The following is a 144,179-nucleotide window of genomic DNA, read 5'->3' as shown; positions in this document are numbered from 1 at the left end:
ATCATGTGGCGGAGATGCCCAACAGGTCATACCTTCAGGCTTGATTACCTTCAGATTCCAAGGGACAAGGCCCCTCATAGGACAGCTGCTATCTCTTAAGAGGATGATAAAGCATGAACACCTAATCCGAGACACTGAGTAGGAGTTCGGCAGGGGCAGGAGTCCTGATCAGGTGTCAGCGGCTAACCAAGGGAGTGAAACGGAAATGGAGTCAAACCGGAGACCACAAAGGTCCTGATTTTTTGGTCCCTGAAACCCTGTCTACATGGCTTCCCTCAACCAGTTCGGAGTGGTGGAGGAACACAGAGGCCACGGATCTTAGTGGTGGAGTTGACAGAAGAAAGAACCTTGTTCGAATCCCAGCTCTGTCCCTTGCCATCTACATGACTCTGGGAAACTGCTTAAAATTTTTGGCCTTAATTTCCTTCTCTGTAAAATAAGAACAACAGTACCTACCTTGTTTGAATTTATCCATACAGAGCTTTTAGTGCAGTGCTTGATACACAGTAAGTGCTCAATAAATGTTAGCGGTTAGGATCAGTCAACAGTTACCAGAATTTGTTTTCCTGTTTCTCTTTTATTGTTTAAGTAGGTGCCACATCGGGTGTGGAGCCCAACGTGGAGCTTGAACTCGTGACCCTGAGATCAAGACCTGAATGCTTAACTGACTGAGCCACCCCGGTGCCACCCTCCATTATCCTGTTTCTTGAATGTTTGGTAGAACTGGCTTGTAAACCACTTATGCCGGGTGTGTATCTGTATGTGTACGTATCAGCTACTGATTCAGTCTCCCCAACAGTGTCAGGTCTATTTAGGTCTTTATATCTTGGCTCAGTTTTGTTAAGTGACGTTTCCCTAAGAAGCTGTTAATATCGCCCAGTGTTCATCCTTTTTATCATATACCTTTCCTGCTTAATTTTTAATAGCGATTTTCTTCCCTATCTGTAGTTAAGCTCTCTTTTTATGCCTAATATTATTTATATTTTTATTTGTTTTGATCAGTTTAGTGAGATATTTTCCTTAGATTATTAGTCTTTTCAGAGAACCAACTTAGTTCTTTCTCTCAAAATCTTTTGTTTTCTATAGAATTACCCTTATTGATGCCTTGATAGTTGGTTAAGCATCCACCTTTGGCCCAGGTCATGATCCCAGGGTCCTGGAATCGAGTCCCACATCGGGTTCTTTGCTTAGCAGGGAGCCTCCTTCAGCCTCTGCCTGCCGCTCCCCCTGCTTGTGCGTGTATGTGCTCTCTCTCTCCTTGACAAATAAAATCTTTTTTTAAAAATTACCTTTATTATTATCTTCCTTCCGTTTTCTTTGGATTATTCTATTTTTTTTCATACTATTTTAATAGCTTGCATTTGTAAGGATTAGCATGTGGTGGAAACATTAATTCTTACCTCACAAGCTTTTCTGAAAAGTAAAGGAGATTCTGCATGAGAAGGGCTTGTAAAGATGCTTGGTAAGTGCTTGATAGGTGCAACTATCAGTAGTATCCGTAAGCCTCAGTTTTATCATCTCTAAAATGGGTCCTTGGGAGGATTAAATGAAATACTTTGTGTAGAATCCTTGGTTCATGTATGTTGCTTGTGATCAGTGTTATTGTATTATTCCCTGGGTCTACACTGTATTTGTCACCAATTATAACGGTCACAGTTGTGCCTGGGGTAAGCAAGAGCTTTGGCTTCCTCTTCCAGGACAAGCTACCTAATTGGCAAGGCCCAGTGCAAAATCAAAGTGTGGGGCCTCTTGGTACAGTCTTATTAAGAATTCCAACATGGTGACAACAGAGCATTAAACCAAGAATGGGGCCCTTCTGAGCACAGGGACAAGTTGCATACCCCTGAAGTTGGCCCTGTCCTCTCCCAAGGTCACCTGGCCAACTAGTGTTTGAGTCTTGGAGGATCATTGTTACAAAGGCCTCTTCCCCTGTCCCTCCACACATGTGCATTCTCCATTCTTCTAACTGGTTCCAGGACCTTGGAATTCTGTCTGACCCCTAAGGCCGCCCCTAATGCAATCAGAAGGACACTAGATCCAGAGTCAGCTCCAAATCAAAGGCCAGGACAAAACCTTGGATAAATTACAGCCGTTGTAGAGAAGCCACCTTCCACCTTGTTCTCATATTCCGTATGTTTATAGTCATAACTCGATGAAGCCGGCAACATTTGTCGTTGATAAACCTGGTTGGGTAAGCAAGGCCGATAGGGTAACAATAATAACTAGAGCAATTGAAGAAGGCGACAGGCTTTGGTTTGGAGACCAGATCATACTTTTAAATAGGCAAAGGTGTTTTCAAAAAGAATGTGTGATGATTTATATTGAAGCAACTCAGAATGGCATTTTTCTACAAGCAATTGTTTTCTTGACTTTGCAAGGATAAGTCATCTTGGGAGCCATATACAGGAACACACGAGCCTCCCCGAAATGCTAGTGCTTCTCTACTGCCAACAGTGTTTCTGTCCAGTATGAATGAGAACCAGAGCCTCCCAGCACGGAATGGTGCCCCAGCGGCCAGCATCCCTCAAGCACGAACCACGTCCAGGACCCCTGCTAGGCCCTTTCCAAGGGCTGTCTTACTTAGCTTTTTGAACCTCTCTGTGGCTAGTTAGTTGTCCAAGTTCACTCAGGAAGTGGGTGAGCCAGGTCTCCAACCCACCTATTTGCCCACAAAACCTGTGTTCCCAGCCACCCTCAGGCGTCGCATAAATGTAAATGCAAAAAAGATAAAGAGATGGGAATGATCACTGATAGGTCTGTCTGTACTTAATGCAAATTTACTCAGGCCTTCACACATATTGTCCCCTTTGTACCTCACCCTGGTTTTGTGAGGAAGACGGGATTATTATGGTGCCCATTAGACAGATCGGAATCTAAAGCCTGGGACGGACGTTGCTACAGTCCATGCAGCTAGTGACGGAGTTACAGAAAGGCTCTCTATGCAGTTGTGGTGGTCAGCTTGGGCTGCTGTATAACAAGGTATAAGGTATCATATGCTGGGTGGCTTAAACAACAAACATTGATTTCTCCCATTTTTGAAGGCTGGGATGTCCAAAATCCAGGCACCACAAATCTGGTGTCTGGTGAGGGCCTCCTGTCTGGTTTGCAGACGGCCACCTTCTCATTCAGATGGCAGAGAGCTGAGACAGACAGAAGACAAGCTCTCTCGTGTCTCTTTATAATGGCACTATTTGCACCATGGGGCCTCTGTTCTCATGATCTAATTACCTCCCAAAGGCCCCATCTCCCAAGCCATCCCACTGGGGATTAGAGATTCAACACATAAATTTGGGGGGGGGGCACAAATATGTAATTCATAGCAGCTGTTATAGCTTCTGAAATCAGAGAAAGGGAATTTCTTTTTCTTTAAAAAAAATTTTTTTTTAAAGATTTACTTGTCAGGGAGAGAGAGCTAACAAGGAGGGGGAGTAGCAGGCAGAGGGAGAAGCAGACTCCCCACTGAGCAAGGAGCCCGATGTGGGACTCGAACCCAGGACCCTGAGATCACAATCTGAGCTGAAGGCTGACGCTCAACAGATTGAGCCCCCTGGGCATCCCAAGAGGAATTTCTTTATTTTCTTTGTCGCCATGGAGAACAAGACTGTCAACTTTTAAATTTTTACTACTTATTTTTTGCTCAACATGGAACATGTTTGGCCTTCACTGTTCCAAACAGAGAGAGGCATAGGGGCGTATGAGCCCTCAAAATCTTGAAGTTACACACACACACACACACACACACACACACACTAGATGGCTTGACGCCAGTGATGAAGGAGTTAAAAATCCTTTCAATGGTCAGCCTCAGACATTTGCTGAACCAGGCCAGCAACTTTTTCTCCCCCCCCCCGCCCCGAAAAGGTTATAAGTAAACACAGTATGTAATAGATCTGTACTCTCTCATTCCAAGCCACGGTCAGCACTGCAAGGTTACAGGAAACCCAGGGACAGACTATATGTGAGGACTGGGGGTGACAGAGGTTTCCTTTCTCTTACGATAGGCTTTTGCTTTTAATTTGGAGAACATTCAGATCAACTCAAAAGTACAGAATAGAGGCTAATAAACACCTATACTCTCACTGCCCCAAATCACCGAATATAATCTGTGTTCAACCTCTGAGATATTTTTTGAATAAAAAAATAAGACACACCGATAAAGTTCTACCCACTATACCCATCCTCAAGCCCTCCTCCCCGTCAAAACCTACAGTATCATGAAATTTGTGTTTCCTCCCAGCCCTGCTACAGTAATTTTAATATTCTATATGTATGTATACATCTGTCTATATCCATCCCTATCCCTAAGTGTCACATTAATTTATGGAAGTACTTTCTTGTTCCACTTCTCTTGTTTTCCAATGTAGCATATGTTGATACATATGATTCCCTTCAACCCCAGGCTCAGATTCCCTCTCAGGAACATATCACGTTCTATTTACCCTTTCTCTGACTGGTAATATTGTGGCTGTTTGCAGCATTTTGCTATTCCAGGGGGCTGGGAACCTCCTTTCGACCTTGAGGCATTTGCTAGCCTGGGGTTGTATGTTCCCGCTATGTACAGTCTTCCCAGCAGTTGATACACGACTTTCCCAAGTGTCACAGGGAAATGTACTCCTGCTCTGCACCCTTGCCTTCCACCTGGGGCACAATTCATACTTGTAACACATCTGAGCTCTTCACCCAGCTTAGGAGACCCATGGGAGCTGCCCGGTGCCCACACCCCCGCTTCTGCTTCCTGCCTTGGCCACGCTCTTCCTGGCATGGCCAACTCCTTTCCAGCCCCTGGACCTTGTGCTGACTGCCCCTCTCCCGTGCTGCCCTTCTGGGGTCTCCGCTGTTCTTCTCCAGACCTGAGCTGGCCCCAATACTATTGCCACGTGCCCCCATGGCCACCCCCCACCTGAAGTATGGCTGTTGCATCTGACTGGATTCCTAACTTTAACTTCAAAACTGACCCTTCACTCAGTTACTACAACACTCTTTTTTTTTTTTTTTAAAGATTTTATTTATTTATTTGAAAGAGAGACCATGAAAGAGAGCATGAGAGGGGAGAAGGTCAGAGGGAGAAGCAGACTCCCCATGGAGCAGGGAGCCCGGTGCGGGACTCGATCCCAGGACTCTGGGATCATGACCCGAGCTGAAGGCGTATGCTTAACCAACTGAGACACCCAGGCGCCCTACTACAACACTCTTATGGGGTAAGTATACCACTGAGTAACTTTTCCGTTTTATGAAACAAAATTCATGAAATCTAAATTCAGATCAAATCTTTTCCATGAAAATATCGTGTCCACATTGAGACGGGCTGTTGGCGCAAATCACATCCTAGGTTGCAAAGACTTGGTATGAAAAAAAAAAAAAAAGGTACAAAAATCTCATTCGTTACTTTTTGGAAATCATCTCTCCCACTACTAGAAAATTTAACATTCCGAGAGGTTAACTGTAACAGAACAGATTATTAAATAAAGCAAAATTCAAGAAAATAAGTAATAAATTGAAATAAACTTAAAAGTTTGCAAAACTGGAATCAAGAGAAACACTAGAACACGAATAAAAGAAAACACATCATTACCATAAAATAAGAAATAGCTTGAAACGGATTCCACCCATTTCTTGTCTCCTTCTTAAATCTGGCTACGAGAACGTGGAGCTCCACAGGCGTGTGTGGGCTTGGGGCGGACTGTACCGGCCAGAGCATCCCCGAGCCGCCTCCTTTGGCTCCTAATGAACTTTGCTGTAACGTCCCCTTCTCCATGGGACTTTTCCTAACCGGACCCACTTGAACATCACCCCCTCACTGCACGGCCCCCATCACGTTGCCGGGCTTTGTTCTCATCACGATGCCCATCACGACTGACATGGGGGGGGCGCGTTTATTTCTTTGCCGTCTGGCGGGCGCTGGGGTATCAACACGCACCTTCTCGACAGCCTGGGCGCCCCCGTCCAGCAGTGGACGCGGCGCCAGAAGCGCGTCCGCCTCCTGCCCTACGCCCGCACGTTTTAGTGGAGCGGACTCGCCCTCATCGTTCCAACAGTTCCCAGAATTGACGAAACCAACGGCAGATCGCCACGCACACCCCCGACCCACCCTCCTCGGGACGATGGGGCCTGAAATCGAACACCGAAAGCCGACATTTGCTATTTTGCGTTCCAGGCGCAATTTGATCTAATTATTTTTAATTTGTCACCCAGCCTGCCCGGAAGGTAGAAACAACGGGATGGGATAGAGGGAGAGAAAAGATAGAGTTTGGATTGAACGCAGGAAGCACGTTTGCCTGCAGCTTGATAAAAGATCATGGCCGGGACCAAAAAAAAAAAAAAAAGAAAAAAAGAAAAAAAAAACCCCAATCAATCATTCCTTTCTTGATGGCTATTTTAAATATTTAGCTGAAATTGTCCTCATCTGGGTGTCAGCTGTTTTCTCTGCAAACACCCGTAGCTCTTGTGCTCACACACAATGCCGGGAGTGCGCAGGGCCCCCCCAGCTGCAGGGGGACCTTTTGTGTTTTCAATTTAAAGCCTCTGGGTTGATAGTTCACATTAACATGGGAAGAAATATACAACTTGCAAGTTGAGAAAGCAGTTTTTACTCATAAAATCCTTTGATAGTTTCGCCATCTGGTCAGAGTGAAGCCCGCATAAAAGAGGCCCAAATAAGGTCAAAGGGCACACTCTCTCAGGGTCAAGGGGGCCTGCCAGAGTTTGCTCTAGTGGACGCCACTAAAAGGACGCCTGACAAATTATTGCGCATTCCATAGCCTTTTGCGCAAGTATTTGATTACAGTGGACAGGAATGTTGTTGATATTTTCAAACCTGAGTCCGGGAGGAGGGGAGGACGCCGGCCGGCTCCCGAATGTTCTCTGGACCGCACTGTCCCCGGCCTGCGCGGGCGGACGTGCGCCCGGTCTCCAAACGAATGGCCTCCGCGGGCCCTGGGCAGCGGTGGCTCGTTCAGAAACCTTTTGGCTTTGGCAATGGTGTGAAGAGATCTCTTCCTCCCCCGTGGGGAGATAAAAGAAACACACTGCGGTGCCCCGAACGGCCAGGAAAGCCCCACTGCTCTGTTTTTTTGCTGTTTAGTAATAAAATAGGAAAGGAAACTGTGATACTTGGAACTCTGCTCTCTTTCCAGTGTGAATGTCAACAGACAGAAACATATTTATGGCTTTATTTCTCAGGCCAGGGCTGGTGGTGGTGGGGGGGTGTCAGAGACAGAAAGGAATTTGAGGTGATTAAGTGTCGCTTTCTCTAGAGGCCTGGACAAAGGCAGAGGAAATCACTTGCGTTTTATGGGGTCTTGGACAACACGAGTACAGTAAGGACCGGGCGGGCCTGTATACACATTGGATTTCCAAAAAGTGCCAAGGAGGCTTCTCCTCATTTGGAATGAGGAAGGATGAAGAGAGCATCTGTGAACACATTTCTTGCTGCAGCTTCAGAAGGTGATGGTCACGACGCCGGGGAAGGATGGTTCCATTCCTGTGAAGGACACCAACACCTGTGACAGCTTGGCCGCTCTTTTTGCGGAAGACATTGTGTTTCTGGTGCATTTGTCATTTTCCCAGCTTCCAGGCCAGGAGGAAAGGAGGCGGAGCCTCCAGACAGACAGCTCAGTGGTCAGTCCTAGAGGAGGCAAGGCCTGGGTCCCTGGGAGACGGACGACTGGCTGTGGAGGGGGGATCTGAGTGTTGGACAACCCCCACCCCCAAGTGTCCCAGGGAGGGACCCGGAAGTCCCGTGGGCCCTGTTTTATTTTTTATTGTGTTATAATACATGTAAAGTTGACTGTTTCCTAAAGTGTAAAACTCGGTGGCATTTAGTACATTCACAATGTTGTGCAACCTGCGAACCATTCCAGAACATTTCTGTTAAGCGAAAAGGAGCCCTCCCCCCACCCATGTTCATTAATCAGCCCCTTGGGCCTTTTTTTAAAATAACAATTTCTATCCCGCTGGGGACAGTGCAACACGCCCGTAAACAATGGTGAGAAGCGGCTTCCTGGATCATTTATTGACTGGATTTGTTTCCTTCACGGTTGCCAAGTCAGAAGTGAAAGAAATAAATAGACACATACACGCGCATATGTTCAGCTATAATTGTGTGTGGATGAGAGGGTTGGGGGGAAAACAGATCAGGGACTGGAGAAGGGAAAAAGCATCTCACCATTGCCAATCATGTGCAATTTTTTTTTTTTTTTAGGTTTCTTCCTCACCATCACCCCTCCCCCTGTTTTTTTTTTTTTTTTTAAGTAGGCTCTACACCCAGCGTGGGGCTTGAACTCACAGCCCCAAGAGTCACATGCTCCACCAACTGGGCCAGCCAGGCACCCCTGGTCCTGTGTAATTTTAAGTTCTGCTGACGGTGAGGGCCCCACGTGTCATCCAGCCCTGTGTTTCCAGATGTCATATTAAAACATCACAGTGGTAGGCCTTGGATTTTCAAGGTAGTAAATGTTTATGAGGATGACGGTGACTCAGAACATGAATAAAAGTAAAAAAGAGAGAAAAAGTTAAAAAACAGAAAAAAAGTAAAAAAGAGAGAATTAACCACAACTGCTCTTGACAGAATTAAGAGCAGTGCTAACTCTGGGTCAGGCCTGGTACTCTGTGTTCACAGGCTTCATCTCTTTAACCCACTGGAAGACTCAATCTGCAAAATAGGAAGAGTGGTCCATTATCCCATTTTACAGATGGGACACTGTGGTCCATTATCCCATTTTACAGGCTCCTATAGAGGAACTAAGACACTGCTGAAGGTTATAAATTACTTAGTACCAGAACCACTGGGTCTAAACTCTTATACATGAAGCTCGATGCCATGAAGAAAGTACAAGTTTAATACAAATCATGTGAAAGAAAAGAAAAAACAAATACAGGTACTTAACTACACACACAGGCTGTGTATAGGCTATACAGATTGAGAACTCCTGGGAAGCGTGGCGGACATTCTTGCTCGCTACTGGACAGCCACTTCCTCTCAATCCTTGCACCAAGACCCTGATTTGGTAGGCCGAATGGCACCTACCTCCTAGATTCATCTAAACTAGCAGTTTTCCATTTTTTAAGCTCAAGACACCAACTTAGAAATGAAAACTGTGGAAAATGTAGGCAGTACTTTCTTTGATGTTAGCTATAGAAACATTTTTTTTCCAGATTTGTCTTGTCAGGCAAGGGAAACAAAAGCAAATTAAACTATTGGAACCCCACCAAAATAAGCTTTTGTACAACAAAGAAAACCGTTAACAAAGCAACAAGGCAACCTACAGAATGGGAGAAGATATTTGCAAATGACATATTTGATAAGGGGTTATTATCCAAAATACATAAAGAACTTACACAACTGAACCACCCAAAACCCAGTAATCTGATTAAAAACGGGCAGAGGAACTAAACAGACATTTTGCCAACTCCACGAATCATAGGGAAATGCAAATCAAAGTCACATGTGTCAGAATGGCTAAAATCAGCAACACAAGAAACAAGTGTTGGTGAGGATGTGGAGAAGAAGGAACCCTGTGTACTCTGGGTGGGAATTCAAATTGATTCGGCCACTGTGTAAAACAGTACGGAGGTTCCACAAAAAGTTAAAAATAGAAATACCACAGCGGCGCCTGGGTGGCTCAGTCAGTTGAGCATCTGATACTTGGCTTAGGCTCAGGTCACGATCTCAGGGTTTTGAGACTGAACCCTACATTTGGCTCTGCGCTCAATGGGTATCTGGCTTGAGATTCTCTCCCTCTGCCCTCTCCCTCTCCCTCTGCCCTCCCCCTGCTCACTCTCTCATTCAAAATAAATAAATAAAATAAAATCTTTACAAAATAACAAAATTTTAAAAAGAAAAGAAAAGAAATACCATGTGATCCAGTAATTCCACTACTGGGTATTTACCCAAAGAAAATGAAAACACTAGTTCCAAAAGATACACACACCCCTATGTTTATTGTAGAGTTATTTACAACAGCAAAGATAGCAACCAAAGTGTTCATCTATAGATGAATGGATAAAGAAGATGTATCATAGATATCTTATCTCTATCTCTATCTGTATAGAGATAAAGATACCTAATGGAATATTACTCAGCCATGAAAAAGAATGACCTCTTGCCATTTGCAACAACATGGATAGACCTAGAGTGTATAATCCTAAGTGAAAAATCAGAGAAAAATCAATACCACATGATTTCATTCATATGTGGAATTTTTTTTTTTTAAGTAATTTTAAAGTACACTCAACATGGGGCTCAAACTCAACACTCTGAGATCAAGAGTGGCAGGCTCTACTGACTAAGCCAGCCAGGCTCCTCTCACTCACATGTAGAATTTAAGAAACAAACAAAAAAAGAGACAAAAAACCCGAACTCTTAAATACAGAGAACAAGCTCGTGGTTCCCAGAGGGGAGGTTGGTGGGGGGATGGGTAAAAAGAGTACACTTACCACGATAAGAAAAACAAAAAAAAGGGGATGAAACTGAAAAAAATTAAAATGTTTATTAATCCATTTAAAAACAATAACAATCCCATTGCATATTAATAAACAAGTAATTTGTATGAAATATGTTATGAACAACAATATTTTCCCAAAAAATCCATTTAGTGAGAGGAGCGGCACTATCTTTTACATTTTTGCAAATCTCTTCAATGCTTGGCTTTACCAGGTAACAGCAGGTTTCTTGTTCCTGCTTTTATACTAATAGTGCAAATGTCCACACAATGAAAGTAGGTAAATAACTTTTTAGTATTATTATGCAAATTGTTTGGACCTGACAGCTCCCCCCCCTCCACTGCCTGCCCCACAGCCCCTCCCCCCCAACCCGGAATCAGAGGGACTCAGACACTGCAGAAGTCCCTGGGCTACACTGAGGACCAGCTCGTCCACTTCAGTACGGGCAATGCTGTTGCTTTTTGCCCGTGATTCCTATAGGAACTCATGTGACCCAGTTTTGGCCAATGAGATGGAGATCAGCCATGGGCCTTGACAAAAGATTTTACTTCCAACAAAAAGAGGAAGCCCCAGGAGAATAAAAGCTACCCCCTCCTCCACCTCCAGCTCCCGGTCTCTCTTTGCTGTGTGAGAAAACTATTTTGGTTGCGGTGGCAGCCATTTTGGAACCATGAGGTGAGGTATCGGTCACTAAAATGATGAGAAAGGGGAAGCTGAGGATGGGAAGAGCCTGTGTCCTGGAAGACATCACTGAATTATTATGCCAAATAGGAGAAGCAAGATTTTTTTCCGAGATAATTAAGTACCTTTGTCTAAAGCATATGGAGTGACCTTTATAAACAAATGCATCCTACCTGATACATCATATTACAGAAATACCAGAGACGAGCAGTAGATTTTGGGAGGTACAGTGTTAGAAATTTAGTTTATGACTTTTACAAAATTAAAACAAGTTACCGCTTGAGAAAATGTTTTGCCAAGTGCAAACCTAGAAATGTATGTACAAGTTGTTCATTTATTCAGTCAAGAAATATTTCCTGAGTCCCGAATGAGTTAGGATTTCGTCTGGCTGTGCAGGATAGTAAAACCAAAAGTAACAGAGGTTTAAACCATGAGACTCATGGTAGTATTTCTCTGAAGTACACACAGTGGAATGACAATATGGTGGTTCCAAGACTACCAGGAACTAAGGCTCATTCTATGTAGCATTTCTATTATTCTCAAATGGGTTCCTGCTGCGATCCAATATGGAAGCATGAGCCCCAGATATCATATCAACATTCACCTAAAAGCAAAAAGGAAGAAGAGAGACCACATAGCTTCCCTGAGGCCATTACTGGGAAGTTGCAAGTAACATTTTCACTTATATCTCATGGTCACATGACCATATTTGGCTACAAGGGAGGCTGGGAAATGTGGCCTTTATTCTGGACAGCAGTGTGTCTTGCCATCAATCAAGGTCTTTTTTTTTTTTAAGGTATTTTAAATTAAATAAATTAAAAAAAAATTTTTTTTAAATGTAGGCTCCACACTAATGTGGGGCCTGAACTCAAGACTCTGAGATCAAGACCTGAGCTGAGATCAAGAGTCTGATGCTGAACTGACTGTGCCCCCCAGGCAACCCCTGCACTTTTTTTTAAGGACAAGAAACAAAAAGTATTGGTGAAAATGGGAGAAAAAGGAGCCCTTGTGCCATGTTGGTGGGAATGCAAACTGGTGCAACCAGTGAGGAAGAAAGTATGGGGCTTCCTCGAAGACTGGATTAAAAATCCAGTCCAGTAATTGCACTACAGGGTTATTTACCCTAAGAATATGAAAACGCTAATTCAAAAGGAAACGGGCACTTTTATTTGTATTGCAGCACGAGTTACAATAGCCGAATCTGAAGCAGCCCAAATGTCCCCCGAGAGATGAGTGGATAAGGGAGAGGTGGTGTACATACACAATGGGATATTGTTCCGCCATAAAAATGAATGCAACCTCGGGGCGCCTGGGTGGCTCAGTGGGTTAAAGCCTCTGCCTTTGGCTCAGGTCGTGACCTCTGGGTCCTGGGATTGAGCCCCACATCAGGCTCTCTGCTCAGCGGGGAGCCTGCTTCCCCCTTTCTCTCTCTGCCTGCCCCTCTGCCTGCTTGTGATCTCTGTCTGTCAAATAAATAAATAAAATCTTAAAAAAAAAGAATGCAATCTTGCCACTTGCAACAACATGGCTAGATCTAGAAGGTATGATGCTAAGTGACATAAATCAGAGGAAGACAAACACCATATCATTTCAGTCACATGTAGAGTTTAAGAAACGAAACAAATGGGCAAAGAAAAAATAAAGAGAAAAACCAACAGACAGACTCTTAACTATTGAGAACACACTGATGGTCACTGGAGGGGAGGTGAGGGTGGGGGATAAGTGATGGGGATGGAGAGGACACTTATCTTGATGAGCACTGAGTCATGTATAGAATTGTTGAATCATTATATGGCACATCTGAGACAAATATGACACCGTATGTTAACCACACCGGAATTCAAATTTTAAAAAAGGTATTCGGTTTTGCAGAAGGACAGGAGAATGGCTACACTTGGACACAAGAGAAGTCTCCGCCATGGGTTCTGCACTTGCTACTTACGAAACACTCATGGCCCAGTTTACTGGTGCATCAGCTTACACCAGGAAAACGTACTTTCATTCCTATATATTCATTTATTCAACAACTATTATCTGTACAACCTATGAGATATGAGGCACTCTGGTGATAGAAAACAAAGCAGAAGAAATTGTTATCCAGGGAGAAGACTATCCTGGCTTGGGAGAGCACTTTATGCTCAAGAAGTAAATAAAAAGTCATCGCAAACATTTTTTTTTCCTTAAAAGAATAATGAAGGGTATGCACCTAGTTCAAGCCATAAGGAAGCTCACTGTACTTTCCTATAATCTCATGAAAGATGTAAAGCAGCTAAATATCCAGGCATGGTTAGAATGAGTTGTGGTGCACCGTTAACAACAATGATATGAAACAGTGATTGAAGTCAGCATTTGGTTATCATTTACATCAGACCCCGTACAGCCCTTTACATGGGTTAACGAAGGTGAACCTCACAACGGTCCTAGGAGGTAAGCATCATGCCCCCATTTTACAGATGAGGAAATAGGCACAGGAAAGCAACTTGCTCCAGGTCGCATGGCTGATTAGGGGCGGAGCTGGGATTCAAACACAGAATCCGGGCTCTTAATCACTACTCATTTAATCATTGATAAACATATTATTGAGCACCTATTATGTGCCAGTGTGTTCTAGGTGCTTGAGATACCTCCTTATGAACCTTACGTCATAACTGAGGGGCAACTGTTCAGACACTGAATAACAGATGTAACAATGGAGTGTATCGTAGAATATCAGAAGATTCTGTATGCTGTGGATAACAGAGAGAGCCATGTAAGGGGATCCAGGGTCTAGGGTGGTAGAAGGTATTATTTACAATAGAGGGGTGGGGGCACCTGGGTGGCTCGGTCCGTTGAGAGTCTGACTCTTGATTTCAGATCAGATCATGATCTCATGGGTTGTGAGATCGAGTCCCATGTCCAGCTCTGCACTCAGTGGGAAGTCTGCTGGAGACTCTCTCCTTCTTTCTCAAATAAATAAATCAATCATTAAAAAAATAAAATAGAGGGGTCAAACAAATAATAAAATAGAAGGGTCAGAGCTGTCATCGAGAAAGTGACATCTGAGCAAAGATGTGAAGGTGAGGCCGTACAGATGATGCCTGTAGAACAGGCAGAGGGAACAGCCAGGAAGACGTCCCTGAGGCAAAGAGCTCGAAGATGCTGGAAGAGTAGCAAGGATTATAGTGTGGCTGGCGCAGAGGGAGCTGGGGGTAGTGGTGGTAAAGTGACCGGAGCATTAAGGAGGGACAGAGGTGGGGGGTTGGACCCATTCCTGGGGCTCCCAGTTGGCTTTGACTTTGAGCAGGTCAAAGGCAGCCCCTTAGGGAGTTTCAATGAAGGAAGGCTCTGAGCTGCCTTAAGTTTTAACCAAATCTTTCTGGTTTCTCTGTGAAATCTAGATGGCAGGGGGCAGGTGTGGCAGCCTGGCCACCGGAAGCATACACGGAAAGATGTTCGCATTAGAGTAAGAATTTTTTCCGAAGTTATGCAACAGTATATACAGATACTGTACCACAGTCATGGGGCTGTGACCACTGGGGGAGGGGACATCTGTGCTCTTTGCAATGTCCTGTAGTCTGTAATTATTTCCAAATAAAAAACTTTAAAAAAGTTTAGGATGACCCCCTTTATTTTTAAAAATGTCTATGCAGGGGCGCCTGGGCAGCTCAGTCAGTTAAGCAACTCAGGTCATGATCCCAGAATCCCAGGATCCAACCCTCACCGGGCTCCCTGCTCAGCAGGGAGTCTGCTTCTCCCTCTGACCCTCCTCTCTCTTGTTTTCTCTCACTCTCACTCTCAAATAAATAAAATCTTAAGAAAATGTCTATGCAAAAATGACATGAAATCTTAGTGAGACTATAGGTCCTTTTTTTTTTTTACATGTTTTTTGCAAGTTTTTACACACTTTTAACATATTTTAGAAGTTGTCTGCAATGCTCGCTTACTACTTTAAGTTTTAAAGAAGCCTCCATAAAACCATTTGGACTAATCCAAACCTGAGGGATCACATACAAGACAGTAAGGAGATGAAGTATGAGGGGAGCGGAGAAAAACAACTCTCTCTACAAAGGTTGACCCGGGGCCAAGAGTAAGTGGTTTGACAGATCTGGGAGATGGCCTGACTTAGGGATGGCACATCTGAACATCATCCGATTTATGGCTGAAGCTTTAACACGCTGCGTCCAGCCCCCAGTCATCACATGTCATGCTTGCTTTGGAGGAGGCCATCGCCCCCCTGGTGGTTCCATTTGTCACCAGAAACTGACATGTTTGGATAACACGCTAGCCCTCACCATGTCGTCCAGCGCTCCTGGGCTCTCGGCCCAGTCCCTCCCTGACATCTAACAGGAAGCTCGGTAATTACCTGTCTCTGAGTGTGATTGGCCCTCCGGCAGGTGAGCCCCTTGAGGGCAGGGATGGGGTCTCGCTGGGCTTAGAGGTGGAGCTGTCATGTAATCTATCAAAAGAATGACTTGAACCTTTGCTTGTAACAGAAAGGGACAGCTCACTCTTGTTGATTCTGCTTGTTAAAGAAGGCACCAATTTTCAAAACTTCCCCTCAAGGTGATAAATAATAAACATACAAACCAGCAAAACATGAAAACGCTTTACAATGAACCTGAAAGGTGTCCCTCCAAATGGCAGATGAAGACTCAATGTATTACTTCATATTAAAAAAACAACAACAACAAGAAAACTACACTCTGGACACGATCTCTTTCCTTTCTCCCTCCCTCTCCTTTCTTCTTCACTAGCACATATACATGGATCAGCTCCAGTGTTCTAGAACACATGCCAAGCAGTGTGGTACCAGGAGAAATAAGAACAGGGAGCTTGCAGGGGCAGTCAGATGGGAAACAAATGTGCAGATGAAACAACATAACTGCTTTAACTGGAACCGAGGAGTATGGGGTGGGCACTGAGGGCTTCCCGGAAGAAGTGACTTTTTGTTTTCTAGATGAAAATATTCCATATGCAAAAGCCTGGGGCTACGATGGTAGAGGATATTGGAAAGAAGTTTTACGATAACTCCAATCAATGAATGATGGCCAAGTTTGGATTTAGGAAACAGGAAAAAGAAAAAGCAAGGGCATGCCTGGATGTAATTAATGAGAATGAACAGTCTGGACAGACTGGTATCAGATATGATACAAATTGACCTTAATTAGCACTGGGGTAGCAGGCCAAGGCAAATGACAGAGTAGAGCAGAGGACAAACGAGCCTCGAGAGGTAGGCAGTCTTACCGATGAGCTACACGTCCTACATTAACACTCCCAAGGCATCAGAAAGTTGTTCAGGGCACGGATATCTCTTTGGTGGTGTGCTAGTGTCCCATGTACCAAGGTCATCCCGGGCTCAGCCCACTAAATGCCAGGGACAATTCCTACTAAGTGTGACAGCCGCAACACCTCACAACATTTAAAACGCCCCTGCTTTCTACCTAAAGTCCTGGGATTAGCTTAACTGTCACCTTGTGACTCCTTCAGGAGACCAGGGCCAGGCAGTGGCCCAAGGGTGGGATAGAGAGCAGAAGGGCTTAGGGAGAGGGAAGTGGCTGCGAGGGGGTATAAGGTCTTGCAAAGTAAGGTCTGGTGCATTCTGAGTGGGTGATGGCAAGCATATCACACAGTGGGGATCCCGAGGGACAGGCTCCTCCTGTCAATGCACGCCACACCCTCCCTCCCTGGGACACTGAGTCTGCAGAGGGAAGGCCTAGAGGCAGCAGTCCATGAAGGGGGAAGGGTGCATGGTCTGAAAGACTAGTCGGGAAGTCAACACAAAAAGGAAGAAGGTCCCCTTTCTAAAAGGGCCTCCATTGCCTTGGGTGGGATCTCTCAATCTTGGCATTATGGATGTTTGGGGTTGGATCATGCTCTCTGGTGGGGGCTCTCCTGGGCTCTCTTATGGGATGTTCAGCAGCATCCCGACCTCTACCCATTAGATGCCAGAACACCACCCCAGCGTGATAATCCAGAATATCTCCAGACATTGCCGAATGTCCCCTGGGGGGCACAAGTGCCCCAGGTTGAGAACCACTGTCCTAGAGCAAGTGGCTGTAAGCTCAACGATGAGTAGGAGTCTGCCTTCCCGAGTGTGGCAGAGTAGCTTACAGGCAGGGGCCCCAAAAGTGATGCCATTCTGCCCTTGTCCTTCAGCTGGCAGATGGCCCTTCAGAACCCCAGCCATTCTGACCCCCATTTCACCCATCTGCGGGGTTCAGAGGCCCCTGGTCCACCAGGTGAGGGGTGGCCTGGGGGAAGGTGTCAGGAAATGGATTTGGAACAGCTGGACCCAGCTCACTTACTCAAGGGGAGGGGGTGGAGGTTTTAGTCTGTTTTATCAAGGAGCCTCCTTAGAGGCTTACAGGCAGTGGAGGAGCACGTTTCCACGTTTGGTGGAGAGCAGAGTGTGGGAATCCGCAGCAGAGCGGAGGGGCTAGTGATGGGGCCAGGGAGAAGACTGTGACCGGGGTGTGGGTTTAGCCCTGGTGGCAGCCATGGAGAGAGGCAGATGGTTCAGGCCCAGGATGACAGCTGTGAGGCTGGGTTGGTTCGGGGGCAGAGGGATGGGAGGGCACAAGGAAAAGGGAAGAAGAACCATCGGTGGCAGCTTGGTTTGGGCCCAGATTGGAGATGTCCCTATGTGGGATCGGGAGCTCTGAGAGGAACAGGCAAGGCTGGGGTAGGGGAGGCAACGTGGACGCCAACAGTTAGGACCATTTTCTGTCATTTATTCCTTTACACTTTTTTGTTCTCAGCCAGAACCCTAATCTCTCTGAGCCTCAGTCTCCTCATCTGCGAAATGGAAAGAAGAAAGCCCATCTCAGACGGACGCTTTGACCGTGAGGCTCTCTTCAGTGGCACGTAACCATGGCTTAAATGCTAAGGATATTTCACGATCTCACGTGACAAGAGATCTTGGAGGTAGGTGGCCTCAGGTGCATTTGGTAGCTCGGTAAAGCCACCAGGGTTCAGGTGCCTCCATTTTGTTGCTCTTTTTCTTGCTCTAGCTTTCCATCCGTACACTTGTCACCACACGGTGGCAAGGAGTGGCCATGGGTATCACATCCCCACCCCATCAAAGCCAGGAACAAAGGGAGTGGATGAGAAGCTCATTTCCAGTATTGAAACTCCCTGGCTGCAGAGAGATTGGATCAAAGGTGGCCTCAGGACCCATAACAGGCCAATCAGAAAAAAACACAATGGAACTCCTGTTCAGAACCTCTGATGCAGTCCTTAGAAAAGATACACCATCTTAGAGTTGGATCGGAAGCTGGGAGGACATAAGCCTGGTGCTCCTAAGGATCCTGAACAAAGGGGCCGCCTAAGAGAAAACCAGGGCCCGTGGGACAGTATCTGAGTACCTGGATATAGCCATGCCTGAAGTCAGACCAGATACCAGTTGCCTTCTTGGTTATGTAATCTGATATATTTCCTGTTTTAAGTGTACATGGGCTGGGCTTCTTTCATAGCTGAAGAAGCGCTGATGGATGTAGCTGGCAATGAAAGTGTTTCCTCCAATTCCATGATTTCTAGAGATAAATCTATGACTGTCTTAGTCAACTCAGGCTGCTACAACAAAAATGCTATATAGTCTGGGTGGCTTACACAACAAACATGTATTGCTCACAGTTCTAGAGGCTGGAAGTCCAAGACCTGGGAGCCAGCAGATGTGATGAGGTGCTCTCCCTGCTTGCACAACTGACTGTCTTCTCTGTATCCTCACATTCTCTCTGGAGCAGCGGAAGAGGAAGCAAGCTCTCTCCAGTTCCTGCTAATCCCATCCTGTGTGACCATAATCACCTCCCCCAAAGCGCTCTCTCCTAACGCCATCACACTGGGAGTAGGGGTGGGGGTAGGATTTCAACATACAAATTTTAGAAAGACATAAACATTCAGTATGTCACAATGACTTATCTTAGTAAATCCCAAGCCTTCTGATTATAATCCACATTTTATTTTATTTGTTTTCTTTTGTTTTTAAGTTGGCTCCATGGCCAGTGTAGAGCCCAACACGGGGCTTGAACTCAATGACCCTGAGAGCAAGACTTGAGCTAAAATCAAAAGTCTTATGGTCCACCGACTGAGGCACCTCAGAAAGATTAGCCAAGAATTTTGCTCAGATCTTAGTCTGACGCTAGGGAAGTAGGCCTTCCTAACAGAATCACTTCCAGGCTATAAGATCTTCTACAGATTGGTGTTGGCCCTGATGCTCTGGGATCAATTCTGAGCTCTGTTCTGAGTTCTCGTTATAACGACAGGTAGAGACAGGTACATCACAATGTCTTCCCTGCATGTGTTGATGCTCATAACGATTTGTTTGGATTCTCTGTACCTCTCATTTTAATTTTTAAAGCTTTTTGCCCTGCATAGATGATCGGTGATCACAGATTGGAAAAATGAACCTTTATATAACATTAATAGGATAACCACTAGGTCCCCGTAAGGAAACACACACAAAAGTCTTTAAACAAAGTCTTCTGTCTGGGGGTTGCGAATGTAAGGTGTCTTTTCTCCCTTAGAAATAGTAAGCTCCCAACAAGTAGATTAAAAACTTTACCCTCCATTAAATCCTGAAACAGTGAAAGTGAATGATCCATCTCCCCAGTGTCATATTTCTGGAGGGGACAATGGTTATGAATGTCTCCTGGAGCTGTACGCTCCATTAAGCCCCGTTAGGAGGAGTACTTTCAAGCTGCAAGAGATAATTAATATCTTACCGGCAACAGCATTCCTGAAGGGACAACGAGGATTCTGATTACACTGGGACAGAAAGTAATACTTTCTGGGGCTTGGTAACAACAAGCTTCCGGAGGTCGTGTTGGAGTGCGGGGAGCGGCGGGGGGGCAGGGTGGGGAGGTCATCTAGACTGGGGAATACCTGAGCTGGGCATTTGTAACAGGTCAAATGGTGGTGGTGTAACTTCCTGGAGTGAAGACCCATGCAGAAGGGGGTAGATAGTTTAGGACGGTCCACTGGAGGGCAGGGGAAGTCTTCGGGAATTTTTCCAGGGCTCAGGATTCATAAATAACAGTAGTATAAGAAGCTCACAACTTCAGAATTAACTTTTCTATGCATTTGTAAGCGCTTGCTGCATGTGGCTTAATGTGCCCTTACTCCCGGGAATGCCACCAACTCTCCAAATGTTGGAGGGAAACACTGGAAAGCGGTCACCAAACTGTCAGGTGACTTGCATGCTCTAGTCCAGCAGCTGGTTTGTAAGTGGCGGGGACTTGGTCCCACGGGGCACATGGGGCACTGTCTGCTGACATTTTTGGTTCTCTTAACAGGAGATGCTGCTAAATATCCTTCAAGGGCCAGAACAGCCCCCACGACAAGGAATTCTCCAGCTCAAACTGCCGGGAGTGCCGAGTGATGTACCCGCGGGGGCTTTTTTCCTGCGACCCGTGTAACACAAAGTTGGGGCGCTAATGCCCTTTTAGGATGGTGTCCAGCCTGGGATGCGTAGTTTTTTTCAGATCCCAGGAAGCGTTGCCAGGAACCACAGACACAGCGAGTATCACCTGGGGAGCACGGACTCTATCGTTTGTCTTCACAAAAAACAATGTCAGAATAAAGAACTCAAGAAATAACTATAAAGGGAAGACATTCAGTTCTCTCCTTTGGTACAGAGGGTGTAGGGAAAATCATAACAGTAGCTGAAAGAGGAGATTTGGCTGCGTGGTCCTCTCTCTAATGGGAGCGGCGTTATTTTTTATTTATTTAATTTTAAAGATTTTATTTATTTATTTACCAGAGAGAGAGAACACAAGCAGGGGGAGAAGCAGGCTCCCCGCTGATCAGGGAGCCCAATGCTGGACTTGATCCCAGTATACTGGGATCATGAATGCAGCCAAAGGCAGATGCTTAACCCACTGAGCCATGCAGGCATCCCTGAGCAGCTTTGACTCAGCGTTGCACAGACCCCCTTGGAATTAAATGGTGAATATAATTTGTATGTGGCAAGGGGCTGCAGCTTTCATCAGATTCTTGATGGGATCCATGACCTCCTCCCCGCAAATATTAAGAACTACAACTGCAAAGGGTTCCAAACACCACTGGTGGCTCCCGCACCCCATTTCTGAATATAAACTATACTTGAGTGCAGGGGAAGCAAAAAAAATTAAACGGTACAAAAGGTAGCCACAATGGAGGCTAGGGTGAGGGGATCCTTCATTCATCTTGCGCACAAGATTTAAAGAGGGTGTCCCAAACCCCAGTCATCGAGATAAATGCTATTTTAATGCAATTTTAAAAACCTCAAAATTGGGGCACCTGGGTGGCGCAGTGGGTTAAAGACTCTGCCTTCGGCTCAGGTCATGATCCCAGTATCCTGGGATCGAGTCCCGCATCGGGCTCTTTGCTCAGCGGGGAGCCTGTTTCCCTTCCTTTCTCTCTGCCTGCCTCTTTGCCTACTTGTGATCTCTGTCTGTCAAATAAATAAATAAAATCTTTAAAAAAAAAACCTCAAAATTAATGGAAATTAAGGAAATAAAAAAATGAAAAAAATTCATGATGAACAAGATGTGGAAATTTTGAATTAAAATAAGGTCAGTGTTACTGATTTTTCTTCTTGCCTCAAGCTCCACTGTGACTCAGGAGACAGTGTTACCCCTCATGTCTGTTGTAAGTTTCTTGTTTCTTACAGGGATTCTAGGCAAATGCAAGCAACTATGTAAAAATCTACCACTTACTTCCTGCATACTTCCTGTTACACTATATATACCACTCTATATCTTGTTTTCTCTTAATTAATTAATTAAAAAAAACTTATTTATTTGACAGAGAGTGGGGAGCAGCAGAGGAGGAGGGAGAAGCAGGCTCCCTGTTGAGCTGGGAGCCCGATGTGGGGCTCAAGCCCAGGATGCTGGGATCATGACCTGAGCCAAAGGCAGATGCCTAAGGACTGAGCCACCCAGGCGCCCCAGAAAGAGAGACTCTTAAGCAGTCTCCATGCCCAGCACAAGCCCAACACAAGGCTTGATCTTGCGACCCCAAGATCACAACCTGAGCGGAAACCAAGAGTCAGATGCTCAAACCACTAAGCCACTCAGGTGCCCCTGTCTTCTCTTTTTAAAAGTTTTTTTTTTTTTTTTTTAAAGATTTTTAAAGTAATCTCTATACCCAATGTGGGGCTCGAACCTACAACCCCGAGATCACGAGTCACCCACTCCACTGACGGAGCCAGCCAGGCGCCCCTGCTCTTTATACAATTAAACTTCCTTCTGCAAAGCATAATCTTTTCCTTCCAAATCCATTTCTCTAATACAGGATGCTACATTTATTTGCCAAGTCACATCACACACACACACACACACACACACACACACACACACACACACACTCTTTGGAGAACAATACTTAATCAGTTCTCTATTTTTAAAAAAAGTGCATGCCTCCATTCCTCCCTTACTGAGGTGGGTAAAGTTCTAGAAGTGGCTAGATTGACTTGGCAAGACTCCCAGGTAAATGGAGTATCCTGAAGGGCACACTGGCCTCCTCAAGTTACTGGTCACTGCTAATTAGTTTAGAGAGCATAAACCTTTCATACTCTCAGATTCCGTTTTCAAAGAAACAGGAGGTTTAAGTCGCCACAGATGTGAGTGATGTCACCAAGAGGGACCTCATGAGCTGTAGCTGAAAATCATCTGAAACTGGAAAGGCAGCGTAACCCCACCCCACGCTGCTGAACTCCACTAACGGAACTCAGTCAGCTCAGGACCCACACAGCTCATCCCTTCAGGAGCTCAGTGGCCTCTAACAAATTCTGAAGGATGCACACCTCTTGTTTCAGTTCGTGATTAAAGAAAAAGGAAAGTAAATAGCAAAGCTGGAAATCTGTCTTTTGTTGGAAATTTGACCAGCATGTTGTCCCAGGGTAGCTTCCTCATGCCAATAAGAACAGCGATTTAGTAAAACTTCCTTTATGTAATTCCCTTTATGGCTTTTCTGATTACACATTTCCTGTGCCCAGTAATTCAACAAGTATTTACGGAGGGTCTACTTTGTGCCGGGTTTTGCTTCTGGGACCGGTGCTAGAGGACAAAGAAGGCAAAGATGAACCAACAAATAAGAGTGTTACAAAATACAGTCCATGGGAAGGAGAGATTCTGGGTCAACCCTCTCCTGGGACAATGATTTCTCCAACTTTTTTCCTTCGATGCACATGCATGCTAGCATATACTATTTCACAACAATGCGGGTTTCTTGTGTGTATATGCACGCACTTCTACAGGCACGTAGATAGTCTCAGTAACATCTGTGAGGGGAGTCAGAATCAAGGGATTTAAAAAATATTTCTTTAAATAAAAAATATTTGTTTTATCTTTAATCTTAACACAGAATTGTCTTGAAAATTGCTACGACTCTGAACCATATTCTATATTTAAAAGAATTTTCAGCCTTTGCTCATTGGTGAAATGTTGTCACATTTGTGTGTGTATAACAACGGCAGCAATGGCAATAATCATAGAAACAAAAATATTCCATTACTGAGGTCTGGCTGTTTGACAGATAACCTACAGAGTATGTTACTTAGGCTGGCTTATGAAATCACACAGCAACCCTTTTTGGGGGGGGTGGTATTTCACGCCCCCATCCCACCCCCCCAAACACCCCGTGGAGAAGAGCGAGGCTCAGAGCAAGTTCTTAGAAGTTCCCGTTACAGATCTGCTTGGCTCCCAAGTACAGCATTTTCCACTATAATACCATTTAAGCAAAGAAAAGCATTCACAAGAGCTATAAATCTATGTGTACAAAGCTAGGTGTCATTTGTCAGCCGCTGTGTTTCTTTGGGGGGCAAGCGCCACTAGAGAAAAGAGGTTGAGGTCTGGATTTCTAAGTCTCTACTCCTATGTTGTCACTGGATGGTAACGGGTGAGTCCAAGTCGGATTTGTCTTTGCACTACAAAATGAGATGAGTATTCAAAATATGGACCCCCCCCAAGGGGTTCCTATCTTACGAGGATTAAGTCATTTAAAAAAAAAAAAAGTCTGGGTGGCTCAGTGGGTTAAAGCCTCTGCCTTCGGCTCAGGTCATGATCTCAGGGTCCTGGGATCGAGCCCCGCATAGGGCTCTCTGCTCAGCAGGGAGCCTGCTTCCCATCCCCCTCTCTCTGCCTGCCTCTCTGCCTACTTGTGATCTCTGTCTGTCAAATAAATAAATAAAATCTTTAAAAAAAGGTCTGTAAATTTATTTATTTATTTAAAAGCTTTTAAGTAATTTCTATAACCAATGTGGGGCTCAAACCCACAACCCCAAGATCAACAGTTGCGTGCTCCATCGACTGAGCCAGCCAGGTGCCCCTGGAAATTTTTAAGTGTAAAACTATCTTATTGTCTTGCTGGTGTTTGTATTACAGTAGCTTATTATTTTAAGATTGTTTCATTTCATTTATTTTTTTTGGAAGTGAAATTCACATAACATAGAATTAAGCATTTGAAGTGTACCATTGAGAGGCTCTTAGTGCATTCCTGACGTGAGGCAACCACCCAAGTGTATTATCTTTATGAACATATATACACTGCAGGTGACAACTTTGGGCACCAGACGCTTCGTTATTCTGTCCTTTAGTAATTTAGTGCCCCTCAAGGACACTAGGCTCCTGAAGAGTCCTCCAGCCCGTAGGACTCTAGCTCACACAGGGATTCCAGCCACTTCTCAATCTTCTCATTGAATTTCAAAGTCTTACAACTGCACCCAGCAAACTGCTGCGGGTGTTTGCGGTGGGTGGCTGTTTCACAAAGCAAGTGAATGCCTGGGTCTCTGGTGACAAACCCCCAAATAATTCAGGTTGACAAGAGGAAATTTTAATTATAACCACACTTGGCTTTAAAGACACTCAAATACTTAATATTCGTATGCAAACGGAACCCTCCCCTTTCCTCCCCCACCCATTTCGTCAGGTCGCTTGGTTTAGGATTGATTTCAATGTTTATACTGTTGGAAATTTCAAAAATAAAAGGCTCAACAACATTTTCGACTTCAAAATGCCCTGAAATGCAGAAGCCAGCTTGAAGTCTTTTCCATATCTGATAACTGGAGCTATCATTTCTTTTTAAATGCAAATAAGGTCTTCTGAGTATTAGGAAAAAAAAATTAAACTAGATTACTTGTGGCGCTGGGCAGGATTTTACTTTTGGAAATAATGAATGTTTCCACAGGGACCAGTGCTGTTTTAATTCTAGACAGGTCGCTTCATAGAGTCAGGCAGAAAGAGAGACCGTGGCATTTTCTCTGAAGCCACAAAGAAGCTCCGTCGTTCTTTTGGGTTCTTACGATGTGGTCTGGGTCAGGCGGTTTGCCTACGGTCACACCAACAGCAGCATCCAGTTCAAAGTAGGGGAAAAACAATCTTAACAATGCAAGAATTTCCAAAAGTCCAAACATCCTTGGCCAGGGCGCTCCCACAAATGGAAATGGTGTCAGATCTGCATCATAATTGATCCTCCAGATTTCCATCCGCAGAAGAAGGATGTGGTCAATAAGAACAAACAACACCAGGGGCCATAGAGAAGCCTTTTTGCAAACTTTCCCCGGCCTCCGCCCACAAAAGTTTAGCAACTGACATCAGTTTCGCCGTAATCCCTCAAGATACCATCACCTTGAGGTTTACAAAATGTTACGGAGAGCAGTGGACAAGCACATCTGTGCAATTTTTCCCCTCGGAGATGTGAACAGCTGATAACTATCCACCGTCGTGGGTTTTTTCCCATAATTTTTTGAATTTTCAAAAAGCCAAACCATTCTTAGAGTCACAGCTTTTTTGCCTCTGCCCTCCCAAACACAAGCCGGGGTTTGGGGAGGGGAGGTGGGGGAAGGGAGAAAAAGAGAGGGAAAATGAAACAGAAGAAAGAAAAAATTTGATACAGATAAAAGAAATTAAGGGAGCCATAAAGTCTGTGCTTTATTTTAACTGGGTTGGTGGGTCCCGCTGTGCTGCCTATAATCCAGCTGGAGGAGGGGCTCCTGCTGGGTGGCTAATTAAAACAATTATAAATACAAAGAAGGTATCAATGGCATTCCAAGACTCAAACAAAGAGATCAAGCATTGAAGATTTAAGTTGTCAATGGCCAGTCTCTCTTTAAGGAGGTTGTGAAGGAGCGTGAGTGTCCCCGAGCCTCCACAGCTCCTCTCTGGACTGACTTGGGTCTGGTTACGCGGGAGGCTTCCTTCTTGTAGGTTTATAGACATAAAAATAGATCAATGATGGAGTTAAGGGAGATAAATTCATAGGCTGGAAAAAACTGGGTTGTCCTGGCATGTCAGGATAGTGGGTCTGAATTTAAAAAATAAAATCCTCTGTGGGGAAGGGGAAGTGGGGAAAGACCCTTGACCTTCCTTTTGCAATTGATATTTTTAAAAACAAAACAGAAAAGCTCTTGAGACCTTTTTACTCCAAAGTGATAAGAAGAGTCAGTGCAGAGTGTGATTCGTGTTTTAGAAGCAGGGCAGACAATCTGAGGACTGTTAAGCATGTAGCAAGGGTGCTTGGATCCCTCCTGAATGTGTTTTATAAAAGCAATCTGAAGAGTTAAATTAATTCTCCAACAAAAATGGACATGTTTCTTAATGTAGTCGCCAGTTTCCCCTACTCCCCCCCCCACCCCGTTTCTGGCTTTTGTAGATGGAACCTTTAAAGGAACACCCAGAAGTAAGATAACCTGGAATGAAATAAATTCGTTCCCTGATTATAGTCAAGGTTCTTAAAAGGCATGAAACTGAAAGGCGCAGGCAAGGCTGTACCCAGGCAAAAGCCATGCACATTCTAGAAACCATCCAGCACACTCCCTAAGGAAGAGGATTCCAGATCATCTTCTGCACGCACCTTGCAACTTTTTCCTCAACCTGTCCTCGCTTAGAGCTTGCTGCGTCCCTGGAACATCTCAGAACCGCAATCAGAGTGAGCACAAGAGATCGCCGCGTTCCCAGGTGAGTCTCTAGGGAAGAGTGGTCCCTCTGCTCTCAGGAGGGAGATGGGGCCAGTGTGGACCCCGAGCACTGGGGCCCGTCAGCTGGCCTGCAGGAGCAGGAGCCTGAAAGCTCCAAGGCGCCAAGGCTGACCCTTAAAAGGAGCAACTCTTGTTTGTGCCCAGAAAGAAAGTAACTGGTGTCATAGGTGAAAGCTGAGGGGAGGAAGGCGGTTAAAGTGGCGGGTGCTAGGGGCGCCTGGGTGGCTCAGAGGGTTAAACCTCTGCCTTCAGCTGAGGTCATGATCTCAGGGTCCTAGGATGGAGCCCCGTGTTGGGCTCTCTGCTCAGCAGGGAGCCTGCTTCCCATCCCCCTCTCTCTGCCTGCCTCTCTGCCTATTTGTGATCTCTCTGTCAAATAAATAAATAAAATCTTAAAAAAAAGTGGGGGGCGCTAATAAGACCTCAGTGGGGGTAGGAGCCCCAGAGACATTCCTTCCTTCCCCGTCCTGCTTTCTCAGCTTCCCTGCTCCCTCTCCCTCCTCTCCCCCAGCCCCTGCTCCCCCCTCCCCTCATTTTGTCTCCTGTTGCAAGGGGATTGAGTCTGTCTTTGGGAGTATCAGTGGCTTCCCACTCTTTGCCTTTGTGTTATCTTCCCCACTGAGTCACTGCAAGCTACATCTCATTCCTGGTGGTGAAATGGTACCACGACAATCACTAAAAAGGTCTAAAGGACTGAATGGACACCTTGGCCCCAAACTTTGCAACCCAGGATGGTGATGACTAAAAAAAAGATGCCATTTGACCAGATGACTTTTTTGGGATGGGTGGGGATGAAAAAAAAAAGTTGCCTCCTAAAGCACCTTTGTTGTTTTACATATTTTTAGATGATCATGTAACCAGAGTATTAATACACAGCACAGAATCTCTTCTAGTTATCAAGGTCCAGTCCAGACCTTTTCTTGATTTGAACAAACTCCAGAGCGAAAGCAAAAGTGTGACAACTCTACCCGACGCCAACAGAGGGCGATACATTCAGTCTCTGTCTCTCTCTCTTTTTTTTTTTTTAAGATTTTATTTATTTATTTGACAGAGATCACAAGCAGGCAGAGAGGCAGGCAGAGAGAGAGGGAAGCAGGCTCCCCGCTGAGCAGAGAGCCCGATGCGGGGCTCGATCCCAGGACCCTGGGATCCTGACCTGAGCCGAAGGCAGAGGCTTTAACCCACTGAGCCAAACCATCAACAACGAGAATTTACATATGAGTGCACACGGCTGGGTGTTCTGCGGTTGGGCCTGTGATAGTATTCAAATGAGTAACAAAAATAACTCAAATTTATCCTAGGTTGTGTTAGTGTCTGGTAATGATTACATATGCCATTTCTTCTGTGGCTTCCATTTTGGTAAAATTATGAAATATGCAGTTACAGCCAAGGGTTCTTTTTTTAAACATATTTTTGAAGATTTCTTTACTTATTTGAGAGAGACTGAGAGCACGAGTGGGAGGAGAGCATGAGAAGGAGACAGAATTTCAACCCGACTCGCTGTGGAGTGCAGAGCTCAGGACCCTGAAACCAAAAGTTGGTGTTTAGCGGCTTAACTGAGCCACCCACGCATCCCCTTTTTAAAAACTTTAAGTCATCTCTTCACCCAGTGTGGGGCTTGAACTCACAACCCCGAGATCAAGAGGGGTTGATCTGACTGGGTCAGCCAGGAGCCTCTGTAGTCAAGGTTTTACATAATTTATGTCCTATTGACCATAGGTTGGCAAAATGTTTGTAAAGAGCTGGAGGGAGTTTTGCTTGTTTGTTTATTATAAAGGACTTATTTGAGAGAGACAGTCCACGTGAGCCCAAGCAGGGAGAGGGGTGGAGGGAGAGGGAGAAACAGGTTCCCTGCTGAGCAGGCATTCCCCCCCCCCCCCCCCGCATTCCCCCAACATGGGGCTCTATCCCAGGACCCTGAGGTCACGACCTGAGCCAGGTGAAGAAAGACACTTAACTGACTGAACCACCCAGGTGCCCCCAGAGCATGTTTTAGGCTTTATGGTCTCTCATATATATTTTTAAACTTTTATTTAATTCAATTAACATATAGTATATTATTAGTTTCAGAGGGAGAGGTCAGTGATTCATCAGTTGCATGTAACACCCAGTGCTCATCTCCTCACGTGCCTCCTTAACGCCCATCCCCCAGTGACCCCATCCCCCTGCCCACCTCCCCTCCAGCCACCCTCAGTTTGCTTCCTAGAGTTAAGAGTCCCGTATGGTCTGTCTCCCCCTCTGATTCTGTCTTGTTTTATTTTTCCCTCCCTTCCTTGATGCTCCTCTGTTTTGTTTCTTAAATTCCACATATGAGTAAAATCATGTAATTGTCTTTCTCTGACTTATTTCACTTAGCATCATACCCTCTAGTTCTGCCAACGTCTTTGCGAATGGTATCATATATTCTTTCTTGTTTTATAAATCTTTAACATATTGTTATTAGCCATTATGGACAAAATACAGCTAACTAGAGCCATTAGGCTTTCAGAACTAAAATCCTTTCATCGGTTGACTCCTGCTATTGACAATAATGATCTAAAAGATGAAAAAAATCAAATACAACCATACTTAAGGGATAAAAAATTTGAGCATATGTTCACTGAAACATTAAATGTTAAAAAACAATACAGGGGCACCTGCGTGGCTCAGTGGGTTAAGCCTCTGCCTTTGGCTCGGGTCATGATCTCGGGGTCCTGGGATCAAGCCCCACATCAGGCTCTCTCTCAGCAGGGAGCCTGCTTCCCCCTCTTTCTCTGCCTCTTTTTTTTTTTTTTTTTTAAGATTTTATTCATTTATTTGACAGAGAGAGAGATCACAAGTAGGCAGAGAGGCAGACAGAGAGGGCGGGAGTGGGGGAGCAGGCTCTCTGCTGAGCAGAGAGCCAGATGCGGGGCTCGATCCCAGGAACATGAGATCATGACCTGAGCCGAAGGCAGAGGCTTAACCCACTGAGCCACCCAGGCGCCCCCAATATCCTGCTTCTAAGAAGAGAAGCCACCACAACCCAAAGAATTCACCTGCTTTTGGCTCTGCCACTAAGATAAGAGAGTTTTTGTTTTGTTTTGTTTTTTTTTTTTTTTAGAGAGCTTCATTACACTTCCAGTTTAATTTCAGTAACAGGAGAGCAGTGCCAAATGTGAGCCTGGAACATGGAAGGAAGGTGAGAGATCGGAGAAGAGTATCTTCAGAAGGTGTGAAGATTCAGGACATGGGGTTACACACTGGGGCTCTGGGAGGGCCAACAGAAAACATCCAGCATGGGAGTTGGGGAGGGGGAGAGGAAAGGGGAAAGTAGCAAGTTGTATGTTTCAGGCATTTTGGAGCACAAGTGAGATGCCGAGCACCCATGATTAAGAGGTTAGACTGTGGGGCACCTGGGTCGCTCAGAGGGTTAAGCCAGTGCCTTCAGCTCAGGTCATGATCTCAGAGTCTTGGGATTGAGCCCCTTAATCAGGCTCTCTGCTCAGTGAGGAGCCTGTTTCCCCCACCCCTGTCTGCTTGTGACCTCTCTCTCTCTCTCTCTGTCAAATAAATAAATAAAGTCTTTAAAAAAAAAAGGAGGGGGGGGTTAGGCTGACACAAGTTCAAGCCCTGGCTTTAGCACTTACAAGCTAGAAAAGTTGCTTTTCTTTCTTTCTTTCTTTTTTTCTTTTTTAAGATTTTATTTATTTGACAGAGATCACAAGTAAGCAGAGAGGCAGAGAGAGAGGAGGGAGCAGGCTCCCCGCGGAGCAGAGAGCCCGATGTGGGGCTTGATCCCAGGACCCTGGGATCATGACCTGAGCCGAAGGCAGAGGCTTTAACCCATTGAGCCACCCAGGCGCCCCTAGAAAAGTTGCTTTTCCCTCTGAACTTTTGTTTCATTGTTGGTAAGAGGGTGATAATGAAGGCCGACCTCAGAGGGCTGCTCTGGGCTGTAAATGAGTGGATCAAAGTCAAGATCTAGCACACGGTCCACAGCAAGTGCATATGGGCGAATGGGGTTAGTGATGAGAATTTGGGAGTTAGCTCAGAAAGGTGGATGGCTGACATCCACAGAGGACACCTTGGAAGACACAGGACATAGGTATTTAGGGAGCATCTCTGGGGGAGTAGAGGAAGGATGTGGAGTCCTCAGAGGGATCAGGGAAGGAACAGTCAGGTAGGACAAAGGCCAAGAGAGGGTTAGGGGCAAGCCCCTGTGTGAAAATAAACTAGAGACCTTATCTCACATCAGTCCTGAGTGAGAATACAGTTGGGCTAGAAGCTCCATAAGCTTTAGGTTACCTAAGAATCACCTGGGAGAGGGGAGATGTTTCAAACGCAGATTCCCAGAAAGACTGGCTGGGTAGTTCTGGGCTGGGGTCTGGGGACCCACAGGGATTCCAACCGCAGACAGGTGACTAGCTGTACCTGGAGGGAAACTGCGTGAAGACTGAGCACGCGGCCCGGGAGAGGAGCAGAGTGGCCGCCATCCTTTCAAGGCAGGTAATTAGGGCACACACGGGTCTCACCCTCCTCCACCCATGCACTGAACAAAGTACAGTCTCCTAGGAAAAATGCGTTGCTTTCAGCAGGTTGCTTGGTGAATAAAGGAAGGGTTGGTGACTGGCAGTGTTTTTTTTCTCCTGTGTATGTGTAATGGCAAGGAGATTTGAATATCTGTGGCCCTGGGTTGTCACGAGTGGATTAAAACTGGTTGATCTTCACGTATTAAACCAGCCTTGTATTCCTGGAATGATCCAGCTCGGTCATAAGGGATAGTGGGAAAGAGACACATGGATCAGCCCTTAGTCTCAGGTTCTGTGCTCCCTTTCCTCTCTCCAGACTTTAGGCATGCATGACCTTTTAGGCATAAACAACCCAAGAGCTCCCTAAGACTTGGAAATACATACCACGTCTTCTGGAGCAGTGATCTTCAAACTGTTTTTCTCCTCTGCCATCTAAAATAATTCTTTAAAAAGTATATACTCCTCCCCCCGCAAAAAAGTGTATACTCCCATAAATGTTGTGAAGTTGGTATCTACAAGGATTTTACATATTTAAATAGTTTAAAAGGATTCTGGGGCATGGTAATAATTCATTACATGATTTATTTAAATGTATTTAAAGTAGTCTGAATATTATATATCCTGGATCTCCATGGTCCATCCATTTAAGTAATATACAATATTATTATATAATATGTGTAAATAATATAATATATAAGTAATATATATTTATTAATAAAATAAGCTGTTCTTTAAAAGTTGAGATTCCATGTTATTACTGAAGGGGTTTTTCTCCTAAAACTTGTATTTCAATTCCATTTCCCCATGGGATTTTATAGTCATGCAATAATTATTTTGGGGGGGGGTGCCTGGGTGGCTCAGTCGTTAAGCATCTGCCTTTAGCTCTGGCCATGATCCCAGCGTCCTGGGAACAAGGCCAGCTTCAGGCTCCCTGCTCAGCGGGAAGCCTGCTTCTTCCTCTCCAGTTCCCCTGTGCTTGTGTTCCCTCTCTCGCTACCTCGCTCTGTCATAAATAAAAAAAAATCTTTAAAAAAATTATTTTTTGGCTTAGATATCTTATATTGATCACCCTTCAAACTTCTTAGCAAAAAAATTTATACATAAATTTAAAAAACCTTTTTAACTTCTTTTGGTCGATCTGAGTTACTATTATAATGATTATTTTAATGTAACTGATGAAATGATTATTTTTATGCAATTGATGCAAACAAGGAGAGGATATTATAAAATCAGAATGACCGAAGGTTGCTAGTTGCGGAAGCTGGGTCATGGATAAAGAGGGGAGCATTGTGATCTTAACTCCTCTCTATGGGTTTGAAATTGTTCATAATAAAATGCTTAAAAACACGGTGGACAATAAGTATGTCATAAATTCTTAATTTTTGTGGCAATTATATATATATACTTTTTTTTTTTTTTTTTTTGTCAGAGAGAGAGGAGTGAGAGCGAGCACAGGCAGACAGAGCGGCAGGCAGAGGCAGAGAGAGAAGTGGACTCCCTGCCAAGCAAGGAGCCCGATGTGGGACTCGATCCCAGGATGCTGGGATCATGACCCGAGCCGAAGGCAGCTGCTTAACCAACTGAGCCACCCAGGCGTCCCTATATATATATATTTTTAAGTATCTTATTTATTTATTTGTCGGAGAGAGAGCAAGCGAGCGAGCACACAAGCAGGCAGAGAGGCAGGCAGAGGCGGAGAGAGAAGCAGGCTCTCTGCCGAGCAAGGAGCCCGATGTGGGACTCGATCCCAGGACCCTGGGATCATGACTTGAGCCGAAGGCAGTGGCTTATCCGACTGAGCCACCCAGGTGTCCCTGGCAATAGTATTTTAACAGGATGGCTGTCACTTAGATGGTCTCTTTGGTGCCAGTCAAGAAGCAAACCACTATTACCAGGTTCTTGTGTATCTTTCCAGTGATACTGGGTGAAGAACACATGAAAAGTACCCATCTGTACTCCTTTGATATGTAAATATAGCATAGGGTATGTGCCCTATTTTTTTGCTTATGTATCTTTGCATATGAGTGTGTCATGCAATATATGTGTACACACACATTCTTGTTCCATATTTTTAAATGTCTTCAAAGAATTCTGTGGCCCTGAAGAACCATAGTTACTTAGCCAGATTCCCTCCATGAGGGCACTGAACTGGTTTCCAGTCTTTTGTTTTTACCATCGGTGCTGTCATGAATAACGTCCACCAAATGTTGTTCCGCTCATCTCTGAGTTTATCTTAGGAAAAAAACCTGCAAGTTTTTCAGACCAGTCTTGATAGAAAAATGCCTCCTGGGGAGAGCCCGTGAAACACCTTCCGTAGATTTAAACACAAAAGTGATCAGAAGTGATCCTCTTGGCTTTCAGAGGAGATTGTTATATGCCCTCCCAGCTTTTCTAATTCGAGTGAGCCAATGTCAATGACCTAATGCAAATCTCACTTCTCATTATTTGTCAAATATACAAGCACAGCTGATTGCTCCTTTTCCTGAAATGACAGGGAAAGGGAAGATAGCGTCTACTGAGGATTTACGAGGTGTGGGGACACCATGCTAGGAGATGTGTTACCTGAGACACATCAGGGATCCCTCACCACACCCCCACGGTGTGGACACTGCTTAAATATAAGAAAGCTGGGGCGCTGGTATGGCTCAGTCAGTTAAACCTCTGACTCTTGGTCTCAGCTCAGGTCATGGTCTCAGGGTCCTGAGATCAAGCCCCATGTCCATCCAGAGCTCTGTGCTCAGCAGGGAGTCTGCATAAGATTCTCCCTCTCCCACAGGGCTCCTGAGTGGCTCAGTGGGTTAAGTGGCTGCCTTCGGCTTAGCTCATGATCCCAGGGTGGGTGAGCCCCACCTCAGGCTCCCTGCTCAGTGAGGAGCCTGCTTCTCCCTCTCCCATGGCCTGGCGTTCTGCGTGCTTGTGCTCTGTCAAATAAATAATATCTTAAACAAAAAAAAAATTCTCTCTCTTCCTCTGAAAGAAAAGGAAAGGAAAGAAAGAGAAAAGAAAAAAAAAGAAAAAGAAAGAAAAAAGAAAAAGAAAGAAAAAAAAAAGAAAAAGAAAGAAAAGGAAAAATAAGGCTCTGAGAGGTTAAGTCACTAACCCAAGGTCACACAGCTGGTAAATTGGTGGGGGGAGGGGGAGGGAGAAAGAGATTCTTCCCAGGTCGTTTGATTTCAGGAATTCCTCCACCGTCTCTGGAGTCCGACAACATCTACTCATGCCACCCAAGGCAACACTTCTACACTTTTTTTCTCTTGAAGTGCAGTTGGCCTACAATATTATATTACTTTTAGCAGTGCAACATAGTGATTCAATGCTTACGTACATTATGAAGTCATCTCCAGGATAAATCTAGCTGCCATGTGTTGCCACACCAAGTTATTACAATATTATTATTTATTTTACTCTTTTAACATTTTTATTTATTTGTGAGAGAGAGAGTGAGTGAGAGATCATGAGCAGTGGGTGGGGGGCGTGGGGGAGGAGGGGCAGAGGGAGGGGGGGAAGCACACTCCCCGCTGAGCAGGGAGCCCCACAGGCTCCATGCCAGGACCCCGGGGATCTTGATCCTGAGCTGAAGGCAGACGCTTAGCCAACTGAGCCACCCAGGTGCCGCCACAATATTATTAACTATATCGCCTATGCTGTACATTGCATCTCTGTGTCTTACCTTAGAACTGGAAGCTTGTACCTTCTAGTTGTCTTACACACTTTTAAAACTACCTTTAGATTCACGGGAAATTGCAGAGATAGGACAGAGAGTTGTAGGCGTGGCTCACCCAGCTTCTCCTGATTAACAAACCAAGAGACTCACATTGGCACACTACCACTAACTAAACTAGACATTTTATTTGTATTTTACCAATTTTCCTCCTAATATCACCCCTCTTTTTCTTTTTTTTGGGGGGGTATCTAGAATACCACATTGCTTGTAGGATTTTCTATTCTTCGTAGTTCTTTCTTTCCTGTATGTCTCAGCTCCCCGGCTGCTTCTGGAGAGAGAACTATTACGGAAGGTTTAAGTCCATCCCAGGGCCCTAGGGACAGTGCCGGACTCGCAACATGGAGCCAGTCACGACGTGCCGTGATTTATCAGGTTTGGACTGATTTATTAAGGTTCTGGCTGTAGAAGAAAACAGAAGGGTCCAGGGCTCTGGGATATCAGGTGTGCTAATGAACGTCCTCTAGAGCCGGTGGTGGAGCACATCAGCACGTTGTCACCTTGTCTGCCAGGCGCTGGCGGAAGTGGGAGATTTGTTCCTAACACCAGGTCATTTCCTCCCTTCCCGGTCTGACCTCCCAGCACTTTCAGCACCAGCCCCGCAGACGCCACGAGCCAAGTCACTTAGTGACATCTTAAGGTGAGGCAAAGAACTGACACAGTGTGTGGTCCTTAAACTCACAGGGGACCCTCCAAATCCAGAGATCCTGTCCTTGGATGGCTTGCCATGTGGAAATATGAGGAGTCTAGATTTTAAATGGATATTTGAATATACTTAATAAAGACTATACACTTGCTATGCAATTTTACCCAATCCCCATGATTATCTCGTACTTACTATCTGTAATAAGTTTTTATAAATGCGGCGGGGGTGGTCATTCATTTATTCATTTAACAAATGTTTACGGAATACCTACTATATTCTAGGCACAGTTTTAGGGCTTAGGTATAAGGAATAAATGCTAGAGTCCTAACCCCTTCCCTGAAAGCATATATATGGATATAGGAAGCAGATTGATAAACAATAGACAGTCAACAGATAAGTGAAATGCCAGTCAATTGTGCTAAGTGCTACTTTCATTTAGTTAAGTATTTGAGCACCTTTGTGTGATAGGCACAGTTCTAAATCCTAAAGATGGGAGAGGGAACAAGATAGAGCCAAAGCTTTGAGAAGACAAATTCTAATAAAAGGGCGGGACCCTTAAATAAAGGCACGGGGGAAGGCATCTCTAAGAGTGTGCCCTTTAATCTGGGATCTAATAGACAGAAAGAGCTAGACTCCAAGCAAATCGGGGTAGCATGTGCAAAGGTCCTGTGGTAGAAAAGAGGTTGGCAGATTTGAAGAACTGAGAGGAACACAGTGGAGTTTGTAGTGAGCGAGGGGAGAAGGCAGCCACAGTGTGGAGTGAATTTTTGCTCATCAGAATTTGGAAGCCACTAGGCTAAATTGTCTGTTGCCCTTTGGACATTTCTCAGAATCCTCTTCCCTATGGGTTCCAGGTTAGAGACTGCCAGTGAGAGGCATTATAAGCCACTTGGCCTGCAGAGGAAAACAGGATAGCTGAAGACAGCTGCAGGCATGGGATCAGGGGTGAGGGTGGGGTGGGGGAGGTTGAGGCAGCTTCCTGGAGAACTTCGTATTAACTGTGGAACTACCTACTGAAAGCTTTCTAAGAGTTCATAAGTGCCTTTGGACAAGGTTTTGAAACCACCCGTGAAGGCAGGCCAAATCCATCTCATTGCCCATTTTGTAAATCAAATTTCACTGGAACACAGCCATGTTCATTTATTTGTACTGTGTTTATGTCTGCTTTTGTGCTATAATGGGCAAATCAAAAATAATTGACTTTCTGGTCCTTTATTACAAAAAAAGCTTGTCAACCCTGCACCAAGATGTGGCAGGCCAGTATTGTTGGTGGCTGGCCATGAGCAAGGCTTCAGTTCCCCATGCTCAAATATGTAGTGATTTCTGTTGTCTCAACCTAACCTTGACATCCATCAAGGTTTTATGCAAAGGGATGATATGGTCCAAATAATGTTCTAAGATTACGCTTGTTACACCATGGTGGGTGAATGGGAGAAAGGCAAGGCTGGGGGTAGGGGACCCAGAAAGAGGGGATTATTCCAATGACATGTGATGGCTTACCAGGGAGATAGCGGTTGGGGAGGGGGACAGGATAGATGGTGGGAGGGATGGAGGGAAAATGCGGGATACAGTTTGGAGACACCCAGTAGCAAAACGCACACCTAGTGCCCAGACTGACTTCAAATATCCTCTTCCAATAAAAGAAACCTGTGTTTTTTTTTTTGTTGTTGTTTGTTTTTTTGAGAAATGGCTGATTCTACTGCTGGGGCAGGAAATGTACAAGATGAACCCGGAACATCTTGTGAGGCCAGGAAGGAAGTGCTTAAAAAATGATGGGGGTGTTTTGAAAGGATACAGGAGCCAACATGAAGACCTCCCAACGGCCAAACCTAGACCAAATGAGCAACCAAGTAAGTCACGAGAGTAGTAACCGATTCAAGTCAACAACTGAGTACATAAATGGGGGAAAGGACAGTACTTCCTTACAGAAATTCCATATAATAAATGTGAAAGTAACGACAGAATTTGAAAAACTGTCATTTGGCAAACAACACAGGAATAATCGTGGTGACCACAGAGCATCGATGGATGCTAAAGTGTGGGGCAAGTCGTGGGGGGGGGTGGTGAAGGGAAACTGATGGTATCAAAGAATCTCCCCACAAGGTACTTATTAAGGACAAAGGGGAAGAAGGTAACCTTAGAGTGGGCAGACTTATGGACATGGCCTTGAAACTGTGTAGCAAGTTTGTAGATTATGGGGACTGGATCCTCAGATCTTATGTATTTTAGCCCTTGTCAACACATGGCATCACCAACTGTAAAAGGTTTGCCAGTCTGATGGTTGGAAACTGTCTTACCATGCCATTTTCCCGAGTCAGGGTCGGACCAGCTGCTTACCTACAGTGCTGACCACACGTCTGTCCCTGTTGGTCATCTGTCCACAGCCTTTGGCACATTTTTCCCTAGTGGGTTGTCTTTTTCCTACTGATTTGAAAGGGCACTTTGTGGATTCTGGATCATTTGTCTAACACAGTTGGGAAGTAGTTCACCTGGTATCCTGCTTATCTTTTAACTTTGCTATATGCCTTATTATTACTATTACTTGGTATTTCGAATCTGGAGATGTCCAGTGGCTTTGATGGCTGCTGCGTCTTTTAAATATATTTTTTAGGCCTTGTTATGTAATTAAAATTTTTGAGGGGGGTGCAGAGGAAGAGGCAGAGTAAGAATCTTAAGCAGGCTCCACACTTAGCACAGTGACCAATAGGGGTTGGAGGTGGTGGGAGGGACTTGTTCTCATAGCCTTGATATCATGACCTGAGCTGAAGTCAAGAGTCAGATGTTTAACTGACTGAGCCACTCAGATGCTCCCAGGCTTTGTTATTTAATCAGTGGGGATTTTCTTTTGTAACTGAAATAGGGAATCCAGGGGCATCTGGGTGGCTCAGTGGGTTAAAGCCTCTGCCTTCAGCTCAGGTCATGATCCCAGGGTTCTGGGATGGAGGCCCACATCAGGCTCTCTGCTCAGCAGGGAGCCTGCTTCCCTGTTCTCTCTGTCTGCTTCTCTGCCTACTTGTGGTCTCTGTCAAATAAATAAATAAAATCTTAAAAAAAAAAAAAAAAGTAGGGAATCCAACTTGACTTTTCTCCCCCACTAAAGAGTCAATTCTACCAACCACATTTATTGAATTGTCCCTCATTTTTTTCTTTTTAAATTATATGTAAGATTGAAATCTTCTACAAATTATACAGTAATTTTATAATAAAATACCATTACTTAAAGAAATAAAATCCTATATCGAGTTCTCTCTCTCTCTCATGTCTCTGTCTCACAAACTGCCAGGCACACAGTAGGTGCTTAATAAATATTGTGGAACTGAAGGTGTCCACTTTTGTTTTCTACTTAACATTGTTACGAGTGGTACCATCTTCGTGTTAGCTATGGCATCATTATGGGCATTTTGGGGTAAGATCATAATCTTTTGTTTTTCTTAGTGTTTAGTTTTTCTGCGAGGTTATATAGACTCCCATTCTATGGATATAAGACCAGTGATGCTGGGTGCCAGGAGTCTCAGTTTTAAAAATGACATCAACGGGGCGCCTTGGTGGCTCAGTGGGTTAAAGCCTCTGCCTTCGGCTCAGGTCATGATCTCAGGGTCCTGGGATCGAGCCCCGCATCGGGCTCTCTGCTCAGCAGGAAGCCTGCTTCCCCCCGCCACTGCCTGCCTCTCTACCTACTTGTGATCTCTGTCTGTCAAATAAATAAATAAAATCTTTAAAAAATATATTAAAAATGACATCAACAAACCACATATAATCTTCAGGCCCTCTTACGTCCTTTTTCATCGCTGGATTATTCACATCACACATTCTCAGCTATTTTTAAACTCAGCTACTTTGCAGCGACCTTGACTCTTTTCCCAAATAATTAGACGAAGTCATAGAAATGACTGCATGAGCAGCCCCTAAGAGAGACTAGATAAGTATTTCTCCTCCCTTCTTTTTAAAGATGCTGACTTGAGGGGCTTGCTGGGATTAGAGTCCCTCTTCCCTCCCCCAAGGCTCCCATTCATCTTCTGACATAAGGAGCTTTGTCAACGGCTGCACATTTCCGATTTTTAAGTTGCCCTCAGAGTTACTGAAAATCCGGCACGCTGTACATTTACTTTATGGTAGCCCCTGCCCCCATACCCTTTCCTTGATCAGTGCTTTGTTCAGCTATCAAAAGTTACATTTAAATACAGGAGTGGAAACTGTCTCTGAGGCTATTAGCAATGAGAGCTAATCAATTGGAAATGGCTCCCTGCTGGACAATTTTCCAGACGAGTCATCACCAAAACCCAACTGTGCTGGCAGTTTTTGGTCATCATGAACATCACCGTCCAATTAGAAGTTACAGTCCTATGACTTATATACAAGCAATATTTCATATTGATTAAGCCAATCAAGACACATGGGAAAAATTCCCAACATGGGGGCAAAAAGCCTGGGTTCCTAATAATTTCCCTTTTTGCTGGTGACTAGAATCATATGCTAAATAAGGTGGTGAAATTACAAAAGATTGTATGTCTCTAAAGTGTTCATTCTGCTGTCGGATTAAGTGATGGATACATTTTCTATTTGTGTATTGATACCTGGTCATCAAGATACTCATAACCCTTTTTTTTTTTTTTTTTGGTCATTCTTTTATTTACTGTACTACCTATCACTTTACACAAAAATATGACCATGTATGGATTCTTTTTTTTTTTTCTTTAAGATTTATTTATTTATTTGACAGACAGAGATCACAAGTAGGCAGAGAGGCAGACAGAGAGAGAGGGGGGAGGCAGGCTCCCTGCTGAGCAGAGAATCCGATGTGGGGCTCGATCCTAGGACCCTGGGATCATGACCTGAGCCAAAGGCAGAGGCTTTAGCCTACTGAGCCACTCAGCCGCCCCACCATGTATGGATTCTTAAAAGCTCCTCTACTAATGCCATTAAAAGTTACTAATGAAATAATGATAATCGGCTTATCTAAATTAGTATGGTACTTAGCAAAATAATACCCAATTTTGGAGCAGGGGAAGTAAACTTGGCCTCTCAGTATTGTTAATGAGTATAAACTGGTCCAGCCTTTGTGGAAAGCAATTTGGCAACATTTAGCAAGTGTCTTAAAATGTTAATAACATTTGACCCAGTAATTCAATTTCTGGGAATCTTATCTGAAGAAAATAATCCTATATCGGAAAGAGCTTTATGCGTTAAGATGATAAATACAGCATTCTTTTTCTTTCTTCCTTCCTTTTTTTTTTTTTTAAGATTTTATTTATATATTTGAGAGAGAGAGAGAGAGAGAGAGAGAGAAAACACAAGCAGGGGGGAATGGCAGGCAGAGGAGGAAGCAGGCTCCCCGTTGAGCAGGGAGCCCGATGTGGGGCTCCATCCCAGGACTCTGGGATCATGACCTGAGCTGAAGGCAGACGCTTAACTGACTGAGCCTCCCAGCACCCCCAGCATCATTTCCAATTATTAAAAATTAGAAGCCTGAATGTTCAATAAGATGTAATGAAAAGTAATCTATATTTGTAAGCAGTATATAATAACACGGGGGAAATGTTACATTTTAAAGAAGGGAAAAGAAGCATTTCAAACTGTGCATATGGTAATACATTCAGCAATGATGTAAAAACATACCAAGCACATCAAAACACTACAGAAATAGAGCAAATGTCAGGAAATGTTGCCTGTGAATTTAGGACTAAAGGTGATTTTACTTTTCTGTATTATTCTGCATTTTCTGAATCTTCTACAAGACTGAATTTAACTTAGATAATGAAAATGATCACACTGCAAGAGGTTAAAAATGAACATGTTAAAATTTAAATATTTAAAATTTAACATTCAAATATTGAAAACTTAACATTTCCTTCTCATGTGAAATCTCACTAATAAATTGTGTTGTCCCTTGTACAATACTCCCTGTTTTTAAGAGATGGATAATATTCTTTAGAAATATTTAATCAGAGGAAAGCACAAGAGTGGGAGGTAAGTTACAAACAGTGAACAGACACACTCTGTGACTGAAAATCTTTTTTTTTTTTTTTTTGGACAGAATCAAGGTCAGCTGCTGAAATGGCCACTGTACGGAGTAAACTTCTATTTTATCCTGAAGTTAGAATCTCAGAGAATAACAAAGAAACCCACGAAGGTGATAGATTCTTCTAGGCTCACATTTGGAGAGAGAAGATTCTGTGTAATTCACAGACTGCCTTATAAAGAACGTTTCCCATTTGTTGTCCAAGGTTTTTCCAGAGACTGGTAGGAAAGGAGGTTAAAAATGTCCAAAAGTGGGTGGCGAGGGGTGGGGAGACACAGGTGCAGAGGCACCACAGAGAAGCAAAATACGAGAAGGGAGGTGTTCGTAGGACTCTTAAATTCCAAAGGATTTTACGTGTTTAAATTAATGTATTGTATATATTTACAATGTGGACATCAAAGTGAATAAGTGAGAATGTGGGAGATAAACTTAAAAGCCATTTTTGTTATTTATGTAGTCCTTGCTTGTTGTAAAAAGCCTAACAGAAGGCTATTAAAGTAATAAAAGCTCCCCCCTCCTCACACCTGCTTCACTGACCAGAGACAACCACCATTAAAGTTATTTTGTATCCTTCGAGGCAATAGGCACACACAGAATTTCTCTTTTGAATGCCTACAGGGACTACTGTGCGGAGAGCTCTGCACTTGCTGTTTTCTCACTTAATAAAACTGACCTTCAACCATTATCCACATCAGCACGCAAGGGTCAAAACCACACCTTTTGAAAGGGGGAAAAAAAAAGAACCCACAAGGGTTCGTGTGTCAGCCACTGCATGGCTGTGTTATGATTTTGCCTGCGCTCATGGAAATTTTGGCTGAATGCTGCTAACTGGGCCTATGGACAATGTCACTTCAACCGGCTTGATAGACATTCACTGGCACATGTAACCAAATTCATTCCATGGGAGAAACTCCTACAAGGAGCATCTCTGGGTCAAGGAGAGTCGCCTTTTCTATTTTCTTTTTTTTAAGATTTTGTTTATTCATTTGACAGGCAGAGATCCCAAGTAGGCAGGGAGGCAGGCAGAGAGAGAGGAGGAAGCAGGCTCCCTGCTAAACAGAGAGCCCGATGCGGGGCTTGATCCCAAGACCCTGGAATCATGACCTGAGCTGAAGGCAGAGGCCTTAACCCACTGAGCCACCCAGGTACCCCTCGCCTTTTCTATTTTGATAAGTATGGCTACATTCCTCTTCTGGTGAGTCTCCCCCTAGCAGAGCACAAGACTCTCTTGCCCCATGTCTGGCTGTGGAATTGAGTTTTATCTGTGATACACAGATGATTTCCATTCTATCGAGTCCCCATATTTGCAAGGGACAGGCATCTTTCATTTGGCCAAAGAGAAGAGGATAAAGGGCAAGATGTGTATACGTTTATTCAAGTCTGAGCACTGGAAATTACTACTGACAAAATAGATCCAATACAAACGTAATAGAATTAATTCCAAAGTCACACATAAATGATTTAAGGAAACTCTTGCACAGCCTAGTAGGCGTGGGTAAAGAACTATCTGCAGTTATTAACCACTCATTTATAAATACAAATTATAATTAGCTAGCTCGCGATCTGGGGCTTATTATTATGTGCCAGACACCATCCCAGCTCTTTACACAAATTTATTTAATCTTTGTGACAATTCTGTGAGGTCGGCACTATGATTATCTTCATTCCATAGATTAAAAAAAAAGGAGGCACAGAAGTCTCAAGTAAGATGACCAAGGTCATGCAGCTAATACAATGACAAAGCCAGAATTCAAAGCAGGCATCCTGACTTCTGCCTCTGGGCTCTAAACCACCATGCTATATTTGAAGTTCATGTTCAAGAAATAAGGATGCACTTGACAGTTCTCCACGAAGCTTTTCACTGTAGCATTTCCAAAAGGGAAAGTTCCTTACCTGCCTTTGGGTTGCAGGTGCTCCAATATCAAGATAACAGCAATGGCTAGAATATAGGTTTTTCATTTTTATTTTGCTCTTCAATATTTTCCCTGATGACCACATACAGTTGGGTCATAAGAAAACAAAGTTGCTTAAAAACATCGACAGTTCCTGAGGACAGAACACTTTCCGTAGCAGAAAGTGGTTCATCTTTCAAATGCCTCATCCACCCTCCCTACCAATGGCCACCTGGCATCAGGAAGGTTTCAGGACACCAAACCACAAAACCTTGTAGGCACCAGAGGCAGAGTTTCAAAATTCCTGATTATAACATGTCACAGCGGTGTTTCACATACTTGGCATACAAATCTGGAAGATACTGCGCACCCAGAAAATTTAGTGTTTTTTTTTTTTTTTTAAAGATCTTATTTATCCTGGAGAGAGAGAGCTCACAAGCCACAAGCAGGCTCCCCGACAAACAGGGAGCCCAATGTGGGACTCAATTCCAGGATCTGGGACCATAATCCGAGCCAAAGGCAGATGCTTAACTGACTGAGCCACCCAGGTGCCTGACAATTTAGTATTGACTTGAGTGAGCATCCTAGTGTCTGTATCCCCGGTGGAGGGGTATGACGTGGGCAAAACAACCTTACACACAAACCCTAAAAGCAGAATCTGACAAGAGCTATTGTCTGCTTTGGGAAGAGAAAAGGAAGAGGAAGCCCTTCCAGTCCCGTGGAATTAGGAGGCGGCATCTGAAACAGGCTTTCAAGGATGGCAAGAATTCCAATAGAGAATGTGAAGACCAGGCTAATAAGCACTGCCCAGGGGTTGCTGTTACTCTCCTCGGATGCTTTTGTCTGCTTTCATTCTTTGGCGCAGCAGGACAGAGCACCTAAAATCCACTGTCTCTACTAGCACTTGGATGGAGCAGAAAGACCCAGAACAGCGAGGTGGTTAATGCTCAGGTTTGGGTTGTGTGGGGTTCTAAGCCGGCTCCGCCACTCATAACCTTTGTGTCCTCAGGGAAGTTCTGCAGCTCCAGTTGAACTCGTGTAAAATGGGGATAAAAGGGATTTTCTGCCCCCGCACCCCATACAGTTCTTGTGATGATTCCATGACTTCCGGTAGGTAAAGCTTACGAGAACATCCAGCACGCAGGGATCCCAAAATAAAGGCAGGCTACTGCCAGTAGAGTGAGTGCCTACTGTTAGGGGCTGGGGCGGGATGGGCAAGCAAGCCCCTTCCGTAAAGACCACGGTCTTTGATGGTTCAGGCTTTGCAGGACACCTGCTCCCTGCCTCGACTAGACCACTGGAGCTCAAAAGCAGTCACAGACAAGGCCAATGAATGGATGTGTTGTGTTCTTTATGGACACACATTTGAATTTCATGTAGTTTTCCCATATCGCAATTTTTTTTTTCCTTTCAACCATTAAAGAAAATCTGAAAACCATTCTTAGCTTAATGGCTGTACAAAAACAACTACTTTGTACCGCGGGTCATCATTGGGGGAAATTGGGTGAACTGTGCAGGCGCTTGCTCTGTATTCTTTCTCACGATCGCAGGTGAATCTATAACGATCTCACCCGTATGTTGAGATTCCAGTAAAACTATAAAAAGAGGCAGCAGGCCAGATTTAGCCTATGGATTGGAGAACGCTGATCTCTGGATTAGCTTCTAGGTTCCCTGCTCTTTTCTAACAGGATTACACACCCCATCCTTGGCTGGAGAATGCTGTGGTCCTCCCAGTGCATGGGAAATGTATCTCCCTGTCCCTCGGGTGTTGGGCTTGCTGTAGCCAATGGGATATCAGCCGATGGGATGTGAGCCGAGGCTTTAAACAGTTTTGCCATTTTTGCTTTGCCCTGTGCCTTGCTCCCGTGACTGGCCAGGAGGAGATCATGACCATCACTGACCCAAGGAGAATGTGGATATTCAGTGACTAGACCAGAACCCAGCCCGAAACCTGGAGCCTGGTCTGGTTAACCTAAAATTGAGCTTCCAAGACAACCACAGATGAGAAAGTAAGTGTCTGCTGAGAGTCCCTGTGTTTGGGGGATGGTGGTAGTTTGTGAGGCAACATTATCTCAGCCATGGTTGATTAATACACCACCTAATGCTCTGAGCCGAGCACTGGGGCCTTGCTTTCTGGCTTGAAGGGCCTTTGTCAGGTCATAGGTTTTTCCTGGTTCACCATAATTTCCGTTTCCCAGATGAAGGACTACGGATTTGTAGCTTAACTAAACACATGTAGGCTTATTTTGATGGTTGACCATGCCCACTGGATATAAAAATGCAAGAAAGTCAGCAGGGGATGTGTGTCCTGTTAGTTTTTGCCTAATCAAGAATAATTTTTTGAAACTTGAATACCTGTACAGAAGAGGAGCTGACGTTTGGTCCAGAGATCCTTATAAGAATGGTCACAGGAAATGTGCCATGACTTGTAGGGAATACATTTCCAAGGGGACCAGACGGCCCTTTGCAATAGCCAAGTAGTGCATGTCTGTTGTGGGTGGGGCCCCCATGTAGATGGGAGAAGTAGAAAAGGAAGAGGGAATGAAAGAGGTCATTCACAAGATGGGAGGCCAGGATCACCACTGCTCAGGCCGTGAGGGTAGACAGGCAGCCTTCAGCACCATGCCCAGATGCTTCCTGTGCAGGCAATGGGGAAAATCGCAAGGAAATGTCTGGGACCGCTACCTGCTAGTGACTAAGGACTTTTCCAGGAGCTCGATCTGTAAAGTGGGGCCAGCATCACCTATGTTGGAAGTTGTTGTATGGTGTAGAGGTGTTTGAAGTTTGGAGCACCAGCTGCCACTGGTGGCTACTATAATTACCTTTGGCGGCTAACCCAACTCAAAAACAGCCATGACGACAAATTTGAAATCAAAACTTCTATGGAAATAAAGACACTGCTATTGATGACCGCCTCTTGGAAGGGACGAAGAGGGACCCAGATGAGAGACTTCTCACAGCATATCCTGATGTTTTCCCCCCTAACCCACGTGTATGTATTACTATTTTAAAATATAAACAAGACACTAAGAATGCAAGACTTTTTTTTTTAAATAAATGACTTTCCTAATTAGAAAGTTTGACACATCATCTTTCCTAAATCAGTGAACATCTGACAACGTAAATGCACTGCATCTATCCCTTTGATGCTAGAGAAATGCTAGCATCTTTGATTCCGTGGATCCCTATACGGCAAAGCCTTTTGTATTTTAATTGTAATATAAAGGCAATGTTTGGGAACAGCACACATCAGAAGAAATCGTATTCAAGCATGCTTTTCATGTCAAAAACAATCTAAGAAATGAGAGCGGTTTAAAATTAAATACCACGTTTTTATAAGTTTTTCTGACCAGCAGTGGTTGTAAACTACAGCTCAGGGGCCAAATCCAGCCAACTACCTGTTATTTCATAAAACACAAACAAACAAACAAACACCCTTTCTACTGAGAATTGTAGGTCTGTATGCAGTTGTACAAAGTAAGAGAGAGATCCCTTGTACGTTCCGCTCCAGCTTCCCATGGTAATCCCCCATTTGTTTTTGCACAATCCATGAGCTAAGAGTAGTTTTTAGATTTTCAAATGCTTGGGAAAAAAATCCAAGTGTTTTGTGACGTGATAAAGTACATGAAACTCATTTCACTGTCCATAAAGATTAACTGAACACAACTATGCATTCCTTTCCTTACTGTCTATGGCCGCCTTTCTGCTACGGGGTCAGAGTTGAGTGGTTGCAACAGAGATGGAATGGCCCACAAAGCCCAAGATATTTACTACCTACTTTACAAAAAGTTTACCGACCCCTGGGCTAGAAACTAGGCTAGGGGTCAGGGAAGAAATGAGGATCTGGAATAAAGATATTTCTTTCAAAGGCTAAACATGTCTAAAGGACATCTGTAGCATGACTGCCCTCAGATACTGGTATTAGAAAGGTCTTCAACTGGGGATGGGTGGACAATTGAAGAGGCAAATTGTATCTAATTTTTCTCAAAATCCAGAGATGTCTTTTTTTTTTTTTTTTTAAGATTTATTAGAGAGGGTGAGAGAGAGAGAGAGAGAGAGCGAGCATGGGGTGGGGGGAGAGGGGCAGAGGGAGTAGACCCCTTGCTGAGCAGGGAGCTGATGTGAGACTCGATCTTGGGACTCCGGGATCATGACCTGAGCCAAAAGCAGACATTTAACTAAGGCACCCAGGTGCCCCCAGAGATGTCAGTTTTAAAAGAACTCCACACAGGGAATCAACTTCTCTTACCTATAAAGGGATCATTATAAAAACTAAAAGAAATGGGGAGGCTGGGTGGCTCAGTGGATTAAAGCCTCTGCCTTCAGCTCAGGTCATGATTCCAGGGTCCTGGGATGGAGCCCCGCATCGGGCTCTGTGCTCAGCAGGGAGCATCCCCCCCACCCCCGGCCTGTCTCTCTGCCTACTTGTGGTCTCTGTCAAATAAATAAATAAAAATCTTAAAAAAAAAAAAAAAAAGAAAAAAAACTAAAAGAAATGAAGGTAGTTTGTTTCAAATCCGTAAGTAACCACCAACACACATGAAACACCATCCCCTCCCAGGACACTTGCAACAAGCGCAAAGGACACCAGGTTTGAATACTAGAATTAACTGTTGTTATTTACCTGTTACCCACCCAGCTTTGGGCAAAACGCCTGCCCTTAGCGAAAGGCTGAAGCCTGTCTTTTGCAACCTTCCAAGAAATACAAGGTGAATGGGGGCAGTGGCTTGAGAACTTCAGAGTTGTCCGATAAACCTACAGGGTCTGTTTTCTATGAGTCAAATTCCGTTAAACTAACATGAGGATCGAGCCCCCTTACAGAGCAGCTCATCAGAAAAAGACCGTACACCGTGCTACAGAGGGCCCATTTGGTGAAGCCCTCCTACTGCAAGGTGTTAGGGGCAGGGGTGGCGGGAGTAAGTTGTTTTTGTTTTTGTTTTTTTAAAGATTTATTTGAGTGACAGACAGCACAAGGGGGAGGGAGAGAGAGAATCTCAAGCAGACTTCTCCCAGAGCCCGGTGGGTTGGGGGCTTCATCCCAGGACCTTGAGATCATGATCTGTGCTGAGACCAAGAGTTAGACGCCCAACCGACTGCACCACCCAGGCGCGCCAGGCTAAGTTTTCAAATGCTGTGCTACTCGATCTGGTTATGATGGAAGCAAGTGCAAATTCAAATTTTACCATGGGCACCAGATCCGAGAAACTGCATTAGCCTTAAAGGTCTTCATAGAGGGCCAAGAGGACCATGGATGGAAGTTAGAGGGTCCAAGGACTTGGACAGGAAAGAAGAGGAACTCACCGCGCAAGCCTTTAACTGAAATAGAGCATTTCTGTCAATTCTGGACATAGGTACCAAACCACAGTGTTAGCAAGTCAAAGGAAATCAGGTATGTGCATACAACATGTGAAATAGAACTTTTCAGGCTCTAGTTATCTTGAAATACCATCACCACTTCAAAATAAAAGTAGTTACTAGATCTGCTGCTAGAACTTATTTAAGCACTAATAAATGTACATAGTTCAAAAACTATTTTGATAACTATTTTAATATAACGGTTTCCCTTACAAACAGATGCACTGTTTTCTTCTTTTAAACATCACTCAGGGGGCGCCTGGGTGGCTCAGTTGGCTAAGCATCTGTCTCTGGCTCAGGTTATGATCTCAGGGTCCTGGGATCGAGCCCTGCATTGGGCTCTGTGCTCAGTGGAGATCCTGCTTCCCCCTCCCTCTGCTTTTGGGCTCTTGGCTTGCTCTCTCCTCCCCCTCAAATAAAATCTTTAAACATCACTCACAAGGCAGTCATGATTTCATTGGACTGAAAGATGTCTGGGCCTCAAAAAAAATGAACACAGGCCTTTAGGTAGGTCTCCCAACAAGGCAGTACTGGGTATTAGAAGGACTTCCACCTGCAGGCCTCAGACATGGGTTCAAATTCTAACGTTCTTTAGACACTACAATTATGTAACCTGCCTGCCTTGGAAGGTCATGTCAGTCATTCCTGCAATACCTGCCCCAGCATGCGGTTGGACAGCCTAGGGACATTCCTGTAATCATCCGATAACCATAACTGAGGTTTTTTTTTTTTTCCCCCAATCGCACCATAGACCTCACCATTCTTGCAGAAAGAGCTTATCCTTTTTCTGCCTTAACACTTGGAACTCAAATGGTTCTACCTCTGATTCCCCCACCTCTGCCAGGGGAAGACTCCCCACCCCAAATACTTGAGTGGAGAACGAGACCGCCCATGCCATGTGGGGACGTCTGCCTGGTACACACGGGTGTGAGCACCTGCACTAGCTCTATTAACTTTTTCTGAAGATTGATTCCCTTATTAGGACAAATGCAAACGCCATTCATCGGGAGTTCTGAATGGAATCATGCAGAGGAATGCGTGAACACCATGGTTCCCTGGGCTCGGTCCTCCGACACAGAGCCCTGCTGGCCAACCACGGTCACGACAGTTTCTGGACCAGCCACACAGGCCGGTGTCCTTCTCAGGCAGATTCTTTTTCTTCCTTCGCAGGACCAGCTACATAATCTGCACGGTCTGATGCCGAATGAAAACACAGGACTCTTTGTTTAAAAATTAAGAACCTTTGTTTAAAAAATTAAGATGGCAAGAGCAGAGCATGCAATTAAGTGGGGGGCCCTTTGTGACAGCACAGGTGGTGCTCCGGTCCCCGAGGACAGCTCCGCTCCTTCAACGGGAGCAGCTGTCCCCGTCTGCATGTTAAAATCACCTGCAGAACTCCAGAAAATACCATTCCCTTCTTGTCCCCCAAGGTAGATTCCATATACCTAAGAGCTTCCCAGGTGACCATGGCCACTGTTGAGCCCACCGGACTAGAGGGACAGAAAACCTTGGACAAATGCCATGGGCCAACATCCATCAAAAGCAGGCAAAGACAGCCCCAGCAAAGCCCTGATAACAGAGTTCGTGTGCAGAACACCCTGGGCGTTCGGGATCTGAGCCACGTGTTTCCCAGGAAAGTCCTCTCCAGTGTTTAGGAGGCTTGTATTGCTGCTCAGGGCAGAGAACACTCGTGACCCAGGGTCTCTTTCCAGGTTTGAACTTGGCACAGGCTACTCCAGAGGCACCATCTCCCAGCCCCCTTCACGAAAGCAAGGCTGGAGGCCCAGCCAGGTAACCAGGTGAGGCGAGTGAAAGTTTACGTACAGCTTCCTGGCAGTGTTAAGGGGAAGGGCCTTGGCCTTTTCCACCTGGTTGGAGCTTAAGGAGGTGCCACCTTGGGCCATGTGAGGAAGATCTAGAGCGGGGGAGAAGACAGAAGCCAGGTTCCCCAACATCAGAAGGTTGCAGTACTAGTTCTTGGTTATTTTCCAATCTGTCTCCCCCAAAATGAAACAAGAAACAGGCCAACAGGTAAGCCAGCCTTGGTTTTGCTTTATAGCGGCTGATTTGATCATTAAACCAAATGCCTGTAGTGGCACATTTAGAGGAGCAAACGGAGAATCCGAGTCTCTGGTTGGATGTCAGCCACAGAGCACTGCCAGAGGCTGGGGCTTCCCACTTCCTTCCTCCTCAACCCCATTAACTTCTGTCAAAAGGCTTCTTTGGGACTGTCCACACCACCCTGCTCAATTTATTACTTCAACAAAATTTTTCTCTGAGACCCAGCCTAGCAGCTACCCTGTCAGGGGCTGAAACCCAAGTCTGTTCTAGAAGTTTCTTTACCCTTTACATGTCCAGTTTCTGCTTCTGGACAAGAGGCAGGGATCATGGTGGGGTGCGTGAGACCGTTCCCGCAGGTGCCGAATAGAAAGTGGTTGCCCGAACCTCACTGATCAAGGTCCGTATTTTAATGCAATTTTAAGTGAAGGTAGGATCCAATTCTGCCCCTGAACACCTGGCCTCAGTTCCCAGGCCAACTTCTGATGCTACTTCGCAACAACAAAGTGACTGACCTGTTGGCCATAGTTTGCCAATTAAAGTATTTCTTGATTATGGAATTTTTGGTGCCCTAGGCAAAGACCTCCCCTCCCTTGCCCTAGTCCCAGCTCTGGATGGCGCTGGGAGGAAGCAGTGAACACAGGTAAAGTTCTTAGCATAATGTCTGGCTTAGAGTAGGGACTCATGTTGCCACGGCAACAGAAAAAGTTTCATCTTCCAGAAAGAAACTAAATGCAAGGACAAAAAACTCATGCTCTGTAGTGCCTAAAAGGCAGCAAGAAACTCTAAGCAGAAAAGAACATAAGGTCATCTTGATTTCTGGACTCTTCTCTGGGATTTTATAGCCGGAGAATAACGAATAAAGGGTCAGAAGAACCCCGTTTTCCCCAATGCCTAACCTTGAACTCATCTGTTGCATGAAGTAGCCCCCACCCCGAAGGGACCAGGACATTTAGCATTCTCAGTATCTCTTTCCCATGTTTTTAGCCCATGATCATTTACCCTGTTGCTTGTACCCAATAGTCCAGCTCAGGGGTCCGCAAACTAGGCCTTTCAAATCACGGCCTTTTTCGTAAATAAAGTTTTATCAGCACACGGCTATGCCCATTCGCTTACCTATCATTCCCGGCTACTTTAGTTACAGTGGTAGAGGTGAGTAATTGTGCTACAACAGTAGAGATGAACAGAGTTGAATCATTTCATCAGAAACAAAGGCCAGCAAAGCCCAGAATATTTACTATCTGGTCCAGGTGAAGTAAAACTGCACACATACTGTGTCCCCTTTCAGACCCACACTGACCTTGCAAACGGAGGCAAAGAAACTTGGCCTTTCTGGTCTGCACTAGGTCAGCAGCTCCTTAGCCATCCCTGCTGTTTCCCCACAGTTCTGTCATTATCTGTATATTTAGAGTCTCATCCTAGAAAGGTTTACTCTTCCACTACCTCAATTGTTTTATAAAGTTTTATTGGGACAGGTAGGTTCATTGTTTCTCTTATAGCCTATGGCTGTTTTTGAGCTAAAGCCAGAGTTTCTCACAAGAGAGACGTTATGGCCCTACAATGCCTCCAATATTTACAATGTGGTCTGGAACTCTTTGCAGACCTTTGCTCTATTGGGAATCCAAATTTGCTGGGTGATACACAGGGCGGACCGGACACCCATGAAGTCCATACAGTTGGAGGGGAAAAAAAAAAAAAACCCTTCTAAAAAGGCCTTTCCTGTTTATCTGAAGAGCTGTGATAGGAAAAGTTCGAGGAACGTTTATATGATTTCAATCTGTGGGTTCCCACTTGAAAGGTCAACAGCCCACTTGCTACTAGAACAGAAGCACAGATAAGACTCATGACAAACAGAGGTGACAACAGAATCTGTATAATACATGAGCAGTCACCAGACACTCTCCCGGACCTTAGAAAACAGTTCCAGGGGTGCCGGGGTGGCTCAGTGGGTTAAAAAGCCTCTGCCTTAGGTTCAGGTCATGATCCCAGCGTCCTGGGATCGAGCCCCACATTGGGCTCTCTGCTCAGCAGGGAGTCTGCTTCCTCCTCTCTGCCAGCCTCTCTGCCTACTTGTGATCTCTGTCAAATAAATAAAGTCTTAAAAAAAAAAAAAAAAAAGGAAAGGAAACAGTTCCAAAGCAAAGATTAATTCTATCATGGGTCTCGGACATCACTTTCTCTTTACAACGAGATCTGACAGTATATCAATCATTCACCTGCTGCCACCCTTCAATCAGGTATGTTTAAACAGAATTCATAATGAAATAAGCTACACACCTTCCATAAGTGAACTATGTATTCCCTTGTGTACAATCTATAAAAGTTCTCCCGTCCTTTTCCTCCTAGTCTACCAAAAACAATGGATCTATTTAATCGGTTTTAAAATCATAGATGTTTAATGTGATGAGGGCATGTAAGAATTTCTATTAAAGGCTGTACTTGAAGAAAAGATGCTGAACAACGAAACAACCGTGGGTAAGTTACATACCCACTGGCACTCCAGAGCCTCCTAAGTTTTGGCCAAAGTAAAACGTCCATCTATAAGTGTGGATTTTCATTTGCTGGTTCGGCGAACACCAAATGCTGATTGGGATGAAAGACCCTCAGCTCCACCTGTCTCCTGCATCACAGGTCCCAGAACCAAGCCCGGGGCCCACGGGTGCCCCAGGTCTTTTCTATATAAGCGCGGAAACGCAGCTTCGCAAGGCACACGTGTGGGCTCAGCTACTGTTCGCTTGATCTTTGGCGCCACCTTCAGGTCAAACTGCATTTCTCGTCTCCGCAGCACTCAGACCGGGAGAATCCCGCGAGCGTCTAGAACGCGTTCCCGAATCGGATGGGCATGAAGAACACCCACCCTAATGGAAGGAAGCAAAGAAAAATGAAGCATTCCCCTTACCTCATTCTACAGCGCAGTCTGCCTTTTTATTATAAGACAATGATAAAAGGAACCACACGAACGCGTAAGGCAAACACTCGTCACCACCACCCAGGTTAAGAAATAGAACTTTCCCAGAGGCCCCCAGGTCCTCCATGGAGCATATCCCCGCGGCCATCCTAACCTTCCCCACTATACACATCAGTTTAGTCCCCCATGTGGTCTAAATAGTTTCGTAATTCCATCGCAGGTGGGTCAGTTTTAGGATCGGCCTCCATCACGAAACTATCCCCTATGGGACGGAGCGGTGCGCGACGGTCCTCCCCACCCCACCTCGGGACCACTGGGTCAACCCAGGGAGCCGACGTTTGGAGGGGAGACAGCAAAGGGGAGGGGTGCCTCCGCCGTGCTGCTTTGGCGTCCGCTCTCAGGCTGGTGACCACAGCCCATGGCCTCCAGGCCAACTTTATAAAGTTGGAGCATTCTGTCCCCAGAGCTGGGGACACGAGTCTGGCTCAATGGCCTCCACTCGGAGGGCTGCACTGCAGCGTCTGTCCAGCGTCCGGCCAGCCGACCAGCCTCTCTGGCTGAACTAGAGGCACTGGCCAGGCTCCAGGGACGTGTCCAGCTGCCCCGCAGAGACCAGGGTGCCCAGCTGCCCCGAGGCACTGCTTTCGGGAGGGAACGTGACCAAGTCCGAGTTCTTGTTCTCGCTCTGCTCATTGTGCTGCTTCTTATGGCATCTCAGAGAGTCGTCCCTGACGAAGGAGGCACCACAGGTCTCGCAGCGGAAGGCCCGCTGGGTCACTATTTTGGCCAAGTGCTGGGAGCTGCTCCCTCGGGGCCCTTCCTTGCCCTGCGGGGCCTGGTTCTCCGTTTTGGTCTCGTCCCTGTGCACCTTGTCAATGTGCTTGGCCAGGCTGCTGGGCCGCTTGGTGTCGAAGCTGCAGAAATCGCACTTGAAGGGGCGGTCCTTGCAGTGCACGCGGCTGTGCACGCGCAGGGCCGCGGCGCTGGAGCACGAGTAGCTGCACTCGGGGCACTTCTCGGGGTGGTCGGCCTGGTGCAGCCGGCTGTGCTCCAGGAGGTCGGCCCGGTCCCGACCCTGGAAGGAGCAGTGCAGGCACTTGAACGTGTGCTTGATGCGGACGTGAGACTTGAGGTTCGCCTTCATGGTGCAGCGGACGTCACAGAACTCGCACTTGAAAGGCTTCTCCCCCGAGTGCACGATCATGTGCCTTTTCAAGTCCGAGCTGATTTTGAACTTGGCGCTACAGAGCCAGCACTGGAAGGGGGTGTCCCCTGACAACGGAAGGGGCGTTTCCATTAGAGCAGACAAGCAAAAGAAGTCCCCTCCCCCCTCCAAACATGCAACAGAACACCAGGTGCAGAGAGAGTTGGGTCTTTGGACTCCAGCGACGGGTAACTCCCTGACACCACCACTTACCATGTATGTTAACTTCTTTTATGCTCACATCAATCTTATGAGTGGGTCCTATGACCCCCCCCCCCCCCCACCGAACAGATGGGAAAATGGAGGCCTCAAGGTCAAATAGGAGGGATCTGAACTCAGGCACCAGGGCATCCTGGCCTCTTCATGAGGCCACTTTACTTTCGAATCTAGCTCTCATTTAATCTAATACCCCAAAACTGGACATGGAAGAGGTACGGTTTTGTTACAACTGTTGCAAATCAAACCATGACGTATTGCCGACTCCAGTGTTTATGCTCTATTACGTCAACTGATTGGCTTGTATTCCTGAAGTCTCATAGTTACACAAGACTGAATTTTATATACAAAATACAGGAATATGGCAGCAGGGGATCAATTCCTGAAAATCCACAGCCTCCTCTGTACTCTGGAGCACTGTTAAGGACTTTTATTGCTTTTGGAGGTTGCTACTCTAATGACTGTCATCACTTGAACATAAGCAAAGATCATGTCTTTTACCCTACACGTCCACGCTTCCCTCCAGCCTCTCCCCACTGTTGGGTGTGTATTATACTCCTCTGGCATGAACCTTCTACGTTGGGTAAGAGCCTCCTAACTTTTAGTCCATCAGACTGAGAAGTTTCTTGAGGATTCCCTTGTCTTCACCACACTACCTCTTCCTACTTGTCGTGATTTTGACATTTAAGTTCAAGAGCATTTGCATTCTGGCCAGTGAATTCCCATGCTTTAACGAGTTGTTTTCAGTGTTAGAATCAAACTCTAATTTAGGACTGGGTATATAGTTCATTCACTGGAGCCAAATACTTCACCAGAATTCTGCACACCTTAGAGGGTCACAGTCATCCCTGGGCCATTTGACAATGGTGTCAGCATCAAGGTCACATTAATTCTCTTTTCTTACATGCTCATTTTGGGTCACAGGTTAGCTTAATTCCTGATGGGACTATGCATTCAGGGAAAAAGAATCTTGCCATCATCTCAAAAGTCACCCAGTCTTTTAATTATGGAACACTGTAGATGAGATTTCTTGTGGATTTTGAGTTTTTAATTTACTGAATTTTCTTTTAAACATAGGAATCATCCTGATACTTTCCTTTACTGCAACCTCTGTTAGCAATATTCAAATATATATCGGATAGGCCACATTTTGTTTTCTCCCTGGAGAAGAGTTTATCTTCCAGTAACTGCCACTAGCATGACACCTAGAAGTTTGATTTCTTTTTTTTTCTTTTTTTTCTTTTTTGGTCTACTTTCTACTCATACACTTCAGGATACTGGTATACCTCAGTTTAGCTGGGTATAGAATTCTTCATCCAAAATCATTTCCCAGCTTTGAGGGCGCTATTCCACTACCCCCCTAGAAGCTAATACGATGGGAAAAGTTTTCTAGGTTTGACTCTGCCCATCCACTCCATCCGTCCTGCTTGGCATCTCATGAATCCTTTCCACTCTCATGGCTCCTTAGAATCAAGAAATTCTTTCTCCGTTGATTTTCTCACTTCTATTCCCCCCCCGCCCCCCCAGACCTGGCCAGTGACCAAACTTCCAGTTGCTTATTCTTAGTTATCCAAATCAGTTTTTTTCCCCCCCCTTTCTAGTCTCTGGGAAATTTCTTTGCCTTTGTAGCCAGCAACTCTAGTTTTAATTCATACTTCGTTCTCACTACCTTTTCACGGAGCTCTTCTTGGATGCAGCATTTCTGCTAGTGGGTAGATACCAATTAGAACTGAAGAATTCTTGTCTATGACCCAAGGTATTCTGCTAACTCCAGGATTTGTTAGATTTGGGGCATCTTAGACCACTCGTCTCCTGCCAGTGATTCATAATCCATAGGTGACATTTAGATTTAGGAAGAACAGACCAGTTTAAGGACTAGGTAGAGGCGGCCACAGGTTTTACCTGCTACTGGGCAGTGTGGGCCACGTTGCCAACAGGCTTTCGCTTCTCCTCTGAACTCTGTGGCCTTGGCAGTCTATGTGCCAGTTCCGAGTCCAGAGCTCTCAGGGTAGTGAAACATTGGTTAAAGAGGCTGTGAGGGGGATGCCTGGGTGGCTCAGTTGGTTAAGCAGCTGCCTTCGGCTCAGGTCATGATCCCAGCGTCCTGGGATCGAGTCCCACATCGGGCTCCTTGCTCGGCAGGGAGCCTGCTTCTCCCTCTGCCTCTGTCTGCCTGTGCTCGCTCACTCTCTCTCCCTCTGTCTCTGACAAATAAATAAATAAAATCTTTAAAACAAAAAGAGGCTATGAGGCAGCCATAGGGTTGGGAGCCATTTGTCTGCTGGAAGAATTTTTTTTTATTTTTTTAAACTTAGTTTCAGATATCAGCATATCCCATCTGCTTGCCTTCTACAAATTCACTGAACAATCTCATTTTCTGAGCCTTCTTATGAGTCCCCAATCCCCACTTTTCTGTGCCTCGATGAACTGGTTGATTCTGTTGTTATTCAGTGAGGTCTTACAATGGGATAGAAAGCTTTTGGCAAAGTCTAATTTCTAACACCAGAAGTCTGTGATTTGTAGGTCGAGTCAACTAATTCTGCTATGTTTCAGAAGTCAGCCATGTGATCAGTTTACGCGAAATGACTGAAACACCTAGTTTAGACGTCAGACTTTTGAGAGACATCCCTTGCTTCCCTGTTGCGGCCTATGTTGTCGAGTTAGGAAGAAAACGAGCTGTCAGACTTTCAGGTTTTACAGAACATTGGCCGTCTGGGTGAAAAACCACAGAAATGCCAACTCCTTTACGTTTGACCACCAAGTCCTCTCGGTTGCTTGCATTTTAGCGAGATGGAGGTGAAGAAACTGGACAAGGAGTAAGGCACAGGTCTCCGGGCCACGGACCTACCTGTGTGGGACCGCAGGTGGACGGTGAGCTGGCTGGAGTTGCGGCTGGCGTAGGGGCAGAGCTGGCATTTGTAGGGCCGCTCGTCCGAGTGGATCCGCAGGTGCTTCTTGAGGCTGCTGCTGTCTACGGCGGCGTAGTCACACAGGTGACACTTGTGGGGCTTCACGCTGGTGTGGCAACGCATGTGCATGGTCAGGTTGTCTTTCCGGCTGAAGCACTTGTCACAGAACTCACACTTGTGGGGTTTGTCTCCTTCAAACACATAAGGAAGATTCAAGGTTTTAAGGGTTTCTCTGTTAAGGTGACTGCAAAGAGATTGGACCAAGAGAGTAGCTGGGGCCGAGGGGCCTGCCTCTTCCTTCTGTCCCAGTGCCCAGATAGGAAGATACTGGAGTACATAGTTCAGTGCATTGGGAAATGAGAAGGTGTGCTAGTCATGGACGGCTCACAAATTATAAAGAATCGTAAGGAACAGGTAAGATCAGGTTGAAGGCCAAAAATCATAGGCCAAACCCTGTTTGGGGAAATGAAGAGTCGTTACAGAAGTACTCAGGGTCAGATGCAGGGACCTCGGAACAGCTTTCATGGTTTGCACCGAATGGTCAGGTTGCCTCCTCCCTCAGTTGTACCAAACCATAGCAGCAATGGTGTTAGAAAACGAGGATGCTTATACCACAGAAACAGTGCAAAGCCCTCAAGTAGTTGGAGACACTCCAGAGAACAGAACCCCATGGCCAGAGCATTTCCTTCAGCATTCTGTCGCTCCCCTACAACCATTATAGACTCATCACTTACAAATAAAAAAGTCTACCAAATAACCAAATGCTTGGGGGAAAGCCAGAACCAGGAAGACACACCCAACTCAAGAAGTTGAAGATCTAAAAGCAAATACTTTTCATTTCCCTTTTTAAAAAGATTTTACTTATTTATTTGACAGAGAGAGACATAGTGACAGAGGGAACACAAGCAGGGGGAGTGGCAGAGGGAGAAGCAGGCTTCCCGCTGAGCAGGGAGCCTGATGTGGGTGTCGATCCCAGGATCCTGGGATTATGACTTAAGCCAAAGACAGATGCTTAACGACGGAGCCACCGAGGTGGCCCGGTTTTCATTTCCATAGTAATTCCGATTCTCCTGGGACTCTCAAGACTCCAAGTTGATGAGCGGAAAGGATGTCACAAAAAGGACTTTGAAGATGGAGCCCAAGAATCTCCCAGAAGGCTGCCCGAAAGGGAAAGTATAAGACATGGGAGCCAGCTCTAGACGGTCCAAGACAGAACAAACAGGTATTTCTCAACACGAACGACAGTCCCGAGTCTTCAGACGGCTTATCTGCAGACAGGGAGATGCAGTTTCAGAAGCCCACGAATGAGCTCTTACAATTTCAGAAAGAAATGCTCAGATCAGCATGTAATTCCTCAGACAATGGGAGCAGTGTCTGCAAAGTTCTACAGAAATTACTTAAATAGAGTCCGAAACTTGAATTAGCATTCAGTGGAAAGAGAAAAGAACGCCAGCTGATGACTCAGAGCTCCACACTTGAACTGTGCACATCAGAAAAAAGGAAGTGGATAAGATGTGGGATATAATCAAATGGAAACGATTGCCTCCAAACCACAAGAAAACCATACAGAAAGGCAACAGAACACAAGTAAAAGTCAAGCTATATATAAGTAAGAACAGATTTGGTTTCCCTGTTAAAAGCTTTAACATATTTTAAAAATCAGCGTAATGCTCCTAAGGTACATAAATATTTTAGGAAAATGCTAAAAGACAGGAGTATCGAGTACTGGACAAAGTAGAGAGCCACTAAAAAAATACATACTGAAAAGATAAAACCAAATAGATGTGACTCAAACTTATGAATCGGATATTGTTTCCCAGAAGGTTTTTCAAAAGTCAGGGCATATTTTAAAACAATTTTTAAAAAAGATTTTATTTATGTGACACAGAGAGAGAGAGATCCTAAGTAGGCAGAGAGGCAGGCAGAGAGAGAGTGGGGGGAAGCAGGCTCCCTGCTGAGCAGAGAGCCCGGGGCTCAATCCCAGGACCCTGAGATCATGACCTGAGCCGAAGGCAGAGGCTTAACCCTCCGTACCACCCAGGCGCCCCTTTAAAACAATTTTTTAGAATCAAAATCAGATTACAAACTCTCTAGAGATGGGCAGGGAAAACTGCATGTGTCAAAACCTATAGCCTAGCCCTGTTTTCAGAACGGTGTTGTAGACTTAAGTTCATTTTTAACAAAAGGCTGGAAGTGAACTATGCAATTCAATGAATTAGAAGAAATCAAGATACACGGCTGTTAATCCACATAAACAAAATAATGGTTAAGAAGGGAGGTTTGCTCAAGATACCAAAACTCTAGGGTCTTCGAGCACAGCATCACTGCCCTTTTGGCCAAGTAATCCTTTGCTGTAGGCTGTCCTGAGCAGCAGCACTCACCGCTTCCCACTGGACACCAGTAGCACCTCTATCCCTAGTTTTAAGAGTCAAAAAGATCTTCTGATTATTGATAAATGTCCCCAGGGCCGGGGGTGGGGCAGGCGGACGAGACTACCTGGTTGAGAACCATTCCAAGAGACCGTGGAAGAGAGAAAGCGGACCACATACCCAAACCATTATAGCCTAAGTAGAATTTCACCCTGATAAACGAGGACTTGATAAAGTGGGTAACGTTCTAGGAATATATCCAGTTACAAAGTGTGAACCAGCAGAAAACTGATCAACGACAATTCAGGTTGCTAGGTCAGAGGTAAACCCCCCCACGTATACTATGTACGTATGGCTGGAGTATTCACTGTTCCCTTTGCAGGAGAATTCTGCCTCCAATCCCAGTGACCACAGGCCTGGGCATGCGACCTGTTCTGCCCAATGAAACAGGACTGAAATGGAGGGATCATGCTCAGGCAAATCCTTTTAAGAGCCAGTGTCTGGTTCACCATGGTTCTCTTGCACAGCTGACGTGTAACATTCCAGATCAGGCCCCCCCCCCTTTTTTAAGCTTTTGAGAGCGCAAGGTGGTGGGCGGCGGGGGTGGGGAGGGTGCAGCACACGGTGTGCCCATGGGGAGTGGAGAAGGAGAGGGAGAAGCAGCAGTCTCCAGGGACCCAGACCATGATCCCAGAACCCTGAGATTATGACCCAAGCCAAAGGCAGACACTTAATAGACTGAGCCACTCAGGTGCTCCCCCCTACCCAAGATCAGGGGATTCTTAATTTAGGGCTTGAGGATAAGATGTAGGAGATCCAAGACCTCGTATGGGAAATGATTACTTTTATTTCTACTACCTCTAACTGGAATTTAGCATCTACCCATGATGTAATCAACAACCCGAGACTCTGGTCAGTACACGGGAGCCACGTTCACACCCACCAAGCACACTTGTAGTTCTGAAAGGTCCTTTATGTTCATCACTATGGCACAAGTAAGAGGATCTGGTAGCTGGTCTGCTAACACTAAACTCGTTTTTTTTTAAAGATTTTATTTATTTGACAGAGACACAGCGAGAGAGGGAACACAAGCAGGGAGAGTGCAAGAGGGAGAAGCAGGCCTCCCGCTGAGCGGAGAGCCCGATGCGGGCCTCGATCCCAGCATCCTGGGATCATGACCTGAGCTGAAGGCAGACGCTTATCGACTGAGCCATCCAGGTGCCCCAAACTTGGGGTTTTCTTAGTGTTCCTGCACATCCCTATCATTTGGGGGGCTGAGGAGGGTGGGCTCATTAAAATGAGTTTATTTCCCCAGATTTGGGATATAACTGACAGGACATTAAGGTATACAATGTGGTGATTTAATACAAGTATAAGCTGAAAACAGATTACCAACATAAGGTTCATTAACACCGCCCTCACCTCAGATAATCACCGTTTCTTTGTGGTCAGAACACTTAAGATCTACTCTTGTCAGGACAGACTTGAAAGTCGCTACCTGAACAGCTGGTGTGCCGTACATCAGCCTCCTAGAACTCATTCATATTCCAGCTGGACGTTGGTACCCTCTGACCAACATTCCCCATTTCTCAAGTTGAACTTTGAGAAACCGAGGAAAATGTAGTTCGTGTCAGTGCGGCTGGGTTGGTCCAGAGATTTGGGGTTTCTAACAAGCTCCTAGGTGAGGCTGACATGTCTGGTCTTTACCACACTTAAGGTAGCTGGGGTTTATGTATTAAATGCCACACGTTTACCACTGATAGAACGTGTACTAAAATACAGTTTAAGGGGCTTTAATTTAAAAACATCCCAGAAAGGGCCCATAGGGTTCACAAAATTGCCAGGAGTCCACCGCAGGAAAAAACGGTCAAGATGGCCTTTATCTGGCAGGTTCCAGAGAGAGGCTGCTCCACCGGCTGGGTCCCGGACAGAAGACAGCACAAGCCACAGAGTGGTGACGGACTCTGGAGTACACTAGGAGGGACTGAGTGGTCTTCATTTATCCCGGAGATGGACACGGTCCTCACAGCCTAATAATCTACACTCTTTCCATCTGCTGAAAAAGTCAGAAGCAGAGAGCAGTGTGGGCACACTCTAAGTCTGCCTGGAACAGTGATTCACGTTCAAGTAATGGTCTATGGCACAGCGGAAGAAAGGCCCCCACTCGTGCATGACCAATGAATCCGGATTCCCGTGCTAAATGAGGACATAGGATAAAAGACAGCAATAGTTTGAGTCCATCTCCTTTACTAAGCTAGATACATGCATGAGCATCTTAACACATTTATAATTCAACTCTCGGTTAAAAATTTTCATCCAGGATAAACTGGCATTTGGGGTAGAGAGAGAGGAAATGCAATTTTAGAATAAAGGTAATGAACCTCCTTTCTAAAAATCAAGGCCCGGTTTTCCAGGAGGTCTCAGCTTTCTAACTTCGTTTCCCCCAGATAAGCCCGCAGTAAGCCCTCACTCTGGGCACACAGGCCGCATGCCCTCCCTCACATATAGCCTGTCAAACTCCACCTCCACAGTTCTCAAAGTGCAGTTTTTGAGTGCCTGGGGGTACCCCAGTCTCCTCTGGTCGAGTCTGCAGTCAGAAGATCTTCATCCTCTTACAAAGATGGGGATTTTCCTTCTCCATTTTGACCTCCATTCTGCTGTGGGAACTCTTGGGCAGAACCACACGTGCCTGAGCATGCACCACTAGCCGTTCCCCCTCCCCACCCCACCAAGAGGCAGTGGCACGGAGTTTCCTCCTGGCCACACCCTCCCAGGGAACCCAAAGCCAGTTTCACAGAGGAACAGCCTTCCCGGCAGCAAAACCTAGGACTTCTATTAAATTTCTCCCTCCTGAAGTTTTATTTTAAACACGGGGTCATGAAATGGGAAGTATGCAGACCAAAGCACACGGTCGTGTGAACAGGCCCTGGTGAGTTTTTCAAATTTGGGATTTGGTGAATATCTCCTTCAGAATGAGCTACGTGAGCCTGTCATTTCAGGGAAGACTGCCTACAGTGCTACAGCAGTAGTATCTCAGCTCTAAAAAAGTTAGGATTTCCGAACCTCTATCCCCTACCCTGTGTGTGCAGCTTTCTTTTAGATTTTTCTGATGAGATTGGGAATATTAACAAGTGATTTTTTTTTTCCTATTGTAAAATGGATCAACATTAGGAAGGATTATGTACATTGCTAAGCCAGTATTTTCCAAGTGGCCAATGTAGGACAAGTTAAAAAAAAAAAAAAATCAAGCATGAGTAAGAACCATTCAAAAAGTAAACAGAACAATGGATTTTATCAATTTGAAAAGTTTGTGGATATGGCTCCAGATTCTATACAGCAACGGAGCCTTAAGAAACTACCCTGGGGGCACCTGGGTGGCTCAGTCCTCATCTGACTTTTGGTTTCCGCTCAGGTGGTTTTCTCTCGGGTCGTGGGCTTGAGTCCCGTGTCCAGCCCTGCACTCAGTGGGGAGTCTGCTCAAAGATTCTCTCTCCCTCTGCCCCTCCCCCCACTTGCACGCTCCTTCTCTAAAATAAATCTTTAAAAAGTTAAAGGAACTTCCCTCTGTTGTGTTTTGGTAGGATATTAAAAATTATAGAAAAGGCTATCCAAAATATTCCATTCCAAACACACGCGAGGCAACAGATGATCTTCAGATACTCAAAATACGGCAACGGACTGTATGCAGGTGGGAGAACCCAGTTGACTTCAAGAGATCTGCAAAGGTCTAGATAATACCACTGGTCACATTTTTAGGGGAAAGTAGTTACTTCTCATGAAGTACTGCTGTAAGGAGCTTATTTTTTTTTTTAATTTTTAATTTTAAGTAATCTCTCCACCCAACGTGGGGTTCAAACTCACAATCGTGAGATTAAGAGTTGCCAGCCTTACCGCTTGAGACAGCTGGCCACCTTGGCTTACTGTTATTTGTAAATGCATACATATTTTCAAGTTCGGTTTTAATTTTTGGCTCAGTAACACAAACACAAACATCAAACACAAACTTGGGGTGGGGGAGATCTCAATTTTTGGATGTAAAAGGATCACAGCAGTGTTTTGAGAACCACTGTGGTATCGATCTGGCAAAAGTCCAGCCTAAGCCTCAAAAGATGACCCCGCACATAGCACCCTCCCTGCCTCTCGCAGCTCGGTCCGGGATGCCCTCCGGCCCAAGTGTCCGTGCTTTTTCTTGTAAGCAAAACCTTCACTCTAGAAGCTGGGCATGTGGCCAGAGTCAAGACTTTTCTCCCAGCCTCCATTTCCACAGCTTGGAATGGTCATGTGACTACATTCCAGGCCAACAGGCATGAACCCAAGTGACGGGTAACTTCTCATACCTTAAATGGGGGGTAGGGGTGTCAGTAAGCCAGCTCAGACCATGCCAACACGGGCTACACATCTGGGATGTTAAGTAACAACATAAGAGCCAGAGTCCCCAAAACCATGGGCTACCATACCCGACTGGGACTGTGGTTAAGACAGAAATATCTCGGCTTTAAACCACCATAGCTGGGTCTCATTATTAATCACAAGGGATCCTACTCCTGGGTCATGCCCTGAGGGAGAGATGCTTTAAGTCCCCTCTCCCCCCTTTTTCACCAGTTACAATATTCAGAGCTAGAGCATTTGCCTTGGACACAGTAAAACAGCCTAAGTAAGTGCTGGAGAAGCCATCTGTCTGTGCCCCCTTCTGTACCCAGGAATCTGACCCCACCAAGGACAGGGCCTTGCCTACTTTCTGTATCCCCATCATGTAGTATATTATTCCAATAAAATATTAATCCACCCCCTATCTCTCTAGGTCCACCACGGCACTGTTCACATTTGGGGATCTGGGAATTCTTTGAGGTAGGGCCTGACCTGAGCATCCTAGGGATTTGGAGGCACCTCCGGCCCCACCCACTAGGTGGCGGTAGCATTGCCCAGCTGAAGGGGGGACGGGACTGAGCCAGCCACTGGCTTTGAGGTTGCCTTAGCCAGGCACGATGGTGGGGTCTCCTTTGTTCAGATGGCTTCTGCTGACCTCCTCCCGGCAGCCTGGTCTTTCAAGGAGACGATCAACATTCCCTTCACTATAAGGCCCTTTATGACCTACCCTTTCCTGGCAAAAAGGACCCTTCATTCTCTCATTTGCACAGCATGACTCCCAATTCTAGTGGAGACTACTAATTGCCCAGAAAGTGGTCCTCCCATTGGAGCTCCGGAGTTTAGTGGTTTCTGGAAACCACTTCCCAGCACCCCCTCGATGCCCGAGGTGGGTACAATACCAGTAGGGATGCTGCTGGGGGCGAGGCAGGGCATGGCCTAAGGAGGGGCCCCCTTCCCCACTTCTGCTTTCCACTAGTTAACAGAGCAGTTGCCTCGTACCTGGAGATGAAGCTAGTTTAAGGGCGATAGCCATTCTGCCAGCTCTGGAGTACTCCTTAAGTTGTACTCAAGAGAAACTCGGTTATGTTTAAGCCGCCTGGTTTGGTTTCTGTAAGAGCCAGCAGATCGATTTTTTTTTTTTTTTTTTTTTTTTAAAGATTTTATTTGACAGAGCACAGCAGGAGGAGCTGCAGGGAGACGGGGAAGCAGACTCCGGCTGAGCAGAGAGCCCGACCTGGGACTCGATCCCAGGATTCTGGGATCATGACCTGAGCTGAAGGCAGATACTTAAACTGAGCCACCCAGGCACCCCTAAAAAATTTTTTATAAAGATTTTACTTTAGAGGGAAAGACTGTACACATGCAAGCACACATGAGTGGCAGGAAGGGCAGAGGGAGAAGCGACTCCCTGCTGAGCACAGGGCTCCATGCTGGGCTGGATCCCAGGACCCCGAGATCACCACCTGATCACCACCAGATGCTTAACCAACTGAGCTACCCAGGCGCCCCTTGATTTTTTATATTTTTTTAGTTCTCTCTATACCCAATGTAGGGCCTGAACTCACAACCCGGAGAGCAAGAGGTGCATGCTCTCCTGACAGAGCCAGTCAGGCGCCCCAGAGACCACAATCTTAACTTCCACAGACTCGTACAGGGTCTACACTTGAGACCAATAGGTAGGCAAGGTTTTTGTAAAGAGCCAGATAGTAAACGCCTTCAGCTTTGTCCATCGCAGTTTTTTCTGGCAACGATCACGCCACGGTAGGGGCCAAAACAGCCACAGACGACAAATGAGCTCCACAGGCTGGATTTGGCTCACAGGCTATAGTGTGCAGACCCTGATTATACATCATGGAAATTCCTTTGCTACAGCAGATCTTATTTCTCTTATTCTCAATAGCTGGCTGCTCAAGGAATAGTTAAAAAGCAACCTTAGTACTTTTTTTTTTTTTTTTAAAGATTCGTGAGAGACAGAGCAAGCGCACACTAATTGGTAGGGGGCAAAGGGAGAGGGAGAAGTGGACTCCCCAGTGAGCAGGGAGCCCAACTCAGGGCTCGATCCCAGGACCCTGGGATCATGATCTGGGCCAAGGCAGACGCTTAACCCACGGAGCCACCCAGACGCACAGGACCTTATCTGAGGATTACTAGGGCCACAACGCCTCTTTGTAGCCTGTCCTCACCAACCTCCCCAACTAGCGCACACCTTCCACGCCTTTGCACCTGCTGCTCCCCCTGCTGGAATGTTCCTGGTCTTGTCTGGTTACTTAGCCACCGTTTGCAGTTCAAGGCAAGAATCTTCTTCAGAAGGCCTTTCAGAACAGCCATGATCCCATCCCCACGACTGATTCTCCCCGGACGCACCCCCTAGCTTCGGACTTTTGAGGCCGCAGCCCACCCCGCAGACCATTTCCGCCCCGCGCAGCGCCGGAGGCCAGCACGCTCCAACTCCTAGCCACTTCCTTCAACATTCAAGTTTCCAACAAAGGAATGGATACCTACCCGTGTGGATTCTCAGATGGCGGTCCAAATCTTTCATGCCGTGGACAGTTTTGAAGTGGCAACCTAGAAGAAAAAAAAATCCAGGTTTTCTCAAAATAGAGCCTCAAAAAGGAAGCGCCCATAAACCTGAAGACCTGGGAAGTCCCCGGGAGCTCAGACTGCCACAGGACGCTTAGGATGCATTTGCGCATGCGCGGTGAGTGTGTGTGTGTGTGTGTGTGTGTGTGTGTGTGTTGGGGGGGTGGTGCGGGCGCCAGGACTCTGCAGGTGAGCGGGTCAGAGCCCGCCCGCCAGCACCTGCCTGGGGAGAGTCCGCGAGTCCGAGTTCATGTTTCACCTGGATAGCAACAGTTGAAGGTCCTTTCTCCGAGTGTCACCGTTTGTTCCTTGGACTCTGAGGGAAGCGCCAAGGCAGGGGCTTTCTGGGCATCACTGCTGTCTGTGGAGGGACACGTTGGTTTGGGAACGTTATCTTCTAATTCTGAAGCTGAAATGGACACAAAAAAAAATTTCTCAGAAACAACCACCATAGTAAATCTTACAGTAGAAGCAGGACTGTTTTCCCTCCATCACCTCCCCCCAAAAAAAAAAAAAAAAAAAAAAAAACACCCCCCCCCCAATTCATTAAAAATAGAAAGCCACGTATGCTCTGGCCTTAAGAAGTCCTTTCTTGAACTACCAACTTCCAGAAAATACAGGGAACCAGGGACCTGGAAACAGGACAGACCCAACTGGCAAGACCCAGGCTGCAAAACTTTGCAACAGTGGCTTCTGAGGTGACCTAGCAAAAGCTTAGTTTGTAAAAGATTTTCCAATCCATCAGTAGCTGCTATTTTTATAAAATATAACACAAATTACAAATGAAATAAGACAAAACAAACAACATTATAGAGATGACAGAAGGTTGGTCCTGCAAGGTTAAGCTATTTTTCAAAGTTTACTTGATTTCTCAATTTGTTTTGTCTCCATTCAGTAGGTCACAGACCACACTTCAAGCACCACTGGTCTCCTGGACAAAATGCCACTGTTTCAGCAAATCACTTAAAAGATGGAGGGGGAGGGACACCTGAGTGGTTCAATGGGTTAAGCCACTGCCTTCAGCTCAGGTCATGATCCTAGGGTCCTGGGATCGAGTCCCACATTGGGGTCCTTGCTCAGTGGGGAGCCTGCTTCTCTCTCTGCCTCTCCCTGCCACTCTGCCTGCTTGTGGGTGTGGACAAACAAATCTTTAAAAAAAAAAAAAAAAAAAAAAAAAAAAAAAAAAAAAAAAAAAAAAGATGCAGGGGGGTTGAAAACCAGACTCAAAGACTTGAGAGGATGACTTGTAGTATCCAGAGGTCACTTGGATCCTGATTTAAACATAAGATTTAAGAGCCACTGAAGACCACAACAAGCATGAACACTAAAGTGGTTTTTTTTGGGGGGTGTGTGTGAAGATGAAGCTTCGAATAATCCAGGGCAGGGAAGAGCTGGACAGAAGAAACAAGCCTGCCCACGTGTGATTAATTGTTGAAGCCCAGCCCCAGGTACATGGGAGTTCATGGCATCATGTTCTGTTACTATGGTAGAATCATTAGAATTGATGTTTTTGTGGGCCAAAATGGTCAGATAGTTTCATGTGGTTCAATCTAACGTGGAGGTTTAAAAATTTCTGTAATAAAACCCAAGCGTTCCTGAAAGATTACAAAGTGATTTCTCTCCAAACAGATTTAAATCCAAGGAATAAAAAGTTGTTGTCGATGTCTAAAGTCTTAAAAAAAAGATACTGACTAGTATATAAATTATAAATTAGAGGCCAAAGACTGGGATGGTTTTCGCTCCAGGTAGGGAAGGTGGATTCCGTTTACAGGGAGAGGTTTTGTCCAGGTAAACCTCTTATTACGAGAAGCTAGTGAACACACTGGCGTGGGCTTTAGCTCTTAGGCACAGGCCTCACTTAGCTACTTGCTAACTGAAACAACCTTTCTGAGCCTCAGTTTACGTGGCAGAGCAGGGTTAGAATGATGTAAATTCTCAGTACGTCAGCCTGTGCCTTGTAAACACTATGTAGGAATATAGGATTGCAGAGTTCCCATCTGAATAGTGGTGGTGCTCAAAGCCCCTTAACAGGGTTTGAACAAGTGACCTAACCCTGGGGCTCTCAAAGGGTCATTTTGCCCCCAGGGGACATTTGGGAATGCTTGGGGACATTTTTGATTGTCCTATGTGCACACACATAAGTGACCGTAGCATCTAGAGGGTAAAGGCCAGAGATGTTGCTAAACATCCTAAGATGTCCAGGAGAGCCCCTATACCTGTATCCAAGTCACTTGGATTGTGGGTTTTAGATGCAGCTTTCCAGTGCTCACCCCCGGATAACTTGGGGTGGGGGTGGTTAAGGGTAGATCCCAGGAACCTGCACTTTTGAGGCCCCTTGATTCCATCATATACTCTAAACCCTTGCAATTTGAAGGGTGGTCCCTAGAGCTCTAACATCAGCATAACATGGAAACTTGTTAGAAATGCAGAACCTCAGGTCCCAGCCAATAGAATGTCTGCGCTGGAACAAGATCCCCAGGTGATTCCTAGGCCAATGCCAAGGCAATGCATCTCCAACAGGTGCATCAGGATTACCTGGCGGGCTTGTGAAGGTTCAGGTGGCTTGGGCTCCACCTTTAGAGTTCCCGATTCAATGGATCTGGAGTAGAGCTGGAATTTTTCGTTTCTAACAAGTTCCCACTGATGCTGATCTGGCAGCCACACTTTTGAAACCTTCGGCTCTGAGAAGGGAAACTGGCTCAGATATGAAGGTTACAGGGCTAGAAGTTTTCAGCTGATCAGAACCCACACTGGAGCCCATCACTGTGCCCCTCAGAGGAAAACCCCAAACCTTGCACTACACTTAGCAATTTGTATTAAAGAAAACCATCAAACTCTTAAGGATTTTTGATCCCAGAGAAACCAAGGAGGATTGAAAAGTGAAATCTTAGTGAGGTTGTAAGGCCATGGAGAAGTTACTTAACTTCCCTGTTCCTCAATTTCCACATCTAAATTGTAGATCATGGCCCTTATCCCCTAGGTTTAGGTGAAGGTTAAGTCCTTTAGTACATGTAAGAGGACCTGGTACATAACACTATATGAACGTTTTGTTCATTGATGTGTTATCACGAGCCACCGGGTTCTGCAAGGGAGGGAAATGCACTGTGCCATAAAAAGTTGGAACCAGGCAGAAGAGACTGATGGGTTAAAGTGATTAAAACAAACAAAAAAAAACCAAAACAAAACTATCCAGGGGCTCCTGGCACAGTTGGTTAAGCATCTGCCTTCAGCTCATGATCTCAGGATCCTAGGATCTAGCCCCACGTCCTTGGGCTCTCTGCATAGCAGAGAGCCTGCTTCTCCTTCTCCCTCTGCTCGTGCTCTCGCTCTCAAAAATAAAATTGTTTTAGGGCACCTGGGTGGCTCAGTTGGTTAGGCGACTGCCTTCGGCTCAGGTCATGATCCCGAAATCCCGGGGTCAAGTCCCGCATCAGGCCCCCAGCTCCGCGGGGAGTCTGCTTCTCCCTCTTTCTCCCCTCTCATTCTCTCTTTCTCTCTCTAAAATAAATAAATAAAATCTTAAAAAAAAATTGTCTTAAAAGATTTTATTTGACAAAGAGGCAGGCAGAGGCGGGGGGTGGGGGGTTGGGGGGGTAGCAGGCTCCCTGCTGAGCAGGGAGCCTGGCATGGGGCTGATCCCAGGACTCTGGGATCATGACCTGAGCCCAAGGCAGAGGCCTAATCCACTGAACCACCCAGGTGCCCTCAAAAATAAAATCCTAAAGAACAATCCAGTGCTAGAAAGGGTCACCCAGGTTGAACATGGAGGGCCATGAAGGGCCTCCCAAGGAGAGGACCTCCCGAGTCTCCCAAGGAGACTTCCTTACTTCTAAACACTCAGGAAACCAAGCTAGTCTGGAGGCCTACTCTTCTCTGAAAACAGGGCAGCTGGGGCAGAGACCCTTCTAGTCTGAAAGAGGGGGTGGGCCATATATAGAACCCAGTGTAGTACAGTGGGCATTTTAACCCTATGAACAACCACTGTACCTTTTATAAGGTTACCTCATTTTTTTTTTTTTTTAATACAAACTGATCATGACTGAAGTCTACCAGTTGACCTGCTCCATTTTATTTCTTCCAAAACCTGAGTTGCAAAGCCATCTGCAAATTAACAGCAGCCCACTCCTGCTAACCTTGGGGGTGGAGGGGAAGCCTAGACAAACTCAAAAGGAGGTGGGCCTTTGATCAGCGGGACAGACCTAAAATGCAGGAGGAAAACCCACATCAGATGGAGGGTTGCTTTTTCTCTCCAGGGATGGCTGGTGCTTAATTCTGATTGTGCCCTGCTCCCACAGGGGGCACCCTGAGTACCTCACAATGGAGAACACCCTAAGCCTTCTAAACCTGGAGGCGTCTTCACAGCCATGTAGACAAGAACAAAAGGAGCCCAGGGCACTGAGCAACAGCTAGGGGTCATTCAGGCTATTGTCTTTTATAATCGCGTCCCCCCACGAGTCAACACCCCCAATTACGTTCTCCAGTTCGTCTTCTGCAGAGAATCAGCAGGGACCCTGCCCCCGCCCCCATTTCAACCTGTGTCCATTATAGTCCTTGGGGACAAAGGCAGGTCTGGTCTTTTGGTTAATGGTAGTTCCATCCAGCCCAATTTTGGTTTTAGGTACTCTTACTTCTAAAGTAGTTTCATTATACTTCTCCCCTCCACTACCTCCTTGGGTGTGTGGTCATCAAAGCCCGGCGACCCGCACTATTGGAGATCTGAGGCTTACGCCGAGATCCCCCCGGTCCTTTTCTGGGCCGAGGGCAGGCAGGGCAGAGGGAGAAAAAAGTTCACCCAGAACTAGGAGGTTATCACTCAACCGCGGGGGTGTGGGAGAGGGAGGGAGAGGAGACCGAGTGGGAACGGAGGTTATCTTAATCTGAAGGCAAGATAATCAGAAGGGAAGCGCCTTAGAGATGCAGATTCCGCCCCCCCCACCTCGCCCCAGAAATTCCAGTGGGGGCGGTGCCTCAGGGTAGACTGAGGAATTTAGCAAGTTCACGAAGCTGCGTACCTGCGGGCTGTTCAGAAACCGAGGCTCGGCTGCCCACAGGGTGAGAAATACTGCCCTCAGGGTTTAGGGTAATTCGGGGCCCCCGGGCGTCACCCGGATCACCTCCACCAGCCCCCTGACGGCCAGGTCAGCCCGCAAAGTCCGACCGTGGCACACTCCTCCCTCCCTAGCCTCATTTAAAGTTAAAGGGAAGTCCTCACCTGGAGCCCTTAGCCCCCCTCCCCCAGGCTGCAGCCTCGCAGACGTCCCCGGCCTCGGCACTTGCCGTTCCAAACGCCTGGAATGTTTCCCACCACCACCGCCGCCCCCCCTCCCCCCCGCCCCGGCATCTCCAAGCCTTTCCTCCAGAACCTTCGGGATTTTTACTCAGTGATACCCACCTCCGCGAGGCCCTCCCTGGACGATGCATTCGAAATGCCCCCTCCCCCCTTGCCGCATCTCTCCCTTCCCAGCTTGGGGAGGTTTTGCTCCCACCGCTCATCACCCCTAGCGCACCTTACGCCTCCCCCTGCTGTCTCGAGGGCCGTTTTTCTCGACCCCACTCAGCCATAAACTCGAGAGGAACCCGAATTCTGTCTGCTTGCTCATCGCCGTTGCCCTCTCCCCAGCACCTAGCTCCAGCGCCCGGCGGAAACTCAGACGTTGTCCCCCCGCTCGGACGCGGGTCTCCGAACGCCCACCTTCCAGGCGCGCCGCCCCAGGCCAGCACCAAGGAGGTCGGGGACCCGGGCGCCGGCGCGCCGCGAAGAGGGCCCTCGGAAGGGGTCTCGGAGCATCCTCCCAGCGTGTTTGGGTGAAAAACCGCGATTTACCAGCGTTTGCGGGGAGCGGCACAGTTTATCCGAAGAGGGAGAATTTACAAGGAGGTGTAACTTACAAAGGCGCTGGGCGAGGGCGCCGAGGGCTCAGCCCCAGCACTCGAGGTGGAGGTGGAGGCTTCCCCCGCCCTTCCACGCCCGGAGCCCCGCACCCGCGCGGGTCCCCGCCCCCCCCCGAGCGTCCGAGAAACTGCCGGCAGCGGCCAGGCGGGGCGTCCGCGGCGCTACTCACCCGGGACCCCCGCCACCCGGGGGCCAGCCTCGGCGAACTCGCGGCGCACGGGCTGCGGCTCCTTGGAGTTGAGGTGCTGAGGCTTGGCCTGCTTGCGCCGCGACATGGCGAGAAGAGCGCGGCCCCCGGCGAGTCGCTGCGAGTGGCCTGCCTCCCACAACCGCTTCCCGGAGTTCGGAAATAACACCCCCCCTCCCCCGGCTGGAGCGCGCATGTCCTGGCAATTCGGCTCCCCAGCCGAGCGGGGCGATTTATCAAGAACCCTGACGGCTGATTGGCCCGGAGCCAAGACCTCGGGGGTCCGGGGGAAGAGTGGTGCGCGCCCCTGCAGCCCACACCACCTGAGAGCTCGTTAGGAATGCAGACTCTCGGGCTCCACCCCAGACCCGCTGAATCAGAATCTGCATTTTAACAAGCTCCCCAGGTGATTCGCAGACACATTAAAGTTTGAGAAACCGTGTCTGCATTTTAACGAGATCCCCAGGTGATTCGTTTGCCCATTAAAATTTCAGAAAGCACAGCTCGCCTCCAACTTTCATGTGCGCTCGATTCACTGGGGATCTCGTTAAAATGCAGATTCTGACTCAGTGGGTCTGGGGTGGGGCCTGAGCTTCGGTATTTCTAACGAGCTCCCAGGCGATGCCACTGCCGGGGCTGCGGCACAGGCAGTGTTTTTAGATTCTGACTTAATTAGTCTGGGCCGAAACCTGGGCATTGGTGTTTTTTTTTTTTTTTTTTTTTTTAAAGCTCCCCAGGTTATTCTGATGTGTAGCCAAGGTTGAGAAGCAAGACCTCCACCATCTTCGTATTTGAAATTTAAATGAGGCCAGAGAGTCTCCAACCGCAGATGAACCACTTTGCTGAAGAGCGCATTAAAAACGCAGATTCCGAAAGTTCTGGCTTCAGGCGGCAGAGCCCAGAAATCTGTATTTCTATAAGGCGCCCCCAAACCGCACCCCATCCCTCGCGCCACACGCACCGGAGCTTCGCGGCCAACAGGGGCGTGGGCCCGCCCAGCAGGTGACTGAGGCGTGGTCCTGGGGGGAGGTGGTTGAGCTAATTGGCGTTCATGCTCAGACTGGCTGGTACCTTGATGAGACGCGAGGGGGACCTTCCTTGCACCAGGTGAACGACATCCAACAGGGAACAAGGAAGCCACCTACATCCCTCAGGTGTTTACTTTCTACAAACCGGGGAGTTGCTTAAGGCCGGGCTATGCCCTAAGCTTATCCAAACCTGCGAATCACGTGGGGGCCCTTACTAGAAAAGACCCAGGTTCCGGTCTGAATCCTTGAGGGTCAGAGGCCTGAGTCCGTGTTTCTAACAGTGTCCTTGCTGACCTTTGACCTGTGGCTTGGGCGGCCCCTTGGGGTTCAACAGCCGCTATAACTTGCCTTTTGCGGGGCTACCGTTAGCATATGCTAGGGCAAGGCCTGCGAGAAGACAATTTTTACATTTTTCCAAAAACTCAGCTGTTTTTCTCCAACTTCCATTTCACATGGTGTATGGATTTTAGGGATGGTTGTGTAATGCCTGGTGATGTCACTTAAGGTTAAATTATTTAATTATATATTTATGTATTTACTGACTTTTTAGAAAAGTACTCCCTACCCCACAACGTTGAGCTTGAACTCAGCCCCGGGAGATCAAGAGCCGCAGGCTCTACCCACTGAGCCAGCTAAGTGGCCCCAGGTTAAATTTTAGAGCCCCCCCCCCCTTTCTTGTTGTTCTTATTTTTTTTTAATTTTTTAAGATTTTATTTATTTGATAGAGAAATCATAAGTAGGCAGAGAGGCAGGCAGAGAAAGAGGGGGAAGCAGGCTCCCTGCTGAGCAGAGAGCTCCATCTCAGGACACTGAGATCATGACCTGAGCCGAAGGCAGAGGCTTAACCCACTGAGCCACCCAGGAGCCCCTCTTGTTGTTTTTAAAGAAACTTTTAAACTTTTCTTCGGGATGTGCGTGTAAGCTACACATATACACAAAGCCATTTGAAAACATAGGTCTGCGCTTATGTTTATCCTGTCTTGTGGAAAGTCTCACGAGGATACTGGATAAGCTGGAACAGTGGGTGCCTCTGGGGAAGCGAACCCAGCCAGAAGGACGGGAGATATCTGATATCCCTTTATACCGCCCGAGGTGCGTACGTGTGTCTATATACTTGATAGTTATATAGCGTTTTGTCAGCTCAGGTGCACACAGTTGGATTAACCCTTGGTACATGACACCTGGTCATTACTGATCCGTTGCTGGCTATGTCTGTTTGCTTGTTTGCTCCCAGTTTTCTTAGGATCCAATAAATACCGGGGAACCCACCTCCCAAAGCTGGGAGCATACACATAACCTACGTCTCTCTCCTACAGCCATCCGCCTAAAAACCCCACATACTTCACTCCTTTGCTTCATCTTTTCAGCAAGCCCTTTTGCACCTACATGTAATCTTCAAAAACACAATTTTAGGAGCACCTGGGTGGCTCAGTCAGTTAAGCGTCTGCCTTAGGCTCAGGTCATGATTCCAGGATTCTGGGATGGAGCCCCACATGGGGCTCCCTGCTCTGCAGGGAGCCTGCTTCTCTTCGTCTGCTGTTCCCCCTGCTTGTACGCTCTGTCTCAAATAAATAAATAAAATCTTTTAAAAAACCCCAAAAGACAAAACACAATTTTAATTTTTAAAGAGCTTTAAAAGGGTATGTAATTTTCTAGGAATCCCCCCTCATTTATTATATTGCTAAAATCATCCAAATTGCTGTCACTGTCTTTCGTCTGACTGATGTGTTATAGTCTATGGTGTGAAAATAGTAGTTTATTCATCTGTCCTCCTGTCGATGGGCGCCTGAATTGTATCCCGGTCTTTCTGAATCATGTGGGTATGATCTATGATCCTCCTAAAAAGTGTCAGAGGTTAAGTGAATGTACACATTTTTGGATTGTAGGTGACTGTTTAAGAGATTACACCAAAGTGGTGGCACCTATGTACATTCCCACCAGCAAAGTAAGAAATACTGTGGGGCCACATCCTTTCCTATACTCGGTATTATCAGATGTCTTAATATACAGATGTCGAATTAATATACAATGATTAATACACAATTAATATACAATGACATTTCACTATGGTCTTGATTTGCATTTTCCCTGTATGTATGTCTTCAGCAAAAAACAAACCAAAAATTGCTTTTCACAAAAGTAAGGACAGCGGGGCGCCTGGGTGGCTCAGTGGGTTAAGCCTCTGCCTTAGGCTCAGGTCGTGATCTCAGGGTCCTGGGATTGAGCCCTGCATCGGGCTCTCTGCTCAGCAGGGAACCTGCTTCCCTTCCTCTCTCTGACTGCCTCTCTGCACACTTGTGATCTCTATCTTTCAAATAAATAAATAAAATCTTAAAAAAAAAAAAATATATATATATATATATAGGGGTGCCTGGCTGGCTCAGTTGGTAGAGAATGAGCCCCTTGATCTAGGGGCTATGAATTCAAGCCCCACACTGGGCATAGAGCTTACTTAAAAAAAAAAAAAGGAAATATATATAATATATAAAAGTTATTTTATATATTACATGTAATATATAAAAATTATTTTAGATATAAAAATTATTATATATTACATGTAATATATAAAATATATAAAAATTATTTTATATATTATATTATATATATGTGACTCATAGATTAGAGATCTAAGTGAAAGAAGGGTATCATTCATTGGCGATGATAAGTCACGATTTTCCTCCAATCCCATTCACCAGTTACACAAGTTGACGGTTTTTTGAAATCCAGCTTGTAAATTTTCATCTTCCCTGATAATCAACCTGGGGCTTTTGCCAATTAAACTGAAGAGGAGGCATTACTAACATCTTTAACAGATGGATTTCAGATGCACTGTATTTGGACAGTGTTTAAACAGATCAGAAAATTCTGTTGCTAAGTTTAAACATGCAGAATGAGGTTTTTCCAGGTGCCTCCTTTTCATTGTCCTTCAGCAACAAAATCACAGAGCAAGGAAAACCATGGCCAAACATGCTTTTCAAAATATTTTCACCACAGGATGTTTCTCTAGAAATGAGTTACTTTCTCATTCTTTCTATATCATCTTCATCCTGATTTTTTAAAAAGATTTTATTTATCCATTTAGAGAGAGAGAGAGAGAGCACGAGCTTGAGAGGGGAGAAGGTCAAAGGAGAAGCAGACTCCCTGCAGAGCCGGTAGCCTGATGTGGGACTTGATCCTGGGACTAAGGGATCATGACCTGAGCCAAAGGCAGTTGCTTTACCAACTGAGCCACCCAGGTACCCCTGATTTTTTTTTTTTTAAGGTTTTATTTATTTATTTGACAGACAGAGATCACAAGTAGGCAGAGAGGCAGGCAGAGAGAGAGGAGGAAGCAGGCTCTCTGCCGAGCAGAGACCCCGATGCGGGGCTCGATCCCAGGACTCTGGGATCATGACCTGAGCCGAAGGCAGAGGCCCAACCCACTGAGCCACCCAGGCGCCCCTTTTTTTTAATGCTTAGTAGGTAGTCCCTTTCAAGAGAAGGTCAGATTTTCAACACTTGTCCCTTTTTAAAGGAAAAATGGAAACTCTCTGTAATTTTGATAACTCAAGTCTTTTGCCAAGAGATACATGGTGCACCACTGAATTATACAAGATTCTCCTTATCCCTCTAGATCTCTTTATAAAGCATTTAATTGAAGATTGAAGATTGATTAAAGACTGAGAGGCAGTAAAATGTAAATAACATATACTCTGGGGCCAGTGTGAGTTGGAATCCTGGCTTTGTGACCGTGTGGCCTTGGGAAAGCTGCTGTGTACTCCCGTTTTGTCATCAATAAATGGCAGTGCTAATATGGCTAGGACGGTTACAGGAATGAACAGATTTTCTCTATGCAGAGGACAAAGCAATGTCTAGTGCCAAGGCTCTACTCTTTAAGTGTCAACCATGACTATTTATAATAACAGAGCACATGTATTAGTTTACTATAATAGTTACCATGTATACTAATAGCTCACACTCATTCAGAATTGGTGGTTCCAGTTAACTAGGCACAGATATTGTTGTCCATGGAAATAAATTGGAAGCAAACAACCCCGTGTTGATTTCACCCAACCCTTCTGAGTTGCAGATTTTCTTTGCCTTCATGCCAGTTTCAGGATACCGTATTATTTTTTTAGAGAGAGCATGAGTCCGGGGGTGGGGAGGGGAGTTGGGGAGGGGTGAGGAAGAGAAAGAATCTTAGGCAGGCTCCACAGTGCAGAGCCCGACGTGGGGCTCGATCTCACAACCTTGAGATCATGACCCGAGCAGAAATCAAGAGGTGGATGCTTAACCGATTGAGTCATCCAGGAGCCCCAATATATGTATATTAAGTGAGGAATTCAAAGGGACTCATTGAATATTGCTCAAGTAATGGCTTTCTTCTTTAAGAGAAAAAGGCATTGCTCATCTGACCTCTGTCCTTTCTGCTTTCTCCGCTATGGATATAGGAATGAATGAATGAATAAATGTTTATCCAGGTATAAATGACTCCCAGAGAGGGTGTAAAGTCTTCTTTCTCTGCCAGGAATTTATTTCTTCAGCTGGTAGTTTTTTGAGTTCACACTATTGCCTGGCTCTGTACCAGGTGTGCAGTACAGATTGATAATGCGAGACAGACAAGACCCAGCCGGGCAGCCAGAGAACGAATGAAGAAATGAATGAGTGAGGGCATGAGCTCATTTCAGATAAGGATGGATCAATCAAGATGACATGGGGTGATGTGAACAGAGAGTGACCGGGTGGTACAGAGGAGGGTAGCCGAGTTTGGGTAGAAGTGACATTTGAGCTAAAACCTGATGTAATAGGCAGCCATGGGAAGAGCCAGAGAGAGGGCATTTCTGGAGGAGGTAACGAGCAAAGGCTCTAAGAAGCTCAGCTCTGGCATGTTTGAAGCAAAGTAAGAAGCATCAGTGACCAGTTGGTTCCCAGAAAAAAAAAAAAAGGCTTGTAAAAAGTTGAAAAAAAAAAGTCTGAGCTCACTTACGATGAAAGAAATGCAAGTTAAAATAAATTGAAATACCCTTTTTATCTTGTCTGAACAGGGAAGATGAAACACACCCATATTAGCGAAAAAGCACATAATGCTATGCTCTGACTACTCCTTCCCACCCCGCGCTTCTCACACTGACTGCTCATGAGAATCACCTGGGGACCTTGTTAAATGCAGATTCTGACTCCAGCGTGTCTCAAAATTTAACATGAGCGTCCGATCACCTGGGGACCTTGTTAAGGTGCGGATTGTGATTTCACTGCCTCTCAGACCTTCTTCATGTGTGGAAGAATGACCTGGTGATGTTGTTAAAAGCAGATTCTGGGCAACCAAACTATGAAGAGGTATTCAGCCTTACTAACTATGAGGGAATGAATATTAAATAACCATAAATTCCTCTCTTTCCACTCTTATCAGATCAATAAAAATTAAGAATGCTGGTAACATCTACGGTTAGCAAGCGCGCAGGGAGTTTGGTCTCCTAATGCATTGCCGGTGGGAGTGCGAGTGTTTACAGCCACGGCAGGGGGCAATTCAGCAATCCCCTCTTAAATGTGCCCTGCCAGTGATCTATCAATTCTGCTTTCCATCTGTGCTCTAGGGAAACATCTGTCCATGCGCACAAGGGAGCGCGTCCAAGGATGTCTGTGGCGACAGCACTGTCAAGGTAAACATAACAAAACAAAACAAAACACCATTGAGTAATAGGCTAACAGCCCAACAACAGGGGACTGGCCAGGTTAAACTGTGGTTTAGCCATACCGTGGACTACCAGGCAGCAAACAAAAGCAATCGTTCAGACTTATGTACACATGCACGGTTAGAGCTCCAGGTACACTGCACTGAAGAAAAACCAAGTTCCACACGGTCAGAATTAAACACCTACTCAAATCCATATAGGCTTTCGATGGTAAAAGTGAAAATCCAGAAAATAAAAGGTGCTGGAAGGATACACACTGGCTGTGTGTTGAGCAAGATGGCGGCCGGGTAGTGGCTTGACGGAGGAAGGACTGGAGAGCCTGGAAGTGTCTGTGTAAGAAGACGTGATCCTCAGTGTTATCTCCTTTTTTTAAAAAAAGGAATGAATTCCCATACTGCTTGACAGTTAATAAGTTAAATAGTTAAAAAAAGCAATAATTAACTCAATTATGGTTCTGTCATACAATGGAATACATTCTGTATGACCATTACGAGAATAATGTATTTCCTTGTGCACTAATGTTCTTCAAGATACGTTAAGTGAGGGGCGCCTGGGTGGCTCAGTGGGCTAAGCCTCTGCCTTCGGCTCAGGTCATGATCTCAGGGTCCTGGGATGGAGCCCCAACTTGTGCGCTCAGCTCAGTGGGGAACCTGCTTTCCCCCACCCTGCCCCCTGCCTGCCTCTCTGCCTACTTGTGATCTCTCTCTCTGTCAAATAAATAAATAAAATCTTTTTAAAAAATGTTAAGCGAAATATTCAAAGGAAAGAACGGTATACAAACTATGTTATTGTGGTTATGTATGTTTCACATGCATACATACATACATACACACAATAGCGTAGTAAAAACATACATATATAACAGCATCTCCCTATGAAATTAAACACACACAGACACACACAGGCACACAGATATACAGACACACGTGAATGCAGAGGAGATGGGGGACTGGTAATATGAATTATTCCTGGGGACAGGACAGAAGTTGTCTGAATGACACCTTGATAAACACTTTTTGGCACTCTCTTAAGTTAAAAAGTTTCAAATCATAAAATTTGGCACACCCCCAATAGTGTATAAAACCCAAATGTGCAATTTATGGTCTAAAACAAACACCCTTGTAACCACCAACAACTTAAGGTCTAGAATATTCTTAGTACCAAAGCAACTCTTCGCATGTTCCCATCCATTAGGTTCTCCTGCCTTTTGCCACCTTCTTCCACTAGCTCGAATTTTGTGTAATTCTTACTTAAAAACAGTTTGGTCACTGTGCATCAATGATATTTCAATTAAAAAACAACAAAAGTAGTTTTGTCTCCTAAATAATGTTGCTTAGTTTTGCCGCTTTTGGAACCGCATGGTTCATATTCCTTCCATCGCTTCTTTAAGTTTGCGAGACGCACCCTGGTGTTGTAGGTAGCTGCCGCGGGTTTTCACTCTCGCATAAGCTCCACACGAATTTACCACATTTTATACCTTCACTGCCAAAGGGTAGTTTCCATTTTGGTAATTATGAGCAACATCGCTGTGAACATTCCTACACAGCTTCCGTGGTTCTTGTGAATAAGCTGCTTTACGCCCAGAATCTGCTTTTTAACAAGACCCCTCGCCCCCCCTGCCACCCCGACTCTCGTGTGCAATAAGTGTGAGATGGTAAGTGTGAGACGAGCAGTGCGTGGGGGAGGAGGACCAGACGGGTCATAGCACAGGCTCACCCCCAACTTTCCCTCCAACTCTCCTAGGGACTCCCCAAACTATTTTCTGATGTGACCGTATCAACTTAGGTTCCCATCAGCGTCTGTGACTTTTTTAAAACGAGAATGGAAACAAAAAAGAAAAAAGGAACTCGTTAAAAAGTCACTAGGGCACGGTCTTCATTGAAAATGTTAATAACCACTACCCCATCTTCACTTCCTCTTCTTTCCTTTCTGCTCCCACACCCCAGCCCCTCCCCTTCCCGGATTAGAATATGAAACGCTGAGATGAATTCCTGGAGGATACTGTGTGGGCGACAGAACGGATCAGCGCCCTTTATTTATAGAGAAAACAGCCTCCCGTCCACCTGCTGGCTCCTACAGGTCTGGTGGTTCCCGAACTCTGAAGGAATGTGGTACCAGAAGAAGGAACCGAGCTTCTAGACCTGGGGGAGGGTGTGGCAGAACTGGGCTTGTCCGTTGTCTTCCCTCGTCCTAGGAAACGTGAATTTTCGATCCCTTTATGACAACGCCGGAATCACCCGGACCAACTGTCACCCGCGGGTTCTTTGAGGGTTTCTGTGTCTTGGGCCACACAGTCTCCCTGACTCTGACATTGTCTATTAGGGCTTTTGCTCTGGGGCCATTCATCTGTTTGGCAAACATGATGGGTTCCATCTAGTCGTGAGGTCGCTCACCTCTAGGAGTGCAACAGCAAGCAAGCCTTGAAGGAAGTCACAGAGGGACGAGGAGGGAGCATAAGACAAGAGGCAGGTATAACACACCGTATGGGAAAGGGTCGCATGGCGGTCGGGGAAAGCTTCCTGCCGCAGGCGGGGTCGTAACCCCGGATGGATGGGACCAGTAGGTCTTGGGCCGCTGGAGAAGTGAGGCGAAGAGGGTTTCAGGCAGAAGGGACCGCTTGTGTCCCAGGAGGTAAAGGGATGGCCCTTTTGAGGACCCTCAGTCTGGCTGGAGGTGGGCTGGTAATGCTGGCAGGAAGGCAGGGGAGGCATGGGAAGGGGATGCAAGGGTCTTGTATGGCAGGCAGGACCCCTTCAACACTTTCCTGCTTCTCCTTTCCCCTCTATCCCTGTTCAACCACAGACACATCCAGAGGCAGATCCCAGACTTGGTCTGACAAAGGTGAAGGTTACCTCCCCTCTCCTCACCTGAGAAACAGCAACACTGGCCAGGAAATGATTCTGACAGTGAGAACAGTGGACACTCACAGACGCTCGCCCCATGCTGGGGGCTGGGTTAGAACACATTCTTCGTGGATCTCACCAGAGTCCCGCTCGCCACACACGCGTGCTTTGAGCAAGTCTCTTAACCTCTGGAGCCTCAAACTGTAAAACGAGGATAATAATCCTACCTACCTTAGCTGGTTTGCCTGAGCATTGAAAGGGAATGTGGGGCACCTGGGTGGCTCAGTCCATTAAGCGACCGACTCTTGGTTTTAGCTCAAGTCTTGATCTCAGGGTCATGAGATCGAGCCCTGTGTTGGGCTCCGTGCCGAGCGTGGGGCCTGCTTGAGATTCTCTCTCCCTGTCCTTCTGACCCTCCAACCCCCTTCTCAGAAGCTCCTTCCCTCTAAAAACTAAATAAATAAATAAAACGAATAAAAAGATAAAATAATAAAAGGGAATGTATTAAAGGGATCGACAAATAGTAAATAATGAAGACTGTCACTGATAATCACTATTGAGTCGTCCACCTACTCCCATGACACTACACTAATTTTGAAAACTGTGAACTGTAATAACAGTTATTTATAAATGTGATCGACTTTAATACCCACGTCGTGCTGGGCATGCTGGGGCTGCATCCGTGAAACAGAGAGAAGGGGGCTGTGTTTGGAACACTCGGTGTTCAGCCGTACTATAACGCAGACGTCGTGTGATCCTGTGTTTAGTTAGGCTAGTGCTTTGAGATTTTTTAACAGAGACCAAATAAAAGTGACAGATAAAACAGGAGGTTATTTCTGGTGGATGGAGCTCCAAGAGATCACCCAGGAACCCAACTCCTAGCTTCTTCCTGTACTGTCCCCTGGAGCGTCTCTCTCAAGGCGAGCACCCACACCTGGGATCTGGTCCACGGGAAGGAGCAAAGAGCGAGAGGAAGGCAAGCAGCTACCTTTGATAGAGTGACCCAGAGAGGGTGTGTGTGGCACTTCTTGGTTGCGTCCCCTTGGCCAGACTTCAGTCACGTGGTCCCATGTAGCTGCAAGGGAGTCTGCGACTGTGGCTTCTAACAGGGTGGCTGTGTGCCCGACCAACCCCTGGCGGGCTTCTGGGAACTGACCCTCCCGCGACACAGGCACAGTCACAAAATGACCCCTCGGCAAGATTACTCACTGCAGCTCCCGGACAGTGCAAAAGCCAGGACACACCCCAAGTGTCTGTCTACAGGTCACTTGCTGGATAAACTGTGGTAAAGCCACATAATGACATACTATGTAAAAGGAAAAGAAGAATGAGGAATCTATATACTCATATGGTAAGATTTGCTGAATATATTAAGTGAAAAAAGCAAGGGAAGCAAAAGGGTAGGGGATAGTGGAGGAGTATATTCCTATTTGCTTATGTTTGTATAAAGAGACCCCGGAAGGCTAGAGCGTAGCAATGGCTGCTAGCGCACCCCCCGTATCCCCTCCCCTTGTCACCTTGGTGCCCGCCAGACTGGTTTCTGGCTCTCAGTACCTGCATTATTTTCCTGAGGGTTTTCTCTGTTGGTCAGCGTCCCCTTTGCCCACCTGTGCAGGAGCCTGAAAGACACGGGCTGGTCATCTCTTCCTGCCACCTCAAGAGTGGCTCTCAATCAGCAAATGCTGGGCGCGGGTGAATAAATACCTCAGCTCCCTTGCCCCACAGTGTCTAACTCCGAGGCATCAGTTCTTTTCTGCCTCCCAGGGGCTCCCAGCAGGAGTCAGGGCCAGATGCCCGGGGTGGTGACTGTGCTGGTAACACACTCCGTATCAGCTCTTTCTCTCCTGTCTCTCTTCTCTACCCATCCCATTATGGTCCTCTCCGGGGATCACCTCCCAAAGAAGCTACTTGCTCTCTAATCCTTGTCTCAGGGTCTGCTACTGGGGACACCCCAGTAAGAGCAAAAGAAAACCAAAAAGAAAGAAGAATTAGGAAAGAAAGAACGAAAGGAAGGAAGGAAGGAAGGAAGGAAGGAAGGGAGGAAAGCAGTTACCCGTACAGACCAGGAAGGGAACTCCACAGGCTGGGAGAGAGACATCTCAATGTATACCATCCTAAATTGTTTTGTTTTGCTATTTGGATATTGTGAACGCGTGAATTACTCATGAAAGCGCTCGTAAAAACATCAGTGATTCTAGTCTTAAAAGGAACACATTGGTTGCTGGGGTAGAGTGAGTGGGTTTTGGCGGAGCCCTACTCCTGCCACACTCACTTCTGGGGGATGTCAAACCACTTCCCATATTGGAAAGGTGTGAGGCCCCCCAGCTGCTCTCTCCCTGCTCTGTTAGGGGCATGAGTCCCAGGCTGCAGATGGAACGGGGAAGTTGGATGGGATGGTGAATCTTGGCATTGCCTGATTGGTGGTGAACCTATGACTTTGGACCTCAGTTTTACCACCTAAGAAGTCGACACAGTAAATATCCATGCTGCTTTCCTCTCAAAGTTGTAAGGAAAATACTGGATCTGGTAAAGTTCACCCATAAGAAGTCTGCATGCCTGGGGTGCCTGGGTGGCTCAATGGGTTAAAGCCTCTGCCTTCAGCTCTGGTCATGATCCCAGGGTCCTGGAATCGAGACCCGCATCGGGCTCTGCTCAGCGGGGAGCCTGCTTCCCTTTCTTTCTCTCTGCCTCCCTCTCTGCCCACTTGTGATCTCTGTCTGTCAAATAAATAAATAAAATCCTAAAAAAAAAAAATGCATGCCTACAAGCTTATGGATGCTAAATCAATCAATCAATCAATCAATCAACCAATCAATATGATAAATATATTTAACTTGAGGGGCTGGGCTTATAAAAAGTGTACAAAGAACTAAAATATGTGATGTTTTCACCAGAGACACTCATTGAGGAATAAGGCAACCTAAAGAATATTCAGAAATATCTAAGACAGAACTGGTCAAGTCATAGCTCTACAGCTTGGAACAAATGGTTCCAATATAAGTTTTTAAATTTTTTTAGATTTTATTTATATGAGAGAGAGAGAGAGCACATGCCTGGTGGGGGGGAGGGAAGGAGGGAGAGGCAGACTCCCTGATGAGTGGGGAGCCCCACATGAGGCTTGACCCCAGGGCCCCAGGATCATCACTGAGCCACCAGGTGCCCCCAAGTGATTTACTATTTCTGGGCCTTAGTTTTCTCGTTTGTAAAAAGAGCATTATTGCATTGTCCACTGTTTAGGGCCGCTGTAACATGCTCGGCAGAGTGGGAGCAGAACAGTCAATGAAAAATGACTCTTTCTATCAATTACTAGTGATACCCCAGGCTTCCTTTGACTCAGTTTCTGTCATGGAGGGTCTAATAATCAGGCGTGTAGGCTTGCAAGTAACAAAACACCCTTCCTTTTTTTTCCCTTATGAAAAAAATAATAATTTGTGCCCAAGAACGCAAGGTTAGGAGCACGTTTTCATTTCAGCTCTGGCTTCGTCCAGGGGCTCCAACATCCTGCCGGCTTGGTCCTGCTGGGCTCCTGTCAGCACAGCTGTGTTGCGCGTCAGCCTGCTCTCAGGCCCCTCTCTTAGGGGCAGGGCAGCTTCTGACCCTGCTCCCGGGGAGCCCCGCTTCCCCATGTCCTTGCTCTTGACTAATCCCCTCCACCTTGGCTAGACGTAGACTCACTTCAGCCCTGGTGAGGCTTGGTTGCCTTGTCTTGGGTCTTAGGCCCATCCTCTTGACCAGGAGATGACAAACTATGGCCTAAATCGGGCCGCTGCCTGTTTCTGAAAACAGGTTTTGTGGGAACACGGGCTCCTTTGCCAATGTTTATTGTCTAGGGCTGCTTTTATGCTAGAACCGTAACAGAGACTGGATGGCCCCCTACCCCTGAAATCTTTACTATCAAAGATTTCTGTTGAAATCAGCAACCATTTCTGTTGCTTTAGGAAGATTTTGCTGACCCTTGCATTGGCCCCGTGTCTTTGACCAAGGTCAGGGAGTACTTGGGCTGGCCAAACATGGGACCATGCCCTCCCCTCATGAAGGGAGTGTGTCGGCCCCATTTGGAGCATACGGGCTGGAGGTGGGAGCAGAGTTAATCCCCAAGGATCATCCAGGAGATGCACAGGGAAGGAGGTAGTTAGAGGGAGCAGAGGCTCAAGGCCTCCGCAGTGAAGCTTTATGGTTCTGTATGACAACGTGACCCTTCTTCTTTTGGGGAGCTAGTTGTGGTGGGATGGCAGGGTTGGGGGAGGACATCGAGAAGATATGACCACTGGTTGATCTGTGAGCTGGACCCCAGCAACTGGAGGCTCCTTACTCTCTCCCCAATCCTTGAAATATGGGTTCTGCTTGCCTTCCCGGCTCCCAGAAGCTGCCCCAAGGACATAGCCTTGAGATAGTGATGTGGTGCTTAGACCATCTGGGTGGTACATGACTGAACCAGTTATGGCCTCTATGTAGATTTTTAAGGGGCACCTAGGTGGTGCAGTTGGTTAAGTGTCTGATTCTTGGTTTCATCTGAGGTTGTGATCTCAGGGTCAGAAGACCAAGTCCTGGGCTCCACGCTAAGTGTGGAGGTGGCTTAAGACTGTCTCTCCTTCTGGCCATCCCCACCTCTCATAAATAAATCAATCTTTAAAAAAATTTAAAAAATTAAGCCTTTAAGATTCAGCAGGACGGTGCGGACATCTGTTCATCTTGCGGCTGTTTCCCAAGACAAGTGTCATGTGTAAGCTCCCTTGCTTACTAAACCTACCATCTGCCAGTCTGGAGTGGCCTGACTCTTTCTTCCAGTACGGAGCCGGTTTCCGATGACTCCCAGGAAGCTCCCCAAGAGGTCTTGAACCAACAGCTAGTTGTAGAAAGCTACCAATGGTCAGCGGGCAGGATGGGCTAGTCCTAGCTCACTGAGTTCCCCAGACCACAGAGCTGCTCTAGCACTGGGCACGTGCCTCAGTGGAGAACCATTCCTGGACTATTTCTATACCAGAGCAGAGAAATCCCTCTGGGTTGGTTGAATTGGGATGGGGTTAAGTTGGAGTTGCCTGTGACCATATCCTTCTGCCATGCACAGAAAACCCGTCTGCAGGGGCAAAGAATAAAGCCAAGCAAAGATCTGCCACGATGGGCATGATCATGAAAGACACACACAAGACCACCTCCCTGCCATAGGTCCCCAGGTCTCCAGGTCCTCGGAGCAGCTCTGACCCCTGTGTTTCTCAGGTTCTGGAAACTACCTAGTGTCTGTCCCAGAAGTGTTCTTACTTCTGCTAGTTTTTGTGTGTTTCCTGTTGCTGGTAACCAAAAGTGTCGACGATATCTGATCAAGCTGTTGAGAAAGACCAGGGAGGGACTCCCCTCGCCTGGAATCAGGAAAACCCAAAAAGCCTAGGGAGAAGCCTAAGGGTATGTCAAAGATACAGAATAGAGGACGAGGTGCAGAGTCGAGAAAAGAAAATGAAACAAAGGGATAAATGTGGGATATCTGAGTCTCATCTATGGCAGAGCAAATACTTAAGAATTCCCAGAACTGATAAACTAGTTCTGGCTTCTGATCTCCTGACGTCTGGTGGCCAAGCTTTCACTGCAGATACTTCCCACATTTTTGTTGTCACCTGAGTCTTACAAGCATTTAAGCCTTGGATTAAAAGTACCTCTAAGAAGGAACTAGTTTTGAGGCACCTGGGTGGCTCAGTTAGTTAAGCGTCTTCCTTCAGCTCAGATCATGATCTCAGGGTCCTGGGGTCGAGCCCCGCATTAGGCTCTGTGCAGTGCCTGCTTTCTCTCCCTTTCTCTCTGTGCCTCCCTCCACTTGCGGGCTTGAGCTCTCTCTCTAAAATAAATAAACCTAAAAAAAAAAAAAAAAAAAAAGAACGAACTAGTTTAGAGGTGCCTGGCTAGCTCAGTTGGTAGAGGCTATGATTCCTGATCTTGGGGTTGTGGGTTCCAGCCCCACACTGGGGGTAGAGATGACTTTAAAAACATAAAGTCTTAAAAAAAAAAAAAAAAAAGGGAATGAACTAGTCACACATGAGCTGATATGGAATGATTTCTGAATCTTAAGCCCCGGATGGTGGCGTGAAACTATTCCAAACTGTCAGGGTGCTTGCTGTGTTGAGAAAGTGCCTGGCACATAGTAGGTGCTTAATAAACTTTGTGGAAAAAGTCCTGAAAGATATATCGTTAAATGGAAGAAAAAGAGAAAAGAGAAGACACTATGTAGATTAAAGGTCCATCTTAGTTAATTAACAAAGAAAAGAAACAAAATCTATATATACAAGCGTGGGTAAGCACATAATTGCTTTTGGGGAAGGGAGTTGAGAATCTGGTGTGGGAAGGAGAAGAATTTTCCATTAGATACCACATTGAAATGTTTCAATTTTTCTATTCTGTGCATGTATTAATTCTTCAGTGAAAAATTTACCATAATGGAAAGATATTCGATAAAGCAACTATAGTGGCATGGTGATTGAATCTTCATGCAAAGAATATGGGTGTTTACCAGGAAATTCTTTCAACTTTGCTGTACGTTTGAAAATTTTTACCAAAAAATTATTGGGACTTGTTTACTTTAAAAAGTTCTCCCTTATGATGAAATCAAAGGCCAGCCCTGAAGCTGGTTCCCATGTAGCTCTCAGAAGGGAGGACAGTTCCCTTGGCAGTGGGTGGAGGGCTCTTTCTGCATAAAAACACCAAGGTTTACACTACTAGAGTGAAAACATCTGAGTTGGATTAGGGCAAGGGCTGAGTCTACAGCAAGGACTTCTATGTTGGTATGGCCTCAAATTCTGTCCACTGGAGCCCTCCGTTTTGTTCGGTGACAAGAGATCCAATCAAAGCTTCTCTCTCTGGGAACACTGGGTTTTGTTGGTGATACCTAACAGAAACCACTGGCCATTTGAACCAGAACAGGAACTTATGGGCAGCACGTGAGTCAGCCAAGTGGCTCAAGGAGCACAGAGAGCCCAGCTCAGGTAATGGGCAGAGAGGGAGGCTGGCCAACCAAGTGTCACCATGAAGGACATACCCATACTGGGGGACGATCTGCTTTGGATGGTGTAGGGAGACAACTCTGGTACTGATGCCGGGAAACTCTAAGCTGCACCCCACTCTCCCCAGACCCCTTGCTGCCACCATCACACACTGCTCAGGCCTCTGCTGAAATGCTCTCACTGTGAATGAACTTGGATCTGACCCGTGGTTTGTGCTGCTTGCTCACACTTGGGCCGGAGCATCTGACTGGCCAAGCCCACGTCACGTGCTTGTCCTCCGGCTGCAAGGAAGTGGTGGGAGTAGCTGATGTTCACCAGCTTGTACAATGGCAGGCAGGACACTGCCCTCCACCCAGGTGAGCACAATGACATCCCCTCCGCACAGGAAGGAGGTGGCTCCCAAGCAGCCCTACTAATGATGACTGTGAGCCCTTGATGGCTTCACTAAGGATGTGTACGCACTGAGAAGGCAGATCATTAGTGTTGCTATTGCATGTGGCTACACCAAGTGACTGCCTACTATGTGTCAGGTACTCAACGTGTATTGCTTAATGTAATCCTATTTTACAAGGCTCTAAAATAGGGGTACCATTATTTTTTGCGCTAAAGCAAAAGAAACTGAGGTTCAGAGAGGTTAAGGTCACTTGCTGGGTTGTATCTCTGAGAAGATGCAGAACTGGGATTGGAACCCAATTCTTTCTGACTCCAGGACCCCTGTTCTTGACCAGTGCCCTCTACTGCCAGCTGTTCCAGTCCTCCATGGGCCTGCTGAGCAAGCCAGGCAGGAGAGGTCTCTGAATGACTTCCTCACTCACCTCCTCATTTTCTCAACTCACTTCCGTTGAAAGTGATTTTCAAGTAGTATTGTAGGGGAAACATCATTTCATTCATTCAAATAATTACCGAATACTGGATACGGCAATTCCATAGGTAATAGTAAGCTGAAGGTTTCACTCATAGTCTGCTGTATTGGTCAGCTTTTGCTGTGTAACAACCAACCTCAAAATCTCAGTGGCTTTCTGCAACGACTATCTACTTTCTTTTTTATAGGTCTAGAAGTTCACTGTGGCTCTGCTGGGTTTGGCTCTAGGCTGAGGGTTGGCTTGAGGTCAGTTCCATTGGTCCGTTCATTTCTCCTTGGGTTATCAGCCACATGGGCATGTTCTTCTCATGACAAGGTCTCAAGGTCGCTTGAGAACAAGAGGATAAGGCACACCATATAGGCACATTGAAAGCCCCTCTTCCCATCAGGTCCACGAGAATTCCATTAGCCAAAGCAAAAAACATGGCTTTTCCCAGAATCAGTGGGGTAGGGAAACGCATTCTACCCACCATGGTGCCAATGGACAAGGGAAGATACCTATAATCCCGGACTAGGGAGGGAGTGTCGAGTTGGAAACGACAATCTAGCACAGCTGTTAACATTGAAAACAGGAATCCAGTCATGAGGTGAAGATTGATGAAGACTGATAGATACATTACGCTACTCATTTTGAAAGCGCTAGGCTGAAAACCCAAACACTGATAAGCATTGTGGCATGGGACTTGTTCTTTTTCTTGGAAAACTATCCTGTGGGATGTGGCACTCTCCTCTTTGCCTTGGGTTGTAATGCTGCATTCCACCGCTAGGGTGAAGCACTAGCCATTATTTTACAGCTTCTGGCTTCCATCCGGCAGCAACAGCAGGTAGAAGCTGATTGACACCTGCTTTCCCAGCATTGTTAATCAATAGTGTCTCTTCGCTCCCAGAGGTGTCCCAGTTTGGATGAGGAACTATATGACCATCTTATTTTTATGTTATAAATGGGGCACTCTTTTCTCCTGAAATCAACTTCCCAGGCGCCTAACACACCCCGAGGAACACCAATCTTCCCCCCCCCCCCCGCCACCATCTTCCCTTCTGGAAAAATGCTCCAATTACAAATGACCTCTCTCCCTCCAGACCTGCGTGTGTTCCCGTCCACCTTGGAATGCTCATCCCCCATTGCTTGGTTCCTGCTTTTCAGCCGTGCCTCCTACGCATCACTGACTTTGCACTAGCAGCCTTCCCTGGGCGGTCCAAATCTGGGTCACACAGCTTCCTCGTCGTGCTTCCGGGGCCCCCGCTAGAGCCCTCAGGTGCTGTGGTAAATATGTATTTGCCTGTCTGCCTTACTTGACTGTGAGCTCCCAGAGGGCAAGGACCCTGACGGCCTTGCGACACCAACACCCTATGTACGCCCCTTTGGACATTGGTATTTGCTGAATGAATGCAACTGCTGTCATTGGTTTAATGAGGATTACAATATACATCAGATACGCACAAAATGTAGAGAATAATTCTCTCATCAACTTCACGGTCTACCTGCTGCTCTTTCCTGCTCTCCCTTCTCCAGCCACATCAATCTCAAACACCACAGGCACATTTCTCTTTTAGGGTTTTTCCACTGGCTTTTCCCTCTGGAATTCTCTTCCTCTTGATATCCGCATGGCTCCCTTCCTTGCTCTCTCCCTCATTCTAGGCTTTGTTCCACTCTTAACTCATCAGGGAGGCCTTCCATGACCACCCTATTTAAAACCTTAAGCCCCATTCCCTTACCAAATTCCCCCTAGTGCACTCGTTACCTCCTGACACTATAACACATGTATGTGCTCTGTTTATTGTGTGTTGTCTGTTTCCCCATTCTGGAAGGCAGATTCCACAAGGGCAAGGATCATTCTCTGCTCAGTGATAACCCCCATGTTTCCAAAAATGCAGGCGGCACATAGTAAATGCTCAAAAAACACATATCGAACGAGTGAATGAGTTCAATGAACATTTACTGAGCGCTTTCTTCTGGGGGGTTAGAGACCCCCAAACCCACAATTTTGGTAGAGGAAATAATGGCACACTGGACAATAAACCGCTTCAAGTCAGGGGCTCAGTCATATGACCTGGCGTCCTCCTAGCCCCTTGGGCCTGTTACTAGTTCTACACATGTTCCCGGAATGATCCTACCAATGAACTGCCAGTATCATAACAGTTGCTGGTTCCAGAACATTCGCTCTATAGTCTCCCTCGGTCCAATAACTAAACAACACCCAGTTCCACCTTCGGAAATCAGTGAATTAAGTCTCAGGGGAAGGACAGTACTGGAAAAATATAGCCCAAGGGAAACGACCGTCCCCATGGCTCAAGAACCACAAAATCAGCATTAAAAACTTAACTACTGGGGCACCTGGGATGGCACAGTCAGTTAAGCATCTGACTCTTGGTTTTAGCTCAGGTCATGATCTCAGAGTCGTGAGTTCGAGCCCCATGGTGGGCTCTGCGCTGCGCTGATCAGTGCAGAATCTGCCTTTATCTCCCTCTGCCCCTGCCCCCACTCTCTTTCTCTCTCAAAAATAAACAAATCCTTAAAAAACAAAAACCAAAAAACTTCCTAAATTAATTCTTTATAAAATATTATAGTTAATTTTTAAAAAGGAAAGAGATTGATTTAAGGAAGAAGAGACACAACTACCATTTTGCTTATAATTTTTCTGTCCAGAAAGTCTTAACTCTCCCAAGAAACCATGTTTTAAAAATACAAATAAGTAGATCTTTGTTAAAACAAGTAAATATGATACACGTACAGACAGATGCATTTCCTGGGGGCTAAGTGATGCTAATTTGTGCTGGAAGAAATGTCAGGACCTTCCTCTGGTCCATTCTTGATTTTTTTGGGAGTTGGTTGTAGGAGGCAGCAGTTAAATATTTAGCAAGTACCCAGCTCATGGTAAGTGCTCAAAGGATGTTAGCTTAGTAAGAGAACCGAGTAGTTCCTTGGCCAGGCACCTCTACCCTTCTTCCTCACCTGAAAGAAAAATGTGCCATTTCCCTGCCATGTCCTACTATTTTCATGTTGGCCACTGGGCTAGAATCTACTGCTTTGTCTTTATGTTCACGCAGAGATGGATGGATGTGCTCTGTTCTTTACTGGATTTCCAACATGGGATTCTGGCTCCAGAATAAGATCTTAATCACCGTATGATTCAAATCAAATCAAGTCAAATCAAGTAGCTGTGTGACCCAGGGCCAGCTGCTTACCCATTCCATTGCTCAGCCTCATCAGCCACCAAATGGTGGTGGTAATAATACCTCCTTTAGGGGGCGCTGCTGGGGATGGTCATTGGGTTAGTGTGACTGACACAGAGTAATTGCTCAATATGTAGTGGGTATTATCATAAAAATTCCCAAATAATTCTAAAAATTGGATGATGTTATAATATATTGATATCTTAAAAACTAGGACAAAACTAGGACAAAAACTAGGACACACTAGACCAAATTTCCATCCAACTGGTGAACAGATAAACAAAAATGTGGTCTGTCCATTCAGTGAAATACTATACGGCCATGAAAAGGAACGGAGCACTACACATGCTACAATGTGGATGAACCTCGAAAACATTACGTTGAGTAAGAGAAATCAGTCACAAAAGATCCCATACGGTTTGATTCTAATTATGTGAAATGCCCAGAATAGGCAAAAGCTAGAGACAGAAAACAGATCTGTGGTTGCCAGAGGCTAAGAAGACGGAGGAATAGGGGGTGTTTGCCAATGGGGACAGGGTTTCTTCCTGGTGTGTTGACAATGTTCTGCAATTAGATGCTGTTAATGGTTGCACAACTTAGTGAATGTACTAAAAATTATTAAATTATACAGTTGAAAGGGTGAATTTTTATAGTATATGAATGATATCTTTTTAAAAAATATTTTATTTATTTGACAGACAGAGATCACAAGTAGGCAGAGAGGCAGGCAGAAGGAGAGAGGGGGAAGCTGGGTCCCTGCTGAGCAGAGAGCCTGATGTGGGGGGCTCTATCCCAGGACCCTGAGATCATGACCTGAGCTGAAGACAGAGGCTTAACCCATTGAGCTACCCAGGTGCCCCTATATAAATGATATCTTAAGAACTTTTGTAAACAGATCATCTAAGCAGAAGATCAAGAAGGAAGCAAGGGCTTTGACTGACACACTGGACCAGACGGAATTAACAGATATATTCAGAGCATTTCCTCCTAAAACAATAGAACACACATTTTTCTCGAGTGCACGTGGAACACTCTCCAGACAGATCATATACTGGGTCACAAATCAGGTCTCAACAGGTACAACAAGACTGAGATTATGCCCTCTAAGGGCATAAGGGCATTTTTAGACCACAATCCTATAAAACTTGAAGTCAACCGTAAGAAAAAATTTGGAAGGACCACATGTACATGGAGGTTAAAGTGCATCCTACTAAAGAACGAGTGGGCAACCCAGGAAATTAAAGAAGAATTAAAAAAATACATGGAAGCAGAAGAAAATGAAAACATATTCAGAACCTTTGGGATGCAGCAAAGGTGGTCCTAAGAGGGAGTATATAGCAAAATAGGCCTTCTGCCAGGAGCAAGAAAAGTCTCAAATACACATCCTAACCTTACACCTCAAGGGGCAGAAAAAGAAGAGCAAATAAAGCCTCAATACAGAAGGAGAAGAGAAATAATAAAGACTAGAGCAGAAATCAATGACACAGAAATAAAAAAAAACCCAGTAGAACAGATCAACAAAACTAGGAGCTGGTTCTTCGAAAGAATTAACAAGATTGATACACCCCTGGCCAGACTAATCAAAAAGAAAAGCAAAAGGACCCAAATAAATAAAATCATGAATGGAAGAGAAGAGATGCCAACCAACACCGAATAAATACAAGTAATTATAAGAGAATATTATGAGCAATTATATGCCAACAAATTAGCAATCTGGAAGAAATCGATGCATTCCTAGAAATATATAAACTACCAAAACTGAAAGAGGAAGAAATAGAAAACATGAACAGACCAATAACCGGCAAACAAATTGAATTGGGATTCAAGAATCTCCCAACTTGAGTGCTGGGGTGGCTTAGTTGGTTAAGTGTCTACCTTTATTTAGCTCAGGTCGTGATCTCAGGGTCTTGGGATCAAGTCCCACATCGAGCTCCCTGCGGAGTGCTTCTCCCTCTGCCTCTGCCTCTCTCTCTGTCTCTCATGAAATAAATAAATAAAATATCTTAAAAAAATAAAAAAATATCTCCCAACAAAAGAGGGTCCAGGGCCAGATGGCTTCCCAGTGGAATTCTGCCAAACATTTAAAGAAGAAATAATACCTATTTTTCTGAAACTGTTTAAAAAAAATAGAAATGGAAGGGAAACTTCCAGACTTATTCTGAGACCAGCATTACCTTGATCCCAAAACCAAACACCCCACTTAAAAAGGACAATTACAGAGCAATATCCCTGATGAACATGGATGCAAAAATTCTTACCAAGATATTAGCTAACAGGATCCAACAGTACATTAAAAGGATTATTCATCACTATCAAGTGGGATTTACTCCTGGGCCGCAAGGGGGGTTTATCATCCACAAATCAATCAATGTGCTACACCACATTAATAAAAGAAAGGATAAGAACCATATGATCCTCTCAACAGATGCAGAAAAAGCATTTGATAAAATACAGCACTCTTTCTTGGTAAAACTTTCTGCTGTGTAGGGAGAGAGGGAACATACCTCAATATCATAAAAGCCATATACAAAAAACCCACAGCAAATATCATTTTTAACGGGGCGGGGGGAAGCTTTCGCCCTAAGGTCAGGAGCAGGACAGAGATGTTCACTCTCACCACTGTTGTCCAACATAGTAACTGAAGTTCTAGCCTCAGCAATCAGACAACTGAAAAAAATAAAAGGCATCTGAATTGGTCAAACTTTCAGAAGAAGTTTGTCAAAGAAGTCAAACTTTTACTCTTTTCAGACAATATGAAAACCCAAAAGACTTCAACAAAAAATTGTTAGAACTGATACAGGAATTCAGCAAAGTTGCAGGATATAAAATCAATGCACAGAAGTCTGTTGCATCTCTATACACTAACAATGAGGCAGAAGAAAGAGAAATCAAAGAATCACTCCCATTTACAATGGCACCAAGCCCCATAAGACACTTAGGAATAAACCTAACCAAAGAGGTAAAAGATCTGTACTCTGAAAACTATAGAACACTTAAGAAAGGAATTGAGGAAGACACAAAGAAATAGAAGAACATTCCATGCTCATGGATTGGAAAAACAAATATTGTTAAAATGTCTATGCTACCTAAAGTAATCTACACATTCAATGCAATCCCTATCAAAATGCCATCAACATTTTTCATAGAGCTAGAACAAACAATCCTAAAATTTGTAGGGAACCAGGAAAGACCCAAATAGCCAAAGTGATATTGAAAAAGAAAACCAAGGGCACCTGGGTGGCTCAGTGGGTTAAGCTACTGCCTTCGGCTCAGGTCATGATCTCAGGGTCCTGGGATCGAGTCCCGCATCGGGCTCTCTGCTCAGCAAGGAGCCTGCTTCCCTTTCTCTCTCTCTCTCTCTCTCTCTCTGCCTTCCTCTCCATCTACTTGTGATCTCTCTCTGTCAAATAAATAAATAAAATCTTTAAAAAAAAAAAAAAAAGAAAAGAAAAAGAAAACCAAAACTGGTGGCATCACAATTCTGGACCTCAAGCTCTATTACAAAGCTGTAATCATCAAGACAGTACAGTACTGGCACAAAAACAGACACATAGATCAATGGAATAGAATAGAGACACCAGAAATGGACCCTCAACTCTGTGGTCAACACATCTTTGACAAAGCAGGAAAGAATGTCCAATGGAATAAAGACAGTCTCTTCATTAAATGGTGTTGACAGCCACGTGCAGAAGAATGAAACTGGACCACATTCTTATACCATATAGAAAAATAGACTCAAAATGGATGAAAGACCTAGATGTGAAGGAGTCCATCAAAATCCTAGAGAACATAGGCAGCCACCTCCTTGACTTTGGCTGCAGCAACTTCCTGCTAGACACATCGCCAAAAGCAAGGGAAACAAAGGCAAAAATAAATTATGGGAACTCTATCAAGATAAAGAGCTTTTGTACAGCAAAGGAAACAGTAGACAAAACCAGAAGACAGCAGACAGAATGGGAGAAGTTATTTGCAAATGTCAGATAAAGGACTAGCATCTAGCATCTAGAATCTATAAAGAACTTATCAAACTCAGCACCCAAAAAACAAAAAATCCAGTCAAGAAATGGGCAGAAGACATGAACAGACATTTCTTCTAAGAAGACATACAAATGGCCAACAGACACATGAAAAAGTGCTCAACATCACTTGGCATCGGGGAAAGACAAATCAAAACCACTAGATACCACCTCACACCATTCAGAATGGCTAAAATTAGCAACTCAAGAAACAACAGATGTTGGTCAGGATGTGGAGAAAGGGGAACCCTCTTACACTGCTGGTGGGAATGCAAGTTGGTGCAGCCACTCTGGAAAACAGTATGGAGGTTCTTCAAAACAAGTTAAAAATAGAGCTACCCTATGACCCAGAAATTGCACTACTAGGTATTTATCCAAAGGATACAAACATAGTGATTTGAAGGGGCATGTGCACCCCAATGTTTATAGCAGCAATGTCTATCATAGCCAAACAATGGAAAGAGCTCAGATGTCCATCAACAGATGAATGGATAAAGGGGTGAGATATATATATATATACTCAGCTATCAAAAAGAATGAAATCTTGCTATTTGCAATGACATGGATGGACCTAGAGGGTATTATGCTAACCGAAATAAATCAGAGAAAGACAAATACCGTATGATTTCACTCATATGTGGAACTTAAGAAATAAATCAGATGAACATAGGAGAAAGGCAAACCGTAAGAGATGCTGAACTCTGGAGAACAAACTGAGGGTTGCTGGAGGCGGGGTGGGGGGGATGGCGTAACTGGATGACGGACACGAAGGAGGGCACTTGATGGAATGAGCACTGGGTGTTGTTTGCAACTGATGAATCACTGAATTCTACCTCTGGAACTAATAATACAGTGCATGTTAACTAAATTGAATTTATTTTTATTTATTTATTTATTTAAAGATCTTTATCTATTTATTTGACAGACAAAGATCACAAGTAGGCACAAAGGCAGGCAGAGAGAGGGGAGGGGGAGAAGCAGGCTCCCTGCTGAGCACAGAGCCCGATGTGGGGCTCGATCCCAGGACCCCGGGACCATGACCTGAGCTGAAGGCAGAGGCCTCAACCCACTGAGCCACCCAGGTGCCCCTACTTGTTTATTTATTTTTTAAAAAGATTTTATTTATTTATTTGAGAGAGAGGGAGAGCATGAACGGTAGGGAGGGGCAAAGGGAGAGGGAGAAGCAGGCTCAGCAGGGAGCCTGACACAGGGCTTGATCCTTGATCCCAGGACTCCAGGGTCATGACCTGAGCTGAAGGCAGATGCCTAACCTACGGAGCCACCCAGGCACCCTAAACCGAATTTAAATAAAGAATACAAAAATAGGGGCACCTGGGTGGCTCAGTGCGTTAAAGCCTCTGCCTTCGGCTCCGGTCATGATCCCAAGGTCCTCGGATCGAGCCCCGCATCGGGCTCTCTGCTTAGCGGAAGCCTGCCTCCCCCTCCTCTCTCTGCCCGCCTCTCTGCCTACTTGTGATCTCTGTCTGTCAAATAAATAAATAAAATCTTAAAAAAAAATACAAAAATAAAAAATGGAAAGCCTTTGTAAAAAAAATTACCTAGGGCAAAACAAAGATAAGTAAATTATCTGTCCGCCCAACCTATCTCTTCTCCCTGTAGAACGAATCTTCTCTTGCATTCCTCATGCTGATTACCATCTCCCAGCCCCATTTTCCATTAGGCTCAGCGGGCATCATGCTTGGCGAGGAGTCCGTGAAAGTGCTTTCATTTCTTTCGATATTAAAAGAAAAGCAATGGAATGTGATCCATTCTGGATTACCCATCTCTGTACCCCCATGGTTGTAAAATATAATTTTAAATGTTTATGTGTGTGTGAGTGTGTGTGTGTGTGTGTGTGTGTGTGTGTAGGGAGGGGACTTACGCACGGAAAAGCACCCACAGTCCAGGACATGGCAATGTGACCCTGTTGGCTCCTAATAACTCAAGATTAAACTGTAACCTTCCTTGAAGCTTGTGTTCTCTGGTTTGGGGACTTACGGGGTGGGGCGCCCTGTTGCTTTCACAGCAGGATGAAGTCAGAGGCACTGAGCAAAATTAGAAAGCTAAACCAAACAGAGGGCAAAAGGGACTCTTACCCACCGGGGAGACACTCAGTGCTGGGGAAGGAAGTAACAAGGTGTGGAGGGCGCTGGCTGGGCTCAAGTGCCATCAGGCCAGTCACCAGCAGAGTGACCTTGCATAGGTCACGTGACCCCTGCCTCCCCAGCCTGCTGAAAGCACAGAACTAGGTAGTGAAACAGCGTTTTAAAGAGTGAAGGGTCAGTTTCCACAAGAGATCGCCCTCTGCAGCCTGAGCTCCTTGAACCTGCAGTTCATGTGTAAGATCAGGAAGTCCCCTGGTAGAAAGGCCCAGGGCTCGGAGGAGAGTTCTGAAGCCCAAACCAAAAATGGGTGAATTCAAAAAAGATAAGGCATCAGTAGCGAGGATTCTGGCAGGGACCGTGATTCAGGACACAACCCTTGGGTTCTTGGTCTCCTCAAGAGGACCCGTGAGAAAGTCAATGGCAGCCGGCCTGTGGACACCAGCTCCGCGGGATGGAGCATGGCGGAGCAACGGTGAACACAGAACAGAGGCATTCTGGTGTGCACAAGCTCACAGCAAAGACACTAACTTGAATTCCCCAAATTACACTGTAAACTAAGGTGCCCCAGAATTGGATCTGTCATTCACAATGGGGTGGGTTTGCAGGAGAGAAAGAAACGGCTACCCAGTCTGACTTAGTATCCCACCGAGATCCCTGGGTAGAAGGGAAGTGAATTCCTGCACATAAGCCATTTAGCAAGTTGGCTGAAGGTCATGACTCCCGAAAACAAGGTGGTGAGAACAAGGGCAGGTGGGGGCCTGGGTGCGTCAGGAGGTTAAGTGTCTGTCTGTGGCTCAGGTCATGATCTCAGGGTCCTACAATGGAGCCCTGCATCAGATTCCCTGCACAGCAGTCTGCTTCTCCCTCTACCTCTGTCCCTCCACCCCACTCTCTTTGTGTCTATCAAATAAATGAATAAGATATTAAAAAAAAAAAAAAAAGAACAAGGGCAGGTGGTTTGATGCTGGCTCTAGGTTTAGACCTCTTACTGCTAATAGCTGTGTGACCCTGAGCAGATCTCTCCTTTTTTTTTTTAATTTTAAATTTTTAAATTTTTTATTTTTTCCTAAGCAGGTCTCTTACCTTCTTTGAGCCTCTGGTTCAATACCTTAGTATTTCTTAACTGCCTGGATCAGAAAAATCTCCAGAGGCTCTAGATTTCAAACACCGATTATCAGGCCCCCAGCCAGAGGCACTGTACTGGAATTTCCAGAGCTGGGTTGTGGCTGTGGGCATTTTAACACGTTTTCCAGGTGATTCTTACACTAGGCAAGTTGGGAAACATATCCTTCTCAGCACAATGTGAGTGATAACAGCACTTCCCTCATGGGCTATTGGGGGCATTAAACGAGATTACCGTGTACAGCACTCAACACTGTGTTGGCACGTCGGGAGCCAGTAAGTACTAGCTTTTATCACTGAAAATCATTACTGCCATTTATTTAATAAATATTTACCGTGCACCTACCATGTGCAGGGTCCAGATCAAGAGCTGGCAAGCTATCGCCCAGCACCTGTGTTTGTACGATCTGTAAGCTAAGAATGGTTTTCACATTTTTTTTTTTGGTAATGGTTGAAAAAAAAAAAAAGAAAAATAATATTTCCTGACATGGGAACGTTTTAGGAGATTCAAATTTTGATGCCCATAAATAAAGTTTTATTGGAACACGGCCACACCCACTCCTTTACATACCACCTATGGCTTCCGTGTTCCACAGAGGAGTACATAGTTGCAACAGAGACCATGTGGCCCGCAGAGCCTAACATATTTACTATCTGGCTCTTTACACCGGAAACTGAACCACTGCTCTAAGGCAAGGGACTTCCATTAAGATTCTTGTATTTTGGCCATATACAAAGATTTTTCAAGGGCGTGATTAAAGAAATCAATTATCAGATTCTCGGTTTTTGTATGTACTTTTTCCTAAAATTGATCATTTGAGAACATACCAGAAGGTGGCTCCCCATGAATAATCTGCACCAAATAAATGCATAGAGCTATAAAATCTCTGGGACAAAAAAAAAAAAAAAAAAAAAGGACAAAATGTTGGAAATCATGGTGTCAATGTTGAGAAAGTGTTCCCTGCCCGGGGAGAGAAATCCCAGGTGACTTTCAGTTCTTTGCTTTTCACAAAGTTGACCCACTTAGTTATGATTGATCATTATGTGATTTTCTAGCACATCATTTGGAAGGAATTAAAATAATTGAGAAGCATCACTGTAACAATATAATTTCTCTCTCCATATCATTATTTATATGGAAGAGACTTCTCAGACTTTACATCAAGAAGAAAGAAAATAATTGAAGATTACCTGTATCTTCTTCTAGCAGTTGGTAAAAAAAAAAATTTGTTCTTAGGTAATATTCATCGAGGATATGTAAATAAGCCGATTCAAAAGTAGGCCCCTCTATCTCATCAACACATTTATTGCCAGTAAAATTTTCCTTATATTTAATAATTATCAAAATGCATAATATGTTTATGTTATTTACAGCATACCAACCAAAAAGTTTTTCCTTCTTTTTTTAAGAGTTTATTTATTTAATCTAATCTCTACACCCAATGTGGGGCTCCAACTCATGACCCCAAGATGAAACTCATGTGGTCCTCTGACTGAGTCTGCTGGGCGCCCCCAGAAATGGTTTTTAATGATGAGCTGGTATGGAAAACATGTTTAAAGCTTGGAGCTCTATATAAATTCTTGTAACCACTATGGAAAACACTGTGGAGTTTCCTTAAAAAAACTGAAAATAGAACTATCGTATTATCTAGCAGTTCCACTTCTGGGTATTTACCCAAAGAAAATGAAATCATGAGTTCAAAAAGACACTGGCACCCGTGTGTTCACTGAGCATTATTTATAACAGCCAAGATACGGACGCAACCTCAGTGTCCATCAATAGATGAACAGATAAAGATTTGGTATAATATACAGGTGATGTATATGTATTACTCAGCCATTTAAAAAAAAAAAAGAAATCTTGGGGTTCCTGGGTGGTTCAGTGGGTTGAGCCTCTGCCTTTGGTTCGGGTCATGATCTCAGGGTCCTGGGATCGAGCTCCACATTGGGCTCTCTGCTCAGCAGGGAGCCTGCTTCCCCCTCTCTCTCTCTGCCTGCCTCTCTGCCTACTTGTGATCTCTGTCAAATCAATAAATAAAAAATCTTAAAAAAAAATAAAAGAAATCTTGCTTTTTGTGACAACATAGATGGACCTATAGGGAATTATGCTAAATGAAATGAGTCAGGGAGGGAAAGACAAATATCATATGATCTCACATATTAAACCCAAAAAGCAAAACAAATGAACAAACAAAACAGACTCACAAATACAGAGAACAAACTGATGGTTGCCAGATGGGAGCAGGGTGGGGGACTGGACGAACTGGGTGGAGGGGACTCAGAGGTACCCCCTCCCGGTTATAAAATAAATAAGACCTGGGGATCTACTGTGCGGCACAGAGAATATATAGTGACCGATGGTAACTAAACTTACGGTGGTGACCATTTTGTAACATATATACATAACAAATCACTATGCTGTGCCCCTGAAACTAATATAATATTCTATGTCAATTACACTTCAATTAGAAAAAACAAAGCTTGGAGCTGTATGGTCATAAGCAATAAAAAATGTAAACGTCAAATGACAGAACTATAATTTTTTTGCTGAGAAGTAGGAGGAGATGAGCAACAAAATAATTTTCTACATTCTAACATTCAAGCCCCACGTTCAAGACCCTCTCCCTATTCTGGAAGCTTCAGAATCCGGTTCTCTCATTCCAGCTAGCTGAGGTGAATGACACGAGTCCCTACTTGTTTTTCCAGCAACACGGACAGTTTGTCTCAACGTGGCTGGTCACCAGATCTAAGGCAGGCACCTCAGAACTGGAGGAGATGGGATCACACCTTCCATCTCCACTAGAACAGAGTTTGAAGATTACTGGAGAGAAAAGAATCCTACGCCCAAAGGTATCATTCATCAGCCCTGAAAGAAACGCCAACCGAGGTGCCCGTTCTAAGCGATATACTCAAGAACTCACTCTCACAGGATGACTGTAAGATCAGAGTAAAGACACGAAACAGGGAAGACGAAGAATATATAAGAAACGATGGCAGACGATGACCGTCGTCATCTTTGGCCAGATCTAAGTGGGTGAAGGTAACACAGGAATTAGAAGACAAACCACAGGACAAAACTTAGCGGAAGCTTGGAAAGAAGCTCAGGAACTGTCTTCGCAAAATTTGGGGTTTGGGGAGAAAGGGGCTGCAGCAAGAGATGAGGTTCAAAGGCCTCCTGTCATGGGGGAATGAGACTTTTTAGTGGGAGGTGGGGGCATGGTTACTCTTTATATTTGAGACGGCACTAGAGAAAAGTAAACTTACAAATAATTGGTAAAGTTTGGAAAGTAACTGTTCGCAGAATGGAGACACAGGCAGGAACTTTCAAGAGAAGAGGAAAAGGCTAGAAAGAAAAAGGGAGAAAAAATCATGAAGTTTAATAAACAGTAAATATTCGTTAAGACAGAAGTGAATGTACAAAGTCTATGTGACTATGATAAGAGCAAACCGTGTGACTTCTCCTACCCAAGACAAAGGGAAGCTGATAAAAGAAATATCTCAAATAACAGAGTAGGCGAGAGTAAATAAACAAATGTAATAAATATAAATGTATTAAAATAATGTATAAAATGTATAAAAATAAATGTAAATAAATATAAAGCAGGGCTTAGAATATTATCAAGAGATAAAGTATAATGTAAGGTCAAAAGCTACTGAATGGAAAAAATAGGTACAGAAAAAAGGAAAAAAAGGTAAAATCGACAAAGAACATATAATAACCACGAACTCATACACCTCAAACAACATGGCGCAAGGGATAATAAAACAAAACACCCTAGTAGATATAAGAAAAGCTTGGTTTAAAAAAAGATAACCATGCTGAGAGGTTTACAAATACTTCTTTTAAACTTTCTCAAACAGAAAAGATGAGAAGAACTGAATAATTAAGTCAAAGTGCTTCTTCTTTTTTTTTCAGATTCTATTTATTTGAGAGAGAGAGTGCACATGAGTTATGGGAGCGGGGTGGGGGGAGAGCAGAGGGAGAAAGAGAAGCAGACTCCCCGCTGAGCAGGGAGCTGGATGGATGATGGACGGTGTGGATGCTGGGCTCCCAGGACCCTGACTGAGACCATGACCTAAGCCAAAGGCAGGCCCTTAATGGACTGAGCCACCCAGGCGCTCCGCCCCACTGCCTCTTTAAAAAAGATTTTATTTATTTATTAAAGATTTTATTTATTTATTTGAGAGCGAGAGAGAGTGAGCAGAGGAGGGGCAGAGGGAGAGGGAGAATCAGACTCCCACTAAGCAGGCAAGTCCCATGTGGGGCTCGATCCCAGGACCCAGGGATCATGACCCCGAGCCAAAGGCAGATGCCTAACCAACTGAGCCACTCAGGTGCCCTTAAAGATTTTATTTAGAATGTTAATTTTTTTCCCCCAACATGCTTATTTCATAGATACCTGTCAATCTTAGCAAAAATTGGTCAGATGCATGGCCATAGAAAGAACTGATAAATTACAGGGGCACCCGGGCTCCCTGCTCAGCAGAGAGACTGCTTCTCCTTCTCCTTCTGCCCCTCCCCACCATGTGTTCTCTCTCTCGAATAAATAAATAAAATCTTATTAAAAAATAAACTAATAAATTACAAAATGTATGTATTTTCACAGATCACATCCTCAGGCCCATGAATATAAAAAACTACAATTCCAAATACAGCTTTCCACATTGTAACTACTTGAAAAATAAGAAACGTCCTTTTCTATAACCTTTGGATTCTGCCCGGACAACCCACCAAACCAAGCAACCCATCCTGAAACTGAAATAGCAAAGCATCTAGAAACTTCTAAAAGGAGGATACTTCATATACAAATCTACAGGAATATGGATTTTGTGAACTATTTAAAAAGTTTAAAAAAAATTTTTTAGATTTTATTTATTTGACAGAGAAAGATCACAAGCAGGCAGAGAGGCAGGCAGAGAGAGGGGGAAGCAGGCTCCCCGCTGAGCAGAGAGCCCGATGCGGGGCTCGATCCCAGGACCTTGAGATCATGACCTGAGCTGAAGGCAGAGGTTTAACCCACTGAGCCACCCAGGAGACCCTATTGTGAACATTTTTGAAAGACCCCAAAATAGGCAAAAAAGAAAGATTGGGTGTCCTATGTCTTCTCTGCTCTGGGTTATCTAATTTTTTGGACATTGGTGCCTTTCGTTGTTTTCGAGATATTTTACAACCTTCTGAGGCACAGAAACATATAATAAGGCAAACAACTCGTCCACAGGAACGTGAATGCACTTTGTCCCCTCGGAAAGTCCGGATGTTGCCACGGAGACACTGAGCCGCTGTGCATGCGTGTGAATTTCTGGCTGCCTATGTAACTGAGCATGCACTGAATCCTCCTGTGAGCCTGTTGGAGCCTGCTGAAACCAATGCCCTCATTAATATCTTCATGACAGTTCACCCATTAACATTTTACATTTGTAGGACACTCATGATTGGAACTTTTTAAAAAATGATCTTCTAACATTGGGTGAGGTCACCGTGGAAAATACATAGCTTTAAATGCTTTGATCATGAAAGCCTCAAAGTCAGCGAACTTAGAAGAACTTAGAATAACAAAATAAACAGAAAGAAAAGCAGGAAGGAGATTAATTAAAAAGAGAAAAGCCGAAATGAATAAAATGGAGGAGGGAAAACTGAGTAACTAACAGCAAAAGCTTCCACACGAATATTTTTGCTTTTACTTTAATACAAATGAAAATAGACAAACCCTTTGACAAACTAAGGAGAAGACTGACAATACAAGAAAACAAAAACAGAAACCCTGCCCGGGTCTGAGACCACTACCATCCGAAACCAATAGCCATAAGAAAGCTGACAGACCCCTCAAAATGCCAAAGATTTAAAACTCTTTTTAAGAGGATATTAAACGGAATGTGAAATCCAGAGCAAAGTGAGTAATTTTTCATTTTGCAAAATAAAAATGACCCAAATTGAGCCACATGGGCTGTAAAACGCAGACTGGTCATTGCGGGAAATAGTAGGGAAGTTTTTTTTTTTAAGGATGGGCCACAAGAGAGGGACGAAGACTACATCATAAACAGATCATTCCCGACATAGAGAAGCTATTGCTAAATGGCTGAAAAAGAAGGGAAGAGCCCCAATTTATTTCCAGAGTAGCATCACCTACAACAAACAAGCAAAAATCAGAGCCTGAAAAAGAATCCCAGAGATCAACTGCACTTATGGATAGAGTCATACAACTTTCAAGCGAAATACCGTAATTGCAAACCGAGCAGTGTGTTTGTTAGAAGAATAAGCCAACACAACCCATGGCTTGTTCAGGAATGCAAGGTAATTCGTACCAGGCTATACAAATTCACTACATGCACAGACTTCAGTCCCAAACCCAAGGAGTTGTCAAAAGATACTGAAAAGATATTTGATACAGTTCAGCAACTTACCCTGATACAAACTCTAAGTGAAAACGGCAGTAGAAGAAAATGACCCAGGTCCTAGAAAAGCCACCACTCAAAGGGCCGGTGCATATTATATTAACCCAGGAAATTTTAAAGCCATTCATATTAAAACTGGAGACACAAAAGGACGTCCGCTGTTGTCAGCTTTGTTTGAAGGCTGAGGCTAATTACAATGGGACAAGGAAACAATTGAAATAGTATAAATATTACAAGGAAAAACAACCTGGAAATGAGATGACTGTATCATAACCATTATAAGTTATATTTGTCAGAGACCAGGAGTTTCTAATAAATAAGTATTATTAATTAATAAGAAAAAAATTTTTAAAGATTTTGTTTTTAAGTAATTGCTTCATCCAATATGGGACTCGAACTTACAACCCCAAGATCAAGAGTCTCATACTCTACCAACTGAGCCATCCAGGCGCCCCAATTAATAAGAATTTTTGCTAAGGGAGCTCAATATAGACAAATACACCAAATACAACTATTCATTATATGTTTGCAACTATTTTTTTTTTTAAAGATTTTATTTATTTATTTGACAGAGAGAGATCACAAGTAGACAGAGAGGCAGGCAGAGAGAGAGAGAGGGAAGCAGGCTCCCTGCTGAGCAGAGAGCCCGATGCGGGACTCGATCCCAGGACCCTGAGATCATGACCTGAGCCGAAGGCAGCGGCTTAACCCACTGAGCCACCCAGGCGCCCTGTTTGCAACTATTTTAACATGGAAAAATCCTATTTATAATTATAATAAAATGATAGAATAATAAGGAAATATAGCCCTCATATCATAAGAACAGATTGTATATGAAGAAAACTATATGAATAATGGTTACCCCAGGATTTGAATAAAGGTTTTTGGGCATAAGATTTAACATATTTTAAAAAGTCATTCTTTGTATAAGTTCAACATCACATGGATCCATTTCTAATAAAAATTCTCAAAAGGTTTTTTTGGGGGGCCCTTGAGAACTGCTGGATAAAATGATAGTTCATTGGAAAGAATGAATATCTAGGAATTGCTAAGAAAATTCTGGAAAAGAATAGCTAGAGGGAGGCTTTGTGATCCTAAAAGACAGTAAGGCTCGCCTTAATGCTATTATAATAAAATGTGTGCTGCTGGCAAACCAGAGAAGATATAAAGATCAGTGAGACACAGCAGAGCTTCCAGAAGCAGAACTAAGTGTATTCAAGAACTTCCATTTACAGGTGAAATTAGGATTTCCATGGAAAGGAAAATAATATTTTATTTAAAAAATGGTCCTGGCATATGTGGGCTCCCAAATTCCCATGTCATATGGGCATGGAATTTTTGCTGCAGTAAGTTGCTAACTAAAGACAAACAACACATATATTAAAGAAAAAACAAACAAACCCTTTTTTTTTTTTTTAATCTCAGGGGAAGAGGTGACCGTCCTAGAAAACACAGGAGCCCTAAGTGATGCACCCGAAGGCTGACTATAGGAAAAGAGAGTTCTTTCTGTGAGGTGACAGCACCACAGGAACAGTCAGAAGACAAAGGACAGGAGGGGAGAAATTGTGACAGACATGGGGTTTGTGTTCCCAGTGTCCAACAACCCAAGGAGAAACACGAGGGAGAATGCGTTTTAGGTTCACAGACAAGAAAAATGCCAATGATCAACAAGTCTATATAGAGATGTCACAGAAATGCAGATCCAAACACCAGCTGGGGAAATGCACAGAGCCCAGATGGCGCATTTTATTCGTCAGACTGACAAAACTTGGAAAAGACGGCTAACAGCCAGGACTGGTGATAGTTGGGGCCCGCACCATGAGGAGGCAACATTTCGAAAAAAGCAATCTGAATCCATACGCAAGTACAAACTACAGACACTCACTGTAACTCCAAAAGCACAACTGAATATGGGCAATTGTGCAGGAGAGTGATTGCTACTGTTTTTAATGCGAAATGAAAACAAAACAACCTGAATATCCACGAGTAGGGAGTTGAATAATGCACGGTATGTCTCCACTACTACCTTTTGCTTAGAAAAACATTAGAGATAGATGTATTCACCCACAGCCGTGTGCATACATGGATAGTAAGAGCAGATGCAGTATGGTACAATACTAGAAAAATAGGGAAAAACCTTTTCTACATTATTGTTTTGAGTCTGTGTAAGTCAGTATGAACACGGAGAAAACTTAACATTACTAACCTTGGGTAGAAGGATAATAGGAAGGGCGCTGGAGATGACTGGCTTGGTTTTTGTACAATTCTGCATAGAGTTTATTATAAGGAACAAATTTTGCCATTGTGGTTTGTTAAAAAAAATCCAACTCTGTGTGTGTGTGTGTGTGTGTGTGTGTATGCATGTATAGGTGTGTATGGAGAGGAGCAGCTAGCTGGGGATATAAATATACAAAAGGAAATATATAAACAGAAAATAGTATGCTTGATTCAAACCCAATTCTGTAACTGGAGTAGAAACCATACGTACATAACATAGAAACAGAGGAAGTCCATTAAAAAAGGAAGTCCATCAACATGGTCACAGTTTTTATGTCTGGATAGTAAGATTACTAGTAATTTTAATTTCAAATTTTTTAAATTTTTATTTTTTGAAAGAAAGATTTTATTTATTTATAGAGAGAGGGTGTGCACGGGGTGGGGGAAGGGCAAGGGGGAGAGAGACTCTCAAGCGGACTTGACGCTGAGTTCAGAGCCCGAGGTGGGGCTTGACCCCTTGACCCCAAGATCGTGACCTGAGCAGAAACCGAGAGTCAGATGCTTAACCGACTAAGTCACCCAAGTGCCCCAACTTTAATTTTTTAAAATAATATAATGTGTTTTGCATCTTTTCTACCTTGAATGCACATTACATTTCTAATCAGGGGGAAAAAAATCCTTTAAAATTTGAAGAAAGGGGCATTCTGGAAAGATCTAGAAAACAGATTCACGACAATAGAAATGTCCTGGCTAAAACTGAACAGCTAAATAGTTTCTTTAAGAGCTGTAGGTGGGACACCTGGGTGGTGCACTCAGTTAAGCATCTGACTCTTGGTTTTGGCTCAGATCATGATCTCAGAGTCCTGAGATAGAGCCTCGTTGTGTCAGGCTCTGCGTGGGTGTTGGAACCTGCTTAAGCTTCTCTCTCCCTCACCTTCTGCCCCTCCACACACCCCCAATTAGTGCTCTCCTTCTCAGTTAAAAAAAAAAAGAGAGCTGTAGCAATAATTCTAAAGCAGTGAAATTATTAAAATATTAACCAGCAAGCTGCAAGCTTTTTCATTTTCTTGCCAAACCAGTTAATGACTCGTTATTACCATCGCTAATATGAAAATAAATTATGGCAATCCCCCCGCCCCGTGTTCAAATACTGAGGATCAAAGAAAGAAAGGAGACAACTCTAACTTTACAGCTATTTCCTAAGGGAAGCTGATTTTCCTATTCCAACAGGCAAACCCTGAAGGTTTCCGCATCATAGCCTTTTGTGTATTTCCTTAGTTTGTTATTACCAAAGAAAAGGGGAGAGAGGATGGGTAATATCTTTATGTAAAAGTGAGCTAATCTGCCTGAGAATTTTAATGTTTGTGTGCTAGGAAAGTCAAAGTGATGAGGGCTCTGGTAATAATGTAAGGGTTTTCCAGTTACCTGGGTGGCTCATTTAGTTAAGTGACTGCCTTGGGCTCAGGTCATGATCCTGGGGTCCTGGCACTAAGCACCCCCTGGGGCTCCTTGCTCAATGGGACGCCTGCTTCTCTCTCTCCCTCTGCTTGTGCTCTCCCCTCCGGTGTCAAATAAATAAATAAACTCTTTAAAAAATAATGCAAGGGTTCTTGTAACATTTAAATGTGCTTTCCTCACCTATCCTTGCTGACACTCTGTGAGAGCATGTTTCAGTCATTCAATATGCATTAAAAGCCCACGATGAGTTGAAGATCCTGGTAGAGGCTGGAAATCAGAGATAACTGGTTCAGGGCTTTGCTAATTCACAAGCGTGGGTAATTCTAGCTTGCTCTCTGGCGCCACCTACTGATCAAACAGCATTTTAATTCTAAAACAATAATATTTGAATTCCCCTTTCCTCAATAGAGCCTAGGCTTCTGAAAAACGCAAGTGCTTTTCCAATCCTGCTCGTCTTGTCCCTGGGATGGCACACATACTGATGCTTAAAACAACAGTATCCTAGAAAGCCATCCTAAATGTTAATAGAAACTCACATCATATTTGCATCTAAACAGAAATCTCAAGTTTCAAAATGGAAATGGTATCACTGGGTCACTTTAGCACGAGGCATACTTAAGTTGACTGTGAAGGTGGTAAGACATTTGCATCACATCGATCGGAGGACTAAAAGCCTTTGCTTCTTCACATTCCCTTTAGTTATAGGATAATTCACACCCCGCTATGCTCCGGGCATACTGTGACTTTAAAAAATCATTAACATTCAGTATATTTTACTCACATATCAATTTATTAGGAAACCATTCCTTTTTTTTTCTCATTAGCACTAGACATTTTTTGGGGGGAGAGGGGGGTCAAGTATCCATGTAACATTATGTAGAAAATGGTCCTCATGCCAATAGATTTGTATCCATGTACTAAAAACAGTAATAGCCCAGAGTTGGAGGGAGGGTGTTTCAGAACCATGACTTCAGAGAGGTTGGGAAGTCTCCCATCTCCCACACAAATTTAATGAGATTAGAAAAAACCCTTCTCAGAACTGGGAAATCAAGCTGGACAAAAAAACGTTATTCACTACTCACTGCCTCGAATTCCAACCCCTGATTGGAATCACCTTGGCGACACCCAACAGTCAGAACACTTCGAACACGGCGACTCAGAGGTGGTCTCAACATCATCACAAGCATTTAAAAAATTATAGTAAGCAGTATAAAATTACAATTTATTACGAGGGGAGGGGTTTCACAACAACCCTTAAAAACATTAAGAGCAAACCTCTCACAGAACTCTATTTAGGACTTCGTGTTTTTGTCACTCCTTTTCCCCCTTTCTTTTGGTTTTTAGGTACTAATCTGGTATGGAATCCGCTGGACAGAGCAAGGCTGGGTGGGCTCCCCCTTGAATGATGGAGTAAGTCTGCTTGGGCAGTTCTTGTTGGGAGGAGGAGGAGAAGATAGGCGGGGCCGTGGTGGCCACCGCGATGTTCTGCCCTCCATCACTCACCACTGTCACTTCAGCCGTCCCCTCCTGAATCAAGGCATTAAGGCCTTCAAAGTCCGTGCACGTGATTCCCGAACTGGTGATGAAAGTCTGGTTGCCGGAGCCTTCCTGGGGGCTGCCGGGGGTGGTGGGGATGAGAGTCTGGTGCAGAGTGGCGCCGTCGGCCTGGTCGTGAGTGGTCAGCAGGACCGCGGGCTGGCTCATCGCGCCCGCCTCGCTGGGACACCCCGAGGGCTGAGGAGGGGCGATCAGATTGACCTGGCGCAGGATCTGCAGCCGGCTGTTCCCAGGGAGCTCCTCGGCGTTCTGCGCCACCAAGGCGGGGGGTACGATGTTCACCGCGGCGGCCGCCGCCTGGATGATGGTGTTGGCCTGCGGCACTTGGTGCCCCACGATGATTTTGACTCGGCCCTCGCTGAACGGGGGCACTTGGCTGGGCTGGAGGGGCACCTGCAGGTGGCCCACGGTGAGGGGCGCGGCCGGCTGCTTGCTGGGGTCTATCTGGAACTGCAGGACCGTCACGTCCGAGTTCTTATTCTCATTGTACTCACTGTGCTGCCTCTTGTGGCTGCGGAGCGAGTCCTCGCGCATGAACGAGGCGTCGCAGATGTCACAGTGGAAAGTCTTCTTGGCGTCCAGCTTGGCCACCTGCCGGCCGCTCTGTCGGCCCGCGTCTTTCCTCTCCGCGGCCTCGCTCTTCACCATGTCCCCGTGGAACTTCTTCATGTGCTTGCTGAGGTTGCTGGGCTGCTTGGTGTCGAAGCTGCAGTAGTGACACTTGAAGGGGCGGTCGGTGCAGTGGATGCGCTCGTGCACGCGCAGCGCGGCCTTGCTGGAGCACGAGTAGCTGCACTCGGAGCACTTCTCGGGATGCTCCGACTGGTGCGCCCGGCTGTGCTTCCGGAGGGTGGCTTTGCTGTCACCCAGGAAGTCGCAGTGCGGACACTTGAAGTTATTCCCGCTGTGCTTGATGCGGATGTGCGACTTGAGGTTGCCCTTCATGGTGCAGCGGACATTGCAGAACTCGCACTTGAAAGGCTTCTCCCCCGAGTGCACGCGCATGTGCCTTTTCAAGTCCGAGCTGATTTTGAACTTGGCGCTACAGAGCCAGCACTGGAAGGGGGCGTCCCCTGTCAACACAAGGTGAGTTTCGATAAGAACAGGCAGGCAACAACCACAGCGGATCCCCCCGAAGCACACACCAGACAATCGCTTATACCAAGGCAGGCGAGTGGAGCCTTTCCCACCGCAGCTGCTAGCAGCCCCTGGGAGAAAAAAAAAAGGGAGGGGGGTGGCGTGGGGGGCGGGGCTTCTTTTCTTTCCCCAAACCTAAACCACCCGCACCCTTATAAAAACCCACAAGAAAAAGGGGAGATTGAAAGGAGCTATTCAATGGTCCCAAATAAAATAGTGTTTGTGAACACACTTATGTTCTTTAAAACGACCAAGCTATGGTTCAATTTTGCTACTGTGCCTGCTCTGCTAATTGTTCCCAGTTGTGTAAATTTTGCATAATCCGTTGATTCTGATTGAGTTACATGTTGTAACAGACACGAGGACGCATTTTGGAAACCGTCCGCTCCACGGTCCCTCATCAGAACAGTCTTTTATAAAGCGATTGAAATGCCCAGCTTACGCTTCATGCAGATTTTTATTAATAAAGACGTGTTTATTGCGCAAAATTTATTTATCCCACATTGCCAGCTGCGTTCTTTACTTGTGAAGTTACGAAATCCAGCTGCTTGATTTTTTTTTTTTTTTTAATTCATGGTCGCTGAAAGATGAGCAGAGAAAGTAAAATTGCAAACATCTGAATGCACAGGACACTCCAAATTTGTTTCCTCAATGAATGGCAAATCCGAATCACCTACGGCACTGAGAGTTCAAGCAAATTGGTGACCCTGCCCATTCCAGTATTGCTGAAGAAAACAAAGTAGCAGCTAACATTCTTCCGTTGTTTCCAAGATGGTAGGCGCTCTGCTGAGCACGTCACAAGAGTGGTCTCATTTGATGATCCCAACATTCCCACGAGATGGGTACTATGATTGGTATTATTCTTTTTTTTTTTTTTTTAAAGATTTTATTTATTTGTTTGACAGAGATCACAAGTAGGCAGAGAGGCAGACAGAGAAAGGGGGAAGCAGGCTCCCTGCCTAGCAGAGAGCCCAATGCCAGGCTCGATCCCAGGACCCTAGGATCATGACCTGAGCCGAAGGCAGAGGCTTTAACCCACTGAGCCACCCAGACGCCCCTATTATCGGTATTATTCTTAACACTACTGTACAAATGAGGCCTAGAGAGACTACATCAACTTGTTCATGGTCACCCAGTAGTACGTAGCAGGGCTTGGATTCCTTCCAACCCAGGCTGGCTCCAAAGCTGGTATTCCTAGATGCCGGGTAATCATCTGTGTATGTGACTGATGTTAGCTTTCTCAGGCCATAAGCTCAAAGAAGATGGGCTTGTGTTCCGGCCTTTTTGGCCTAAGGTCTAAAACATCATCATAAACTGCTTAATAAATGCAAGTAAGTAAAGATGGCAGGGAGCAAATTTGACAAGCTTCTAGAAGACTGAGCAGCTCAAACCTAAACCATGCTTTGTATGACTAAAGACCACCAAGATCATGCACAGGAAGTTCAAGAACAAGGAATGGTAAGCTATAGCTTGTGGGCCACATGTGGCCCACTGCCTGCTGTTTTATAAATAAAGTTTTATTGGAATCTAGCCACACCCATTTGTTCACATGTTGCTTATGGTTGTTTTGTGCTACAATTGTGACAGAGACTGTATGGCTTGCAAAGGCCAAACCCTTTGCTATTTGGCCTTTTACAGAAAGTTTGCTGACTCTTGGCCTTGGAATCTTTTTCTTAACCTCTTTGATGCCAGCAACTCCTTTTTGGCAGTTTAGAGAAGCCCATGGACCCTTTCTTAGAATAATGTTTAAATACAAAAAGCAAACTAAATAAAAATCAATAGGAATGCAAAAGAAACCAAGTCTAATGAAAGAATTATATAGAAAATTAAAAGAAAAAATTCACGATATAACAATGTGTGTGCTTTACTAAAGTCTTCTTTTTTTTTTTAAATTAACTCTACACCCAACATGGGGCTCGAACTTACGATCACAAGATCAAGAGTTGGATGCTCCACCCTGTAACTGAGGCAGCCCCGTGCCCCTCGGTGTGCTTTATGGATGCGTTAAATAAGATCTAGTGGAGGATCTGTAACTATAATGATTTCTAACTAGAAAAGAGCATAAATGATATATTGATCGATCTCTAACAACTGTTATGAAAAGATCTGTGATTTCTGCTGGCGGCAAGTTCATATGCACTACTCATAGATCCGCTGCCAATTTTCATAATGGAAGGACACGCCCAATTTCAATACAGGCTAGTGAAAATGAAGATGTAATTTTTTTCCCATCCAAGTTCATGGACCATCTAAAATCTATTCATGGATCCCTGAGTGGAGGAGTCTGTGGAAGGAGGAATTCTGCTCCAGGATATCCTACTAGGTTTGCCCATTATATCCCTGCCCAAATTAGTGACAATCTTTTTTACCTTTTTTTTTCTTTTAAGCCATCAGCAGAGGTAAAACCCAGAAACACCGGATAACCAAATCTCACAGCTGAGTTGCAGAGTTAACAACAGTTTTTGATATGAAAGCAAAGGTTTCAAATCCCTTTGTCATCTTTTTTTTTTTTCTTTTCAAATCACAGATTTCTTAACTGAGGCATACCGGTCAGTAATAGTTCCCTGGGACCATGAGCTCTCCAAAGCTAATGACTACGTCTGTTCCTGCCCTCCACGTGATCCTTATAGTGTCTAGTATCTTGTGGGGACTTAATGAATGTTGTTGAATGAATAAGCAATTGATATATGTAAGCTGACAGACCTTTCTTGAGTTTAGCTTGCTATGAAAACCACTGATGATGAAAATCTAAGCAATGAAAGAATCAAAGCAAAATCCTATTAATTTTATGATTTGTAAAATTTTCTAAGTGCCATGGATTCCTAAAAGGGAAATGAACAGTCTATGGAGACATCGCATAAGCACACGTTTAAATTTTTGAAAATTCACTTTTTCTAGACCAACTTGACGATGCTACTATCAATGGTTAAGTCTATCCTTATAAGTCAAAATGATTCAGAACCACTTGGATAAATGAGTGCTTCAACCCCTCTAACATAGGCGGGGGAGATTTCTGGAGAAAATCAGTTGGCCATTGGTGATGCCTATGTCTTAACTTTCTTTTGCAGATTTCAAAGATGTTCTCAAATCTCACCATCTCTCCCCTCTCCCTGTAGCCATGGCCTCTGCCACATGTGCAGTTATGCATGGTCTCCGGACAGGGGTGGGATGACCTGCCATGAACCTTGACAATCATGTGACTGGATCTGGCTGATGGTATTTTCAGTAGACTTGATCCAAGTAATGGCTTGAGATGGGCTTGAACACTGGGTTTTGCTCGCTTGCTCCTCTGTCAGCCATTGCCATGAGACGATCGAGGCTGGCTTAGAATGCTGGTCCCAGGAGAAGGGTGACAGAAATGTGGAGCAGCACTGGAATCCCGCAGCCGAGACCAGCGGATAGATGGCTCACAGCCGTGTGATTCCCAGACGTGTGAGTCCAGCCAAGATCAGAACTGCCGAGGTGACCCCCAGTGGATCCCCCGAACGCCAACAGAAAAGGCATGTCGTTGGGTCCACTGAGGTTTTGTGGGAGAATTTGTTATGCTGCATTAATGTGAAATAGAGAGCTAATACCAGAGACTGGTATCTAGAAACAAGAGTGCTGCCATAATAGAAAATTAAAATATGCGGCATTGGCTTTGGGACCGGGTGGCAAGAAAAGACCAAAGAAGTGGCAGGGTGCACTGTTTAATGGTAAACATTTGGTCCAACTGTCATGTGCCATTACGTTAGTAGATAGAGATTATAACACACCTGTTGAATCTGGGACTTGAGCAAAGAGATTAATTCTGGGCAGAACAGTGAAAGAGCCTTTGAGTGGCATATGATGAGGTCGTATAAGGAAGAGACAAACTCATACAAGAACTGGCCATTTTTCTAAATGGAATTTAGAGAGAACAGAGCAAACTAAAGACGTGATTTCCCATCTCCAACTAACAAAGGGTTTTCACAGTAGGACAGAAGCCGGGGGACAAAGGTCATATCCAGGGATGTGATCTCAGGGGTAAGACCAAACGAGAAATGAGGGGTGTGAATGTCAAGTTCTTCATGAAAGTCTCCAAAAGAATTAAGTTGGCGCCAGGTAGGTTCTCCAGCTGGACAAGGATTCCTAGGAACATCAAGGATTCAGCCACAGAAGGTTATCTGCCAAAGTGCCCGCAGTGGGGTTCAGAAGGAAGAGTTTCTGAGAGAATCGTGGGCATGGCTTTTGGCACACAGACACACAGGAAACTCACAAAATTTTGCACGTGTTTCTACCAGCAAACCCGTCATCCCCATTGACTAAAAAGAGCCCTACTTTTGGTAGGCAGGAAGCAGGCTGAGAATGTTTCACAAAGGTACTTCTTCCACAACTTTTTGGAAGTGGCTCAGACGGCTGATGGGAAGATGCTTCGACGGGCAGAGTCAGGAACCAGGGGACATGTGCCCAGAGGGATTTTGGAAATCCATGGAGCTGGGACTGTCAAGTGCCTCGGACATCAGGATTACTGGAATTACCCTGGCTCTCTGTCACCACTGGACATCAGGAATGGAGGAGCAGACGACTTCTCTTTTTACTTCAAAGGAACTCTAGGTCAAGAGAAGCCATATCCAGAACCGGTGGAGATCAAGGGATCCTGGGGTTTGAGCCTGACCCCGTGACAAGGTGTGACTTATGTGGGTCTTAGGAAGGTGTGATTATATCCACCTGTCCGAGTTGTGTGTGACAGCATGGTGGACTGTGGTGGTTTGCAAAAATGGTCGCAATTCTTTACCCTCCCTCCTATCTCTGGCTTTTGCCCTGTAACCTCGTGGTGACCTCCCACCGTAGGTGAGCCCGGCCCCATCCCTGATGTCCGGACCCACCACATAGCCTGCTTCAGCCAATGGGATGCAACCAGAAGCTGGAAATGGGCCTATCCACTGGATATGCTTGCCACTGTCACGAGAAGGACAAGCCTCAGGTAGCCCACTGGTCCAAAAGGAGGATGAGAGGCAAGTGGAGCAGAGCCGGACCACCCCAGCTAAGGCAAGTAGATAGACAGCTAACCCACAGGCAGCCGATCCCCAGCCAAGGTCAGTGGACACCCAGCCTTTCGCCCCACATGTGACTGAGCCAAGTCAAGATCAACAGTATCTGGCCAACTGGCTAGACCTGAAGTATGTGAGCGATACTCGATTACAATCTGCCATTGAGGTTTTGTAGTGATTGTTACACAGCATCACCGTATCCAGAGCTAACGGATACACTTGCCAAAAGGAAATGTCAATGACTCGTTAAGTGACCTCCCCTGCTGCGTTTTCCCATGAAGCTGTCCCAGGCTGAACTCATCTGAGTATACTTCAAAAATGACCGGAATGCAGACACTACGCGGAAATTTATTAAAAAATGCGTTGTTGACATTTCTCTCACGATTTCATGGAGCTCACCTTCTCATCGAATACTTTACTAGTGAATAAGTTATAGAGTGGCATAAAGATAGCGATGAGGTTATAAGCTCAATGATTTTTTTTCCCCCTCATCGAGAAAGGCTCTTCCGGGTGGACGCAAAGTGAACCCGCGAACCGTGCAATGAGCAGACGTCCCCCGTTCGTGTACTGAGATGGTGCCTCAGCACTTTAAGGTGCTTTTCAGCAGCTGGCGGTGAGGAGCCCAGCGTGCGAGCAGCAGGAGGGACCTACCTGTGTGGGACCGCAGGTGGACGGTGAGCTGGCTGGAGTTGCGGCTGGCGTAGGGGCAGATCTGACATTTGAAGGGCCGCTCGTCCGAGTGGATCCGCAGATGTTTGTTGAGGCTGCTGCTGTCGGCTGCGGCGTAGTCACACGTCTTACACTTGTAAGGCTTCACGCCCGTGTGACACCGCATGTGGGTCTTCAGCTTGTCTTTCCGGCTGAAGCACTTGCCACAGACCTCACACTTGTGGGGCTTGTCTCCTTCAAACACACACACAGAAGGCATCAGAAAACAACACTGAAGAAGAAAAAGGCTGATCCCCCGCTCCGGCCCACTGGTCCAAAAGGAGGATGAGAGGCAAGTGGAGCAGAGCTGGACCACCCCAGCTAAGGCAAGTGGATAGACAGCTAACCCACAGGCAGCCGATCCCCAGCCAAGGTCAGTGGACACCCAGCCTTTTGCCCCACATGTGACTGAGCTTTATGGTGAGAGGAGTACGCGGTCAGTGAAGGATATTCAGGTAACTTCAAAAGCTAGATAGAAAAATTTGCCAAGAGCTAACTAACATCTTGGGGTGGGGGGGTTATTCTATTTTGCCTCTTGCCATTTCTTGTTTTTTTTCCTGCATCAAGTATGAATTCCTTATCAATTAAAGATAGGTGACTCACATGTCTGAAGTAGAACTAAGGAGAATAAGGAACTGTTCATTGTCTCCTTCCGTTCTCTCCTTTTCCTTTTTTTCCACAGATACACCCTAAAGCTCAATCAAACACACTAAGTTTTCAGAGAGCTTGGGGCTGAGCAGCTCCTGGCTACCTTCCCCAGCCCGGCTCGCAGCCACGAATCATTCTGTAGCGCACTCCTCGCCAATGAAATGGCAGAGAGGGTCAATGTGTCCCTTCTGCAAAGGGACACTGCTTGCCTTTTACTTTCCTCTTTCTGCTCTTCCCAGCCGTTTCCGAGACATGGGGTGAACGGGCAGGTGAGGGCAGCTTGCCTGCAGACAGCTGATCCCGTGACGTGATGCGCTTTAATGACGCAGAAGCAACTTAAGTCCCTGGCTGATCTCGAAGGACAGAGCCGCTTATCTGCTCTAGACCTTGTGCTTAGCTCCAGACAGTTACGTGAGAGAGACATAAAGCCCTACGGCATGGGAGCTGGGGTGGGGCTCTCTCTGTCACGGCAGCTTCATCTATACTCACTAACACACCTACTACCCATGAATGACTGCTGATTTTTTTACGGGCATCTCTCTAATTATTTGTGTGTGATTCTCCTCAATCCTCCTAACCACTGGGATTAGAACCCACGACGGTCTTGCTTTCTGAGTCCAAATGCAACAAGGCCTCCCCATTGACTACTTCCTTGCACATTAAATAATCCCGACTGTCTTGTCACATCATTACATCTCTGCAACATGATTTGTAAAGTGGAAGGATTTCACTGTCTGGAGGTACCACTGATTATTGAACCAGTGTCCTACCTGGCCACTGAAAAGAATGAAGCCGACATGTACTACTGATGTGGAAAGATGACCAATATTAACAGCAATTTGCAGGGATGCTATATATATTATTAACTTAATAAGAGATGGAAAAAGTAGATTCTGTGTATTTTTAGGGTGAAGATTGGTCTTCTAGAATGAGACACAGTAGTCTACTAAGACTGGTGACTTTGGGCTTATACCGAATAAGGAAGTGGGCTCTGAGTCAGGATTTTCCCTTTTTACTTAACATATTAAATATGTCTCTTGGCTAAATCCTAAATGCCAAGTGCTAAAATGAATGGTCAGCCAAAGCTGATCACTACTGTCAGAGAGCAAACGTCTGTGATTTAAGAATATACCTCAAAGTGTATGAAAGATTCTAATTTTATTAATAAAAAATGTTAGCAGTCAAATTTAAAAATCCATGAACAAGAATTTTTCAGTGATCGTCAGCAGCTGATTAGCTCCTGCGGTCGCCAGGCTGTGTACGTGTCACTCTGGGCGGCCGCCGGATGCAGGAGCAGAAGGATGATTTCGGGCCAGCCCGCTAGGGCTGCTCCTGGCCACACCCTCCCCTCTGAAAGTAACAAAGGTAAAGACATCTCGTCAACTCTCCAGCTGGAAGACGTTATTGGAGTTGCTGCTGTCACGCAGAAACCATCCCAGGACCCAAGCTGGGCTACCAGCACGTATAAGGTGCTTCCTGAAGATGTGCAGAAACGGACTTAAGGTCCCTGCTTCACTTACGCATCTCGAGTGTTCCCTGGGTCCTCATGAACAACGACCACACTCTACTCTGGCAAGGATACATGTGCTACGCTTCACTCGACTGGCAGGATCCACGTCCAAGCCGCATGGAGAGATTCTTTGTTTGTGACATCAAGAATGCTTACAAACACTTGAAACTTAATATTCTGATAATCAGAATAAATCCAAAGGACGTGACACTGTGAGGTTGGTTAGAATGGGGTGGGGACACCAGCGTGGCCAGGCCATCACTAGCCATGGCCAAGAAATTTCAGAAATCACGGCTGGAGATTTCATCTTCCAAATGTGAGGCCGACTTTGGGCAATTAGTGACACCCCAGCCTGCCTTATACACTTTATACTCTCTACATTCACAATCTCTCATTTGAATTATGAGTATCTAATGCTTTGTTTAAAATAGTCTAAATGCAGTTCCTTCTCCATTCAGAAAATCCGAGAGACATAACCATAGTATATTGAAGAAAATTAAAGTCACCAGAAGTACATTTTTCTTCTCCATGCACCAATCTTTTCCTCTCCTTTTACTGTTTTCTTTCTTTCTTTCTTTCTTTCTTTCTTTCTTTCTTTCTTTCTTTCAAGTAATCTCTACACCCCACATGGGGCTTGAATCCATGACCCCAAGATCAAGAGTCACACGTTCCACTAACTGAGCCATTCAGGCATACTGTCAATCTTTCCCTTTCCTTTTATTATTTGTTTATTTTTAAGGATTTTATTTATTTATTAGAGAGAGCGCAGAAGCAGGCGGGGAAAGACATGGGGAAAAAGGGTAGCAGACTCCCTGCTGAGCAGGGAACCCGACATGGGATTCAATCCCAGGACCTTGGGATCATGACCGGAGCTGAAGGCAGACGCCCAGAACCTCCCAGGCACCCCTTTCCTTCACCTTTTACAAAAAATATTTATTTATTAAATTTTACCTTCAAAATGGCAAAAATAACATACACACACTCTGTATCCAGTGATACAGTAAAGATACATTAAAAAAAAATGGAGTCTTCTTCCCCTTCTTTCATCCTTTATCAATTGTTACACATATACACATTCACAAGACCATCGCATCAAAATAAGAATACATACCTTTAATTTTAATTAATTCTGGCAGATTAATTGTCAAAATGGTTGGAGCTGTTTACACTTCTACTAGCTAGGTTTGCTCCTATCTGTCCCAGCACTGGATTTTATTGTTTTATATATTTTCTGCCAAAATCTTGTACGGAAATAGCATCTCATTTTTATTGAATTTGTGTGTGTGCTCCTGTGACAACCAGCGAGGTTCCATGGCCTATCACATGTCTGACTTGTCCGGATTCCCGGCTCCTAGCACAGAGTAGAAGCTCTGGGCATACGTGCCACAGAAATGCCACTTACCAGTGTGAATTTTTAAATGACGCTCCATGTCCTTCATGCCATAGGCAGTCTTGAACTGGCAACCTTAAAAAGGCAAGAAAAGATTAATTACAGAGGGAAACATCGTAATCTAAGGATGGAGAAACCTGGCAGAAATTTCCTTAACCAAGTGACAAGAGTAAACCCCACAGTGAGCGGGACAAAGGGGTATCACGTGCCTCCTGATAGGAGGCCCTCAGGAGGACAGACATCACATCCATGCTTCCTGCCCACAGTGCAGAGCCTAAAATCTCATTGTGAGGAAATAAAAGACAAACCCAAACTGAGCAACACTTTACAAAATAACTGGCCTGTACTTTGCAAAAATGTCTAGGTCGTGAAAGACAAAAGTTTAGGACTCAAGGAAACCGAAGAGACGGGAAAATTCAAAGTAATGTGCAATCATGAACTGGATCCCAAATCAGGGTGTAAGTGCTATTGTTTTGCTACAGAGAACAAGAGTGAGAAGCTAATAAAATCTGAATAAGGCCAGTGGTTTGATAATAGTGTGTGTAAATGTTAATGTCCTTTTTTTTTTTAAAGTAAACTCTGCCCAATGTGGGGCTTGAACTCATGAACCCGAGACTGAGACGCATGCTCCTCCCTCTAAGCCAGCCAGGTGCCCCTAAATGTTAATTTCCTGATTTCTGAGGATTGTGTTGTGGGTTATAAAAGAACTTCTTTGGTTCTAGGAAATATATATTGGGGTATTTAGGAGTACAGGGACATCACGTCTGCAACATACTCTAAAATGGCTTTGGGGACCATAAGAGACTCTTAATCTCACAAAACAAACTGAGGGTGACGGGGGGAGCGGGGTAGAGAGAGGGGGGTCGGGTTATGGACACTGGGGAGGGTATGTGCTATGGTGAGCGCTGTGAAGTGTGTAAACCTGGCGATTCACAGACCTGTACCCCTGGGGCTAATAATATATTATATGTTTATAAAAATAAATAAATAAATAAATAAAATGGCTTTGGGGGAAAAGTATATATATATACAGAAAGAATGACAAAGCAAATACAGTATGTTAACATTTGGGAAATCCAGATGAAGGGCATCCCTAAATTTCTGTGCTATTTTTGCAGCTTTTCTATGAGTCTGAAATTATTTCCAAATAAAAAGTTTTTGTGTTTTTTTTTTTTAAAGGAAACAGCAATCTTTCTGGGTATCTTCCTAAGCCATAGCACAGAAAGAAAAATTCACAGTAACTTGGATCCTCATGAGTCCCATGTTTGTAAAGACTTTTTTTTTTTTTTTTAAGATTTTATTTATTTATTTGACAGAGAGAGAGAGGAAGAGCACAAGCAGGGGAGGGGCAGGCAGAGGGAGAGGGAGAAGCAGACTCCCTGCTGAGCAGGGAGCCTGGTGAGGGGCTCGATCCCAGGACCCCGGGATCATGACCTGAGCCTAAGGCCAATGCTTAACCAACTGAGTCACCCAGGCGCCCCTATAAAAAAATCTTAGAGTCCAAGTGCACGGTGACCAGAGACAGCGAGATAGGTCATATGTGATGATGTAAATGCGGGCGGGGGGGGGGCGGCTCTGATTTTTAAGCCAAGCAGTTTAGAGCATGTCTATATCCAGTTGTCGGGAATTCACGAGTTAGAGCCCCGAGATCTGTTGCGTGTCACATCCTCTATACAAGCAAGTCCCAATGCCGCTTTTACCTGGATAGCAACAGTTAAGCCTTTTCTGAGCAGGTGGTGCTGTGGGCTTTTTGGCACGGGACTTGGCAGGGAGAGAGATGACAGTGGCTGTCTGGTTTTCATTGCTTTCCGTGGGCAGATAAGTTTGATAGCCATGTTCGAAAACGAATTCTGGAGCTGAAACTAAAAGATGAGATGATTATTAGTTTTCATAAGATGAACACCCAACAGCTATTCCCTTTGCCTATCTTCCTTTCTAGAGAACAAACAGGCTAAATTACCTCCCCAGTCTCCTTTGCTGCTTCAGGGTAATCCTGTAACCCTGTTTTAGTCAGTGAGACACTAGAGAACATCTGCTGGGGGGCTTCTGGAAAAGAGTCTCTCCCTAATTAAAAAAAAAAAAAAGAGAGGCAGTTAAGGAAAAACTCATTCTTGCTGTCCTGGTTGCCCATTTCCTGTTTTTCCTGGAATGAGGATGTGATGCCTGGATCTGTGGCAGCCATTCTGTAACCATAAGGGAGAAAAGAAAATCTGATGTTGAGCCACAGCTCTGAAACTATCCAGACTTATTAAATCTAGACTTAGTAAATAAACAAGAAATGTCCCTGTCATCTACACCAGGCAAGCTGTCTACTAGCTCTAGCCAAATACATTTGGTATTCATTAGCTTTATCAAAAAATCCTAACAAACAGTGGGAAAGAAACTGATGAAAGGAATTGTGGCCTAAACTACAAGTAATCTCTAAAAACACAAATATTCCTAAAAGAAATCCTTGTATTTTTTCTTTTAAATATTTTATTTATTCATTAGGGAAAGAGACAGAGGGAGAAAGAGAGAGAAAGAGCATGAATCGGGGGAGAGGCACAGGGGAAGCTGACTCCTGGCTGAACCAGGAACCCGATGTGGAGCTAGATTCCAGGACTTGGAGATCACGACCTGAGCCATAGGCAGATGCCCAACCACCTGAGCCACCCAGGTGCCCCAGGTATATTCTTACTGAAATTTTCAGGGGGACAAAAAGAAAGGCCAAACATCTTTACCATCTTTATCTTTACATTTATCATTATAAAAGACAAAATAGGCAGTCTCAAACCTCTTTTTCTGCTTATAAAATTTTCGTGACTACTTTGTTAACTCAATTTATGGTTTTGGGTTTAGAAATATTTCCGTCCTTTACTACACATGATTTGTCCCACGCAGATCTGGTTTCACAGGGGGAGTCAATCTGACTAGTGGGGTTCTGTTCGTTGCGTGAGTTTGTCAGGCTGAGAGGCCCTAACGATGACTTTGAAGGTCACTGGATATTCGGTTTCCCAAACTTCAGTCCCCGAGGCACCACTTTTGGCATTTCTGCCACTGTATTTACAGAATATCCTTACTGAAATCGGCACAGGCCTAACATCATGACCTACTTTGGCTTTGCCTCCAGCAGTAATATCCACGTAACAGGCCGGTGGTGCTAGTTATATTTTCTCTTAAAACATACACCATCTTTCTTCGAATATTAGATCTTACAGACTGTCAGATGCATTGTTTTTTGAAGTACAATAAATTTAAAAGCTGCTGATTATTACGAAGCAATGCTTTTATATTCCTTATTTTTTATTTAATGAAATTCCTTAGAAATTGTGTATTTATGGAATGAATTATGTTCATTTTCTCTGGGCATCTGCCAGGAAACCCTGTTTCCTTATCTTCCCCTCTGGAGTGCCTCAGGCAATGACAGCATCACTGATGTGGGTCCAAGAGCACCTGCTCTTCTAGCATTTGCTATTCGAGTAAATGGTTTCAGGGTTTCAACTGCAACGTGCACGGGGAAGTTAAGTGGCTTTTGCTTAAAGTTGGCTGGAAGATTCTGACAAATGGCTGTTCTGTCTTCACGCCAAGTCCCTTGGATGCCTGGATCAACCACACCTGCCTCTTGCTGAAATGTTTCATCTGGGCTGTGGGGTTTGGCTTTTGCTCTGACTTCCATTGCTCTGCTCTGTTCTCAAAGTGGGGTTCCCAGCCGGCATCACGGGACCTACAGAGGAACCCGCTACAAAGACAGATCCTCAGGCCCCTCCCCAGCGCACTGAATGGGAGCCTCTGGGGTGGACCCAGCCCAGCAACCTGTGTTCTCACACGCCACCCAGGCTATTCTGGTACGTGGTCTAGTTTGAGAACCACCGGCGTACACCGTTCTCTTCCATGTACCTCGCCGTGAAACTTCACCCAACTCTGTCTAGTGGAGGGAATCCCTCTTTCCCAGTTGTTGCTTTTCAAGAACTGCAGCTGTTCCTTCAACCACCGCCAGTGTGGACCCCTGCTACCATCTGCAAGTGTTTCTAGGAACACCGTTACTGCTCATCTGTAACCAGAGTCATCGCCCAAAGTCTTGGAAGGTGTTTCATCGACGGAGCTCGATACACGGAGTCCCAAAAAATGCACCCCGCTCTGCCAAAGAGACAGAATGTGTTCAACGAGGTTCAGGTTTGTTCACGGGCTCCCAAAGACGTGTTTCTTTTTTCTTTCTTTTTTTTTTTCTGGTGACTGCCTTTTGGTTGACAGGAATCTCACTGACTCTGGCGTGCACCTCCGTGTCAGATGTGTTAAAATCCATCTTCTAACTAGTATGAGTGAGGGTCTGGCCCCTTACTGGGTGTGTGACTATAGGCCAGGTACCTAACCTCTCTCTTTTTAAAAGAGTTATTTATTTATTTTAGAGAGAGAGAGAATCTCAAGCAGACTCTGGAGCGTGCACAGAGCCCAACTCAGGGCTTGATCTCACAACTCTGAGACTGTGTCCTGAGCCAAAACCAAGAGTCAGATGCCAAACAGACTGAGCCACGCAGGCATCCCTACATAACCTCTCTGTGCCTCACTTTCTTCACCTGGGGGATGGAGGACAACTTCTATCCCTCTCTCTTAGGGCTGTTGTGCAGATTAAAAATTAGGCACGTAACATTGTTGGTGCTGTTGTCATTATTCACGGACTTACCCAGCAATACTGACGAAGTACCTGCTGTGTGCCAGGCTCTGTTCTAGGCACTGGAAACACACCAGTGAGCCAAAGGGACAACGATCCCTCTATTCGTGGAGCTGACACTAGTGGGGCGTGGTGCAGGTAATAAATGATTTAAACACACACTATACAGCTACTATAGATACAGAGCTAATGGCTATGGAGAGAAATAAAGCCAAGAAGGGGGACAGGGAGTGCTGGATGCAATATTAAGTAGGGTAATACCTGAAGGCCATTGGGAGAAGATGACATTTCGGGATGTGGAAGCAAGTAATTATTAATGGTTTCTATGGCAGGTGGCTAGAAATCAACAGCCAACAGGGGGCCTTGGGGCAGCTGGTCACCTGGTCTTGCTGGAGCCTCTTGGCTGGCTTTACAGAAGGCCATCTTCTCCCATTGGTCCCCCACACCTGGCTTCGTTCCAGGATGCCCTGGGAACAGCAGGTTCTACAGATACCCCAGGGAAAGGCTTCAAGTGGCCTTGGTCACCAGGGGGCTGCCTCAGGCCCTTTAGGGGTTTGGGTGGGATCAGGTGTCAGAGTCGCACTCATTGAGTCCCACTGACCTGAGGGCAACTTTTTGAAAGAGCTCAGAGCCCACCTCCTCCAGTGTGGCTACGAAAGTCAGGTCCCACGTTTAGTGAGATCAGTCCCCTATGCCCTCCAGGAGCTCACGGCCTCACACACCTACTGTGGGCTTTCACTCCGTTTCTTTGCCTCCCGGGGATTTCCCTTGCTGTGCCACATGTCCAGGTGTCGAAGTGAGTCCTGGTCTGGAGCAGGAGCCCCTCAGGGGTCCAGCGACGTGGTTATGATGCTACTTAAAATGTAAGACTGTTGTATGAATGTCTCAGAGAACCAAAACCTTTCTCTCTAAGGTCGTACCCATCAGTGTCTGCACCTGCCGGGCTCATGTGGACCGGCAGTATGGCTCCTTTCCCCAAAGCTGTTAGCTGAAGGCAGTCATCACATCTCCCAGCCCAGTTTGCTTCTCTTCTTCTGTTGAAAAACTCCACTTTGTTTCCCTATCTTTTAAAATTAAAAACTATATATATATATATATATATATATGCATATATATATATGAAATATATATTTTTAAGATTTTATTTTTAAGTCATCTCTATAACCAAAGTGGGGCTCGAACTCACAACCCTGAGGATCAAGAGATCAAGAATCACATGTTCTTCAGATTGAGCCAGCCAGGTGCCATATATATATAGATGTACATATCTATCTACCTATATATTTTTTTAAATAAAAGGAAACAATAACTGTAGAAAATCTAGTAAGTGTAGAGAAGAAAGGAAAAGCTGCCCAAAGCGGCCAAGGCAATATATCACGTGACGATACACACCCCTTCATTATATGCTCATTATATACTGTACGTTTTCTCTAAAGCACTTATCTCTACTGTGATCAAATAATTACCTGGGAAATTACTTAATGGCCACCCTCCTCCCTTTGGCTGGATGAACCACCTGAGGACACGCCTGTCCTTTCCATCACTATCTCCCAGCACCTAACGCAGAGCTTGACAAAGGACAGGGGCTTAGAGGACCTTTGTGAATTAATGATCAACCTAATGGCTAAGACATTTCTTTGTATGGAGATTTTTAAAAGTATAAAACTGGCATTGTGGCTTAAATCATTTATAGTCTTTTTTGCTAAAAAATTTCACCATTTGAAGCCATTTGCCACCCTATCATTCATCCAAAACACAGTTTCAAATGGCTACATACTATTCCTTCATTTTGGTTGTGGCATGGTTAAATGATCTATTTCCCCATCTTTGACACTGAGCTGGTTGCTAAGTACTACTTTTATAAATAACACCTATCCCAATTTTTTAACTGACCTGAAGGTTCTTTGGATACATTCTTCTAAAAGTTGAAGAATTGGTTGGAATGGTATGGTCATTTAATTGCTTGCTGATAAATAATTATAAGATCTTTCCCAAAAATCTGTATCAGTTTACATTTTTCCCTTTACTTTCACTAGCTCTTCCCAGCTATGTGACAGGACAAAATGAGATCAGGTTAGTTTCATGTGCATTTCCTTTATAATTGGTGAGGATGAATCCCTTTCAACATTTTGTATCCAGCCCCATTCCTTCTACACTGAATTCCCTGTTTATGATATTAGCTCCTTTTTTTTTCTTTCCTATTGAATTTCACTTTTTTTCTCATTGACTTGTACATGAGCTTTACAGATCAAGAGTATTACTACACTGTCATATATTCAAATCTATGGCTCTTTTCTTCCTACGTTGACTGGGCTTAGGACTCACATTTAGGGTTCTGGATCCAATTCCAAACTCAGAATTCATCTCCTGAGAGAAAAGGGTTTTCACACACATGGTGCACAGGGACCCCACCGGCCAAGAGGCACCCTCCCCCCGCACCCTGAGAGCCCTCCTCCAGGCTCCCATCCCTGACTTCGTGCCCTCTCTCTGCCACAACTGACTGGTCCAGCAGCAGATACCTGACAGGAGCCTAGCCAATCGGAACTGCTTGCCCTGAAGGTAGGAACTGGGACTAAGATACTGTCCTTTGGTGTGAACTTTCCTTGGGTGGAGGGTGAGGGTGAGGGGCATTAAGCTTGGGGGCAGTCAGGCAGACAAACTTCTTAGGATCTTGAGCTCCATCTGGGGATCTCTTTATTTATTTATGTATTTGACAGAGATCACAAGTAGACAGAGAGACAGGCAGAGAGTGAGGAGGAAGCAGGCTCCCTGCAGAGCAGAGAACCCAATGTAGGGCTCGATCCCAGGACTCTGGGATCATGACCTGAGCCAAAGGCAGAGCCTTTAACCCACTGAGCCACCCTGGCGCCCCTGGGGATCTCTTTATAACGCAGACTCGATTCAGTACTTCAAACCAAGCCCTCACTGGCTGGCTTAAATTCCGGACCCTGCTCAGAGCCACAGAGATGTTACCCCAAGGGGAGGGGGTTCTGGGTATCTGCGCGGTTCACCAGAGCTTTGGGTGGGGGGCGGTTCTGAGGCACGAACAAGTTTGAGAAACAGTCATGAAGACTCTTCCGAGGGGTGGTCAAGAGCAAAGATTCTGCCCACCGGGAAGCTCAGATTTGCCACTTTCTGCCTTTGGCATCTTGGACAAGGTTTTCACCCTTTTGTGCCTGAGCTGGTTATTGGTAAAATGGGGATAATAATTCTTAATACCTGACTTGTGGTTCATATAGAATGCTGAGGAAAGAGATGGCAAATAAGCTCTACATCAGAGTCAGCTGTTCCTCCTACGGTCAGATCCTCCAAGCCAATCATCAGTCTGACTTACTCAATTGCTCACCTGCTCAACAACCTTCGATGGCTCCCCAGCTCCTTTGGAATGAAGGCCAGAGCTGAAGCATGGCTCCTACCACACATACTCTGTCATCTCTAGCCACCATTACCACACCTTACCCTGAGCTTCACCACTTCTCAACCACCATTAGGAAATGCCCCCTTCCCACCATCTTCCTCCCAAAGGCCAGGGAGTCTTTCAAGGCCAAGTATACCTTTGATCTCACTCACAATCTTCCCTCTGGCTTTCCCCACTGGGACCAATCTACTCCATTATCCCTCTGCACAAGGTTATGCTTGTCACAGATGGCCGGGCTTGCAGGTCTTACCACCAAATTCTCCTCCCCCACGGGCTTGGAATTCTCCAAGGGTGAGCATCCCCGCTGCCTTGGTTCCAGCATCTGGCACACAACAGTCCCAATGCTGCCCTTGCTGGACCCTCCCAATGGGGCACACCCCACGCCAGAGGCCACATGCACACTCATTTAATTTAATGCTCCCAGCTGCCCTTTCCTTAGCTCATTGCATTAACTGGTTTATTGAGTGTCTATGGTGTCCCAGGCCCAGTGATGGGGCTCGGGGTGGGGGAGGGCAGGAAAACAAGATGGATTAGGTCCCTGCTGGCAGGGAGGTTTACAATCCAGTAAACAGAAATTAAACCATTCATCTGGGGCCCACAGGCCAAACTGAGCCTTCAGATTCTCTTTCAAGGTTTTCAAAATCAGTGAGGTGGCTGGGTCTTCCCAGGTCAACTTCTTCTGGCCAGAGACCACCAGGGACATGGCTGTGGTTGAAGTCTGTGGCTCAGTGGCACAAGGGAAACCTCAGACCATGTCACACGGTATCTCCATGACAGGGCTGCTACGAAGGACTCATTCCTGGTTGGGGATTCATGTTAGGGAGGTGCAGGGAGGGTGGAGGCCCACCTGGGAGCTGTCAGGAAGTAGGGAAGACCCTAGGGTTTGGTATCTTAATACTGAGCAGAGAAGGAGCATCTGGCATAGGGAGAGAAGCAACCGTCACTCAAATCAGTGGGGGAGGGGATGTTTGGTATCTTGTGGCTTAGACAGGAGGAGGGGCCTTGTTCACGGTTCCCAGCTCATGCTGATGTTCTGTGAACTGTTTGTTCACCAGGAGAACAGCGCGGCCCACCTATGAGAGCCAGCCCAGCTCCTGATGGTTCCTGGCTGTCGGGCTGCTTTCCTTTCTCAGCTGGGTGTCCGCGGGCCCTCCCATTCCCCATGGCGGCATATATGTTGCTGCAGTCACTGCTGCTGCCTGGCCTCTGACAGCATCTGAATCCACATCTCTAGTCAACTAGAGATTGTGTGTCACCAAATTACTGGTTAATAACAAGTGAGATAAATGAATGCTGGGATGGGGTGGCGGGGGGAGTGGTGAAACACCTAACCTCGGTGGGAGGGAGGGAGAGGAGAAATCATGGCTAGCTTCTAGGTGGAGGTGACTTTTAGTTCGGGACCAAACGAGTAGGAATTAACCAGAAGGAAAGAGAAAGACCCTTCTGGGTCAAGAGATCAATTCGAGTACTACTGGCTGGGGGCTGGTCATGAGCCGGGTTCTGCAGTCACACTGTCCCTGTGCTGTTTCATTTCGCTTTCAGACCCCCCTGATTTGGTAAGTCAGGAGAGCTAACCCTGACAGCTCTAAGTGTCTCGCATTGAGGGGACTACTGTCATGTTACATGTGGGGCAACAGACATTGAGATCCTGTTACGTGCCCAAGATTAGCTACCCCGTCAGCAAGTGCTGCCCCGGGGAACTCAGCTCAGGTAACCGGGCCTAGACCCTTTAAGTACCAAGCCCTGTGGTCTTCCTATTTATTCTTGTCCCCTCTTGAAAGATGAGACACCAGGAGCTCTTATAGTTGGCCACAGTCATGAGGCTCCTAAGTCCCTATGTGGCCAAGATGCCAACTCAGGGGCCTAACTCCTACGCCCCAAAGTTTGCAGAACTTAGAAAACACAAGTGGGAGGCTGTTTCCACTGGCATCAATATCCAATGTTACCCCACCTGTAGGAAAGTTCTTAAACCAAGTGCCAAACAAAAATTAGCTTTCAAGGTTAACAGGCAGCGAATACATTTTACTTAAATGTAAATTAAAGTAATCTAATTACTTACTTTTACCAGACAGCGATGGGGGACAGAGATGAGCGGAGTGAGGAAGGGTTTGGCTTTAATCACACAGCCCGAGAGGCACAGACAAGTTTGGGCAATGTCTGGGTGAGAGCATCTGGAGAAATCTGCTAGTGTCGGGGGTCCCACTCTGGCCTTGGGCAGTGAGAGATTTCCACGCTGGCTGGGACTTGGGTTCCCCGAGGAGTGTGTTAGAAACACAGATGCCTGGGTGGCTCACTCGTTAAGTGTCTGCCTCTGGCTCGGGTCATGATCCCAGGTGCTGAGATGGAGCCCCGCATCGGGCTTTCTGCTCGGTGGGGAGCCTGCTTCTCCCTCTCCCGCTCCCCCTACCTGTGTTCCCCCTTTTGCTGAGTCTCTCTGTCAAATAAATAAAATCTTAAAAACAAAAAACAGATGCCTGAACCTCCGCCCCAGAGCTTCGACGAAGCTAAGCCTGGGCCCCAGCATCTTTAACAAGCTCTCAGGGGACCTGGGTCCACAGGCGGGCGGGGAACAGCCCCTGTAGGGAGGACTGAAACCTGGGCAGGTGGGGAGTTGAGCCCAGAAAACCAAAAGAAAACAGTGTGAAAGGGGGGACAGCAGGCTTCTGCTTGTTTCGAGGCAGAGAGCCTGGAACGAGGAGGAAGAACCGCTGAGTCAGCCAGAGACGCAACAGACTGCAAATCTCGCCACCTGTTCATTAATCTCGACGTTAATAAAAGCGGTTGTTTACTGAGCCCAATTATTCCATCCCAGACCGTTTATGTGGATTATTACAGAGTCCTCCAATAACACAATGACTATTAGGTAATAGGCACCTAATTCTATTACCTAATAGTATTAGGTGCCACTCGAACCCCTTTCTACAGATGAGAACTATTAAGAAGAGAGCAGAGGGCAACTTGCCCGCAGTCTAGGGTGGAGGATGGCAGGCAGAGATGCAAGCCCAGCAGCCTGTCTCTGGACCGTGTAGCTCCCCGCACCACCGTTCCAGGGGTGCCACTGTGAGCTAGGTGCACCGAGGTCTCCAGGCCTGGCCTGAGCATACAGGGTGGCCTGCAAAGCCCAGGCATGCCCCCAGTGAGTGGGCACAGGGCAGTGGAAATGCCAAGGGGAGGGTGAGAGTCTTTGAGCAAAGACCTAGGACAGAAGGAGGAGCCAGTACGTGGGTGTGGGGTCAGCTTTACTGATGGATGGGAGATTGGGGCAGCTGCTCATTCTCCCAGCAAGGACGGGTGCTGAGGATCCGGCGGTGGGCAGGAGGGGTGCAGCCCCTGACCTCATGGCGCTGGTCCGGGGGAAAGAGAAGGGGTCTCTGATGAGATGCCTTTAAGCTCAGCTCGGACGTATGCCCAAGAGTCAGTTTCAGGCAGGGGGTACAACACATACTCAGGCTCTGAGGCAAAGAAACGTGGCTCAGTTGGAAAAGAGAGGACTTCATCTTGGCTGCTGCTGTACAGAGTGAAGGGGAGTGTCCTGAGATGAAACAAGATCCTCTGTCGGGAAAAGTATTTTGGGCAGAGGGAACAGCATAAGCGAAGCCTCAGAACCTGGAAAGGTGCAATGGCCAAAAATAAAGTGTGGGCCTTGACGCCTCCTGACGTTTTATGGGTTTCACACCCTGTGTGCAGGGTTACTGGGAGTTTGACTCTGAGGACGGTGAACAGGGAGAAGACCACAAGGCCAAAAGCCAAAATGCCTAAGTCCTGCGACGGTCTTGAACTTGTGGTCTTCTCCCACCTGTAGCTTCCCTCTGTCCAGCCGTAAAATAAGAAAACCCACTGCTAAGGTGGTTTTTAGCTTTAACACTTTCTTGGTGACTTCCTCTGGGATGATAATTAAGATAAACTCGGGAGAAAGTGGGACAACCTCAAGGTGCTTTTCTTAAGGCTTGTGAGGTGATCAGGTAATAATAGTTCAGTGTTTTAAAGACTTGGGAGAAATATTTTGGATGCATTAAGGAGACAACCCCAAAACTTTGCTTATTGGCAAAAAAATCCAACCACCACACCAATACAAAATCAAGGTGGTGAAAGTTGGTGACCCCCCCCACCCCGCCATGTTCTTTCACCCTACAGATCCAGATTAACTATCTGCTAAATACTGTCAGAGAAGAGTCTAGAAAAAGCCTGTTGGCTCAGTCAGGCTTATGGATGTATTTCGTTTGGCCAACAAAGTTTTAAAATTTCGGAAATTTTACATTTTTCAGCTTCTCTGAAAAACCCAAATATCTGACCAGATCCAAAGGGCAGCTGTCCCTTTGGATGAGTCATATGTACTTATTCTACTTAAACCACAGTCCCCACCAGTCCCCATTACCTTTTGCACAGCTTGCTTGTTTCATTAACATTACCTGCCTCATTCCTGTTCTAGAAGCTTGCCTGGAATATAATACTAGGTATGCATCCATATGTGTGTTTTTACACTTTCCCCCAAGAATCTTTCTGTGCCTCTACAAAGCTCTAGCTCCCCTTTCAAGGTTAAGTCACATTTCACTGTCCGAATCTCTGATGTTTATTTATCTGATTTTCTCTTGATGTATACATACAAAGGTACCACTTTCTTTATAGCCTATATAGTAAATGAACACCCTTATACATCTGTTTATGAAATTTTAGGGGATAAGTGGACTTACTAGGTAAATGTGTTTATGTACATTTTAAAATTTGGAAGATTTTAAATTTAAGATGTTGAATTTAAAAGACATCACAAAATTGTCCAAGTTATATGAATTTACATCCCCAGAAAATGAAAGCAGTATCCTGTCCCAGCCCTTCTTTTGACTCATATTAATTTAATTACTAAGGTGACAGAGCATCCTTCTCTGTTCAGTGGTCTCTTGTACACTATCTGCTGCCCTTTGCTGACATTTTCATTTGATTCTTTTTCTCTACTCTTATTGATTTTAGGAGTTCTTTATATATGAAGGACATTATGCCTTAGTCATCTGTGCTGCAGTTTGTTCCCCTACTTCTTGGTCTTTAGTTTTATACATTGTTTTTACTTTGGGAAAATTTTAACTTTATTTGTAGCCACATTCCTGATGCTTTTTCTTTTGCCAGAGGACTCCAGCTTGTCTTTTGGTAGGCGTAGTATTGATATATATACCAATATATATATATGATTATTTTTTAAAGACTTTATTTTTAAGTCTCTACACCCAACGTGGGGCTCAAACTCACAACCCTGAGATCAAGAGTGACATGTCCCACCAACTGAGTCAGCCAGAAATCCCATATACTTTAATTTAAAAATCTGAATGCCTTTAGCTACGGAATACATTCTCTGTTTCCCCGCAGGATCTGGCAGCATCTCAGCTATTTCATAAATGGGTGACTTCACATTTTTAAACTTATCTGTCTAGTCCCTTGAGACAGATCCTAGAGGTGTAAGTACAGGTAATGTTAGTGCGAGTGTGTGTCTGTGTGTGTGTGTGCATATTTACTCTACAATTTTATGGTTTCACTGTGCACATTTAAATTTTAGATCCATCTATAATTTATTTTTGGTGGAGTAAATAAACACAACCAAGAACTAGGATGAACTTTTCTATGTTCCTAGCTGGCAGCAAGGGAGGGGGGAGTGGGGAGGCATCAAAACCTACCCGTAAATTGAAAAAACAAAATAAAACAAAACATGTTTTTTGTCCCTTTATAAAAATAATGCAAATTTTAAGATCAAACCCACACTCCCACCACCCAAAATAACTACTTTTTTTTTTCATGCATTTCCTGCAAGTATTTTTTTTTTCTTGGTATATACAGGTTTTTGTTTTAGAAATCTGTTTTTTGTCTGTTTTAACATATGACAACATCTATAACTGCTAACAGTTAATGTTGCCACCCAGCAGTTCCCAAACCTGGCTGGGCAGCTGGCTTCCCAGTGGAGCTTGTTAAAAATAATGAATCCGCCAGCCTACAGGGTGGACCCTGGGAATCTATATTTTTAATAAGTTCCACGGAGGTGTTTGGGACATAACCGGGCCAACTCTAACAGTCTCTCCCACCGTCGCGGCCATACCTGTGATCGTCTGGGTCTCGGAGGTGATGGTTCTGGTGGTGGTCTGAGTTTGGGTGGCAGGCACTGTTTCTTCGGATACAAACTGGACTGCGCTGGGGGCTGCCCCGGACGTGCTGGTCAGTTGACAGCCACTCTGCTTGTGAGCTACAAAGGCATCCAGGTTGTTAAACTGCTGCTTGCAAATGCCACAGATGTGGATGTCCGGAGTGAGCTCAACCAGCACCGTCGTGCCACCTGGGACTCCACGGGACAAAGGGAAAGCCACAGGTTAATTAATTAATTAACAAATTTCAAACAGCTTGAAATTATAACACCAACCAGATTCAGGGTAGAAAAAAAGGGCACCGTGGCAGAGATGGCTAGTGGCTGGCCCGATGTCCCTTCTATTTCCGTCTTCTCCCTTAGTAGCAATGTTCCCAGACCCAAGTGACTGTTGCCCGCAGGGGCACTAGTGGCATTTTATGCAAGAAAGTTCTTTGAGGGATGCCTGGGTGGCCCAGTCAGTTAAGCATCTACCTTCGGCTCAGGTCATGATCCCAGGGTCCTGGGATCGAGTCCCACATGGGGTTCCTTGCTCAGCAGGGAGCCTGCTTTTCCCTTGCCTGCTGCTCCCCCTGCTTATGCTCCCTTTCTCTGACAAATAAATAAATAAAATCTTATTAAAAAAAAAAAAAAAGTTGGGCGCCTGGGTGGCTCAGTGGGTTAAGCCGCTGCCTTCTGCTCAGGTCATGATCTCAGGGTCCTGGGATCGAGTCCCGCATTGGGCTCTCTGCTCAGCAGGGAGCCTGCTTCTCCCTCTCTCCCTCTCTCTGCCTGCCTCTCTGTCTACTTGTGATCTCTCTCTGTCAAATAAATAAATAAAGTCTTAAAAAAAAAAAAGTTAGTTCTTTGATGTGCAGGACTGCTTGTACTTTGAAGGACCAGTAGCCCTGTCCCATCCCAAAGAAAGGTAGTTTTATTCCCCAGTCATTATGAAAATCAATCCCTCTGCTTTTACCTGCTTCCTGCCCCGGATCCTGCCAGGAGAACTACTAAATGATCTTGGTCCCTCACACGCTTGGGAACTTCTGGGAAGTTTGGCCTTTCATGATAAAAAGGGATCAGACATGAATGGCACTGGTTTCCTCTTCTTTTGGTCTTAAGTGCAGATATGATGCCAGGAGCTTCTGCAACCCTATTTTCACTATGAGGAAAATGCTAAGATTGCTACAGATGCTGATCCCTTGATCCCCTGCATCAACTAATTTCAGACTTCTCATTAGGCTGGTATAGTTCAGTTGGTTACTTGTAGCCAAAATTCATTCCTAACTGATAGGGACATTGTTTCTTGATAGTAATGATGCCAAGAGTTAATACTTGTGTTATTATATTAGAAAGTGTGATGGAAAGGTTGGTTAAATGAAGAAATACAACCAATTAATAAGTCTCTAATATGACAACCTTCATTTTTATTTTTAAAAAATTTCCTGCCTTATTATAAGGAAACTCATGTTTATAACAGAAAATTTGGAACAGAAGAAGCAGGGGGAAAATCAGTCACAATCTTTCCACCCATGTGTACCATGAACATTACAAATTATTTTGTTCCATTTATTTTCTTTATGCTTTAAAATTAAGATCATAATGTACTATAAAATTAGTCTTCTCCCCACATAATATCACATAAGCATTGTGGCTAGATCACTAAAATTTTTATAAGTATAATTATTTAAAAGGTGCCTGGGTGGCTCAATAGGTTAAGCACCCAACTCCTGGTTTCAGCTCAGGTCATGTCATGGGTGGTGGGATGGAGCCCTGCTGTGGGCTCTGTGCTCAGTGGGGAGCCTGCCTGAGATTCTCTCCCTCTGCCCCCTCCCCACTCTCTCTCTCTTTCTCTCTCCCTCTCTCAAATAAATAAATCTTTAAAAATATATGTAATCATCTAATAACACACTATTCCATGTTATCTATGCATCATAATCTTAGTACTTATAAGGTCTTTATATGATTTCTAAATTTCCTGAAATCTAAATCACATGAGAACTACCTTTGTGTATATACGGTTGGTATATATGAATCATAACTTTCTGAAAATTTATAAATATTTATATTATGTTCAATTTTCCCAAGTTGAGCTGACAAAAAAATCTCTGTGTGGAAATATAATTTGGTTGACTTGCTAAGGAGAGCTGGTCTGGGCTGTGTCATAATATTTTCTTTTTTTTCCTTTTAATATTTTTTATTTATTTATTTGACAGACAGAGAGAGATCTCAAGTAGGCAGAGAGGCAGGCAGAGAGAGGGAGGAGGGGAAGCAGGCTCCCTGCTGAGCAAGAGCGCCCAATGCAGGAATCAATCCCAGGACCCTGAGATCATGACCCAAGCCCAAGGCAGAGGCTTAACCCACTGAGCCACCCAGGCGCCCTGCGTCACAGTATTTTCTAAACTGTTTTGCAGAGCGCTTGTGCACTTAAATACATCGTATCAATGGGTGAAAGGAATGAAGCCTTTTCTATTCCTCTGGAACAGGACCTCCTCCCTGCAGCTAAAATGCCCATGAGACTAAAAGGAAAATGAACCAGAAGATGAGGTGACGGCACTGATGAGGATTCCTTAATGACGCAACAAGATTGATGCCTGGTATGAAAGGGTTTTAATGACAATGTCTCCAGTATGTGGCAAGCACATAAACAATGACCTAGACTTTCCTTAGAATCTTGACATTACAATTTATAAACAGTGACATGGGCTTGGTCTCTCTCATCTGTAAAATGGGTAGAAGTTTCTGTTCTATAGGATAGGTAAGAGGATTAAATAAGATGGTGCTTGTAAAGGGCCAGGCCAGGGATCCCCATGGCCCTGTATGATACCTGGTGGGGTTAGTCCTGAGATACCCTATTAGAAGGGACAGTATCCCTCTCTGAAAATTTGGAATGATAAAATATACCTAACCTCCTGCATTTGCAATGAGAATTAACAGACCAAACAGAAAACACTGGGTACAGGTAGGAGCTCAACAGCAACAAGAATTCCTTTATCTCTACTACGTTCTCCACACTTGTAATGGCATCACAACAATTGGGTTTTGTGTATGTTTGTGTGTCCGCGTGTTAAACATGGACTTATCTGTGCCCCACTTGGGAGATACTGAGTCCTAACGGAGGTAGGGTGCAGGAGGGGCTGGTGTTTAGAGAAATCTGTGCTTCTCACAAGTTACGCAAGGAATACCCAGCCAAGTTTGGGAGGCAGTGTCTGCACAACAGCTAACAAGCTAAGCGCTTACTATGTGCTAGGTGTCTGCAAAGCCCTGTGCCAGGGCAGGGGGTCGTTCTCAAACTCTGCAACCGAACCACTCGGGGTCTGGCCACAGATCCCCTCCCCCACGACCCCATCTAATGGGTGGGGCCCAGGGAGCTTTTTTCTTTTTTTAAAGAAGCGCTCCCGCTCTCAGGTGGCCGGTTTGCGCTCGGTCTCTGGACCACACTTTGGAAAACAATGCCGCGGGCGAAATCAGATACTTGAATAAGGCTGCTGACCCCATCAGGAAAATTAAAATGAATCCCAAACTCAAAGCGACCACCGCCCCATTCCCCATTCAGATCTTCACCTTTAATATGTAAAAGGCTTTCCAGTGTGCCGGCAAGTCCAGCCCGCCAGACCTCACGAAACCCTCGGATCCCCAGACTTCAAGGATTTGGAGCCACCGAGGCAGAAGTTTTCCCATCAGCGTAATGGCAGTTACCCCCAAATCCCCCCGAACTCCGCCTGGGGGGGGCGGGGAATGCCCCGAGGGGGCGGCGATTGTCTGAACGGCATGCCCTCCCCCACCGTTCCCTTACAAGGGGTCTTGCGAGGCTGGAGAGCGCCCCCCGCCTTGCACTGGCTTGGGTGCCCCCATCCCAAGCCCACTCCGGCGCCCCCTGCACAGCGCGCCCGCCGCGGTGCCCGAGACGCCGGCTCGGGGCCGTCACCCCGATTTCGGGGCCCCGGGCCTGCTCGCTGCGTCGCAGACGTGCTTGGGCCCGGGCCCCGGAGCGCGCACTGGGCCCCGGAGCGCGCACTGCGCCCGGAAAAGCACTTACTTTGCACCGAGCCCGGGAAGCTCTCGCCCTCGCTGCTCGCATTCATGGCCACAGACTGGGAGGTCCCCGGCCGGCCGGGGTGCCAGGGTGGGGGGCGCTGATCTACATGGTGCAGGGACTTTTCCTTTTATTTTTCCACACCCCCCAGCCTTCCTTCTCCCAACTCCGCCAGGCGGGGAGGACGGATGTAAAGCAAGCTCCACTTCCGCTGCCTAGAGGGCGCTGGCCGGGCCCGGCCGCCCCATCCTGGCTTTGCCTCCGCGGCTCCCGGGGGAAGCTGCGGGCCAATCCCGATGCCCGGGCCCCGCGGCCCGGGACCGCGGAATCCCCCGGGATCTGGACCGCGCGCAAACGTCCCGGCGGGTTGGGCAGGCGCAGGAGGCTCGGGATGCGCCCCCACCCCCGGCCGCGGCCGCTGGCGCCGGGCCCGCACCCCTGCGGTCGTGGCGGACGCGTTTGGCCTCCCCGGCTCGGGCGCCTTTGCACCTGCCGCCCTAGGCGTCTGGTCCCCGAGGCGTCGCTCCCGGGTCGTCGGGATGCTCTAGCAGAGGGGACCGCGTCGAGCTGCGGTTGGGGGTTGGGTGCGCCGGGCGCGGCGGGCTTGGGGAGAAACCCCAGCTGAGCATCAGCCGCGGGCAGACCAGCAGAGCGCTGGGCGGGTCCCCTGCCCGGCTAGTGAAATAAAGGGGACAGTGATCACGTGGATCCTAAGAGCAACAACTAGGATCAATAGCCAAAGGCCCCTGCGCCAGGGTTCTGCCCACTTTATCGTGCACTGTCACCTGGAGGGCTCGCTAGAACACAGACGGCTGGTCCTCCCCAGAGTTTCAGACTCAGTAAGTCTGGGGCGAGGCCCAAGAACGAGAATTTCCAAGTTTCCAGCTGTTGGCGTCCCAGCTGTTGGTCCACACTGTCCTCTCTGATCTGTGTCCCCCTGGCCGACCTCATCTCCTACAGCTCTCTCCTTTACTCCGGCTTCAGCACCAAGCCCTCTCCAGCCTCAAGTCGCCTGCGCTAATGTTCCCTCTACTCACCTGCCCGCGCCTCCGCTGTCTTCCGGAGAGTCACACTCACAGTCTTGGCGAGGCCAGTGCTGGCTAGTCCATTCTAATATTGACGCTCCCTCCTCCCCCACCCAGCAGCTCCCTGTCTCTCTCTGGTCTGCCTTTTCTTTCTTCTTAGAACCTATTACATTTAACATTATGTACCTGGAGTATATCTAGCGATAGGTAATTTACTTGTATTACCTGCCCCCCGCCCCACCCCCCACACATTCAAAAGTTCCCGAGAAAGTGGGATTAAAAAAAAAAACAAAACAAAACTCTTTGCTTCACTGATCTATCTATCCCCAGCCACTTGGCCTAGTGCCTAGCACGTAGTAGGCGCTCCCTGAATAGGACTGTAGAGCTAATGGGATTTTCTCTGCTGCTTCCTTTAAGGGATTGTTCATGCCTCCACCAGTTACTTATACCTAAGTGCTGCAATGTGCCAGACACTGTGCTAGGCCCTGGAGGTCCAAGGGTGATCCAAATGATTGGGTACCTGCTCTAAGAGAACTTGGCTAGCAGCTAGTGATGCAGTCAGTGTTGAATAGTGAAATGAGCCATGCGATTTCTTTCTTTCTTTCTCTCTCTTTTAAAAAAGATTTTATTTATTTATTTATTTGAGAGAGAGAGAGTACAAGCAGGGGGAGGGGCAGAGGGAGAGAGAGTTCCCTGCTGAACTGGGAACCTGAAGTGGGGCTCCATCCTAGGACCCTGAGATCTTAACCTGAGTGAAGTCAGATGCTTAATGGACTGAGCCACCCAGGTGCCCCACAGTGTGATTGCTTAATAGTGATAAGGTCTTGGAAGACAGAAAACAAGGTTGTAATCATGACCGCTGGAATGGTCAAGGAAGGCTTCTTTTGAGTAGGTAATAATGAGAGAGCAGGTACTATTTGCAGGTGGGGGTCGGGGGGGGTGGGATTCCAACCTGAGGGATGGGCAGGAGCTAGAGCCGTGAGGCAGGAATGAGCTAGGTCTGAGCCGGCGGTTCCCCACCGGTCCTATGCCATATCTTAGCTCTCCTCTTGCTTTTTACCCAGACATGTGCCTTCTTGCCGCTGCCCCAGGAGCTGAGCATCTGCTCCTCCCTCTGGCTGGATGGCTTTTCCCTGGTCTTCTGCAGGCCTGACTTCTTTCTGTCACCCAAGGCCAAATAGAATGTCACTTTCCCAGGGCAATTTTTCCTGTCCCACATCTAAAGCACCTGCTCCTCTTGGCACTCTGCC

The 144,179-nt window shown here is 45.6% G+C and overlaps 1 protein-coding gene across 4 annotated transcripts; it reads right to left on the bottom strand.

The window, feature by feature from the left end:
* Positions 1-54,574: 54,574 nt before the first annotated feature.
* On the bottom strand, positions 54,575-142,317 carry ZFP64 (ZFP64 zinc finger protein). 4 transcript variants are annotated; one of them, XM_032878955.1, is made up of 9 exons: positions 141,908-142,317; positions 137,848-138,087; positions 125,406-125,567; positions 123,718-123,780; positions 120,101-120,352; positions 68,047-68,196; positions 67,710-67,772; positions 58,410-58,661; positions 54,575-55,413 (listed from the first exon to the last, which is right to left on the bottom strand). In XM_032878955.1, the coding sequence occupies exons 1-9, from the start codon at positions 141,951-141,953 to the stop codon at positions 54,704-54,706; spliced, it is 1,938 nt and encodes a 645-aa protein (XP_032734846.1). In that variant the 5' UTR covers positions 141,954-142,317; the 3' UTR covers positions 54,575-54,703. The 4 variants fall into 4 exon arrangements, with proteins under 4 accessions (XP_032734846.1, XP_032734847.1, XP_032734845.1 ...); XM_032878954.1 differs by lacking the exons at positions 54,575-55,413; positions 58,410-58,661; positions 67,710-67,772; positions 68,047-68,196 and adding an exon at positions 112,513-114,373 and having other exon boundaries at positions 137,848-138,081; positions 141,908-142,294; XM_032878952.1 differs by lacking the exons at positions 54,575-55,413; positions 58,410-58,661; positions 67,710-67,772; positions 68,047-68,196 and adding an exon at positions 112,514-114,373 and having other exon boundaries at positions 141,908-142,293.
* Between the last annotated feature and the right edge of the window lie 1,862 nt (positions 142,318-144,179).

Source organism: Lontra canadensis, unplaced genomic scaffold (genome assembly GCF_010015895.1).
Source record: "Lontra canadensis isolate GAN:19392208 unplaced genomic scaffold, GSC_riverotter_1.0 scaffold65, whole genome shotgun sequence".
In the NCBI taxonomy this organism is placed as follows: domain Eukaryota; kingdom Metazoa; phylum Chordata; class Mammalia; order Carnivora; family Mustelidae; genus Lontra; species Lontra canadensis.
This window is presented reverse-complemented; position numbering and strand designations above follow the sequence as displayed.

Bases quoted from the DNA above. Each gene is read 5' to 3' on its own strand.
- ZFP64 (XM_032878952.1), bottom strand. From the start codon at position 141,953: ATGAATGCGAGCAGCGAGGGCGAGAGCTTCCCGGGCTCGGTGCAAA. The intron at 120,353-123,717 runs GTAAGTGGCATT...GTGTGTTTGAAG, and splicing joins TCATTTAAAAATTCACACTG to GAGACAAGCCCCACAAGTGT. The intron at 114,374-120,100 runs GTAGGTCCCTCC...TTGTGTTGACAG, and splicing joins CCACCTGCGGTCCCACACAG to GGGACGCCCCCTTCCAGTGC.